At 33.3% G+C, this 144,179-nt stretch overlaps 8 protein-coding genes across 10 annotated transcripts; 6 read left to right on the forward strand and 2 right to left on the reverse strand.

The window, feature by feature from the left end:
* The first annotated feature begins 13,346 nt into the window (after positions 1-13,346).
* LOC114389046 (WAT1-related protein At4g19185-like) lies at positions 13,347-24,481 on the forward strand. Its single transcript, XM_028349636.1, has 7 exons — positions 13,347-13,787; positions 14,779-14,841; positions 14,944-15,060; positions 15,227-15,512; positions 19,908-20,063; positions 23,101-23,252; positions 24,109-24,481. The coding sequence occupies exons 1-7, from the start codon at positions 13,591-13,593 to the stop codon at positions 24,299-24,301; spliced, it is 1,164 nt and encodes a 387-aa protein (XP_028205437.1). The 5' UTR covers positions 13,347-13,590; the 3' UTR covers positions 24,302-24,481.
* A 4,695-nt stretch (positions 24,482-29,176) lies between these two features.
* On the forward strand, positions 29,177-36,712 carry LOC114390512 (probable apyrase 7). Of its 2 annotated transcripts, none has more exons than XR_003661933.1 (3): positions 29,177-31,306; positions 34,037-34,231; positions 35,417-35,521. XR_003661933.1 is itself a non-coding variant. In XM_028351254.1 (3 exons), exons 1-2 carry the CDS (start codon positions 29,422-29,424, stop codon positions 35,725-35,727), a joined length of 2,196 nt encoding a protein of 731 aa, XP_028207055.1. In that variant the 5' UTR covers positions 29,177-29,421; the 3' UTR covers positions 35,728-35,750; positions 36,227-36,712. The 2 variants fall into 2 exon arrangements, 1 of the variants encoding a protein (XP_028207055.1); XM_028351254.1 differs by lacking the exon at positions 34,037-34,231 and adding an exon at positions 36,227-36,712 and having other exon boundaries at positions 35,417-35,750.
* Positions 36,713-41,308: 4,596 nt separating this feature from the next.
* LOC114391004 (protein unc-13 homolog) lies at positions 41,309-47,105 on the forward strand. Of its 2 annotated transcripts, none has more exons than XM_028351988.1 (5): positions 41,309-41,963; positions 43,577-44,437; positions 44,854-45,309; positions 45,482-45,671; positions 45,763-47,105. In XM_028351988.1, the coding sequence occupies exons 1-5, from the start codon at positions 41,544-41,546 to the stop codon at positions 46,689-46,691; spliced, it is 2,856 nt and encodes a 951-aa protein (XP_028207789.1). In that variant the 5' UTR covers positions 41,309-41,543; the 3' UTR covers positions 46,692-47,105. The 2 variants fall into 2 exon arrangements, with proteins under 2 accessions (XP_028207789.1, XP_028207790.1); XM_028351989.1 differs by having other exon boundaries at positions 41,870-41,963; positions 43,558-44,437.
* Positions 47,106-50,593: 3,488 nt separating this feature from the next.
* Positions 50,594-59,037, reverse strand: LOC114390706 (dolichyl-diphosphooligosaccharide--protein glycosyltransferase subunit STT3A-like). The gene is made up of 23 exons (XM_028351552.1): positions 58,812-59,037; positions 58,029-58,091; positions 57,792-57,847; positions 57,610-57,681; positions 57,353-57,458; positions 57,217-57,267; positions 56,815-56,910; positions 56,561-56,620; positions 56,363-56,476; positions 55,821-55,907; positions 54,579-54,682; positions 54,391-54,486; positions 54,007-54,127; positions 53,833-53,913; positions 53,623-53,754; positions 53,295-53,522; positions 52,789-52,932; positions 51,840-52,026; positions 51,670-51,767; positions 51,442-51,521; positions 51,265-51,352; positions 50,973-51,062; positions 50,594-50,877 (listed from the first exon to the last, which is right to left on the reverse strand). The coding sequence occupies exons 1-23, from the start codon at positions 58,935-58,937 to the stop codon at positions 50,821-50,823; spliced, it is 2,337 nt and encodes a 778-aa protein (XP_028207353.1). The 5' UTR covers positions 58,938-59,037; the 3' UTR covers positions 50,594-50,820.
* A 17,792-nt stretch (positions 59,038-76,829) lies between these two features.
* LOC114389409 lies at positions 76,830-77,863 on the forward strand. Its single transcript, XM_028350078.1, has one exon. The coding sequence runs from the start codon at positions 76,978-76,980 to the stop codon at positions 77,605-77,607; it is 630 nt and encodes a 209-aa protein (XP_028205879.1). The 5' UTR covers positions 76,830-76,977; the 3' UTR covers positions 77,608-77,863.
* Positions 77,864-87,016: 9,153 nt separating this feature from the next.
* LOC114390636 (golgin candidate 1-like) lies at positions 87,017-100,915 on the forward strand. Its single transcript, XM_028351445.1, has 21 exons — positions 87,017-87,282; positions 87,935-88,015; positions 88,411-88,460; positions 88,530-89,138; positions 89,231-89,293; positions 89,375-89,452; positions 89,561-89,764; positions 90,481-90,537; positions 95,570-95,644; positions 95,724-95,795; positions 96,960-97,022; positions 97,132-97,230; positions 97,754-97,831; positions 97,950-98,018; positions 99,041-99,088; positions 99,163-99,258; positions 99,339-99,415; positions 99,828-99,873; positions 99,958-100,056; positions 100,159-100,203; positions 100,397-100,915. The coding sequence occupies exons 1-21, from the start codon at positions 87,255-87,257 to the stop codon at positions 100,466-100,468; spliced, it is 2,109 nt and encodes a 702-aa protein (XP_028207246.1). The 5' UTR covers positions 87,017-87,254; the 3' UTR covers positions 100,469-100,915.
* Positions 100,916-111,857: 10,942 nt separating this feature from the next.
* LOC114389327 lies at positions 111,858-114,038 on the reverse strand. The gene is made up of 3 exons (XM_028349971.1): positions 113,885-114,038; positions 113,276-113,503; positions 111,858-112,429 (listed from the first exon to the last, which is right to left on the reverse strand). The coding sequence occupies exons 2-3, from the start codon at positions 113,456-113,458 to the stop codon at positions 112,178-112,180; spliced, it is 435 nt and encodes a 144-aa protein (XP_028205772.1). The 5' UTR covers positions 113,459-113,503; positions 113,885-114,038; the 3' UTR covers positions 111,858-112,177.
* A 24,609-nt stretch (positions 114,039-138,647) lies between these two features.
* Positions 138,648-140,945, forward strand: LOC114390504 (SNW/SKI-interacting protein A-like). Its single transcript, XM_028351241.1, has one exon. The coding sequence runs from the start codon at positions 138,795-138,797 to the stop codon at positions 140,646-140,648; it is 1,854 nt and encodes a 617-aa protein (XP_028207042.1). The 5' UTR covers positions 138,648-138,794; the 3' UTR covers positions 140,649-140,945.
* Positions 140,946-144,179: the final 3,234 nt, after the last annotated feature.

Genomic DNA, 144,179 nt, shown 5'->3' on the forward strand with positions numbered 1-144,179 from the left:
TCTGATCCACTGCTTTCACTCTATCCGAACTTCTGTCATTAAACATAACATCATTTGGTTGCCTCCAAATTGTCCAAATTGTTGCTATCTAGGATGCCCACCACGCCTTCCTTGCTTTCGAGCCAAAGATCCCTTCACAGTGCCGCTAATATAGTAAGTCAAGATACTTTCGTATATATAAATGTTATTTTCATCATTTTTTCAAGTTTTCATTAAGATCGTTAGTGTTTCATAAACACTACAATGCAAAATTATTCTAACATTTAAATTTCATTGAATGGTTATCAGCCACAAGTAGTAGTGGAATAAAAAGTCACAAAAGTATTGTACCTTTATCCCCTCTCTCCTAAAAGTTGTCATGTAACAAAAAGAAAATAAGTTGTTAATAACAGAGCCTATAAAAGCTACCTCAAGGATCAATACAAAATACAATACTTCATTCAAAATTCACAAATGTTGAAACTCACGCAAAAGTATTGGATGCTCAAAACATAAGAATTTACAAAGTCTATAATTTGTTTAAAGTCATTAATTGTATTCAAATTTAACTATTTATCCTCTCTTCGAGAGATTGGAATATTATATTACTTATAAGGGTGTGTCAGAAGTGACCTAAATTATTATAGTCAGGAGTGACTAGTTATAATAATACTTATTTGTAATCAGTTTGATTAATAAAAATTTTCACATGTTATAAAGAAGAAAACTAAACATAACTTAAGTTGAACAATCAATATAAATTAAGTGTTTTTACCTTTTATGTTATTTAACTTATATTCTCTTCCGTATACTCCTACGCACTTGGATTGATGCACAAGTCTGTTGTTGAAAATCTCTTGTGAAAACATTTTATACTAGAGTGGACGATATTTACAAATACTATCTCATTAAATCTGTTTCCATATCTATTGGGCACACATTAAAATCTGTTTTAAACATATAATTTGTAAAAAAGACTCACTTTTTGCCTAACACAATATTCAACCCCTTCAAGCATGATATTTGTTATTCCAATCATTTTGACCAAAGGTGCCCATTTTGTAATTGTGAAGTTGAAAATCTTGGCCATTTACTATTCTCATGCACTAAGGTTGTTGATATTTGGTTTTTGTGTTATGTTTATATTAATGTCACATCTGCCTTACCATTTGATTCAAGTATGCATTTTTGTCAGCATTGTATTCTTTATGGTAGCAACTTCTCAAATAGGAAGTGGAGGTATGTGTGGTGTGTTATTGTGTGGGTGCTCTGGAATAGTAGAAGTAAAATTATTTTCCATGGTAAAACCTTTAACAAGGAGCAGATTCTGAATGATATTATGTTCCACTGTTAGTTTTGGTTAAAAAAATACGAGCAAGACTTCAACAACTCATTTGTGTAGTGGTCGTCTATCCCAGGGGAATGTATTATTGATTGATTCTTTTTTATATGAAGTGTAGTTGCGTTTCAGACCTAGGGTGAGACGAGGTATGATGGAAAAGTTTATTGGATGATGTTGCTTATGACTTTATGTTGGGTTGTAGTTACTGTCAGGTTCGTGGCATTTTATTGTGCTGCTGAATTACTTGTTTGTATGCGTGTTCATGATTTGTGTATTGTGGCTCGAGAATTATGTAGCATTTATCTAGGTCAGTTTAACTCACGTACGGGTGTAGGATTTTATGTAGGGTGGTGGTTCATAAATGTATTGATGGTTTTGTAATGCTTTGTTTGCTTTAGAGCTTTTATATTAGCAGGGGAGCCTTTTTGTTGCAGTGGGGGGTTTAAAGTATTGAAGTTCCACTTCTTAAATACACTATAAATAGATAGATAATAAATTCTTTTAAGTGCAATGGAATAATTTTCTAGCTAGTGGAAATTAAGTAATTCTAAGTTCAAACCATATCCCCAAGACTGTGACAATTAATGGATTCTTCCCATGTTTTTTCTTCATGATAATTTCATAGAATCTAATTGTTAGTTCAATCATAATAAATCTGTCGATCTTCAGTTCAATCATAGCATTTCTATCTTTTAAAATTCCCATCACATAAATACGATGTCGATGCGCAAAATATATATAGGCTTTTACATTGGTCTTTTCTTGTAACACTACTATGGTCAGAATACACACACGTCCAATTGGGTCAAGACGCATGGCACACACGTCCAATTACACAAACTTCACATATAAAAGATCGCACATATGAAGAATGGTCCATACTTAGGGTGAAAATAATGAAAAGAAATCATTTTTAAGGGGTTACATCGTTATGATATGTTTCGTGGAGATCTAGTAATTTATTTGTAGTGGCTAAAGAACATCCACTTTCTTTAATAATGCAAATTACGGGGCCAACTGAAGCTGATCGCACGACCGATATTACACTTTTCTATTATTTGTTTTTAGGGACGGATCCATAGTAGGGGTAAGAAGACACTATGAAGTATAATATTTTTTTAAAAGAAAAATAATATAAACTTTTATGAAATACATAATCTTATGACAAAAAATTCAAATTATCTAAGTTCTTATAAATTACAATTAGGTCAAGAAGTGTGTTAGTGTCACTGGCTTACTACATGTGTTTAGTTTTAGAGGAGCAGAAACAAAAGAATAAAAAACATAAGATTAGAACTAATTTACTCTCTCTTCTTACATTTTTTTTTTTTTAAAAAAATGTCTTTTGGATGCAAAATCTATTTTTTAATAGGGATAATTTTTTATTATCAAATGTAACAAGTAAAAAAATTGTCTTGTGGGGGCAATTGTCTTCATTCCTCATAACCTACATTTGTCCCAATGTGTAATTGACATTATTTACATTATCTAGGTGATGGAAGTTATTATTAATCAATTAATGGGTACTTTCTACGGTGCACCAGTGCACTAGTGGTCTTATTTGTTAAAAAGTTATTTTTACCCTTAAAAAGACCTAGTTATGGCTTTTTTTTATTAAAAAGGGGTTTTTTTTCTAAATGGAGGTTGTTTTTAAATTATTTACCAAAAGGAGTAAGTCGCAACAGACATTATGACTTTCGAGTTAAAAGTCGTAACACCTGTTACGACTTTAATTTTTTTATTTTATTTTTTTTAATTGAAATCATAAAATTATTTACGACAGTGTAATTTTTTTTTTATTTTATGACTTTGAAGTCGTAATATTTAAAAAAAAAAGTTAAAGTCGTAATATTTAAAAAAAAAAGTTGAAGTCGTAAATAATTTTACGATTTTAATGTAATTTTTTTATTTTACCAAAGTTTTTTTTCAATAGTTACTTTTTAATTTGGAAGTGCATGAGGTGAAGTGGTGAGATTGGCTACGACTTCATTATGCGTAATTAAAATGTAAAAAAATGAAAAAAGAAACATTTCCATGTGGTTTCGCTTTTGTTTTTCAGTCAATCCTTATTTCTTACCTCCTCCCATATATTTCAAATGAATAACCAAATACTTTTTTTCCAATAATGACAGCTGAGTTTTACGATTCTCATGTATGCATCAATGTTAATTAATCGAAGAGAATATGGAAATTTAGTCCAAATGACTAAAGCTTCATTCCTCATTCAGAATATATTAATGTTACAACTTCAACTACCATTTTCTTTAACACTATCTCAACCAACAATATGTTAATTTCAAATGGACTCTTTAATGTCCAAAGATCTAACGATAAGAACCCAGATCCTAAATTTCACCATTCTTTTCAGTTCCTTAACAGGAAGCCAGATTCCTGTAGAGGCTATAGTATTGCTAGTCAACTACAGCATGCTTTAGTCTCACTCTAACACAATCTGTAAGAATCCTGGTCAACATAGAGGTTTATATTTTCACCCACATGGGCAAGTGTAATCATAACTGCCTAAACATATCAAGAGAATATGATTGAGTTGTTAGATACCTGCTTGCTTACCGAAGACTAAGTCTGGAATCAAAATGGAGGTAGAGGAGAAGAATAAGCCATGAAGTAATAGAGAAGTAACTTGTTCATCGACGTTACACATGCAGCTCATAGCATCTCCCTGCCAAGACTACTTGAATGAAGTATGCATTGCATTTATCTCCCATATCTAGAAGTTATGAAAAGATGCAAAGTTAACAGCACTGGCATGACAGCACACTGAAAATAGAATGCACAGTGAAGTCGTAGCCAAGCTCACGACTTCACCTCATGCACTTCCAAATTAAAAAGTAAGTATTATAACTTTAAAGTTGTGATACAAAAAAAAAGCTTTTATAAAATAAAAAAAATTACTTGTAAATAATTTTATAACTTCAATTAAAAAAATAAAAAAAATTAAAGTCGTAACAGGTGTTACGACTTCTAACTCAGAAGTCGTAACATCTGTTACGACTTACCCTCTTTTGGTAAATAATTTAAAAACAACTCCCATTTAGAAAAAAACGAAAAAAAAAAAATATCCCTTTTCCATAAAAAAAGCCCCTAGCTATACTACCAACCTTCATTGTTCTTCGTCACCCCTCACCTCTAACCTTCCTCACCATCATCACGATGACAGGATGATCAAAGCAGGCTTCAACGCCAACGCAATCCCTCCTTACACTTCATGGATTCTGCTCCTCAACTTTCCTTATCATCACCATCGGAGCTCCGTCACTCACATCCATCAACAACAGATCTACAACAAAGCTCTTAAACAAGATAAGAATGAATCCTATCTCACTCTAATTATTGATCAAAGAGAAAGATTGTGTTTTGTGATTCATTGATAAATCGTTGTTTTAGTAATTTTTTGTGTGAGTTTTTGTGTCATTTTTATGCATTTTCCAAACAGAACTCACATTTAGATATCAGTTTTGTCATGTAGAAGTTTAGTCGCTCAACTGAGAGAAAGAGTTAGAATTTGCTTGTTTTCTAAATATTTGAAGACTCTGCTACTTGACGATGGTCATGGTACATTTAGCACGATTGTGGTAAGCAGTACGACCATGGCAATAAGATGACCTCCCCTTTGAACAACATCAGCCTTCCAATGACAACCATGGTGAGTTTACTACGATCGTAGTCCACACCATGATGGTTGTAGTCATTCCACAACGACCCAGAGCTTTAGTGTCAAAATTTCTAACCACAGTCGTGGTAGATTTCACAACGACTGTGTGTGCCTAATTTGAGTAATTATCTTTAGGAAACTATAAATGGTGTGTTCGTGTTTGCAACAAAGATGCTAACCTTTTTAATTATTTTATGAATTAGAGAGTACTTTTTAGTCTTTTGAGGGTTGTGAAGTGTGGACAACACCATAAGAACAGATCATGATCATCATTCTTCCCTTGTTGATATGTCTATGCTAATTTCATATAGGCTTTCTAATTGTGCTTTGATAATGAGTAGCTAGTCACTCTAGTCCAAGGATTATAATGTAAGTATCCAATTTTACCCCTTTTTTACTCTTAATGGAATTCCTTGGTGTTTTTGTTAATTAATTCCCTTCCTTACTTTATTGTTTATTTAGGAACTAATCATTATCATGCTTATTCAAATGTATTATGGTTATCATCTATGTATGTTTGGTAGACCTAGGTAGAGAATGTTTTACACCAAATTGTATGATCGAATTATTTGAGTAATCTTCAATAGATCAATTAATCCTTAATTGACCATCCCTAGTTTTGATTATATCCTTTGACTTAAATTTATATATTTATGATCATTAAAGTATTGATTTAAGGCAAAGAGCATCATTAGACCTTGATCATAGGTTTTGATTGACTTTGGCAATCGATAATTAACTGTGGAAAAAATTTCATGAGAACTGGGATTAGGGGAAATTGCTACTAGTGAATTAATCTATGGTCACTTTTAATATCACTTAATCTCTCCTTTGCGACAATTAATTTTTTTTCTCTTAAAATAAAAAATCACAAAAATATTTCAATCTCCTTTTAATTATCTTGACTGTTTAGTGTAATAATTTTGACTATTTTGAAAATAAAACGGATCTCTAGGGTACGATATCTAGACTTAGGTCCACAATACTATTGTGTAGGGTACACTTGTCCTTGTGGGAATCATATTTTTACACATCCTTCACAATAGCTTCAAATCATTGCAGTTCACTGTTAGTTTAGAGTCGAGATGTTCCTTGTTGCAACTCCGTTGCTAGCAACGAGATCCTCCACCAACCTTCTTTAATCACCTTTCTCCATCAATAACAACAAAAACATGTTCCCTTGAGTGTCAATTCCGACAAGTGTTTGATTCGTATTTTCAAGGATCTAAAGCAAGTGGGATAAAATTCCCAAAGCCAAACAAAAGTTGAAAGGAAAAAATGACATCACAAAAAATCAAACATCAAAGCCAATCATGAACCACAAAAATCAAAATAAGAAAAAAAGGCACAATTATCGTTGTTGTTGCACTTCCCAGCCTCATCCTCAGTTTTGTCATTAAAGAACGATGATTGTTGTAGTAGGAACTTGAGGAAGTGGAAAGGGAGTCCAAATCAGTTGTAGATCTAAATCTAAATTGTTTGTAGATCAAATGTTGGGTTGAATTAAGGTCTAGAGGCGTGACGGGGGATGGTGGGAGGGGTGACGACAATAGTGATCTTTGATTTCGGTGGTTGTTGTCCATGCGAGTGTTGGTGTCATTGTGGAATGGGATGGAATGAAAAGGTAGGGACAAAGTTGTCTATTTTTTTTTTTACTTTAATAAGTTATTTAATTTCAATCTTTAAAATATTTTAATATTAAATCTAAGGGTTGATATTAGTTGTGCTTCGATGCATAACATCACTTCCATGTGTATGCTAGAATCAACCTAATTAATAATTATATCATAATTGACAAGTGAGTGTACTTTTTTCAGCATTATCAGCCTCTTTGGTAGGGCTGAATTAAGGAGATTCATTAATTGATAAGTGTATTATTTTCTTAGCATTATCAGCCTATTTAGAAGGGGAGAATCAAGGAAAAATGTAAATGAAAATAACATAGGATGTTTTAAATATAAAAAAAAGATAAAAATAATTTAAAAAATTGTACAATTTATTGTATTATTTTTCATTTATTCTTATTTATTTCTTTTTTATTCATAATTTTGTTTTTTTTATTTTTTTATTTCTCTTTTATCAAATAATTTTAATTTTTTATTTTTTCACCTATATTATTTTATTATTTTTATTTTCATCTATTATATTATCTTCTCAGCATCAAACAGGACGTGGTATATTAGAAGACGACAAAAAAATGGTGAAATAAACTGAGCTTGCAAGTAGAGAGTTAGAAACCATTAGGCGTTTTAAAAATAACATTACTGTCGTTATCATGAAAGATTTATATGAGTTCTACTTAAAAAAATAATTTACTAGGTTTCCAAGTTTAACTATAATACATTGAAAGAGGACAAGAAGAAAATGAGTCTTTAATCATTGAAGGTTAATCAACTTAATTAGTGCACAGCCACTAGGTATATCACTCGTAAAGTTGAGCAGGAAAAGGATGGTGATTTGTTTGTGCCTGCGTTGAGTTTTTTTCAACACATGCAATTGATTGAGGTAATAGCTCATGCATATTATGGATACTTTAATAATAATAATAAGTGAATTGTTAGTGATATTTGTGATACTTTCAAATTTGAGTAATGTGCGATTTCGTATTTAATGCATAAAAAATAAGTTTAAATATGCTTTTATGTCTATAATATATTTTATTGGGTCTTTATAAAATCATTTTTTTAAATAGTCCTTGTAAAATTTCTTTATTTTGGTTCTTATAAATCCTTATAATTTATTTTTTTTCCATTTTTTCCTTATAATATTTAGTTTTGGTAAGAGAAAATCACAAGTGTAGGATTGTCATCAAGTAATAAAATTTAAAATAAATACTCATTTTGTTCCCTAAAAGTATGAGACGGTGACAAATTGATCTTTTGAAAGACGAAAAATTTAAATTTAATCTCTAAATGTATAAAAAGTGCGACAAATTAGTCTTGCATATAAATTGATGACAAATTAATCCTTAAACTTTGCAACTTAATGTCAAATTGGTCCTTGAAAATACAATTTATTGTTAAATTAGTCGTTGAACATTACAATTTAATGACAAAGTGGTCTCACATATTTAACGGTAGGATTAATCTATCACACTTTTTACACATTCGTGGACTAAATTTGAATTTTCTATCTTTCATGGATCAATTTGTCACTACCTCATACTTTCATGAATCAAAATGAATATTCTAAAATTTATAAGATTATCTCCACATGGCTTGCATGTTTGGCTTAACGATTATTGCAAATTGAGTTAAAATTTTGGATATATGACCAATTTTGTCCCTACACTTTACACCCGTCGACAATTTAGCCCATGTATTATGGAAACAATCAATTTAGTTCATAATTTTGTAAATGTATCAATAATTTATTCCTATCACTAAGTGATCTCTGTTTCTGTTAACGTTAAGTGCCTATGTGGCACATGAAAGGCGACGTGACAAATCCACGTGGTGGAAGTGACCTCCACATGCTGGGCTAGATATGTGTAAACAAAATTGTTAGTTCATGTATGTGAACATTTTTACCTTTTAAGTCACCACAAAAACTGGCCATTCATTTATCCCTTCATTCCCGAGTGGATGAGAAGAATGAGCAACCCCTATTTGTCTGTGTGTATAACAAAATATACTAAACATAATTTTAAAAAGTAAATTAAACAATGATCTCATTGAATCCCTTCAAAGCATTGGTTAAGAGAAACATGCATATATATTGTATGATTAATATATTTATGTATAATACTAAGGATAAAGTAAATCTGTTACAAATTAAAATTGATCTGTTAACTATTCCTTTGAAGTAGTTGTCAGGCTTATTGTGCAAGGAGTAGAACCAGTCGACAACATTGTCCTTAGGACATATAACCACCAGTTGCCAATGTCTACTGCATTGGAGAATATTAAATTAATATAATGCGTACATTATTTAAATGTACTTGTTCAATTTTACTAACGCATTCAAGAAGGCTCCTACATAGATATCTCTTTGTGAATTATGCATCCATTTTTTAATATAATCCTCAGATTCAAACTGTGATTGCCTTGTCAAGGAATCCATACATAGAACCATTCCCCAATTGCATGCTTAACTTATTCATATGCCTATTTTTGTTGAAATAATGTAAATTATTAATCAATTTAATACAATCGATTAGGTAATGGACTATAATTGAAAAGTACTTACATAATCCAAAATTTTAAAACAGCGATGTTTAGACATTGACCTCCGTGTGTTATTTCCCTAAGATCTTCATGTTTTATGTTCAAGGGAATATTATCATTGTACACCCCAAACATAGTTGCATCCCACAACACCTGCATAGGCTTGAGGAAAAGTTGTGGGATAATCAAATTCATCTGGTATATAGGATCATCATCAGGTTTCGGCCTATCAACAGCTTCTTTGGTCCATTTGATACCTGCTTATCCTACAAAGTTAATAAGCATAAATTAATGATAGTCAAGACTTTATTTGTAACAAATACCTTTTTTAATAATAATAAATACACAAAAAGGAAATACATTTTCTGAAAAAGGATTTACAAGATGTTTCGACCAAGCAATAAAGGTGTTCAGGACCTACCCCACTAATTGAACCTCTTTAGTGGGTATAGGGCGCGAGCATCAGCATCTCGAATTTCTTCAATACCAACCTTCACCATATCATTGGCCAAAGGCACGTGTTGTATGGTTGGCAACCCTTCATAAGCTCTCCCAAGGGCAACCAGGTGGGAAAAAATGTCATCAACATACAACCTATGCCTGTCTAAGATATCAATGTTAGGGTCCTGCCCCGAGGGATCAACATATCTTCCCTTTGTGCTGACATGGGCAACAGAAGGAGCTACATCTGGCTCAACTGGATGTGGTTGTTGGGATTACATCTGGCTAAACGATAACATTAGTTGTTTTGTCACTTTTTCAGTGATCGACTGTTGCAACTCGTCTTAATATTTTGTGTCAAGTCCTCTTTAAAATTTTATTTTAGTCCATCTAACTCTTCTAGGCTTATCGATGTAGATGTGTGGGAGCTTTTTGATGATGGTCCAAAGTATTGTTTGATGGTGACACCGACTCCAGCAACACGGACTAGGCCAGAGTGCTCTGGTTGCCCAATGACAGTAGTTAGTGCATCCTAATGTCCATGGGCAACAAAGTTACCCTTTGCAGATTGGTCTTCCAGGGAATCCTACAACCAACAAAAGATGAAATTGTTTATGGACTATTTTTGTTATTATATATGGTTACATTTGAAACTAAAATTAACTTACAATCTTATCAACAATTTGGCGTGTTGCCTCATATGTCATTTGGCCCGACTTTTTTGTGCAAGCCAGCTTCCACTTCATGTGTTGCCAAATAGGAGATGGAGGATCAACAATTGTTTCACTAATCCCAAATTTAGCAAGGGTATAAAAAATCATGAGGGTATAAAAAGGGTATAATGGGTAATAACAATTTTAATTAAAAGAAAGGGAGATTACTTAGCAAACAAGGAGATATATTTAGCAAGAGCCAAGGACCAATGTCACAATCCCAAATAGACAAAGAACATGGACCTTATCTTTACAAGGTTGTTGCTAAATACTCCTTCTATGTTTACTTTTACGCCCCTTTCAACTTATTTTTTTCAAGTATTTTTTTTCCTTTTTAATAAATATCACTATACAATCTTCTATTCGAAATAACTTTTTGAATTTTTTACTTTTATTCATTTTCTTCAATTTGTTCGTTTGCATGTTTTTATTCATTGATTCCTTGATTTCTTGATGATGCTAAAGTTGATTTTAACCATTAGATAATATTTAACAAAGAAAGAGCATAGGGTACAGAGAAGTATACGCACTAATTGATAAAATAATGAGTGTATGATAGGTCCATTTGAAGAAAAGCATACTCATCAATAATAAGTAGGTGCATTAAGTTGGTTTACAAATAAAAGTGGGAGGTGTGTTTAGCAAAAGTTGTCTGGAAAAAAAAGTAGGTTTTAGTTGCCATTAGGAATGTGTATGATAAACCCATTTGAAGAAAAACATGATCATCAATTAAAGGAAAGTTGATTCTTCTATCTCTCTAATAGACATTTCTAAACCAAAAGTTATGACCCATTTTGAAATACATGGTGCCCATTTGAAGTTTTTATTTATTTATTTAAGATGAAAAGGCATTAAGCATAATATATAAAGTACAATTACTATAAATTCTTGTATGCTTGGATTGACTATTAGATGAAAAGGTAAAATAGATGAAAATATTTATTCTTGTATGCTTGGATTGACTATTAGATGGCTTTTTAAGAAATAATAATTTATTATCACTTGTAATAATCAATTACTATAAATTCAATTGGGATTTTCTAGACTTTTCTATCACGAACTTATCCTAATTAAAATCCTTTCAGAAATAAGAGGTTTCAAAACTTCTAAATCACAAAATCCTTTCAGAAATAAGAGGTTTCAAAACTTCTAAATAATACTAAGTGAAATTTGTAGACGTTTAGAAATATTAGTGTTGTTGGAGTCCTTGGACACTTTAGGAAAGAAATAATATCATGATTGAGTGTTTGGTCTAAGTGGAGAAAACCCATAAATATAGGTATTGGACATAGCCCAGGTTAGGATGAGCGAGTATAATTTCTCCATATGTTGTATCCTTCTTTACAACTTCTCATATATTTTATGTTGTCGCATGCTTTAATTTTTGTTTTGAAAAACCTTGTTTATTAAAGACTTAGTCTTATATTTTATCAAAAAGGTTTTAATGGGCTTGATTCTTTGTTTAGCATGGACTATATACCAATGTAGGAACCAATGGGTTTTTAACAAAAATAAAAGGCCTTTACACCTAATATTGGCACAAGCTCAAACTCTACATCTAGAGAAAAAATGTCTCATCATATTAATGCTCAAACAATGGAACACTGGAAAAGACCCAATGAGTGTTAAATAAAAACATATTTTGATGCTTCTTAGAGACAAATGAGGTATAGGTTTGGGTGTTGTTATCTTTCGGGATAACACTGGAGAAACTTAGGCAACAACAACTTTGTTTTTACCATACAACTACTGCATTAAAATTGCTAAAGCTACAAATACTAGTTAGAGCATTGAATTAGCAACCCAATCATTGTTTACAAAACGTTGTGTTTGAAACTAATCATATAAATTGTACTAGGCATGAAGGAAGCATTCCAAATCAAGCCCGTCCCATTTTCACGGAATCATCTAGGATCCAATTTATCTCTTCGTGACAGGTTCTCCAAATTCACTTTCTTTGATTAAAACAGTAGCTAATACTGTAGCAGACAAAATAGCATCTCCTGTTTTTCAATTGCATGGAATGTATTGGATGGAAAAGGCTCCGACCCAAATATTTAAATTATGTGGCCTAATAAAAAACCCTAGCTTTCAATTCACACACACATTGAAGATTTATTATATGAAAACGAGAATGACTAATCTCAATTGTTAAATTAAAATGAAAATTTTAAATTAAAAATTTAAGAATTTAAATTAAAATCTCGTGTAGCCATCATATTTATAAAAGTTTAGCTAAATAAAAATTAAGCCTTTAAATGATCTCAATTATTACATCATTTTTCTTCAAAAATATTATTGATCAATCATCATCACTGTCATGACAGTTGCAACTACCACCACAATAATATAACGATGGTGACAACAACCACACAAAAGTCTTTTCATTATATTGATGAACAATATCTAATAAGTTTTGTTCAATTTTTTTATTTGTGTTGTATAGTAAATGTATTTTGTTTGTGTTGTATTTTTTTGTTATATTGATGAATAATATTTAAGATAATTTTTAATTAATTAGTATGACAATGCAAAAAAAGAAAAATTTTAGGATATATAAAAATAAATTTATTACTAATTTTTAATATTCTCATGAGTTTAATTTTCATAAACTTCAAATTTATATTTATACACAATTAATAAAAAAAATCATCCTTAAAACACAATTTATTTTATCAATAACATTGTTGTACTATAATAATAGCTATCAAAGAATTCGTTACTTTTTATTAAGGATAAATGTTAGCCACACTTTTTCTTAAGTTTTTTAAATATTATTTTATAATTAAAATTTGTTAAAATTATTAATTGTATTAAAAAAAGTACTACATAAACAAACTTCTAAGAAAAAGTCGGTACATAAAAAAAACATCAAAAAGAAAATGAGCTAACATTTTCTCTTTATTAAATTGATTGTACTCCTGGCTATTAGAAAAGAAAATTAATATCAAGGAGTATGGATCGGTTGAATAAGACTATATATGAATGTTGTAAATTGATAGATAAAAAAAATAAAGAAAATTGATATAAGTAAAAATTGAGAAAATGGAGTTGGAACTGGAAAGACTTGAATGTGTGAGGCACGGAATTGCATAGAGATTGGAATCAGAGATGCTAACAATAGCAATAGCGTTGTTTACTTTTATTTAATTTCATTCGTCGTATCGGAGTTTGATGGTTTCAACGAAGAAACAAAACCCCCATTCTTCTTCAACTCTCTCCCTCCCTCCGAGAGAGGATCCTAAATTCTAATCATTCAAATCTAATCTCATAATAATGGCAGCAGTGTCAGGAGGAGGGAGTGAGATATGGAAGGCCCACACGGCAATGGCCATGGTGCAGTTATTCAACGGAGGTTATCACGTCATCACCAAAGTTGCTCTCAACGTTGGGGTCAACCAAATCGTCTTCTGCGTCTTCCGCGACCTCATTGCCCTCGCCATTCTCGCTCCCCTCGCTTACATCCGCGAAAAGTACCATTCTTTCTTTTTGTCCCTTCTTCTTTATGCTTCTGTCATCAATTTTCTACTTTCCTTTCATTACTTCTTATTTTCTATCACACTTTCTAACATTCTTTCTGATACTCACACTCTCTCTACTCTTGGTCCAAAACTACAAAATTATAAGCATAATAACTCAGTAAATAGTCTCACAAAAATTTGTCATTTTTTTTTAATAGATTTCAGCTAACAATCAAAAAAAGGTGTGTGTGTGTCATTGGCATTTCTCTTTTCTTAAAGCTATCTTAACATATCATATTTAACTGTTCTGTTTCTTTTCCCCGAATGTATTTTTATTATTATTATTATTATTATCGGCAAATGTTAGTTTCTTAGTTTTTTTGTTAGTGGGAGGGTTCCAATGCACCACCTCTCCTTCCTTTCCCTTCTCCCTTCATCACCAAGCCAACCTTATATCTCCTTCTTTTCCCCAAATGTCAGTGTTATTGGTGTGGACTAATAGAGAGTTTTTAAAATCTCCTGGGCTCTTTCTGTATCCTATGTTTAGTGTCTCTTTGTTTGTAGGGTGTGCCCAAGGTTTTAAATAGTGGTTGTGTTGCAGTTTCCTTGCGACAAATTGCGGACAAATGCAGCCAATGCAGTCCCAATTGTGGTTGCGGGCAGTTAAAAAACCTTGATGTTATGGCCCAAATCATGGTCACAGACCGTTTTGTAAAACCTTGGGTGTGCCTAATTGGATGAAATTATACAGCGATGTAGAATGCCTAATATCTACACTTTTTCTTCCTTCCATACTTTTGGTTAATTATTTGCCTGGATGACTGGTGATTTTGCTGCTGGTAGCATAGATTATACTACTTTCTTTGCTCATATAACTGTGCCATACTGCTATATATTCAAACTTTAGAAATTAAATTTTAATTTGCAACTCTATTATACCCATTTTTCACCATCTTTTCTTTATCTCTAATGCATAAGTATCCTTATAATGTCTTGTTTGTAGGCGTATGCGGCCACCCTTAACCAAACGCCTTCTGTTGTCATTCTTCTTTCTTGGATTGACTGGGTGAGGTTCTGGATATAGTCACATATTTCCTATATTTGTTATGTTTGAATCATAGTGTTTCATTGATGCATTGGTATTTTTTGCTTCTTTATTCATGCTCAGGATATTTGGCAACCATCTTTTGTTTCTGATTGGCTTAAGCTATACTAATCCAACTTATGCTGCTGCAATTCAGCCTGCCACTCCAGTCTTTACTTTTCTGTTGGCTGTAATGATGGGGTCAGTCTCTCTCGTTTCAGTTTCTACATATTCATGTGTTTTGTTAATTTATCTTTTTTCTGGAACACAACTCCATGCTTTTGTTGCACAGAAGTGTGTACATTAATTAAATTAATATACACCAGGACATAGAGTAATGTGCACCTTTATAACCTTATTCATGCAGTACAGAAAGAGTGAACTTGTTAAGATATGACGGTCTGGCCAAGGTTGGAGGAACTTTTTCCTGTGTTTTAGGTGCTGTACTAATGGTTTTATATCGTGGTCCGGCATTGATAGGGTATTCAGAAACTGACTTTGTATCACACAGTGAGATAAGTGCCAAAGGTCAACCGGAGCCTTCTGGATGGTTAATTAGTGGTTTACAGGATCTTGGATTAGACCATTTTCATCTCGGGGTTTTGTGCTTCATAGGGAACTGCATGTGTATGGCTGCTTTTCTATCCATTCAGGTTCATATCTTTTTTGATATTCTTCAAATTATTGTTGATTACAGGCAGCATTAAGAAAAAAATGGTTGTTTTAACTGTCATTTCTTATCTTTTACTTGTCTTTTAAGCCCCAATTCCCATGTATTATACACATGTGATGTGATGCTCTAATAGTCAGAGACTCATAGGTCAAACTCTCTTGACTTGCTTCAACCCACGACCTGACCTATTTTCATCTGATCAAGCTGCTTGCAGCAACATCATGACAGTTGCGGGGGCTGCTGGTGAGAAGTGTTTCCTACCATTGAGAATTTTGAAAGGGTAAGGAAAGTCGAGTTTGAACAAGAAGATCAAACATGGGCAACAATTGAAGTGGTGCTTTTAGAAAGCAAATGAGTGAAACAAAATAATAGAGCAGTGTGGTGAATTGGTGATGAAAAAAACAAGTGAAGTGAAAAACTAGGATGAAATTTTTGAACTGTATGATGCAAACTAGAACCAACAGGACTAGACTCGACATAAATTAACTCAACAAGAAGAATTGAGTATTTATCAATTCCTAGAATTAATAAAGATAATACAGTGGAAGAACTCTTCTACTGCCATGGAGCCAAGTGCCTACAAAGAGCTATTGCTCTCCATTTATAACTAACACAATATTTTCTTTGTGATGCCCCTGTTACCCCACACTCCCACCCATCTATATGCAACCATAAACCATAAGTCAGTACAACCCTCTTCATTTACTTCTCTCTCTGTCAACTCAGCACTCAGAATTCTGCCATCCCCTCCTTATCCTTCCTAGTGTTAACTTTCCAAACCTTGGGCCCATGTGCCAACTGATGTAGCAGCTGACCCTTTGGACCCAATGACTCATTTTGTGTCATAACATCTCCTGCATCAAAAATTCAAAATCAGCCCTGTCCTCTAGGATGAACCGTGGAAATTGACTGGGGACAGTGAATTCATCCTCCCTAGTGACCTCATCAGTAGATCTACCTTCCACTGGATCAATGTTTGACTAATAGTTCTCCACCTTCACTCACACTCCTGGAAGGTAAGACAACAACTGCTATTAACATATCATATAATAGCCCTTCATGATTTTGGGCAATTCCATCCCAATTCTGTAATTCCCAACAGCATTCCCCAATCACTTGAAACACTAGGTATATCTTGGAAGTAGCATTAAATTGGAGCTTATGAGCCATCTCGCCACAAATCAATTTTCGAGCCCTGGTGCAGCGGTAAAGTTGTGCCTTGGTGACTTGTTGGTCATGGGTTCGAATCCGGAAACAGCCTCTTTGCATATGCAAGGGTAAGGCTGCGTACAACATCCCTCCCTCATACCTTCGCATAGCGAAGAGCCTCTGGGCAATGGGGTACGAAGTTTTATTGTACAATTCCACTTTTTGTAACCACTGAATTGAAGTTTTGGGTTGATCAGCAATAAAACACCTCAAGGTGCAACATTTCCCAGCTTTCCAATTAAATGTTTTCCCCCTGTAATTTCTCCTTTCATAACCTTCTTGCAGTAGTTTCAAAATATCTCATTTGTGTCACTTTCTCTGACAACTGTACAGTATTTCCATCCAATGTTTGTCCTCTTACCAACAAAGTTTGAGAATGCATTGCTTTGGTTTTGGGTGCCTGTCCCTGACATTATCCTATAAGTGAAAAATAATTGAGACAAGATTTTATAAGAAAACCTCAAGAGAACAAACAAATAATAAATTATAAAATTATAAAAACAAAATTGAAATTCTGAATATAAAAAAAACAGAACAGAGAACCGAATTGAAGTTCTGAAACTTCGGAAAAATAGAGCACAAACATAAACCGAATACAAGATGAAGAAGAACATTTGAAAAGAGGAGAGAAAAACAGTTAAGAAAAAAAGAAAGAAGAGAAACGAAAAAAAAACCTGCACTATTGGTCGTCGGAAAAGTTGGTCGGAGCAGAGTGGATTGACATCGAGATGTGTGTTTGCACAGCTAGGGTTTGTTAGAATGGGAAAAGAGAGTCTAATGGAAAGAGAAACACACAAAAAGGGTTCAAATGAAAAAAACACAGGGGGTTATGTGTTGGGTCGTTTCAAATGGGCCAACCCAAGCCCAAAATTTTGAAGAAAAAAAACGGAAAACCCATCATGGACGCTGTAAACTGTCACGACGCTATGGTCATGGCAGGTGCCATACCGGAAATGGTGGACGCCGCTATAAAACGCCAAATAACGCACAAACAGATGGCGGTGGCTACCGTTACAGAAAAAAAATGCTGTTATGGCGGTGCCATAACAGTTATGTGACAACACTGAATCTAATCCAATACCACAGTTTTAATTGTTTATTTGGGAACTGGTAGAGGGGCTGAATGAAGTTATAGAGTGTAAAATGAGAAAAAGTGAAATTGAAAAAGTGAAAAGAAATAATAATAATGCAACAATTTTGATGACTCGGTATTCTTCCAAATTTCTCTAGTTAGCTCTATCTTGTGGTGTATTTGGATGACATCATTATTATTGGGAATGATGAAATTAGGATTAGAGAACTCAAGGCACAGTTTCAGACAAAGGATTTGATTGCACAAAAGTTTTTCTTGGGTATTGGGGTGATGAGGATTGAAGGGAAATTTTTCTAACCTTGAGAAAGTGTGTTATTGATTTTCTGAAAGGAACAGGCTTACTTGGAGCTAAACCTATTGAAACCACTATGGTTCCTAATATCAAACTATTAATAGCTGTATCTTAACTACATCTCAATCACTTGCTTTGATATTGCCGTATGGTTAGTTAGTTCCTGTCATCTGTTGGAAAACTAATGGGGAAGTTGTTCTTCATATATGGAGTTATCTGAAAGACACTTTAGGTTGTGGTGTTTGGTAGAGATGATGAGCATACTGCAGTTGAGGCCTTCCTTGGTGCTGACTGTGCTGGATCCCCTATTGATAGGAGATTCACTTTAGCTGCTGGATTCTTGTTGGAGGTAACCTTGTGTTAGGGACTATGCGATGCTTAAGTCCCACATCAAGTAGTATGGGATGCTAAGTGGCTTGGTTCCCCATGTGCTTGGGTGCTTACCACCCTGTTTCCTAGAAAAGTAAGAAGCAGAGTGTTGTTAGGTTGTCAAATTAGGATACTGAGAAATGGAGCAAAGTACATGTGAATTGGTGTACATATATCATCTTCTTGATGAGATTTTCTGTAATAGTGCAACAATATCTTTGAAGCTATAGTGTGACTGATTAAGCTTGTGTGATTGATTATCAAACTTCCAATGTCTTTTATAAAAGTATGAAGTATATTGAGGTTGATAGCCATTTCATGCTTGAAAAGAATTTGCAAAAGCTTCTTATTACTACACATGTGCAAACTGGAGAACTAGTTTCAGACATCACCAAAACACTCAAGAATTGAATAGACATATATGGGTCTGTTTGGATAAACTTCTTAGAAGCACTTTTAGGAGAAAAAAATATGAAGAAAAATTGAAATGAGCTTCTCCATAAGTTAAAATTAGCTTATGCATAAGCTAAGTTGTAGAAACTCTCTCATATTTGCTTCTCTAAAAAAAATTTTTTTTAACATAGTATAAGCTAATTTTAACTTATGGAGAAACTTATTTTATTTTTCGTTGTTATTTTCTTCTCCTAGAAGTACTCCTGGAGAAGCTTATCCAAACAAGCCATATATTTTTGTTAGGTGTCTGTTAGTATTAGATTTCTGTTATCACTTGTTAGTAATTATTAATCAGGGTGTTGGTTAGTTAGATAGTTGGGCAGAGATTATTAGAAGAATTAAGGCATGTTGCCTATAAATAAGAGGGGTTGAGAGGGAGAGATATCTTGTCGTTTGAGAGAGAATTGAGACCTTTGGGCATTGGGGGGTGCTGACCCTTGAAGTTCTTCAAGTTATGCACTGTATTTAAAGGAGAAATCTTTCATTCTTTCTATTATACCTGTACTAGCTATCTATCAATTTGCAACAAGCTAAACATGATTAATGCTCTAGGTTGAGGGGGATTTATAGGGATTAGTCATTACTTTACTAATTGTTATTTGGCTATGCATATTTCTCCTGTATTGCGCTTCATTTATTGGTATAAATATAGAAGGGGGAAACCAACAGCACTGAGTTAGTTATTTCCATTCTTAATTTTCTTTGGCAGTCACAAACTCACGACGGAAACATCTTTTTCTCCATGTCCATTAAAATATTGTAACTTCACACATTGCATTATTGGTTGATTCCCAAAGTTGTCATGCTTGTTGGATTGAATAATTTATTAGCAGAAAAGCCACACTTCAGATTCGGTCATATAAATTTCTTCTGTGATCAGATTAATTGTGCTTTCTTGGCTTCATTTTTGAACAACTTTTATCTGTTATATTTGATTTATCTTCATGAAATTTTTTCAGGCTCCATTATTAAAAAAGTATCCTGCAAACCTATCTGTCACAGCATATTCATACTTCTTTGGAGCTGTATTGATGGTAACTACATCATTCTTTGCAACTAATGAATCAACTGACTGGAGATTGACACAATCTGAAACAATAGCCGTTATTTATGCTGTAAGTCACTAGAATTTTAAATCAACCTTCAGTATCAGCTGTTATTAGTTATCTCTGATCATTGTCGTCCATATTCTTTATTCATCATTTGTGTGGTTTTATTCTTGAACACTTCAAATTTCATTTTTTTTAAATGGAAGCATTCTCACTTTTTATCAAGGCGCACCAAGTTTTTCAATTGAGCAAAATGAACAGGTTGTTTTTGCATGCAGTTTTTAAGATTTCCTTAATTTTTGCTTCTAATGTTTGTGTAAAATAAGAGAAATTAGAGGGATATTTGAGTGTAAACCATGTGTTAGAGTACACAGCGGATGCTTATTTATATAGACAGGTAGTATTGATTACACATAATTAGAGAATATTCAATTTCCTCTAAATCAGATCCTCTTATTCAGAAATCATATCCTATCAAATTATTATACATTAAATTCTTGATTTTAAACACTTCCCCTCAAGCTAAAAGCTTTAGCTTGTTACAAGAAAATTTATTCCCAACTAATAAATAAAAACATGAAATTGAGTTCCACCAAAAAACAATGTTTGAAAGACAACTCAGGGATGTTGGCGAAGTCGGGGAATATTGCTAGAAAGATAAAATTTCCAAAGAGCTGGAATAACCATCAGTCTAAGAAATTTATGGCAAGCAAAGCAAGCAAGTTCCGAGCTTCTTAAGAACCACATTTGGAAGCTTCAAACAAATATTTTGAAGACAACTCAGGGATCTTGGTGAAATTGGAGAATATTGCAAGGAAGAGAGAGCTGGAACACCCATCAGCTTAAGTAAATCCAAAGTAAGTTCTGATCTTAAAACCAAGATTTGGAAGCTTCAAATGAAGTGTGGAGACCCAATTATTCAAACTGAAGAGACGAAATCATCATAAAGTGACAACGAAGCAAGAGAAGTCACTGAGAAACACGCCGGAAAAGGACAGCGACAGAATAGGCAACCGGAAAGTTCTTTGCTGGAAAATAAACGGCAAGCTGAAGGTGGTGGCCGGAAACACGCAGAAAAACAGTGGCAGAATAGGCGGCCGAAGTTCTTTGCTGGAAAATGAATGGCAAGCAGAAGGCAGTACTGGCTTAAATCCTAATAAGAACCAGCAGATGCCATGATGAGTAAAAACAGTAACTGCAAGACACGAACCAAACAGTGCTTAAAAAAGCACAAAACAGAACCAAACGGGGCAAAAGGGGGTTTCTCCCAAAATAAGTTTGATGGAGTTGAAACTCCAGGGGCAGAGGTGCATAAGGTAGACGATGCACTCACCGGAAATTGCGACCAGAAAAGGTGCCGAATGTGCTGTCACGCGCCGGTGGGTGAAGCTGTTTGGCTGAAAAAGATGGTGCATGTGAAGGTATGTGGATGCTCTGTTTTCAATGCCGTGAGCAGCACCATGTAGATCAGTTTGGGGTGACCTGGCCAGATCCAGTGAGTGGTCGTCGGAAAAGTCACCAGAAAGTTTCCCAGAAAAGTTGTCGGAGTTGCACCGGTGACCATAAAATGTGCAAGAAACAGGGAAAATGGCCGGAGAAGGAAAAAGGGTCGTTAGAAAGCGGAAAGAGGTCGTCAGAATGAGTGCAACGACTAGAAAGGTGCGATGAGTATAAAGGTCCACCGGGAACATAATCTCCCTGGTGGAGTATGATTTTTGTTATTTCCTCAACCTGGTTCTGATACCATATAAAATAAGAGAAAATAGAGTGATATTTGAGTGTAAACCATGTGTCAGAGTACACAACATATGCTTGTATATATAGATTGGTAGTATTGATTACACGATTAGAGGATATTTGGTTTCCTCTAAATCAGATATCATATTCTATCACATCATTATGCATTAAATTCCTGATTCTCAACAGTTGGATTCAATTCAGATATACTGAGTATACTTTACATGGTTTGCTAACCTATATGGTTCCACTTCCACCATGAGAAAAACTATGAAAAGGTTATACTAGAAATGAAAAACTCACAAACCTTAGTTATTAAAGTGATATAGGAATTTATTGTTTGTTGATAGTGCAAAAAATCTACACTGACCATAGTCATCAAGTATATTCTTAAATCTAGTTGCATTTAACACTTGGCAACAATATTTAAGCAAATTACTATTATACCCTAGATTTTACTTTTTTAAAAAAATAATAATTTAAAATTTCACTACTTATTAATGTGATTCAAATATGTGTTTGTATATATTTGATGAATTCATATCATAAACCTTAGGTCATATGCAGTTGACTATTCTTTCATTTGATACATAATACGGACAAATATGATGCCACTGTTCAAAATTCAATTGTAGTTGTAAAATTATTTTATGCTGTTTTGTATACATGATCTATATTTTTTTTTTTTTTGTTCTTTTGGTTTCTTTTCATTTGTTAATGTATAGATATTAATTAAAAAAGAAAAAAGCAAAGAACAAAGCTAATCAGATTCAGATGGAACCAAATGTTTGTGTACCCAATGGTGACCAGAGTTTTGTTCTGCAAATGATTTTAGCCAAAATCATTCCCGACAATTGAAAAATAGAATCATAAAATCACTGAACTAGTTTTGGTAAAGCATTTTTCCCTTTCATATTTAATACTAGCAAGTAGCAACCAAGTGCTGTGGCACATCCCCAGTTATATGAACCATAGCCCACTATTTTGTGATCCATCCAAGCAACTAGACTCGGCCTTATAACTGTTGGGAAAACCTGTTTCTTTGTTGGACCAGTGTTTAAAATAAGATGGGATGGTTTCATTCTCTCGGTCATGCAAGAGTATAGGCAAAAAACAATTGAACTGATGCAAACGAAAGAGGCTGTGAATGTAACTGAAATTTGTATTTAGCTATATGCCCTACTTGAGGAATGGAATGAAAGCTACCAGGCTGAATAAATGAGGGTGTTTTTATTTGAGGCATGAAAGGAATGCAAGTCTTGTGTGTTTGTTCTAGCATTTTAAAACTACTCTTTATTTTATTTTGATTTGATAAACACTCGGTGATCCTTATATCAACTTTTAATCAATTTCCTTGTTTGTTCAGGGATTTATTGCATCTGCCCTTAATTATGGACTCATTACATGGTGCAACAAGATCTTGGGGCCAGCCATGGTTGCTCTTTATAATCCACTTCAACCTGGAGCTTCTGCTCTCCTATCCAGAATTTTTCTTGGAAGTCCAATTTACATGGGAAGGTACATCTTTTATTACCAACTAATTATTGATGCATTGTTGACTATAACAAGCTATAAGCCTACTCAACTCGTTAATGCTAACTCCAAAAAGCAGCTCAATATACTTTATTTTCCAGAAAAGATCTATAGTTGTCTAAATTAAGCTACACATTACTTTCTATGATCCTGTTTGAATAAACTTCTCTATAAACATTTATATAAGAAAAATATGAAGATGAAATGAATTGAGCTTCTTGCATATCAATTGATAAGACTATGTAAAAATTGTTTAGCATGTAGTTTTATGCAACAATATAATGAAACATGATGATATGTCATGTATTTATTCAGGTGGTGTTTTGAAGTGTTTTTACGTAAGATACGAAAATAACTCAAGATTCTTATGAACTCTTTCCAGTTTATTTCAGTAAGCTTCTTTGTGTAGTTTATTGAACTAAGCTTTTTTAAAGAAACTAAATATTTGAATAAATTTCTTGATAGAGTTTATGGCACGAGCTTTCATTTAATAAGAACTTAATGAATAAGCATATGCTTATGTCGTATATCTAAATGCATCCGTTGTCTACAAAACATGTAAATACTAGGTTTTGCACCGGTTTCCAGAAGTGGTATTTTGGAAGATTTTGGGCTAGATTGTTTAAACTTATTTTTTGGAAAAATAAAACGTATTTTAATAAAATAAGTAGCTTTCTGTTTTTTTAATATGATTGTCTAAACTACTTCTGCTTATCTTGAGAAGTATCTGCTCATTAAATAAACGCTTTTAAAATGTGTTTATTTTAAAATTGTTTATTTTAAGTTTAAACAAACTGTTTCAAGTTCCTTATTGTTTTTAATTCTTTATTCATGACAACAGCATCATAGGAGGATCTTTGATCATTATTGGTTTGTATGCGGTTACTTGGGCGTCATATAGAGAAAGACATGCAGCTGCTGGAGTTGTTTCTCATGGCTCTTGGGTCTCGGAATCACTAGTTCATGACAAGAGTTCTTTTAGGGTTAACATTTTCTCAGGACCCCCCAGCCTGTCCACAAAGCCTTCGGATTAACGAAATGAATTGTGGAATTTCATGTAAAAAGTCGTCCCATAATGCTTTGCTGTCTTTATACATAATAGTTGTTTTGAAGAAATTAAGAGAGTTGACGTTAAAATTTTGATGAACTTATCAAATTCCACAAGGCTATTTGTCATCTTAAAAATGATTTCATATAAGAATTTTGTTTTCAAACAATAAGCTTAAATCGCTTTTAATTGCTTGATTAAAAAAAAGTTGTAAAAGTGGCTTTATTGTATTTTTTTTTCTCTGTTGTAAAAGGAATGGCTTTATTAAAATAAGTATGGTAAGGGGGAAAAAACTAACTTTTATTGGAGTAAATTTAGTAAATTTACTCCAATAAACAAACGAGTGTTTTGAGCTTAAATACTATGAACCAGTGGTTTTATTGATTTTTAATGGAGATTAAATTTGTAAATCGAACAATCTCTCTGTAGGTATACCAAGTACTAACTAGGATTTGAAAGATGAGTCATGGTAAAGTGGGATTAAAGTTAGGTATAGACATAGATTGTTTTGTTGGTGAAAAAAAAGGATAATTTATTGGAATTAGGCAGAAAAAGGGATCATGCTATTCACACACCTATTTTTACTTTTTGCACCTCTTTAGTTTTTCTTTTGTAATTATTTTTGACAAAATAATCATTGGTGGAAGTTAGTTCTTGAAATGTAAAACTAAACAAAAACTAGTTATTTTTTTCCATCTATATGAAAACTAGTTTTTGTATTTATACGAAAACAAGTTTTTTCGTAGCGTAGTTAATCTATTTATAATGTGTTTGATTTGGAGTTATTTTACAGTTGGAAACATCAAAATAATTTAAAAGTTAAAAGGCCTCTCTATTTGCATGGTCTTGTTTAAGTGTAACGACTTAAAGGTAAAATTAGACGATTGAGAGAATGAGTAAATAACATTGTCAGATAATAGCATGTTGTGGCGATACATTAACGCCTCTAAAGTTTTTTATTTTATTTTTTTCAACCAATTGAATTAAACTCTATTGAAAAAGACATATTTGAAAAAACTTATCCAAAAATATTTCTAGTTAGAAAAAGAAAATAAGAATGAAAAAAATAGACAATTTTCTCCATAATTAACTTATGTGTATGTTAAAAATCCTCTTTTGGAGAAGTATAAGACAATTTCTATACATAAATTGATTTTAACTTATGAAAAAATTGATTTCATTTTTTTTATTCTTATTTTCCAGTTATATATGTGTCTCCGGATAAACTTAGTGTACAACAGAAAATTTAGTGTTGAATTTAATCAACAACCCCTTGATTTGTTTTTAATGTTGGATCAAATTGACTACCCATATTCACTATAATGAATTTCTAAGCAAACAACCTCTGACATTAACGGTACATTTGGTATTGGATTTCATTCAACAAAGCGAGTTCATATGGACAGTTGTTTGTCATAAGTTCATTTGGAGATCGATAATTTTAATGATGATAATAAGTCAATTTAGTTTAATATTAGCTAAATCACCACCTTCAAGAAAATATTGATTTTTTATACTACCTCAAATTTGATCATTTTGTCTCAAATTCTAAATGAGAAAAATATAATTTTTCGAAAAGCTTTGGGTAAAAGGATATTTGGCTCAAAATAATGTTGGTTAAGATATGACAAAGTTCAAAATGAAAACAAATTAAGGAATGATATTAAAGAACATAAAACTGAAATAGATCATGTCACTTTGATTATTTTACCGTAGATCTGAAATGAGAAAAATGCAATTTTCCAAAAAGCTTAGGTAAGGAAATTTGGCTTAACATATCGTTGGTTAATATATGAGAAAGCATAAAAGGAAATAAATAAATTAAGTATAGATATTAAGGAGAAAAAATGGAAATGGATCTTATCAATTTGATCAATCTACCTCGTCCCAAATAAGAAAAATATTATTTTTCGAAGAAAAAAACAGGTAAAAGGAAATTTGGCTAAAAATAATGTTGGTTAAGATATGAGCAAGCCTAAAAGGGGGAAAAATAATGGATGATAGAGTAAAATCTGAATACCAATATAATGTGACATAATTAATAGTTAATTATATCTCTTTAGCATATGATCATAGATTCAATCAGTGGCTTGTGTGTTTAAAAATGGTTCACAAAAAAAAAAAAACCAAACAATAAATATATCTCATTAACTTGATCACTTTAACTCATATTCCAAATGGAAAAATGCAATTTTCCAAACAGCTTAGGTAAAAGTAAATTTGACTATTTTTTATTTTTGCTGGAGTAAAATTTGACTCAAAATAATATGAGAAATCTTACATGAAAAAAAATAAATTATGAAATAATTTTAAAGGTCATAGAATTATTTCATAATTTATGAAATAGAACTTATTTATTTGATCATTTGACCTCAAATCCCAAATGAAAAAAAATGCAGTTCTCCAAAATGCTAAGCTAAAAGGAAATTTGGCTCAAAATAATGTTGTTTAACATATAAAAGAACTTAAAAGGAAATTAAGGAATGATATTAAAGAGAAAAAATGGAAATAAATATTATCAATTGGATCATTTTACCTCTGATCTTGAATGAGAAAAATAGTGTTCTTAACATGAGAAAGCTTAAAAGGAAAAAAAATAAGGAATGATATAAAAAATTTCTTCTCAAAACCTTATTTTTTTTCAATCTCTATTTCTTCTAAAAATTTTTACTATTTCAATCTCTACTTCTAATTATTATCAAAATTTCTATTAAATTTTTTATCAAAATACTATTAGAATTGACTTTCTCTTTGCCTTGAATGGCAAATTTGCAACAGTGCTATTCTCACTATGAGATATTATTATTATTACATAGGCAACTTGATTAAGTATAACACATAAAAGTAGGTTAGTGGAGGAAAAATGAGTGATTGGGATTTTTTCAGGATCATAACGGTGAGATGAAAATCCTAAAAAAATATTAAAAACAAGACGTCATGCTCTGTCTATATTGGGCCTAGCTCCTTGAGCTTATTTTAGGGAGGAGGCCAGTTGTTGTGCTCCCTCCCTTCAGTCTTGATGATTCAAGGGATCCTAAAATGAATGATATAGAAAATGGAAATAAATCTGATCAATTGGATTATTTTACCTCGGATCCCAAATGAGAAAAATGTGATCTTCAAAAATGCTTATCTTAAAGAAAATTTGACTCTAAATAATGTTTTTTTCAACATATGAGAAATCTTAAAAGAAAAAATAATAATTTAAGGACCGGTATTAATTAAAGAGAAAAAATGGAAATAGATCTTATGAATTTGATCATTTTATCTCTCAGTTCCCAAATGAGAAAAATGTGATTCTCTAAAATGTTTAGCTAAAAGAAAATTTGACTCCAAATAATGTTTTTTAACACGAGAAAACTTAAAGATGTAAAAAAACACGAAATCTTAAAAGGAAATATAATAAATTAAGAAATGATATTAAAGAGCAAAAAATGGAAATAGATGTTATGAATTTGATCATTTAGCCTCAAATCCCAAATGAGAAAAATGTGATTCTCTAACATGCTTAGCTAAAAGGAAATTTAACTTCAAATAAAGTTTTTAAAATATGAGAAAGCTTAGAAGGGAAAAATAATAAATTAAGGAATAATATTTATGAGTAAAAAAAAAAGGAAATAGATCTTATGAATTTGATGATTTCACCTTAGATTCCAAATGAGACAAATGCAATATTCGGAAAAGCTTAGGTAATTAAAAGGAAATTTGACCCAAAATAATGTTGGTTAGGATATGAAAAAGCTCAAAAGAAATAAAAAAACACATAAATTAAGGAATTATATTGATGAACATAAAATGTAAATAGATTCTATCAATTTACTCATTTTACCTTGGATTCCAAATGAAAAAAAAATGCAATTGCAAAAATGGTTAGGTAAAATATATTTTGGCTCAAAATAATGTTAGTTAAGATATGACAAAGCTCAAATGAAAAAAGAAAATTAATGAATGATATTAAAGAGCAAAAAATGAAAATAGGTCTTATCAATTTGATCATTTGTTATCTTAGATCCAAAATATGAAATTTTCCAAAAAGCTCATGCAAAAGGTAATTTGACTCAAAATAATGTTGGTTAATTAAGAATTGAGAAAGCTTAAAAGAAAAATAAATAATAAGGAATGATGTTAAAGAGAAGAAAATGGAAATAGATTGGCATATTATAAGGACAAAAATAAAAAAAATATTAGAAGGATTAAAATAAAAAAAGCCAACACTATTTTTTTTTAGAAATACCATTTTGAAAAAAAAAATTATAAGAACAAAAAAAAACAGGATACTAAAAGAACTATATAAGAAGATAAGAGAAGACCAAGATTTCTCTGTGCTAAAGTTGATCGAAATTTGAACCCCTAATATCAATATGAATCACATGCAAGAGATTTACAATAACAGATTTAGTAACGCTATGAGGAAATAGTAAACCTTTTCGTTTAGTCATACGCCATACATCACATATATGCATCTTAAAATTTGTTACAAACAATGAAACGATGAGTAATCCAACATAAAAAAAAAAAACCCAGTGTTGCATCTGCCTCATGCAACATGCAAATGGTGCCCGTAAAGGAAAGACTCACAAAGAAAAGAAATGCATATGTGGTGTACCCACTCGTGGAAACTCAGACAAAACGAAAGGAGGCCATTCAGTGTCTTTGGATAAAAAAAAAAGTTGTCAAAATTGATGATTGAAATTATGTTTTCTTTTGAGATTTTCTCTTATTATATTTGATACTCCTTTATTTATTTTTTTACATTACTTTGAGTGGGGTGCAAGAAGAAAGTGCCTTCAACGAAGCAGCCCAATCGAGAGCCTATTTAGTCAGTCCATGCAGCCCAACAACACAACACAAGACCAAAGTTTTTTAAAAAAATTCAAAAAAGAGAAAAAACGAAAACCTGTGTTTCCTCCCCCGCAACCACGCATCTCTGTGCAGAGAGAGAGAGAGAGAGAGAGAGAGAGAGAGAGAGAGAGAGATCTGCGTATATTCCATTTCCCCCTTTCTCTCTTCGCTCCACTTCCCAGATCTCGTAAGTCATATCACTGAAGCAACCACACCATGCACCGAACCACTCCATAACCGCACCAGATCCATCCCAACCTCGACATGGTCTTTGGCAAGAACAACAACCACCACCTCCGAATCTCCTCCTCCCTCCAAGATCTCTCCTCCTATCGCCATGACCTCGAACATGGCCATGGCCATGGCCCCACTCCCGACAACAACATCAACAACACCAACTTCACCTCCTCCAGTTTCTCCAAAACCAAACCGGTTCAACTTCCCAATCCGGTACGCCGCAAACACCTCTTCCTCTTCCTCTTCCTGATCCTCATCCTCTTCCTTTTCCTCCTCCTCCTCTTTTTCCTCTACACTCTCTACTCCCACCACTCCTCCCCCAAATACTACGTCGTTCTCGACTGCGGCAGCACCGGGACACGTGTCTACGTCTACAAGGCCCAAATCCAACACAATGACCAAAAAGCCACCCTCCCAATCTCCATCGAATCACTAAAGGACGGCCTTCGCAAGAACCCTTCTAGCGGTCGCGCCTACGACCGCATGGAAACTGAACCGGGCCTCGACAAACTGCTCCACAACCGAACCGGTTTAAAAACCGCCCTCGAACCGCTTCTCAAATGGGCGCAGAAGCAGATTCCAGAAACCTCCCACAAAACCACTTCTTTATTCCTCTACGCCACCGCAGGGGTTCGGAGACTCCCCTTCGACGATTCGAAATGGTTGCTCGACAACGCGTGGAGCTTTCTCAAGAGTTCTTCGCCGTTCGTGTGCAAAAGGGATTGGGTGAAGATCATTTCGGGGACCGAAGAGGCTTACTTGGGATGGATTGCGCTTAACTACGATTCAGGTATTCTCGGTGTTAAGCCAAGGAAAGAAACCTACGGTGCTCTTGATTTGGGAGGGTCTTCATTGCAGGTCACGTTTGAGGGGAATAGAAATAAGGAGCAGCAAAATCAACAGTTATTGAATAGTGAGACTAGTTTGTATGTTAGGATTGGCTCTATGAACCATCATTTGACGGCGTATTCGCTTGCGGGTTACGGGCTTAACGAGGCGTTTGATAAGTCTGTTGCTTATGTTTTTAAGAAATATGGGTATGGTATGGAGGATGTATTTAAGGGGAATGTGGAGGTTAATCATCCCTGCTTGCAATCCGGGTACAAGGAGAGGTATTCGTGCTCACATTGTTCGAATGCTGTGAAGAAAGGAGGGGAGAGTCCGACAGTCGAGGGGAATGGGAATGTGTTGGGGAAGAAGGATGGAGGATTGAGGACTGTGGTGACACTCATTGGTGCGCCAAATTGGCTGGAGTGCAGCGCGCTGGCGAAGGTGGCTGTGAATTTGTCTGAGTGGAGTGATGTTAGGCCTGGGATGGATTGCGAGGTTCACCCGTGTGCCCTTCGCGATAACTTGCCCCGCCCAATGGGGCACTTTTATGTGATTTCTGGGTTCTTTGTGGTGTACCGGTTTTTCAATTTGACTGCAGAGGCCACACTTGAGGATGTGTTGGAGAAGGGGAGGGAGTTCTGTGAGAAGAGATGGGATGTTGCGAGGAAGAGTGTCGCTCCTCAGCCGTTTATTGAGCAGTATTGCTTCAGGGCACCGTATATTGCATCGTTGCTGAGGGAGGGTTTGCACATTACTGATAAGCATATAACTGTTGGCTCTGGAAGCATCACTTGGACGCTTGGGGTGGCCTTGTTGGAAGCTGGGAAGGCATATTCGGTTAGGTTTGGGCTCCATGGTTTTGACTTGCTTCAGATGAAGATGAATCCATTGATTCTTATTCCCATTTTGATACTTACTTTCATTCTTCTGCTTTGTGCTTTGTCATGGGTTGTCAATTGGATGCCAAGATTTTTCCGGAGGCAGTATCTTCCTTTATTCAGGCATAACAGTGGATCCAGTGCATCTGGTATTAATATCGCATCTCCTTTCCGGTTTCAGCGGTGGAGTCCTATGAATTCTGGTAAGCTACTTGTTAAATGATATCTGGTTATTTGATGATCCAATAAATTTAATTTCTGAACTTACAATAAGTTAGGTACATGGAAGCATGTGTATTGCTCATGCTTGAGGTGTCTTAAATGTTTTTGACACCAACATCTCTGTGACATGTGTCAGGCACTCCTTGTTAGGCGCTTAATTAAAAATATATCTTGTGTAAACTCAGATACTTGACTTGAGCCAACACCTTCATATAGTTTGGACATTTGAACAGAGTCAATCGGCACCTTCTTATGGATAAACACTTTAAGGACGCTAGTATTATAAAATCTAGATATTGAATTTTTTAAACATTCAGCTTAAAATATGATAATGCCTCTTAATATATTTTGTGAGGCACATTTTATTCATTTATATCTTAATTATCAATTTATATATTTTGTTGTTACTTATATTTAATTCCATTACACACACATATGCAGTTTGCCAATGTTGTTTATTTTGGAACCTTAGCTGTGTTGGAATGTCCACGTTCATGCTGTTCCTGTGTCTATATTAGAGTCTGTGCTTGTGCTTAAACAACAGAACAGATGAATCTGTGACATTCTTCCTTGTTAGTGTTATGCACTCCATTTTACAACTGATGATTTTCAATGACTCCATAAAATGCATTTAATGTAATTGCTGAACTTAAATAAACAACATTTTGTAACAAAAATGTGTTTTTGTGTATTCCTTTGGAAAAAAAGCCAGTCTGCCACACTGGACCTAGGATGAAGGAGGAAATGGTCTTTATCAGGTTTCCTCAATTTGGTTCTTGATATTAATTGTCATATTTTTGGGAGTGTTTACTTAAGAAGATGATTGACTGTTAAGAATAAATGCTATTGTGAACTGTGAAGTTTTTTTCCCTTTTCAGGTTAACTAGAGTGATGCTAATTTATTTATGCTCATGCACCTGATAAGACTCTAGAGATATTATATCAAAACAATCAACTCTAATAGTATTAATAATGGAAATTCTGGTCTGTATCAGAGATTCAGACCTGGTATGGAGGATGGCAATAAGAACAACAGAAAACAAAATGATAACAGGGCAAATTCGAGAGTGCCCAATTCTCTCCCAAGCCTAACAGAATTCCAGCCTGCCTTCCTCTCTCTCACCCACTCACTTATATTTCCACTCTTTCTCTCTCCACACAACTGGTGCACACCCCACGCCATTACTGCCAGGTAGGCAAGTTAGTTAGGCTTTTCTCTCTCCTGATTCTGATCCTGTGCATCGCACCTCCTGCGCCTCCTCCCATAGGTCTTAAGTTTTTTACTAGGGGTCTTATCAGCACCTTAGTGCTCCTGTATGTGAAATAAAATTAACTTTTGTTGAGATCCTATATTGATTATAGATATGACTAAAGTAGATCTTATAAAGGCTTGGACAATCCTCACCTCATGAACTAACTTTTAGGGTTGAATTAGGCTTTAGCCCAAATTCAAGAATCAAGATAGTATTAGAGCCTATCTTAGATCTGATATTGAGCCACCCTCAACTGTCCAAAAATAAACAGCCTGGTCCCCCGGCTCTCCCAGTGCAATCTAGCTGGCCTCACGGCTTTTCCAGTGCAATATAAACTAAAGGGAAACTACCTGACCTTGCAACTTTCCCAGTGTATTCTCCGTGGCCCTGGGGTTTTCCCATGCCAATATAAAGAAACTCTGTCCTGCAATCTCCACACTCCAAATGTCAATCCTACACACACACACACACACACACACACACACTATATATATATATATATATATATATATATATATATATATATATATATTTATATATATATATATATACTAAAGTAGAGCTATAATGGCTTAGACAACTCTCATCTCATGAGCTAGCTTTTGTGGTGTAATTAGGCCTAACGCAAATTCAATACCTTTTAATATCTTGATCCCTCATTTGGAAAGACCAATGTCCCAACCTTCCTGGGTTGATATGGCCAACATATAAATATGTATATTTTGAATTTTGTTACAGAAGGAAGATGTCATTATGAGGATTGAAGTCGATGAAGCTTTCTTCTTGGTTCAAATTTGTAAACAAACCCTAATTTATATATGAATAAGTTAAAAGATTTTCTGAAGAATGCAGTCTCATTTCTGCCCAGTAAAGAATCTGAGGTTCTTCTGTTTAGTGCATCACTTAGTTCTGAACCTTTTAACAGTAATGAATAACTATGAATGTGCCTCCCTATGATGTTTTTCCTTTTCTACAACTTTCAATGCCATCGACACCTAATTTTGAACATCTATTATTGATTATAATATTTCACAGGGTGGAATGAAGTTTTTTTAACATCTATATTCATATTTTGAACCCACAAAATTGAAAGTAAATGTTCAAATATAGCTGTCAATTATGTCAAGAATTACAATGAGAGAAAAATCATAAAAAACTCATTTATATTAAAATTATAATCTACTAAAGTGTAACATATATCCATCTCTCAAAAGAGGAGTGTAACATATATCCATCTCTCAAAACTATGATAATTATTAGGCCAAGACATTTGATTGCACACAGGGTAGTCAAGTCGTCAATCACAATATATAGCTTATAGCAGCATTTCATCATGGCAGGTAGCCAGTAGGTGACTTACAAGATGCCAATCACCTCATGTTTTTGTGCTGTATCCATCTTTGCCCCTTTTTTAAAGTTTTCCAACCCATATGCTGTCATGATTTTTTTCTTTTTCAGTTCATCTGAAGACTCCTATAGTGTTCAAAATCTTCTTCCTCATTGGATGTCAAGACTGACCTCTGGTTCAATACAAACTCTAAACAACCCTTGGACCACTGCTTGCTGGCAGTGTTTTTTCTGATACACCAACTGCTTGCAGGCATCCTCTGCTGATTTGCTCACCTGCCCACATCCTGGTCTCTGGTCATGCAGGTCTGCTGATCTGCTGTGTTCTGATTCCTGATCCGCAACCTGCAGACCAGTCCCTGATAATTCTTTTCTGTGTATTATGACCACTCATTGATCTTCACATTGTTCTAACTCCCCATTTGTGTATTATTAGTTATGAATATGCTATGAAACTTGTTTAAATAAACTGAAAAGAGTTTGTTTTAATGAACTTTATCGAGTTACTTATTGAAATAAACTGAAGAGAGCTAATAAGAATCATTAGCCATTTTCGAAGACCACATTAACTCTACCAAACTCTAGGATAATCTTCAATTTGTGGCCATCCCACCCTATGCTATTCCATTTCAGGGTGCTTTTGGAAATATTGGCTCTATTTAGTTTGAGAAAATATTTTTCTGTTTTAGTTTCATGATTTCACTAATTACTAATAATTATATATGTTGGAGATGAGGAGAAGAACGCAAACACACTCTAGAGAGAAAATGAGAGGAATGGTAGAAAATCTTATTGATCACACAATCACTTGTGTTCTCTGTGTTAGTCATAGGTATTTATACGCAAGTCACTTATATCAGGTTGCATACTAGAAACTACTGAGTCAATCACTCTTACAAATAGTGTTAACCACTTATCAGTAAAACTGTACTTAACTATATACCTAACAGAGTTAACCACTTAAACAGACATGAGTTAACACTTTGAATTACTCTGCAACAATATTAAATTTAACAATGTTTTTGCTTTGTTTCCTATTTTGAAAAAATTGTATAGGAAATGGTGAAAATGAATGTAGTTTTCACCATAATACTGACAAAAAACAAAGAGAACAATTTAGAGTGAATCCTTAATATTCTAACAATTTATCTGTATCAAATTAATGTTTAGACTTTTGAGTAAATCTTTGGCAGATGCTATGGCTGTGAACTGATGTACTAAACAATCCCTCCATTAAATGCTATTAAATCAAAAACTGTAATTTATACTACATCCTAATGTATGTGCTGATAATGTAAGTAACATTTGTAATTTTCAAAAGTGTGCATTGTGTACTTTCACAGCATACTATGCTTGGTTTTGGTTTTCTTATAAATTATAGCTGAGTTGCTCCTTTTGGATAGTTTGAATGTCTTTGTTCAGTCTGTGTACTATGTTGGTGGTATTTCTTTGTGATTGAGCTTTGAAGTCTTTGTACCTGTGGTATTGCAGGAGATGGAAGAATAAAGACCCCACTCAGCCCAACAATTGCAGGTTCACAGGATAGACCGTTTCGCCTGGGGCATGGTCTTGGTGATAACAGTGGCAACATCCAGCTGATGGAATCTTCCTTTTACCCATCAGCTAGTAGTGTCTCACATAGTTATTCCTCGAACAATTTAGGGCAGATGCAGTTCGACAGCAGTAGTATAGGGGCATTCCGGTCACCCCACAGAAGTCAGATGCGTCTGCAGAGTAGGAGATCTCAATCTCGAGAAGACCTGAATTCTTCATTGGCCGAGACACACATAGTGAAGGTTTAGGGTGTGATCTTCTGAAAACTTTGGTACGGTTACACTAATATCTTCTTGAAAATTACAGTTTTACAAACTAACCATTTTTTCCTTTTGGTTTTGCTTAATCAATTCTTCACAGGCATTCTTTTTTGTAACATAACAATAGTTATAGATAAATACTAGAAAAGCACATGCATATTCTTTTTATTGATTGTCCTTTCTATATTTTTGAAGTTATTAATACAAATTTCTGAACCATACTGATAACATTTCCACGCATTTCTCCTATCTTTGTAACTGCACTTGTACATGTGCAACAAATTTTGTGGCTTGTCATGAGTTGTAAAAGCCAATTAAATTGGACTGCCCAAGATGAAAATTTTCCGGGCATTTCCTGAACACCTTGTCATTGTACTGTCATCTGTAATGGTACCTTTTCACAAATGGATATCTGAGAGTGCCTTTCTCTATGTTATTTTTCTCTAAATCTTCAATGCAAATTGTAAAACATTTATACATGTCCCAGCATTTCAGTTTTTGTCATGGAGATGCCCAAGGGGGCTAAAGAAGAGTTGGCAAGATTTGTTTAATTCCAGACTAATTTGCTTCTTCTGGATCTCACTTCTAAACTGATTTCCTCCACAAGATGCATAGCACAACAAACAAGCACTCATAAGCCTTCAGATGATTAAAGAAATTTCAACGTCTGCCGAGCACAAGAAGCTTTTCAAACTGCGAAGATCAAAATTCATTTGTGACTATTTTCATACCAATTTTTAGACTAATAAACCTCCATTACTACAGAGAATATCCCCTTGTTTCATAGGGGACTTTTGACTGGGAAAAGCACTTGGAAGCTGTGTAAGTTAAGCCGTTAAGAAAAGTTGTAATATAGAATATTTTACATGTCAAATAAGAATTCAGTTGCACCTTGCAAGCTACTGGCCCCTTTTCTTCCTATAGACGTTATGCTACTTTCCATAAGAAGCAATGTGTTCCGTTTGAATATTTATACAGCAAACAGCATTTCCATTACGCAAGACTTCATGCAAACTAAGCAAATTCCTCATCACTAATGTGTGTGGGTTTATTATTACAAAATTAATTATATTATCATATGGTAATTCATAATTAGATAAGTGAAAAAATAAATTGTTAGTAAATTTTTATTTTAAAATTCAAATAACTTTGTCACATTACTTGAGATAAGGTTATATCTCAGGATATTGTATAAAATACAGGAATGTGGTTTCTAACTTAATCTAGAAAGAGTCTCTTAAAATGTTGCACCCTGAAATAAAAAGAGATATATATTTTTTTAACGGCAAACATAATTATTATTAAATGAGAGGTACCAGAAGTGCCACCGAAATTACGTTCAAACAGTAACCCATATGTTCTTATCATCCATAACAAAAGCCTGACAGTGATTTCTTATTCCTGTGAACAAAAATCATCAAAACCATCACCCTGCATTTATTATATAGAAAAATGCTTGACAAACACCCAATATGTTATTATACACCTAGAGAGAGAAAGAGAAAAGAAAAAATAAAGGTATTATAATATTTATGATGTAATAGGAGGAGATAAATAGAAGAAAAAAAATGTGAAGTGTTGTTGGAATATTTAAAATAAATGGTGATTTGTGTGTCATTACTCTATATCAAGATGATAACCCTTGATAAGGTCCCATATGTCTATCTTGAGCCCACCCTCCAACCTTTCCTACACTAGTTAGCCACCAAACTAGCCTCAGGTACTACCCATTTTTTTATTTATCATGAATTAGTCAAATGTGAGTGTTTTCATTGGATTCTATCATATTATTCATTTTAGCTTTTGTTTGTGTGATGTTTGTACTTGTTATACATTTTGGTAATTGAAGTTTAAATTTTGTTAAAAGACGATACATGAAGCTACATGAAATGCAAAAATTATCAAGCACAAATTGCACTCAAGTTACAATCAAAGATTGTTTTGATTTTTGTCTTCATTCACACCAACCTGATCTCGATTTTGCCGACAATTACTCTTGTGCCTTTCATGTCTACATTGGCTACATGTTTGTCTATGTTGAGATTTTGTCCAATCCATTTTGTTCCTTATGCATGTTGACTTTGGTTGACCTTTGGCATGTAATTTGGATGCATCAAGAACCATAATAGGGCCACTTCTTTCAGGGATGGTTTCCTCATAGTCAAGGGGATTCAAGTTGCCATAATAGGCTTGAATGATGCTTTTGATTTTGTACACTTTATCTACATACTAGTACATGTTGATTTTAACATGGGCGCATGCTGCTATGATGTGGGAGCAAGGATATTTGTGTTGAGTATCTTTAGTGTTTTAATTATGACAAACCTTTTGAACACAAATCATAAGCTTTCTGAGTTTATGCCTACTAATAAGTTTGCTCAAGTGTATTAAGAAAATACAAGTTTTGTAAAGAACAACAATTGAAGTAAACTTAAGGCTGTCACGAGTCACTCAGAGAGGATGATTACTTGAAAGGTCAAAAGAAGACTCAAAGTGTCATTGGTTGTGTACTGCAATGAAGAAATCAACATGCTCACTAGATGAAGAGAAAAACTTCAAGTCATGAGAAATAATCAGCAATTAAAGGACAAGAAAAATGTTTCAGACATGAAGATTTGCACAATGAACATGACCTGGAAAGCTTGTAGAAAGATCTTCAACTTTTATGCACAAGTCGTGACATTGTATCTGGAGTTCTAGAAATGCAATTGAGTTGTTCTTATTAGCTTTAGAAAGCTTTTAGAAAGATCTTAAACTTTCATGCACAAATCGTGGTCTAATACAACTTGGATCATGGACAAATTTGAGCTTGAAGTTGCAGACATTGGTCTGCTTGGAATACTTGATATATGTGTCGTAATTTGAAGGCTGCTTGAGCTACAAAAGTTCATTTGAGATCATGTCAATGGTTGTGGAAATATAAGAGAAAGATCTACATCTTTCATGGGAAAGTCGTTCGCTAATAAGGCTTGAATCTTGAAAGAAATGGATCATGAAGATAAAGATGTCATTTTGTCCTTATAATATAACACAATTGTAATGCTTTGAAGATTGCTTATGTTGTTGTGGTCCAAATGATATTTTCCTGTACCTGAATGTCAAGGATATAATTCTCTACAACTCTTATGAAGACATCAAAAGCCAGTTTGGCCATTAAAAGGGGTCAAAGAATTAAAAAGCAGTAGCAAGCTCACACCTGAATGTTTGGAATACAACTCTGTCATGTCATCTCATCAAAGTATTCCTATAAGAAGAACATTTAGTGGCTTTCAATCTACATCAAAGAAGTCTCTCAAAGGTGAACATCATATGCAGGAAAGCTATGCAATCCAATAGATATGCAAACGATACATACACAAAGAACAAGGCATAACAAGTGTCCTAATGAATTCAAAAAAAGCTCAAAATGGATGTCTCAACTATGCTTTCAAGTGAGAAGCTTTAGAAGATTTGAAAGAAGTCCATTTTTTGAAAAAGTCAGTGCTACCCTCTGAAGATCTCAGTCTTACCATATCACAAAGACATCAGGAAGGCCTTACACGTAAGATTTATTAAAGGCTACAATGAGAAAATAACATTAGAATGAAGGTGCATCAAAGTCTACTTTAGAATAGTGAAGACTTGATTTTGACTTTCTGAACATCAAAATGGTTTAGAATGACTCAAAAAATATCACTTGGACAACATCAAAATCACTTTTTATATGGTGTCACTATAACGACCCGAATGTCATTACATGGAACACTAAGACTTTAATGCGAAAGATTCATTTTTAATCCTTTTAAAAGCTATTGAAATAATTTAATTAATGAAAATATGCAAGAATTTTTTGCAACACCAAGCATGTCATATAAACATGATACGTAAAAGAGTCCTCAAGACATAAGATATAAAGTACTTGTGTCCTAAGACATTACATCATCAAAACATCACAAACAGGACTCCAAAACAAATCTCAGGGGGTCTCATTAAAGGAATAAATACAACACAAATTCATAAACATATCTAAACCCTAAGTTGGTCCCTAGTACAACAAAACATAAATAAATGACGAAAGGTCCAATCTCATCCTTAAGTCCACCATCAAGCCCACATCAACCATGATTGGTGTGTTCCTCATAAGCTATATCATAATTTGTTCCAGTGTCAAATAACACGATCATCACAGTTTAATAAAAAACACAAGGGTAAGCTTATTTTAAAAGAAAACATCATATAATTTAAACAATATAAATCACCATCCTTATCAGAGCTAAAGAAAATCCTCCGCATTTTCGATAACGATATAATTATGCAACTTTTCAAGTAGCATATCAATCTTAAATCATAATTATTTATGTACATGTCTAACAATTATGTTATGTCATGCTGACTCTTTACTTGAAGGAGATTTTCACCGTTTGAGTGATTAACTCAATCACAATCCTTAACATAGTCACCCCTAGACCATTCAGGAAAACTTGAACTAATCCTACAGAGGAAGTGTGATTTTATCGAAAATAGATGAACGTGGGTAGTGACTTACCTCGATAAGACTTGCAAAGACCTTAACTGATTAAGGAATTTGCTCACTCATCCATTCTATAGGTCTATTCCCGTTAGTCATCATGGACAACCTCCAAAACTAGGTTGAGGGTCCACCAAGCACCCTCAACTTACGTGTCTACTCTCTTTCTTAATTATCCCTTTATTTACCTCATTTCTTCTCTACCAAATTTTGAACCAAGTGAAAAAAAAAGTTCCACAAAAATAATAATAAAAACAATTAAATCAAACTGAAATCTTCACACAAACGACAAGCATAACTAACTAAATTAAACAATAACCGAATAAGATAAAAATGAATCCAATGACAGAAACCTAGTAAACAAGATTCCCTGACACCATACACATTATTACAACACAACAACATATAGTGAATCTACCCTCAATATAAACAATTTTTACAAGTAAATTATCGTGTGTACAAATTTGGTAGCTTTTGTAATAATATTTTTTAAGGTATATGGAATATTCACAAAAGTTATATAAATAATAATTTTTAATTAATTAATAATATAAATTTTCTATATTAACAGTGTATAAATTTGAAACTAATAAAAATCAATAATAAAAACTAACACGTTATTATTCTAAGTAAAGTTAAATTCAACGATATCTAAGTATTCTAAATAGAAAAAGAATATAATTGAAAAGAGACACATAACTTTTTTTTTTATTATTAATCAAAATTCATATTAAAGATTAATCTATAATTATTATAGAGAAAATAATCTTATCTAATATTATCTTTATTTTTAATATTTTTATTCTCAATTATTATAAATCACTGTAACATTTTATTTTAACTTATAATACTAATTACATCTTTCAAAAACAAGTAACATTCAAGTCGAGTGTTTTTTTGGGCTAATCTTGATGAAGTTGATAGATATTTTGAATCTAACCTCTTAACATAAAAATAAAAAATAAGATCAATAATATAAACAGACTGATCTTGTCATATCCAGCAAATTAAATAATTAAAAAAAATTGATAAGCATATGTCTCAACCGAAAAGTTGCAATTTTGTTTTCCCCTTTATTCTCTCTGTCTACACACACACTACATTACAACCACCTTCAACTCCAAACTCATTCTGGTGTGGTGTGGCCCACCCAGCTATCTTGAAATTCAAGCAAGAATAACTAACAGACAGACACAAAGGGCCAAACCCAACTAAACACTTTTTCTCTGACACCCAAACAGAGAAAACAAACTAAAATCCCCACTTCACTTTTCAAACTTATCTGGCTCACCGACCAATGTCCACAAAGAGGCACAATCAAAGCGCCGCCATGCCGGTGCACCCCATTGAGGATCTTCCCGGAGCTCCGTTCGGCGACGCGGCTTCGAATTTCGCCGAATCGGAGCTCCGGGAGACGGCCTACGAGATCCTCGTCGGGGCGTGCCGGAGTTCGGGGCCGAAGCCGCTAACTTTCATATCGCAGTCGGAGAGGGGGGATCGGGATAGAGCGGCGCCGGCGCCGTCGTTGCACCGGTCGCTGACTTCGACGGCGGCGAGTAAGGTGAAGAAGGCGCTGGGGCTCAAAACGACGTCGTCGTCGAGGGGGAGTAGCAAGCGCGCGGCGACGACGGGGGAGTTGGTGAGAGTGCAGATGAGGATTTCAGAGCAGAGTGATACCAGAATTAGAAGAGCATTGCTCAGAATTGCTGCAGGCCAGGTTTGAAAATTGAATTTTTTTTGGACTTTGGTTAGTTTCAAAATTTAATAGTTTAATTTTTACACTATCAATCAATCAAAATTATGAAATAGTATAACTAACTTATCGAATTTGTCGGTTGTGACTGTGATTGGATGACCGTGTAAGTGTGTACACTCATTACTCTAAAATTTGAGGAGTTATTAAAAATTGGAAATTTGGAGGGAGAAAAAATTATTAGCAATGAGAAATAGGTGGTGTGTGTGTGTTTTCAAATTTTTAGATTGGGGTATTCAATTTGGACTCTTGAATTAATTTTTGCTTAAGTGCTTGCCTTGCGGTTGAAGTTTTGTGCATCTTTATTCTTTTACCCAATTAAGGTTTTCCAAATGAGTGAATGACACTTTGTTTGACTTGTTTTGACTAACTAACGTAACGTGTTAAATTGGATGGGATGTTCTACTTTAGTTTCAAGCAAGGATATAAGTAATCATTGTTTGCTTTTGATAGCTTTGTGACTTGTGTTAAACCTGATGACAAAAATGTAGTGTTCATCACTAGTTGTTGCTCATAATGGGTGGCAACGATGCTCGTAGCATTCTATCTTCCATGTCTAATGTCCAATGACAATGTGCTTATTGGTAAGTAGTGAATAGAATACCATTCCATATAGCACCTTTCCAAAAAGCACTGATTTGATTCAAAGTCATTGATTGTGCTGATCTAGCTTGCAAGGTCTTGTTCCAAATCATGATTGCTCCCAATGCCAAGGATTGTAGTCACAGGAAGTCTGTATCTGTCATGACTCATGACCACAGAGATATTATTTAATTGTGTCTCTAGACACTAGTCATGAGGAATGATTGGTGATGAATGTTCTATTTTTTTCTCATCAGGCTTAGCACTAGTGTTAAAGCTATCAAAATTAAACAACAGCTAGTTGTTGAGTTATGAAAAATATTCCATCCAATTTTAATGGGATTTGATTACTGAAGGCTAATGGGATGGAATATAATTTTAGATGTAAATCCAGGTGAAGTGTCATTTCATGAAATCTCTAGAGACATTAATATATAATTGAAATTATATAATAAAACTTTTTATTGGGCTGGCCCAATTTCAGTCCAAAGTTTTTGAACAGGTCCAAGTCAACCCTAATGTGATTTAGCTTACTGCTTACCTGATTTTCAGCCCTATGTGTACTTTATTAATATGTCAGATAATATTCATGTGATTAATCATGATTTCAAATTGCTTTTCCTTTTAAAAAGAATTTATATTTGCAAAAGTGAAAAAAAAAATGTGGCTACTGTCCACATGACAGTTGCTGCAACACCCACAGTTACAGTAATCAAACCATAACACGACTACAAACACCACTGTGACTATAATTGAAAAACCATATGAAGATAATGACAAGAAGCTAATAAACATCAGCTATCATTTATTGCATTTAGTATTATTGTAACTGTTACAAAAGGGTTAATTTCACTAATTCACTTCATTTCTTTCTCTATTAATTTGATTGAAACATGTGGACCAAAATGTCATGTTTGAACATCTGCATTATGGTTCCTTCTTACATCTGTTTAATCACAATCATAAAACTGACTAGGTCTCTGTTCATGAAATAGCTTGGAAGACGCATGGAGTCAGTGGTTCTTCCACTAGAGCTTATACAACTGTTCAGGAGTTCAGATTTTCCAAGTCAACAAGAGTATGAAGCTTGGTTGAGAAGAAATTTGAAGGTTCTTGAAGCAGGACTCCTCTTGCATCCTCATCTTCCCTTAGATAAATCAGACCCTTCTGCACAGAGTCTACGGCGCATAATCCGCGGAGCATTTGAGAAACCCATGGATATTGGAAAGAATGGTGAATCAATGCAAACCTTTCGAACTGTTGTTATGTCTCTTTCTTGCAGATCATCTGATGGGTCTATCTGTGAGACATGCCATTGGGCTGATGGTTTTCCACTGAACCTCTGGATCTACCAAACTCTTTTAGAAGCTTGTTTTGATCTTCATGCAGAATCTTCTGTGATAGAAGAGGTTGATGAGGTCTTAGAACTCATTAAGAAGACCTGGGTTATGCTTGGAATTAATGAGATGCTACATAATATTTGTTTCTCATGGGTCTTATTTCATCAGTATCTTGTCACTGGCCAAGTGGAGAATGATCTTCTGTTTGCATCCAGTAATCTATTGGCAGAAGTTGGGAAAGATACTGGAGGCTCAAAAGATCCTATTTACACAAAAATCTTGAGGAATACATTGAGTTTGATACTAAGTTGGGCAGAGAAAAGGCTCCTTGCATACCATCATACTTTTCATAATGGTAATATTGAATCAATGGAAAGTGTTATTTCTCTCGCAGTGTTATCAGCAAAGATATTAGAAGATATCTCTCATGACTACAATCGGAAGAAGATAGATGATGTGGACTACACTAGAGTTGATAATTATATTAGATCATCTTTGCGTACTGTTTTCATTCAGGCAAGTTCCATCATTCAAGCTCCCTTAAATATGAATACTCTCTTTCAGATGGTACAGACATATGACAAATTATGACATGTTTGTATATGCTATACAGTTTGATCCCACTGACTGAAGCTGGATAATCAGCTGTTTTGCTCTATTACAGTATTGACTTCTAAAAATACTTTTGCTCAACTTTTCCTTTGTGTTTAGAAAGTTGGTATTAGTTCCTTTTTATGCATTGCAAGAGCTTAGGACTTCTGTAATGTGTGTGGGTAATTTATAAGCTAAAACTCCTTTCTGCTCCTGCTATGTTTAATGTGTCAACATTCTCCAATTGGTTTTTCATTTTTATGTACTGTACTTTACAAAGCTAATTTCCTAATGTAGTGCCATCAGTATGACCTAACTCTTTTTAATCTCCTTTACGGCAGAAATTGGAGAAACTAGACCTCTGCAAGCATCCATCTAGAAAACAGAATAAAGCCTTTCCCATTCTTTCTGTCCTTGCACGAGATATTATTGAACTGGCTATCAACGAGAAAGCAATATTTAGTCCCAAATTGAAGAGATGGCATCCACTTGCTACTGGTGTTGCTGTTGCTACCCTCCATGTGTGTTATGGAAATGAGTTGAAGAAGTATGTTAAGGGTATTAATGAGTTGACACCCGATGCTATAGAAGTGCTGATAGCTGCAGACAAATTGGAGAAAGATCTGGTGCAGATAGCAGTGGAAGATTCTGTTGACAGTGAAGATGGTGGAAAATCCATTATAAGGGAGATGCAACCTTACGAGGCTGAAGCTGTAATTGCTACCCTGGTTAAGTCATGGATAAATATCAGAGTAGATAGATTGGGGGAATGGGTTGACAGAAATCTGCGACAAGAGGTATGCCAAATCTTGTTCTTAATCTAATCAAGTTAACATAGTATTTGTTTTTTCTTTCTATCAAACAAATATCTCTTTCTCCCATTACTTTGTTGGTGCTACAATCAAACATGGCAGTTAGCAACTTTAAAAGTGTTAATCTAATTTTTAACTTCACTATTGTATTCTATAGGTATGGAATCCTGGGGCAAATAAAGAGGGTTTTGCTTCTTCTGCTGTTGAAGTTCTACGAATGATAGATGACACTCTGGAGGCTTTCTTTCTGTTGCCTATACCCATGCATGCAGATTTGCTTCCTGGATTGATGTCTGGTCTCGACAAATCTCTCCAACAGTACATTTTGAAAGCCAAATCTGGCTGTGGTATATATTTATCACATAGCATCTGGTCTACCAAGGTAGTTAGTTATTCAATCATTGTGTGACCAGGATTTCCCCTTTTTATGATCTGTAGGTAGCCATAGTAGCTTCATCCCAACTTTGCCTGCATTGACTAGGTGTTCAACAAGATCAAAAAATGGTGTTTTTAGGAAAAATGAAAAGTCACAAGTGACTCAGAGGAGGAAAGCCCATGTTGGAACCACTAATGGAGACAATTCAGTTGATAAAACCCAGATGTGTGTTTGCATCAATACTATGCAGCGCATTCGCATGGAGTTAGGGGTTTTGGAAAAAAGGATAGTTGCCAATCTCAGCAGTTCTAGATCCACTAATGAGGATATAGCAAATGGGGTGAGCTTGAAGTTCAAGCTTTCCACATCTGCTGCTGTGGAAGGCATCCATCAACTCTGCAAGTGTGTAGCATACAAAATCGTTTTCCATGATCTCTGGCATGTTCTTTGGGATGGCCTATATGTCGGAGAAGTTGCATCTGCCAGGATTGAGCCTTTTCTTCAGGAGCTGGAGCAGTACTTGGAGATCGCATCATCTACAGTGCACGATAAAGTTAGAACACGTGTAATTATTGAAGTAATGCAGGCTTCTTTCGATGGGTTTCTGTTGGTTTTGTTAGCCGGAGGTCCATCACGTGCTTTCTCTCTGCAAGATTCTGTTATCATAGAGGAAGATTTCAAGTTTCTGACTGGCTTGTTCTGGTCCAATGGAGATGGATTGCCGGCCGAATTGATAGAAAAGCATTCTACCACTGTCAAAGGTGTACTTCCCTTGTTTCATGCAGATACCGAGCACATAATTCAGCAGTTCAGTCAACTTACTATGGAAATGTACGGCTCTACAGCCAAATCCCGGCTTCCATTGCCTCCAACAGCAGATCAATGGAGCCCAACAGAGCCGAACACACTTTTGCGAGTCTTGTGTAATAGGAATGATGAGGCAGCTGCCAAGTTCCTTAAGAAGAATTACAACTTACCTAAGAAGTTCTAACAATTGACAAATAACCACTCTGATAAGCCACGCCTTCCCACCCAATATAAAATTTTAGTTTGTTCGTTTTGTGTTGTGAAACCCTGGCGTAGTTTTTGAGGATGTGATCGAGGTAAAGGTGGTAAGGTATGCATTATACACTTACTGATGAACTCTAGGAAATATGGTGCTTTCTCATCAATAATGCTCAAACGTATACATTGTACATGTGTGATTCTTTGCCTTTGTTAATTTGTTGGTGTCAAAACGCAATTACTGACAGCATGGTAATACAGAGAAGTATTTATAATTAGTTATTATTTTTTTTATAATTTCAAAATTAATGGTCTATTAATTTGTGCTGCACTGTAATTTACCCCCACAAACTACTTGAGCTTGATCTTGTAAATGAAGTGAAATTATTTATTTGTGCAACTTTGTTAATCTTAGAGGCATTGCTTGAAGAAGACATTTATTTAAAGACTACACAATTTATTATATACTAATAAAAAAATATTCTATTAACTTGAATGCAAGGTATTTTTCAATTACCTAAAACTCCCGCTATAAATTACCATTAATATTGACAGCAAAAATGTGCGATCGGTAGGTAACACTTGGGACATACATTTTTTTTAAAATGATGTACATACTTGAAAAGCCTCCAATAAATTAACGAGGCAGCCTGCCATGCAATGCAAGGGCATAATACGTCAAGGAGGAGGAGGTAACCAATAAAAAAGCATTATAAGAGGAATTTTCGAGGGTGGTGAATTGTAATGAGTCACTAACTAGACAAAAGTCTAGAGTGAGGTAGGCTTCGGAAGGTGATCGCAACTCTAAATATTGTCAATCGTGCATGAATTGGAGAAGGAGGAAGAGTGCCTTGAGAGGGTTGGTTGTTGAGGGGGCTTGGGTTGATGACCCGCATGATGTGAAGGAGGGAGTTGAGAAATTTTTCCAAGAAAGATTTAGAGAAACGGAAGAGAATAAACCTAAACTAGATGAGGTGGAGTTCAAAAAATTAGTGGTTGAAGATAATATTTTGCTTCTTGCTACTTTTGAGGAGTGTGAGGTGAAGACGGTGGTATGGGAATGTGGTGATTCAAAAAGTCCAGGACCCGACGGATTTAATTTCAAGTTAATCAAAGGGTTTTGGAAGCTTATCAAGGAAGATGTGTTGAGATTTTTGCAAGAATACCATGTGCATGGTAAGTTTCCTAGGGGATGTAACTCCTCTTTTATTACTCTTATACCTAAAGTTCTTGATCCTCAAAATTTGGGGAAATTTAGGCCAATATTTTTAGTTGGTTGTATGTATAAGATTTTAGCAAAAGTTCTTTCAAATAGACTCAAAAGGACTTTAGGAGAGGTCATTGATAAGTGATAAAGTGTTTTCTTAGGTGAGAAATGTTTTTTACATGGCACTTTGGTGGCAAATGAGGCGGTGGAGGAGGCAAAGAAATTGAAGAAGAAATTTTTTATTTTCAAAGTAGATTATGAGAAGGCTTATGACTCAATAAGTTGGGAATTCTTATAGTACATGCTAAAAAGATTGGGTTTTTATGACAAATGAATTGGGTGGATACAAGGATGCTTGGTTAGTAGTAGAGTGTCAACTTTGGTGAACCAAAGCCCTACAAAGGAATTCATGGTGTCCAAAGGATTAAGCCAAGGAAACCTATAGGCTCCTTTCTTGTTCAATATTGTAGTGGAGGGATGATGTGGGATGGTGAGAGAAGCAATAAAAAGAACCTCTACAAAAGCTTTCTTGTGGGGGGTGGATAAGGTTGAAGTGACTATTCTTCAATATCCGGATGATACTATTTTTCTTCGGAGAAGCAACTCTATCTAATGTGGTGACTATTGAAAGCTTGTTGACATAGAATTAGTTTTGGACTTAAGGTGAACTTCTTCAAAATTAGGTTTGGGACCATTGGAGTTGATATGGCAAAGATGGAGAGGTGTGCTAAATTAATGGTTATTAAATATGTTCATGAATATTATGATACATATGGAATAACCATTGATTAGGCTTTCTTTTTTTGGTTTCGGAATTGGGATTTTCTACACCCAACATTTTAAGTGAAAACCCAAATTTACCCTTGATTCATTTAACTTGAATTTGAACTACGGATTGGGAATCCGTCCATTGTACCATCCATGTTGTTTTCATTCTCCTCTCAAATTCTCTCATCTTCTTCTCTTCAATCTATGGTTCATCTTCATCAAACAATGTGTAGTTGTGGTTGGTGTCCGCCGTTGTTCCAAAATCGTCGTCGTGAGTTCTACTTTCTTTGCATTGTTTTTTGTATTGAATATATGGATTGACAATTCAATCATACGAATGGTCAATCCATAAGTGTTTTTACGGATTGTTAATCTATATGGAGTAAACAAAGGAAAAAAAAACTTATCGGTGACAACGCAATGCTACACATGGCGGCAGAGGAAAGGAAACTCGTGGAGGATGACAAGGAACTGTCGGAGGAGAAACTACGGAGGAGCCACAGACAGAAAATACACACCACGAACAATACCAACACCAGCTTTACAGAGGACACCAATGGACGTACCAAAAATTCCAAATGAACAGTGTCTTGTGAATTGTCAATCTGTAGGCTATATGAAGAAAAGAGAAAAGGAAGGAACAAAGAAGTAAAAAAGGGCAAAATTGGAATTTTTTAAATATGTTTAGTGTAGGAAGAATAACCCTTCAGAATTTGCCAATTGTTCCTGCTATTTTGGCCTATTTACTGTTATGAGTATCTCTTATACCCTTTATTAATTAATATATGATATTTTGTTGATATAAAAAAACGTAACTAAACTTACTCTCGTTTATACATTTTAAGTTATGTATTCATGTTTATTGTTCTATATTAGTGTTTCTTTTACGTCCTTAATGTTTAAAATGGTTTGATCTTTCATGGCTTGGTTTTATTAGTTTGAATGTGATTCGAAAAAAAAAATGCATTTTGAACTGTGAACTAAAATGAAACACCTAATGGGCGTTGCAATGGAGCATGGTCTATTAGTCATTTTCTCAGCATCTTTAAGAAAATTGCTTGGTCAAGCTATTCAAGAAAATGGTAGTTTAATAATAAAGGAACTTCAAAATTTTAAAAAAAAAAATTAAAATATTTAGAATTTGAATTATTTTGATTTTAATTTCCTTCCCTTTTCAAATGTTTTGTTTCGATAAATTTTAAATTCTTTGTTTAAATAGAACAATTCAATTTTCTCCATATGCAAAATTTTATTTTTATAGTTTAATGAGATGAAATTTCAATATAAAATTTTATAGAAAATAAAAACTATCTAATTTTGAATATTTAATTAAAAATATTTTAAATGTTTACTAATTTAAAAACACAAATATTGATAATTTTGACTATGATTTTTTTGACCAATAACGTCCAATGATATTTTTAGGCTGTCATTAACAGGGTTATCTTTAGCCAACATCAACAAACATTTATTTTGTCAAATTATGTCGAGAACATTTTTCAATCAATATTGGTCAAAGTTATTTTTCAATTGACACTAACTAGATTTTATTTTAGTTGATGTCAATTAGGAATTTTCCAACCAATGTCGACTAGGTTTTATGGACAACATCAATCAAACTATTTTTTAACCAATGTTGATTAGGGATTTTTTTGGCTGACATTGGCTAATAATGTTTTTCAATCAACATTTCTATCAAGTAAAAATACCTTCGATCAATGTCGGCAAAAAACTTTAATTAATGTCAGCTGAAAAAATTCTAACCAATGTTGACAAAAAAAAACTCTAACCAACATTTTTCTGAGTATTTCTCTTATTAATCCTTAAAGAAAAGTAACAAGTAGAAATTACGTTTATCTTACCAAAAAAACTTATTTTTAATCCTTAGATACAAAGTGTACATGGCCAGAAAATTATCAAATCATTTTGCTGATGGGCATTTCAATCAGAAAAATGAGACCTTAAACATTCAGTCAAACTATATAGTTTCAAAATTTTTGTTTGATCATTCGATACTCAAGCAAGTAACTAATAATGCCGGCAAAATCCTTTTCATGGCAATTGCATTAGTTGTATACATGTATACATGAAACGCACACTAAGAAATAAAGTCATCTATCAAAAGAAATGAAAAACTAAACTAAAAGGGGTTCCTTTTTAATCCTTTTCTTTTCGAGGCAGATTTTGAGCTTGCTTTCTGCAAAACATGGAAACAAGTGATCAGTCATGGCTAGGTTAAGTGATCTCCGATCAAATAAATATTAAGAACGAATATTTATGTCATATACGTACAAATTTTGATTTTTTAATCTTTCCTCGAATCCTGTTCTTTGGTGGTTTCAACTTGTAAATCCGAACCATCCAATGGTGAGTTGTGAACACCTGAAAGCATTAGTAAGGTAAACACATAGTAGATTAGGAAGGAACAACGCAGAATAACACTATCAAAACACATACACATGGTAACAATTAACAGATGTTGGTCATTCTAAATATAATAAAAAATAAAAAAAAAATATTTGATACACAGCAAGACAGTTCCTGACAGAATTATTTAATACATGACCCAGTTAAATAATCTGACCTCTTCAAAATGCGTAAGTTTGAAATGTTTCTTCCCAATTTCTGTCTGCCTCACTCTGTCAAAAGCCTTACCATCTGTCTCCACAAATCTGGAACAAGGTAAGGAGAGTTAGCTAGCATAACAGTTGAAAACTGGAATTTTTCAAACATTAACAATCAATTTTACAGAAAAGCTGACCTGTAATATGAAAGTTTATACATGAGGGAGTTTAGCATTGTTGGTGTGGCCATGGAATCAATCCGATATTGACCGTCCCTCTTTTAAAATTTGAAGAAAAAAAAAGGTGTTAACACTCCTCAAAAGCTGATTATTACTGAAGGAAGCAAGAGTATCATCTGTTCTCCAAAATAAAATATCAAAGCCATGAAAAAACATTGAACAACCCATATTACTTGTTTAACTTACTAAATAATCTGGTTCCTTTATGTGAGGGAATACACCCCCTCCAATACGAACCATCCACAGGAACTTATTGATATCATCACTGGGATAGCCAACCAGTCCTGTTAATAATTATAGCATCAAATCAGAACAGGGTAAATAAAGATAATCCCAATAGAGAGAAAGAACCTAACCTCCAAAGACAACAAGAACATATTTGACATCCAATGAGTGGAAAATTTCCCAAGCTGCCTTCTCTGGGGAAGACATGGCAGTACCAACAGTAGCAATATGTGTGTTATTCCAGGTATTATTGTCAACAATGACAGTTCGGTTAGCCATGGCAGTTGTTTGGTATCCATAGTCCCACCAAGATGCCACCTACAAGAAATTTTATGAGCATCAATATCTCGACATTTAATAGTGTTTTAACCAGCATTTATTTGCTCTTCATTAGGGGTAAGAAATGTAATCTTAGGAAATTAAAGCCATAAAATTTATAATTGATAAATTAGAAACATTACCCACTCAAATATTCAGTTAATGCATGAACCAAAATTTTAATTTTAATATATTACATACTAAAGGGTTAATACTTAATATGCCTACTTCAGAACTTTCTTCACTGGAGTTGAGTTCATAAATTACAATTTTCACATAATCCCTTGTGACAATATGAAGCATTAACGAATGATTAAGTAACTTCTCACCAAATTTCCACTGATTGAAAAAAATGGAAAAGGAAACAGGGGACCAATTAATTCTTACAAGGAACAGACTATGCCCCAAGTTAATTAATAACATTAGTTAAATCACCTCAAGTCTCAATTGAATTTCACTCCCCATAATATCAAACTACTGAAAATATTCAATTTTCATTACCAGCAGCCTCAACGGATTTATTTTCGAAACATAATGTAAATTTCAGGAATTAGTTCAAAACACAGGAAATAATGCAAGCCAACTATCATCATTAACTCCAACAATCGTTTTCAGAAAGAATATCAGTAATTAGCCTAAATTCTGAACTTGTGAGACAAAAAGGCAAAGATAATCAAGGTTGGCAACATTGGTAAAAAAATTGTACACAAGACACCATACATGCATTTCAGCCGAAAAATAATAAAATCCCATAGAACTTACTTTATCATCTATTTCTGTATTATGACTTAGCCACGCATAAGCCTCTCTAAAATCATCAAATACATGAATTCCATCATGTGAATGCGATGTTAGAACAATAGAAGGGGCTGAATATGCTTCTGCTGCTGCCCATACACTGTGAACCTACATGAGAGATCAAGATAGTGAGGAACTTTGTTATTAACATACACAGTAGCATGAAAGGGCATTATTGTTCAGAAAGAAAAGAAAAGAATCAATATAAGACATCATACTTCTAATTGAGTATTGATAACCAGAATCCTACAATTTTTCACTATAAAGAGACTATTGGTTCATTTAAAAAACAAAGTAAATTGTAAAATAATACTACTAAAATATATTATATAATATTATTTACATACAAAGGGAGAAATAAAATTGTAAACTCCTAGTGGAAAAAACCAAAAAACTTGTATAAAAAAAATAATCTACCTTGAAAACCTAGGAAACTACTTCAATGAATGATATTGTGCTTAGGAAATTACCACATAGAAGGCACCTAGCAACACAAGCAAGATAATAGCAATGATGGATGTTTCCAGAGGTAAAACCAAAAGCCTTTTCTTAATTAGTGACTTGCTCGGAGGCTTTTCCACATGTTCCTTTTCCTTCTTCTTACTCTTCTTTGAGGTCCGGTCCTTTGATGTGTCCTCACTTTTATCAGTCTTCGCCAAATCATTTGGCACAACACTTTCAGAACTGGTTTCCCCTGCCTTGATAATCAAAAGCACAATTTGAACAAAGCAAACTCATAAAGTGCCCAGAACATGATCTAATGCCAAAACTGGTGATGATTAAAAAAATAATGCTTACATCAACGTGAGAATGACCTGATAGGCTGGGCAACTGCAACTTAATAGATCTTGTGAAAACATCAAAAGCCTGAGAAAGAGCAATCCCAGACAAAATACATGCAGCTGGAGCAAGTACGAGCATCAAGCGAACCTGATATTCAGCAAGATTATGTCCTCAATAAAATAATAAAAATGCAATAGTAAGAAAAAACTCCATTATTATTCTTACCATGACTCCAGAAAAGTATACTGACGTAACAATATAAAGTATCACAAAGGAGCTTGCATCAGATAGGGGAGAAAAGCATGCCTACAGTAGGTAAGCACTGCCACGATTTAGTTTATGTAGAATATGACAAGATAAAACAAATAATCTTAATCTTTATAATTAAAAATAACTCACAATAATGCCAGCTGGAACCAGGAATGCCAAGACATTGATATCCATAAAGTATGAAGGCCAAGTAGGTGGCTGATGCTCACTAACACTAGCAATGATCGGTATATACTTGCTTGCATAAGTACTGGTTACACAACAAACAAATTAAGTACTTAGGATTGGATCCAAATCATAAAAAGAAAATAATTGCAGACTGACATAAAAAGAAAGGTAAACTTTCAAAGACACTTCACTTCTTTGGGCTATATTAGGTAAATTCCATAGTTATTATAAAATTGAATGACCAACAATCACCTTAATCATAGAATATCATTTTAGGTGGAAAAATTATTTCAACATTTTTTTAAGAATTTGAATGGTAAATAATATTGCAAACAAAACACTTACGGATCAAGCAGACTTAAACTTCTTCCACTCCATCCTTTTGTTGGGCTTGAAGCTACCAATGCTATAAGTACTGCCACCATTGCGCAACACACTGCCCTGCAAAGTAAACAAGAAAAGCACACATACTAGTTTAATATCTACCTGCAATGTTTTGAATAGTCAAATAAGCCAATCAAAGGGACACTCACAGGCCAACAGAAACAACTAGTGCCACAGCTACTTTGAACATTTTTGGTGAAAGAATTCCTTTGATATAGTGCACAAGAGCCACTACATGGATGATAATGAAAACCTGCAAAAGGAAAATTAGGTAGGTTTCAATGAAGCTTATAAGGTGGATATAAAGAGAAGGAAAGAGGAAAAATACACAAAGAAAAATGATTGGATATGCTCAAATGAGTTGACTTGATAAAAATGAATGAGTATATATTCAGTGCTAAATAATGATTATGTCCATACATTTCGAAAATAACAAGCATTTATATAATAATATAATTAGATTAGACGATTATATTTAAAAGCTTCATGATATTTGCAGAACTTCTGAATTACAATGTTAACAAGATAGTAAAATAATTATATTATAATATTCCACATATAAATGGCATTATAAATTAGTAAGTTAAATTAGAAATGGCTTTAATGAAAAGGCATTGTATCCATGCACAACTTAGTCATGTCTCATCTAATGTCTACATATTCTGTGCCTCAACTGGATGGGTCATCATCATTGTGGAACATGCCACCCCTATTATACTTTTTTTCTTAATTTTCTACCCTTGTCAATACACTTTGAAGGTTCAACCAATTCAACTGCCATCCTGATGTAGTAAGTAGTTCAAGGTTCAATTCTTGTTTGAGTTCTTTTCTTTCTTTTCATAAGTTTTTTCCCCACAAAAAATACAGAAAGGCAATGTAAACAACCATTGGATACAAGTTGAGTGAACAAAATGGAGAGAAATGCTACCGGCATAATTTGTCATCAAAATGTGCCTCTCAAGTTCAAATGAAATTTTCACCAAACATCCATAACACCAAAGTTATCCATAAAATAGAAGTATAATTTTATTTACTTTACAAAGTGTTTTATAATTTACATTGATCTTTTGTAAAATTTTCAGTTATCTCAACAAAGATATCAACTTCTAAGTTCATAAGCAGATTTTAAGAATACTGACTAGCTAAAGGGCTATTTAAACTCTATATTGACATATCAGGACATAATTTCTCCCTCCACAGAAACAAAAGAAAAAAAAGAATATTCAGTTAACTATTTTATTATTATAATTATTATTTTTTTACAACAATTCCACTGAAAATAAAGCACTCACAAGAAAAGGTATGCAATAATAATATTAGGCTAAAACATACTCTTGGTCCCTTATCTTTAAGGAAAATTAACTTCATCCAAAAACTAGGGGGGAACTCACCAGAAATGATGCAAAATGCTCTGATGTCATTACAGCATTAAACCCAACCACTGGCACCAAGGCAGCCAATAATGTTCCCAATACAACCTGCATTAAGAAAAAATCATGTGAACCAGGAACAAGATGAAGTTGAGATAGGTTCAAAATATATAAATCCAGATTGAAACCAAAGATACTTCTGGCTTGTAATTGTGAACAAAAAAGGTGATAAAGTCACAGAAAGTAGCAAATATGTGACCCTAAATTAACGACACATTCTCCAATCTAGTGATGCAGATAAATTCTGCATCAACATATTGGAACAAGGTAAACCTCATTGTAGAGCATTTTATCAATCTGATAAACCTTACCAAAAAGCCGACCTCACCTGGTAGGATAACACTTATTAAACCGTACCAAAATTCCCTCAATTATTATCCAAATTACAGCAGACTATATCAAGCCCAAGGTATGTACTATGTGCATTTCAAATTTCCAATTGAAAAAGGCAAATGTATTTATTTAAACTCTAATATAACTGTATGACTGAAACAGATACTTACAAGAGGTGCATATGCAATGTACAGTCGAGAAGAATAGCGACCAGTTACTATGCACAAGAGAACATGCATTGGAATAAGATTAATGATAAAAGTGTACCCTCCCCATGAGCAAACCTGAAAGATAAGAAGCGAAGATAACATACATAAGAGGGGGCAGAAGCAAAGATAACCAAGATAAATAGTATTATAAAAGCTTACCATGTAAAAGTATGCTATGGAATTCAAAGTGGCATAAAAGAGGGACCCTGTATTGAGCGTCTACATGATGTGTAAATCAAGTTAGAAACTTAAATAGAAGCTACTGAACTACAGTTCATACAGAATATTCAAATCACACATTGTTAGACAAAGATGATAGTGAACTCTAATAATCCTGTGGAAATTTAGAGAAACCAATGTCGTTATACAGGGTCGTTCAATATAAGGAAAAGTTCCTTGCTTTTGCAGATCACCTTAATATAGAGGTAGAAAGTGAATATCAAAGCAAATATAGCAACAGCTTCGTTGTCGTAGCTGCCAGCCACTGATCGAGATATATACGAAGGGACCTGCAGACACAGGATTATAAAGGATTCAGGATCAAATACATATAAAAGGGACGTCAGGGACCAGCAACCAAATAATATTAGAAGAGAATAACTATTACCAACAGTCATCATTGATTTACAAATATTCATATCAACACACGTGGTTATTATTCAACCAGCGTCTATCACTTTTACTAAACATTGATTTGTTAATCATTCAAATATAGAATGATGAATGGCTGAGCCAACAATTTTGATCATTAACACCATAAATGAAATGATAATAATCATTAGGAAAATTGGAAGACAATTTGTTGAGAAATTCACCATAGCCAGAAGAACTGCTGCTGTCAAGCCAGCCCCCACACCCTTAACCTCCTACAAAAGGAAGCAGCTGCAGCAAATTAGCAAGCACATAAACAACAGCAAGAATATACAAGCTGCAATTCCGGCATGTACAAACCTTTGTCAGAAGATAAGTTGCCCATGAAGCAAAGGCAGAGAATATAGGTGCAGTAAACACACAAACAGTTTCAACTGAGAGAGGTATGTTAATGGAATTCAGTATCCTGAAACCAGAAGGGAAAGGTCCAAAAATACCAAACACCTTAGATAAACTTCAAAACAATTGCTTGCATGGATATTTAATATTATTACTATAAAATGAAGAGAAAAATCACAGCATATGACAACCAACATTACTGTGTTTCAAATGCCTACCGCCATAAGGTGCCTGCTGTCAAGGTCAAACCAGGATAGACAGTCCCACCAATTACACGACCAAGGGGATACCTTGAAATGGAAAGGTAACAGACATTATATCCAGAAACATTAACAACAACCTGTTTAAACTATGCAAGTATAGAGGAAAAAGTGTTTCAATATAAACACCATCAACTTACCAAGTTCGATCATCAAACCAGTTCCAGAAATCATATATCCCATTCTTTGTCAAAAACTGAAACCAACAAAGTAGCGTCATTTGTGAATTTTTATGGCATTGAGATTAACAGAGTAAAATTAAACAAATGTTACAGCAATGAAGAAATTCCATTTTTGTATAGCCATTAACCAGCATGAGAAACTCCTCCATCATGTAGTAATAGGTGCAAAATGGTTCCATTCCAAATAGTGCTCACCTGAGTGACTCTATAGTTGAAATAAGGATCAAACTCGTGAATAACACTCTCATACTTTATAACCTGTATACAATGCATTAAAAAATGTGAAGAAGAGCAAGAACAACTCTGGCCAACAAGTGAAAATAGATAACCTACTACAGTGCCGGAAAAAACAGAAGAAGACTAATACAAACAGAAATTTGAGTTAGAACTTAGAAGTATACAGTTCATAGAAATAGCCACACCATATCACCACTTTTGCACAACTATTTCAACAAAATACGAGTTTGCTCTTGACACATTCTTGGAACCATAACCAAATAACAAGAAACCTAACGAAATACAATTATACAAATTAGAATTTCAACCAACAGGAAGACTTCAATTTATCCTCTAATCTAATATAACTCAAATACCAAATTCTTTTCAAATGCACGCACATGTGAAATGCCATAACAAATTACGAGCAACATCTTATCTCGCATTGCATTTCATCATTTCAGTCTAAGCATTACTCTTACACCACTGGTGCAAAAGTTTTTTTCAAATCGTTGACTTATCTGGCGAATGAACCAACTCAGCTCTGTCAAGTCGCAGAAAAAACAAATCTAAACAGTTCATTGATATTGCAAGATATGCTTGGTGATTGTTACATACACGTCGAAAGTAATGAAACGGTTAAATTGAACAAAAATCCGCGACGCTGAATATAGAAGCATGCAATCGCGTTGAGAAAACGAAAAGTCGGAACCGAAACGAGGTTCAGGTAACCAGATCTGCGGAATGAGGAAAAATGCTTACGGAGAAGAGACGGATCGAGAAGGCGAGAACGCCGATCATGAGAAGTATGAAGAACGCGAGGACGTTGCCGAACGCGTGCCTGATGGAGGTGGTGGTTGTGCCGTTGAGAGCCTCGGAGGCCGCCATTGACGGCCAAATTGAGCTCCGAAGAGAGAGAGGAAGAGAGAGGAAGTGTGTGTTTCTTCTGAGTCTCAGTGTGTGACTCACGGGGGTTTATATCTGAAGAAGTCGTTGCTGGAGCCGAGGGGGAAGACTAGCCTGTGTTAAGTTGCGGAGACTAAAAAGACGATATTGGGTCTGGTTTTCTGGTTAATGACTGAAATGGCCTCTATGTTTTGAAGTGGCGAAGTTCTGTTGGGCTTGCTACATATTTTTGCCTCGGGCCGTGTGATTGGACGTAGACTCTCTTCTCAGGTCTTCGGACATGGTGGATTTTTTTCATTTTTAGTGCAATAAGAATTTTTAGCTATGTTTTTTTTTTACCATGGCTACCATATTTCAAGATTTTCTCGTAAGGTTATACAAAAATAATGCGGCACTGTGCTAATTCAAATTTATTTTCTTTATCTTAATAATATAAAATAATTGTTTGAAACTGTACGAGCTATGCATTTTTTTTCTTAATTTTTTTTATCAATGATGAAATAAAACAACAAACAAAGAACCTGAAACTAGGGGCTAACAAAAGCAATCCCATGGCATCAGCCAACAAAAGAGACCCCAATTAAGAAGAACATGTTTCTCACAAGACAAGAGGAGTAGAAGAAGATGATCCCTGCTTAGCTAACCAGTTTACACACTGGTTTCCTTCCCTTAGAGTATGACAAAAAGAGACCTACCATTGTTTGTCCAGCTAGAGACTTAATATGATTAAGGATTGAAGCATGAGTATGCCAATAAGGATACCCATATTGTTGATCAAGTCATAAGCCATCAACGAATTTGTTTCGCATATTATTTTTTTGCAACCAGTATCCTAAGCTACTCGAAGACCATGCTGGATAGTTAGAAGCTCAACATGCATATTAGTGGTAAAACCACAATTTCCAGAAAATCCCATGAGCCAATCACCACCAAAACCAGACAACCCAGGATTCTGATGCTACTACCATCAACATTGATCTTAATAACATTCTCCAGAGGAGGGGTTCCAAGCTAAACTCCTTTGCACATGAACTTTGAACAAAGTGGTAAGGGAAAGGAGGATTTCGTGAGTTGTGTTTATTGGCTAGTTGTATACCAAACTGTCCAGACTTTATCTTCAAAAATCTCAATGTTACGAGCCTTCCATATATACCAACAAGCACAAACAAAGAGAATACCATGTTGCTTTTGAAGCTAATTTTTGAACCAGTTTTCCGCATCCACGGAGTAGAAGGTTGAAAATTTGTCCAGGCCAAGGTGAACCCAAATTTGCTTGGATCGGGTACAATCTCTTAGGAGATGAACAATGTTCTCCTCTTCCAAGCCACAACTGCAACAAAAAGGATCAAATGAAAGATGTGGCTTTTGAAGGGTAAGCCAAGCAAAGTATTTGATGTTTTCTGGAAGATTTAGCTTCCAGACCCAATTCCAGTTCTTTGTGGAGACTAAGTGAGTGACAAGCTCCTACATGAACCAATCATATGCAAATTTGGTAGTGTAGGTTCTTGAGTGAGAAGGACCCCAAATGATGGTGTCTTCCGTCATATCATCCAAAACACAAACTTATCATCATTTGCTTAATATGAGAAGGAATAGTCGAATTTAATGTGACCCCAATGCCAAATATCGTCCACCAAAACGTTCCTAATCCGCAACTGAGTGTCAAATATGTGAACATAATCAAGCTCATGGCATATAGTTCCTTCATCTAGCCAATGCGAATAAAAAATGGAGATATCCTCCTTGCCAACCCGATATTTGAAAGCAAAGTTAAGAACATCAAAAGCTTTCATGATTGAGTTCCACGAATAAGAACAACCTTGCTTGAGGTCTACATGCAATAACTTGAGGGACAAGTTAGTGGCAATAGTGCAATTCATAATAAGATTAATGATATGCTCCAGAAAACCAAAGTCATTAAGAGTAATTCTCAGAAACTCCCAATCAACTCAGTCATAGGCTTTCTCAAAATCAATCTTGAATAAAGGGTAGCTTGTTTTACCTTTCTTCTTATGCATGTGATGAACAACTTCATGCGCTATGAGAGCATTATTTGTGGTTCCTTTTCTAGGAATGAAACTATTCTGAAGAGGCCTAATTATAGAATCCAAGTGGGGGCGGATCCTATTAACAAACACTTTGGAGATGACCTTGAAGGGAACATGGCAAAGACTTATTGGTTGAAATTCCTTTTAAGATGTAGAACTATCAATCTTAGGAATATGCATAATCAGAGTATTAGCTAGGTTAGGATGGAAATTGCCATATGAAAAAACAGTAGCCACAAAATTGCAGACCTCACTACCAACAATATGCCAATATTTTTTGTAAATAATAGGTTCAAAACCATCCTAACCTGGAGCTTTGTAGGGATTCATCGAAAAAACAACATTCCTAACTTCCTAGACTGAAACTGGTTGAAGCAAAGCATTATAACAATCATCATCCAAATTCGGAATAGATGGAATAGAGAGGCTAGCAGGTAAACATGCTTCCAATATCTGAAACAATTGTTTAAAGAAACAATTAGCAATATTCTTGAGCAGAACACTATCAGTACACCCACCAAACAGCATCAACGAAGAGCCCAATGATTTTATTTTGTCTCCTTCTGATAATAGTTGGGGTATGGAAAAATTTAGAGTTTTTTATTTCCTAATTTAATCCAATTCTCTCTAGACTTTTGGAACCAGAGGATTTCTTCCTGAGCCAAAACCTCATTATACTGACTTTGGAGGTGCCTTTCAAACTGGACCAGGTCAGAGAAATCTTATCATCAAGTTGTCTATGAACCCCTTTGATTATCTCTTCTAACATTCTCTTTCTCTTCAAAATGTTACAAGAAATATCTTTGTTGAATTTAATAGACTCATCCTAAAATACCTTTCATTTTACTAATTACATCACCCCTTGTATCATGCCAAGTTTGAGAAACAAGTTGCTCATAGATAGGATGAATCGTCCAGGCTGCTTGAAAATGGAATAAAGACAATTTAGTGCTTGGAGCCTTAAAACAATGTATCATCAAGGAGTTGTGATTAGAATTATAAGGAGGGAGGATTTCAACCAGAGCTTGAGGGAAAAGGAGTTTTCAGTTCGAGTTGGATAGGCAGTGATCCAACTTTTTTCCTCACATGACCAACATATTGAATATTCTTCCTCCAAGTAAAGAGGTCACCAACAGTATCAATATTCATAAGAGCACATTCTGTCATTACCCAGAGAAAATTAATAGCACCTGTTACATTGAAAGAGCCACCACCAAACCTCCAGTGAACAAGTGATCCTTGAATTAATCAATTTTCATAATTCCTTTTTGTTTTCAATCAGATCAAGACAACTCTGTTGCATGCAACAAATTTCTAATTTTTTCATAACTTTTTTAAGAATTAATTTTATAATACAGTATTTTAATAAAATTTAAGAATTTATTTATATTTTAAAATATTAAATATTTTTAAAAAAAATTATTATTATATAATTTTTAAACATATTTTATGTAAGACAAGAATAACCATTTTATGTAACCTAAGAATCACGCTCAACAAACAAAATAATCTACTTTAAATTTAATTGTTACCATCTATATATTTAAATTTCTTGACTCTTGACGGTTGATTCTTAACAACAAGAACTTCTCTTAATACTACATTCTATTTTCTTATGTATTATGTATCTTTTTCTATGTTAAATATAAAATTTTATATTATTAAACTTGTTTTCTTTTACCTTAATTATCTTAAAAATTATATTAATATTTACTTGTAATGGAATGATAGTGTTGTTTAGTAAAAAAAAAAACGGAATGATATTGTTGTTTGACCATTAAACGCTAATTCTAATTCAAATTAGTTTTTGAACCATGCAATCCATGAGTATTTTTTTAATTATTATATAAGAATTAATTTATATTAATATAAATGAAAAGTAAATATGAATAAAAAAAATCAGAAAAAATATCCATGCCTCTTTCTTATTATAAATATGTTAAAGAATATGGATCAAGTATACATGATCATGTCCTGCACTGCATTTGCTAACATTGTGTACATCAATCTATCAAAACCTTATTCACACAAACATATTTATATAATAGTCTATCCTGTCCTTATAAAACACTAATTCAATTAATTGATAAAAATATACTTCGGATAACGAATAACAAGTTTACTGCACATGATGTGTTATATGTGTGGATATATTATTGTCACTGTTAGAACAAAATAAATAAATAACAGTTGCAACTAAATTAGTTGTGTCAATACATTAATTAGTTTAGTTGAAAAATGATAAAAAAAAAAAACATAAATTCATATTAAAATTATTACCACAATATATTTAAAAGCACTAAAATTATAATAAAGTATAATTTTTCCTAAATTATTCAAATATAAACATAATTTAGGCAAGTTTTTCATCCTACATAAGTATTTATTTTCATACTTTCATTAAAAATGTTCATACTCATTTGTTATATTTTACTTATACTTCACATGTTACAAAAATAAAACATTCATAAATTAGCTGAGTCGACAAATTAATTAGTTTAGTTAAGAAATAATAAGCAAGAAAAATTAAATTCATATTAAATTATTACAATAAAAATAAAAAGTAATAAAATTATAATAAAGCATAAATTTTCCTTAGCTATTCAAATATAACATAATTTAAGGTAAAAAAAAAATTTCATGACTTAAGTGTTTTTACATGAAAAATGTTCATCCCCATTTGTTATAATTTATTTCTACTTCATATGTTACAAAAATAAACATTCATAAATTAGTTGTGTCAATATATTAATTAGTTTAGTTAAGAGATAGCAAGCAAGAGAAAAATAAATTCATAATAAATTATTACAACAATAAATTTAAAAATGATAAAATTATAATAAAACATAATTTTTCTTAAATTATTCAAGTGTTCACATGATTTAAGGTAAATTATTCATTGTATGACTTAATGTTTCCTTTTGTTCCATGAAAAATGTTCATCCCTATTTATTATATTTTATTTATACTTCACATGTTACAAAAATTAAAACATTCATAAATCAGTTGTGTTAATACATTAATTAGTTTAGTCAAGAGATGGTAAGTAAGAAAAAAGTAAATTCATACTAAAACTATTACAACAGTAAAATTATAATTTTTCCTAAGATATATAAATGTTAATGTAATTTAAGTTAAATTATTCATCATATGATTTAAGTTTATTTTTTTTATGAAAAATGTCCCTCCCGTTTGTTATATTTTATTTATACTTCATATGTTAAAAAAATCAATAAATAAATAAAGTTATAAGACAGTGGGTAGGGAATATATTTTTATATTTTAATTATTGTAGTAATAAATTAAAAAAATTATAATTTTACCCAAATAATTTATATGTTAGTTTTGTTTAAAGTATAATAATTCATGGGTATTAATTTTGATTGGAAAAATATTTTAGTGAAAAAACTCCATCCCCGTTAATTAATTACAATTTTTCTTACATACTTAAAAAATGTTCATCTCATGTACTATTTTTTATGTATAATTTTCATTTTAATAAATTTACATATACATTTTTAAAATAATTTTAATAATTTATTTAACTGAGAAAATAAATATATTTTATTTTGATTAGATAAAAATTTGTAGTTAAAATAATTTTTTTATTTGATTAGACAAAAATTTATAGTAAAATATTCATTCTCATGAATTAAGTGTAAATTTTCCTATATGCTTTCATAAAAAAAGTTAATCGCCATCTCTATATCTTATTTTTTATATATATATAACTTCTATTTAATAAATTGTGTGTTTCAATAGATATAAGAACAAATGAACTCAAAGAAACTTAAATTACTTGCACAATAAAACTTGAATCATCATCAGAATTCAAAAACATATATCACTATTCAAGGTCCTTTCAAACTTCAATATGCAAATCCCGTGTACCTTTTGGCTTAAATAACTTATAACTTTGTGTTATTTTAATTATGTAAAATTTGTTTAAAATTTATAAAATTTATGTATATTAGTTATTACTCTCTCTTCTGATTTAATTACACTTAGAAAATTGATTATTATTTAGACAATTAGTTGAAATAAGATCACCAAAATTAATAATTTTTAAAAGACTTTAACAATGATAAAGAGAGTATTAGAAAAAGAGTGTAAAAAAATTATATTACTAATATTTCGCCTCCCTATAAATAACTGGATGTAATATCGTTATTTCTACTGACTGTATCAAAGTTGGTGAGTTTTAAAAAATTCCAATAAATTAAAGAGTGTCAATTAGAGAAAGTATGGTTAGCATTCTTGATCCCAATTAAGTACATTAATAACTTGATGTAATAATTTCTACTCACTAAATCAAATTACAATTTTTTTTTCTCAACTCTCTCATTTCTCATCATGTTTCGTTACAGGATGAATATAATTACACTAATGGGAAAGAAGAAGAAATAAGCTTTTCAATAGAAATATATAAAAACTGAAAAGAACAACTTAATTTATTTTTAATAATGTAATAATCTAATAATTTTAAAAACAGATCAATTGTTAACCATTATTATTTACAACAATCCAATTCATTTTTTTAATAAATGAATTAGATTTATTAACTATAAATGAATTGATTAAATTATCGATATATCTACTGCATTATTGCCTCTAATTTTTCCTTATTTCTTCGGTAACCTAAAAGATATAAATCGCGACACGTACGCATAGTCTTTATAATTTATATTATAAGATAAAAATGTTCCAATCATTATGCAGATAAGCACCAATTTTTTCGTGGCAGATGCATGAGCAACCAAATGGCAAACAATTACAAAAAGGCCGATAAATTACAAACTGAGTCTACCATAAAAACTTTAGTGTAAAGGATTCTATTTAGAAAAAAGTCCTAAAAAGTAGATGCATTACAATTAAAAGACTTCCTTCAATGACAAGAGTTTACAATTATAACTGCCTAATGTATATCTTTTCGTTGGACCACCAATAATTTAGGAGAAAATATCTGAATATTTTTAACGAGAGTCATGTGAGTTTGACAATTGACAAGTTTAATTAATCAAGTATTTGATGAGAGAATTAAGCAATGATCCATTACTAATTTTCTACCTTGTGATGATAATAGGGTTAAAATATGAATGCGTCTCTTTCTCTAAAGTTTTTGTACTTCCCATAAAGGAAAATTTATTTTATTTTCATTCTTTGTTCTTTCATGATCTTGTTAATTCTCGTCCATACAATGTTTTGAGCCCTAGAAAAAAAAACTGAACTTTAGGTAATAGCAGTATATGAGAAGTTAAACAGTAAGATAAATGCTAATTAGTAGTCTAAAGACATTGTTTAAAAAATTTAAACTTTATGTTAACAAATATATAAATAAATCTCCTAATAAAAAAATATTATTAACAGATTTAACTCCTTAACCAGTTAATAGTTATTGGAACATTAGCAAGACCAAACTCATAAGATTGCAGCAAACTAGGGAGTTAAGTAATAAACATTTACGATGTGAGGATTTGGACCAAATTAATAAAGAAGATCAATGAAGTGCTTACTTCCTCATTGTGTTTAATGTACATTAGAAGTACTTGTTGCGCATGGAAAGCGAGATGCATGTGTTGCTTCGTAGGGCGTACTTTCTCCTCTTAAAAGTGTGGAGTTCAACGAATTTGGGACCAGAGTGGTTATGGATCAAACGGGACTGGCTTTTCTATGTACCATATATGATAAAACAACACTTCCAATTTGGAAAAGAGAAAAGAGAGAATGGCCCTATGCTTGTGGTTGAGCAAGGAAGGTAGAAAGTTTTATTTTGAGTCTTATTAGTAGCAGTAGCTAGTACTACCATACTTATCTCTACCATAGAAAGTTTGAAAGAAGCAAAGGACATTCTTGCATATATAATTACAATAATTAACTATCCGGTATTTAATTAAGAGTAAATATCTTTTTTGTTTCCTAAAATTGCAAGGCATTGTCATTGTAATATATAAAATTAGGAAAATAGTAATAAATAAATCTTAAAATTGAATTGTATCAATTAATTTAGTCTCTATCTTTAACCATCTACTAATTCTGATCTGTTAATGTGATGTGATATGTTATCAAATTGATAATTTCAATGACTTTTTTTTTTGTCAAAATGACATTAAAAACATTAATCAAGCTAGTCAGGACATATGTCCTTCATTAATGATTGGTCCTATCAGCAAATATAAAATAAATAAAAAATAAAAAAATCATGGAAACCACCACTGCTTATCCTCACTCTCCACTTGCAAACCCATCTTCTTCCATTTCCATATACATATATACTTCACCGCAACAACCACCTCCATCTGTGTTGTTCTACATAAAGCGGCCATGTTATCAGTGTTGGCACCCATGCACACAACCACTCCTTCCAGTGCTATGACTTCATGCAAGTATATATAATTATAACTCAACCATTAATGATTGTGATTTGCAAGATTGTGTTGTTTTGTTAATTAGCTATAGGTTCACCTGATCAAGAATGAAGTTCCTGGAGGAGACACTGTTGAAGAGCTAGAATATAATTTAAGCAATCCCTGAACAAAGTTGGAGATGTGTGGCATGTCATTTTTTTTTATTTCAATCTCAAATGGCATTGTTTCGGCCATATTTTAATTTTGATTGAAATTAAACCTATAGCAACAAGATGACAAAAAGAAAAATATATAAGTTTGAAAAAATATGGCTACAAAATGAAGAATGCAAGGATGTTCCATTAAAATGAACTGTAGAAGGTAACTTGGAATGTTGCGAGATAGTTAATAGTGGACAATTACCTAACTTACCTAAGCAAATAAAGGAGGCCAAATTAAAAGTTGACAAATTGCAACAGATGGATAAGTAGAAAAACGTACGGAATTAACCAAGAAAATCAGAATGTTATTACTAAAGGAATAAATTATGTGTGGTGCCAAAGGGCACAAACATGTTGGCTGTTTTAATTTAGGAGTCATTGTTATGGTTCAAAACCTGCAACTGATTTACAAAACCATCAAACAAAGCAACACAACAATAGCAAGGAAGCATACAAAAACTAATAATATAAAAATATTGAATCAAACAAAAAATAAGGGATAGAAGATGTGTTTTAATTTTAGGGGATCTTTATTAAATATCAATAACCATTAGGAACATATTATGTTAGATTATCAAGAAGAGTTTTACGGGTACCTGGATCCATAATGATTGATTAAATAAACGCATTAGAACCTGAATCCGTAGGTAATCGGTGACTTCATGATTCTTCCTCAACAGGAACCTCTTTATTCCTTAATAAGATCTTCGTAACTCTCCAGATGGGAAGAAGAGAAACTATATGTGATAGATCGGTATATTGGGGACCATAGTTGTCTTATAGTGTGTTAACCTAATAGGTTTCCATTATCCCATAATGGGCCAACAATGACAACTATTTATTTAAGTTCATATCATCTGATTTAGTTGTCTAACAGACTCACTTAATTTGATCACATAAAATAAAACTCATTAATGATAAATAGCTAATATAATTATCTTATAATATTAGCCCACATTAATTATTGGAATAGAAAATTCCAACAAGATGAACACGATCAATTACGTGGTTCAGTCACAAAGGACCTACATCCATGGAAAAGAAGCAAAACTGATCTATTGTGATGCAAGAGTTACAAAGATATATGTGTACAAATAGAATCTTACTTGGTCGTTGAGATAACAGCATCAAGGATCCCCAAGTTTCACTTTATCTCTCCCACACACTCTGACGTTCCTCTCATTGTGATTACATGAATGGGACCACACTGTTGCAACATACCCATAAGAAAATACTCATGTGTTTATATAGCACTCAAGAAGACAAGCTATCATAGAGAAAACTACCAAAACAGAACTGAAAAATAGTTAGTTGTTGACCACCAACTAACTTATCAAAAAACTATTTCTAGCTAACTTGACAGCTTGCAAACTGATATTAGAGACACATATTCACAAATCTCCACCTTGTCTCTAGATCACAATTTGCTTCTTCCCACAACTTATACTCTTCATAGAAACCTATCAAGTCCAAGCAATGCTTGAACTTTGATTGTGGTACAAACTTGGTAAGATCATCAGCATGATTTTCTTCAGTTGGAATCTTTTCAACCAAAATCTCCTTGGTTTCAATAACATCTTGAATGAAGTGTAGCCGTACGTCAATGTGCTTAGACATTTCATGGTAAACTTGATGTTTTGAAAGGTCAATTCCACTCTGACTATCACAGAAAACAATAACATTGTCTTGAGTTATTCCACCTAGCTTCCTTGACAGCTTTTATAAGAGCAATAAACTCAGCCTCAGTTGTAGATAATGCCACAATTGATTGAAGGATAGACCTACTGCTAACAGCAGTGCAAAAAAAGGTGAAGACATATGTAGATAAAGATTTCCCAGTATCAATGTTTCCAGCGAAATCAAAATCTGTGTAACCTTAGATAGGTTCTTCACTTTTCATCTTCCTTTTGAACTTTAAACCAGAAGATAATGAACCATTTAGATATCTAAAAACCCATTTCAAAGCTTCCCAATGTTTTGGTCTTGGATTTGTCATGAACCTGCTAACCATGTTGACAGCATAAGCTAAATCGGGTTTGCTGTAAACCATGTCATACATAATGCTTCCCACTCCATTAGAGTAAGGAATTAATGCCATCTTTTCCCTTTCTTCATCTGAGTTAGGTGCATCCTTGGTTGAAAACTTGTCATGTTGTCCTGATGGAGTTGAGACAAGTTTGGACTCATGCATTCTAAACTTTTCAACAACTTTCTTCATATAACCTTGTTGAGACAAAAAAAGCTCTCCTTTTGATCTAGTTATGTTGATGTCCATTCTTGGTATCCTCTTAGCCTTCCCAAGTTCCTTCATTTCAAATTCAAAGCTAAACATAGCCTTAAGTTTGTCAATTTGATCCATGATGGAACTTGCCAATAAGATATCATCAACATTCAACAACAAATACAAAAGCACCTCTTCATCTCTTTTCAAAATGTACACATAATTATCATAGTTGGATCTTTGAAAATTCATCCTCATCATGAAGTCATCAAACCTCTTATACCATTGCCTAGGACTTTGCTTTAGACCATATAAAGATTTTTTTCAACAAGCAAACCATGCCATTCTCCTTAGCAAAATCTTTAGGTTGTTGCATGTAGATGGTTTCTTCAAGGTCTCTGTTAGTTGCTATTCATGAGTTAGTTTGATATTCAATATTTGCAAGGAAATAGCGCTCTACCTCCAATTTATGGTTTTTTTTGTAGGAATTGTACATAGTTATCTTTATTATGTGTATATATAGGGTAAGAACTCCATTTTTGGGAATTAATGTTGAATCCAACTCAGTTTCAAGTCAAAGAAGAGAAGGTCAAGTAGTTGATGACTCGCTCAGCGAGGTAGATCCGCTTAGCGAGTGGCATCTGCCTAGCGAGGCATACAACTCGTTTAGCAGATTGAGAAACCCTAGAAGAGGATAAGTCAGAGATGTGCTCACCCAGCGCGTTGCTAGCCCGCCCAGCGAGGACGTTGTCTCTTCTCGCGCTCAGCGCGCCCTGTCTCACTAAGCCAAAATTCACTTACTCTCGCTTAGCGAGCCAGTCTCGCTAAGCAAGCCTTCGGAAGCTGAAAGGTCCAAGAGCCTTTAAAACACTGAAGTTGGCGGAAAAGAGTATAAAGAGTCGAAAACAGAGCACAAGGAGAAGCTGAAGCGACAAAAAGAGAGCAGTAAATAGAGCATAGGTTAGAGGAGTGAAGTTTAGGGTTTAGAGGTTGTAGGAGACATCCTCAACCAGCCTTTGTCATTTTCTTTCACTCAAAACTCATCCTTTCTTGTATTGAGAGTATATTGCTTGTAATGGAAGGCTAAGCCTCTTTGTTGGGAAGTTCTGCTGAAACCTTGATGTAACACTCTTTCATTATCTATTTAATGTTATTTTTATGTGTTCATTGCTTCTACCTATGCTTAGTTTACATACTTTTGGCTTGATCACCCATTTGTATGTATAATTAGGATTTTTAGCATTGGGAAATGCTTTAAAGCCTTAGAACTTGTTAGAGCAAGCTAGAAATCTGTATGTCTAGGAATGGAGTGCAGTGATCTAGTTCATATTATGTTGTAGGCTTAATGCAACTCTTTTAAACTAAGTTTGTTGAGGGATCAAGGACAAAGTTTAAAGAGGGTTAGGCTCATTCACTAGAGGGATCTTGATTTGAGTAATTTTTCAGCATAAAAACACTAGGATAACATTAGATAGAGAAAAATACATTTTAACATCAAGAGAAATTCAGTAGAACGACCCAACATTTTTTACTTGACTGTTTTCACTTCCAAAATTCTAGATATTTAGTTTATATTCAAATAGACTTTAGTAAAAGATTCAACTTGATATTTACCTTGCTTTTAATCCATACAAATGTTTGCATACTAAATGTACAATGTATGAGTAAAACAAATTTCATGAGGATACGATACTCGGTCTTACCGTTTTATACTACTTGAGCGAATCGGTACACTTGTCGACACAGCGAACAGTCTCCATGGAGGAAAGCAGTTTTGACATCTAATTGCTCCAATTCAAGGTCAAACTGAGTCACTATGGCCAGCAATATTCTAATGGAACAATACTTCACAACAGGTGAGAAAATTTCTTTGAAATCAACCCTTTCAACTTGAGCGGAACCTATTGCAACAAGTCTTACTTTGATTCTAGCCTTTACGTCACTTTGAACACCTTATTTCCTTTTGAATATCCATTTGCAACCTACCACTCTTTGATTTCTTGGTAGATCAACTAGAATCTAGGTTTTCTTCTTCTCAAGAGAAAGAATTTCTTCTTCAATGGTTGTGATCCATTCTTCTTCATTTTCCTTGTCGTTCAAGGCTTCTTTGAATTTTCTAGGTTCAGTAGCTTGAATCTCTTCAGCAATTGTCAAAGCAAAGTAGATTAGATCAACTTGTCCATATCTTCTAGGAGGCACAATGTTTCTTTTAACTCTGTCTCTAGCCAAGTTGTAATCATTAACTATAAGTTAAGGCTGTTGATCATTATCTGTTTTCTTGAGTTGAACACTTTGTTTTGGTAGCTCCACCTCAACTTCAGTAATGTCTAAGTTGTTGCCTTGACTACTATCATGTTGTTGATCCTTAGCCTTCATAGTCATTCTGGTTTCATTGAAGATTACATCTCTACTAATGATACACTTGGTTCCATCCTCCAAAGCTTGTACACCTTGATTCTAGACAAATATCCTATAAAGACACATCTAACAACTCTAGTCCGAAGCTTGTCTTGCTTGATATGTGCAAAAGCCAAAGCCCCAAACACTCTCAGATTTGAGTAATCTGCTGGTTTTCCACTCCAAAGTTCCATAGGGGTTTTAAAACCTAATGCAGAAGAAAGGCATTTATTAATTAAGGAGGCAGCAGTTGTAACAACTTCTCCCCAAAAAAGTTTTTGGTAAACCCTCACTCAGTAATATGCATCTGACCCTTTCTAGGATGGTTCTTTTCATCCTTTCTGCCAAGCCATTCTATTGAAGGGTGTTAGCCATTGTTTTATGCCTTTGGATTTCTAATTTCTTGCAAAACTCATTGAATTGCTTTGAAACAAATTCCATGCCATTGTTAGTTCTCAAACATTTAACCTTGGTTTCCATTTGAGTTTGTATCTGAGTATACCATTCCTTAAATTTTCCAAAAGTGTCACTTTTACTTTTAAGAACAAAGATCCAAACTCTTATGGAATAATCATCAATGATAGATAGAAAATAAGAGCAACCACCATGAGCCATGGTCCTTGCAAGACTCCAGAGATCAGAATGAACATATTCAAAAGGTCTAGTTGTAGCATGCAAGCCTATTCCAAAACTGGCCCTTTTAGCTTTTCCTAAAATGCAATAATCACATAAATGCAGTTTTTCTATTTTATCACCATTTAGAAGATTTTATTTTTCTAGTTCAAGCAAACCTTTTTCACTAACATGTCCTAACCTCATATGCCATAAACTGGTTTTATCATGTTCGTTTTGACTAGCAACAGTAGTTTGTGCTATAACAGTAGAACCATCTAGGATATACAAACCATTCATTTTAATTCCTTTAGCAATCATCACAGAGTTATTAAATATTTTCATCATGCCATGTTCAATTTGTGCAATGTATCCTGAAGCATCAAACATACTTATAGGAATCAAGTTTCTTTTAAGTTCAGGTATATACCTTACACCTGTCAATAGTGTTTCTTGACCATTGAACATTTTCAGTCATATTGAACCCATACCTTGGACTTTACATGGTTTGTTGTTTACTAGCATCACTACTCCACCTTTATTCAAAATCAAGGATTCAAAGTAGTCACGCCTTGGACACACATAGAAGGTACAACTGGAATCCATAACTCAATCCTTCTCAATCTCTTAATCTGAGACAACCAGAACATCAACAGTTTCATAACCTGCTTTAGCAATGTTCATATCTCCTGGTTCTTGAGATTTCTTTGAATCTTTGTCTCTCCTTTAAGGGCAATCCTTCTTGTAATTACCCTTCTTATGACAGTGAAAATATTTGAGCTTGCTTTGAGATTGACTTCTGGATTTTGATTTGTGCTTGTTTGACTTTGAGTTCCTTTTCTCTAATCTACCCCTCATCACATTCAATCTTTTTGCATTGTTATCAATCTTGGATTCCTGTTTCCTTTGCATTTCCTTGGTTTGAATTGATGACTGCACTTCTTCAAGGGTAATTGTTTGATCCCTTCCAAATAGCATAGCATCCTTAAACTGCTCACAGTTGCTTGGAAATCCATTGAGCAACATTAGAGCTTTGTCTTCATCCTCCATCTTCACTTCAAGATTTTCAAGATCATCAAGAATCTTGTTAAAGTCAGCAATTTGATCTGACAACATTTTTTCCTTTGTCATCTTGAGATAATAAAGTTGTTGTTTCAAGAAAAGTCAATTTTCCACTGACTTTGTCCTGTAGAGTGATTCCAGCTTCAACCATATTATTGCAACTATTGGTTCCCTTGTTACTTCCCTCAAAGCTTTGTCTCTAAGGCAAAAGATTATTGTGCTCTTTGCCTTTTTAGTTAAATCTTTCTTTTCTTTTTCTGACATTGTAGCAAGGAGAGAAGATTCACCTTTCAATGCATCACCCAATCCTTGGTGTATCAAGATTACTTGCATCTTGATTCTCCACAAGCCAAAATCATTCTTAGAGAAATTTTCAATATCGAACTTGGTTGAACCCATGGTTGATCTTCTTTATTCACTTTTTCCCCACAAACGCCGCTAGTTACTATGGTTCAAAACCTACAACTGATTTACAAAACCAGCAAACAGAGCAACACAACAACAACCATACAAAAGCTAATAATAGAAAAAAACTAAGTCAAACAAAAATAAGGGATAGAAGATGAACATGAGCAATTACGTGGTTCAATCACAAAGGACCTACATCCATGGGAAAGAAGCAAAACTGATGTATTATGGTGCAAGAGTTACAAAGATCTCTGTATACAAATAGAATCTTGTTTGGTCCTTTCAATATAACAACATCAAGAATTCCCAAGTTTCACTCTATCTCTCCCACATACTTTGATCTTCCTCTCATTGTGATTACATGAATGAGACCTCACTACTGCAACATACCCATAAGGAAATGTTCCTATGTTTATATAGCACTCAAGCGTGCACACTATCAACAAGAAAACTACCATAACATACACACTATCAACAAGAAAACTACCATAACAGAAAAACTGAAAAATAGTTAATTGTTGGTCACCAACTAACTTATCAGAAAATTATTTCTAACTAATTTGACAACTTACAAACTGATATTAGAGACACACCTTCACATTCATAATATAAACATCTTCCATAAGAAAGCCTCCCAAATGAAACAAAGGAATTCTGTTTGAGTTTGAGAGGAGAAATGGTCGGGGTTCATTCTTGACATAATACTAACATGTGTGGGTGCATGAACTTATTCTATTATGTGTGTTTAGTAAATTATTTGGGTTGTACTTCAAGTCATCACAAGTCTTATACGATATTTTATGTAATTTTAAAAAACAATTTTTTTAACAATTATACATTGTTAATCAAATTTATTTACTTAATTAATAATATTTTACATAGCATAATAATATAGTTGTTTTAAAACTTATATTATAAAATACATTTAAATTTAAATTTAATAAGTCTTTTAAAAATTTATATATTATACATTAACAAATCAAATTTAATCCTTTTTTTAAAGTTTGAAATAGCAAAACAGAGAGAAAAGAAGGTTGCCTTTTTTCTTTAATCACTGCAAACAACTTATCAAAATTTCGCATTGGATAGAATTTAATACCTGTACAACTTAACCCAATTCATTTATCAGAAATTCAGAACCTTGTTTAAAGGTTTACTGTTTTGCTTGTCCAGTTCGAACTTTCGACGATTGAGTGGGCTCAACGAGAATGGCAGGTGTGGACAATATACGTACACCTCCGCGCCTATCACGAGGGAGGAAATTTTATTTGTTTATATATTGATTATTGAAGAGGTTAATATTTATTTTAAAACATTAAATTATATAAAAACATTTCAATAATATCTATTTACATCTTTCAGTGACAAAAACAATTTTATCTCTGTTATACGAAAACAAAGAGAGTTACGAACTCAAATAAAGATCACATATATAATTGTACATAAACGTAAACGTGTCGACTAATTAATTTATTTTATTTTAATAGACCAATCAATTATTTCAATAGTACGTGTCTGAAAACTGACCGTGGTCAACACACGCATACTATGTTACAGAAATCACAATAATAGACGGCAAAGATTATGCGGTTGTGTTGTGTTATGACAAACTTAGTCTCTACGGCAAATGCTAACCGCATCATCTACACCTTCTAGTAAATTCCAATCCAACTTCCATGCAAAGCATAAACATACAAACAAACAATATATTAGCAACCCAATCATTCATATGCTTCCCAAACGCTCTTCGGGCTCGTGAATTCCAACCTCCTTTGAGTTGATACATGCATCTTTGTTTTATGTGTCATAAGATTTGGTTTGATATGCATGGAAATAACTTTTAGTTTTTGAAAATCATTTTTTAAACATAAAATCAAACACGTTATAATTAAGATTTCATATTCTAATCTTATAGTTGAAAAAAAAATATTGCAAAAATATGTTAGATTTATAACAAAAAATCATCATTAATCAAATTGATGAATATTTTACATCTATAATAAAATAGAAGATAAATAAACAAAACATCTTCATGTCTCATTGGATGATCAATATGATTTTATTTAACTATTAAGTATATGTTTGAGTTGTATTGAAAACCTTGCAACAATATTTTTGTTGAAAATATTTTAAGTCTCACCTCGGCTAAAAGTAATCTCATATATTAGAATATACAAGTGAGAGATAACCCTCATCTCTTGAACTAGTTTTTGGTGTTGAGATAGACTTCTCACATTATACATTTTAAGATGGTGATGGTATCAAAGCAAATTCTGATCCTGAAACTACGCTGATGAAAATAATTCAAATCTCACGTCCCTTGAATTGGTCTAAAAACATATATAATGACACAATTAAATAAGAGCTAACACAAGCATACACTAAATGTGTACTATTGCTGTAACTCTTTTTCCCCTCAGTCAACAAAACAATACATATATATATAGTCCACGCAAGCACGTACGCGCTCTTAATGAAAGTGGAACTTCACAAGTTTGCATTATAATATCCGAAACACTAGTATATTATATAAGCACATTCTTAGTAGAGATACTTATCTTGTACCCCTTTATATACCCTTCCAACCCCCACTCTCCCACTCCACACCAAGCCACAATTCCAATTCATCCTCTCTCTCCCATAGATAACAACAAAAAAGTCCCAGTCACGAATTAGTCACCACCATCAGTACATACACTTCCTCAAAAAATGGAAATGGAAGCAAGCCCAAGCCCAAGCCCAAGCCCGAAGCAAGTAGTGGCAAGGAAGCTATGGAACATAGTACGCATCGTGTTCCTGATGTTGAGAAAGGGCATATCAAAGAGCAAACTCGCCGCTGACTTCAACTTGAACTTGTCGTTCAAACGTGGCAAGCTGGCAGCCACAAAGGCCATAGCCAACACTATCCTCCACCGCTCCCAAAACGACGACGCCGTTTACCCGCGCGACTACGAGTTCAGCTGCAGCAACAGCCCCGCGCTCTTCCACGTCATCAAGCGCAGCACCAATAAGCACCGTCACCACCACCACCGCTGCACCACCACCACCAAGTTCCCCCACCACGACGACGTTTCGACCGTACAGAAAGTGCTCGAAATACTCAACAATAACAAGGTTGAGGCTTCTCCGTTACCCGGGTTCGGAAAAAGTCCAATTGGGAGAAAACTGATCAGAATCACAGACTCGCCCTTTCCTTTGAAGGACGAAGAAGGTGGAGACGATAACCAAGTTGACGTGGCGGCTGAGGAGTTCATTAAAAGGTTCTATAAGGACCTCAACTTGCAGCAGAAGATGGCTGCTATTGACTCACCCTACCATTATAACTTGTGGGACAGATGAAAAATATTATTATCACGTTCCTTTCTTATCCAGAAATTATTATTCTATGCTTTCCAACTATCACGTGTTTATGATCTCGGTTGATTTTTACATGCTATATAGTCAGTTTTTTTAGTTTGCAAGAAAATAATTAATAATACTCGACTACATGTTCCTTGAAAATTATCATGATATCATAGATTTGTTCAGTGTATGTTTGTTTTATCATTGCAAACAGACTTTTGGAAGCAAAAAGAGGTTTACAAAAACATACAAACGAACTCTTCCTTTTCTAAAATTAAATTTCTAGATCATTAAATTTATCTTAGAAGTTGTCCACTATATTTTTAACGGAAATCTAAACATAGCCTTAATATGTCACACAACTCATCGCAACCACCTTTTTGTGTGATAGCACCTTCTTCATGTTTTTCACAATCTTTTGTCAAGTAAAAAAAAAAGTCACATGGCGAGTTAATTATTTGCACGGAGTTAGTTAATGGCGCATCTACGGTTGAGGTGTGACTTTAACTAGTTTGATGTTTGATGTATAGTTGTTTAAGTTTTCTTGCATCATAGTTTAAGATGGATAGGTGTTAAGTTGATGCAGCTTGTACATAACTTTGTCTTTTAGTCACCTAGTTTTTTTTAAATGCATGTATATTCCCATTTGATAATAAGAGAGTAAATTTCATCCATTATTGTGATGTGAAATGTTTAGCTTTTGTTAGATTTCATCCATTATTGTCCAACACATATATAAAAGTTGCACTCTAAGGAGTTAGACGGTCAATGTGGGACTTGGATATTTTCCAACACACTCTCTCATGCACAACATTTTTTGTGCTTGGTGTGTAAACAACAAATAGTGGGTGGTCGTAGCGAAAGAAGAGGTGAGGTCCAGGGACAAAGTCTAACTCTGATACCATGATAGATTTCATGTTAAAATTAATTAGTATTAAGTGAAGTTGTCCAATAAAAACTACACACTCTAAGGAGTGAGACAACCGATGTGAGATTTAGATATTTTTCAACGGTTTTGTTGTGTTATCAGTATTGTTGATAGCAGTAAGTAACAAAAAGAAGTAGGAAAGGTCACAACAAAAGGGACTTGTGTCTGTGCTTGTCCTTGTAGTTAGGAAATTTTTTTGGCTCTCAGTAAAAACTTTGCTCTTCTCCGATAAAATGGATAATAAAGCAAGGAAACGTTAGATCCGTGGCCATGGGTCGTTAAGTACAGAAATTAAAGGTGCAGCTTTTCAGGGTTGGTTGGTGGGTTACAAATTGGCTTTATTAGCCTTTTGTTTTGAGTCTTATTTTCTTGTCTCTGAATTGGTCTCTCTGCATTATGAGGGTGGTTCTGGTTCCACTGTTTCTGCTTCAATATTTATATATACACGCTTATAATAACTCGTGTAATTAAATTGAAGTATACAGTTAAAAACTTAAAACAAAGTATACGTACGTAGTGTGGGTGTATTTAAGTCTCTTTACTTGAATTCATTAAGGTAGTATCTGATATATTTCTTATAAATAAACTTTTTGCTAATTTTATAGGGTGACAAACACGAAAGTTCATTCAGAAAAAAAAAACACGAAAGTTAAACATTTTGTAATCAATTTAGTTTTTCTTATTACTAATTGCTCCGCGCATATTTGTTATAATTAGAATCAGCAACCGTCTATTCCTAACTTACAATAAATACAAATTAGTTATGTTAATTAATTACTCTATATTTTATTAAAGTTAATTATATATATATATATATATATATATATATATATATATATATATATGCTTTTCGGTAATTAATTAATCGATGTTAATTGTTATAGAACAAATATAATCGGTGTTGTTGTCCATGATGATCCTCAATAAACTACGAATTGAACCCATATACTGGAATAATCACGAGCTATTAAATTACAATTCATTTCTTGTATTCACGAACTCAAATAACCATAAATGAAATTATTTGAGATGTGTGATGATATTGTTATAAATGACTTATTCACCTATAGGCAAGTCTCATATATAACAAACTCCACTAAACAATGGTGGGAACTAGAAAGGTTTGGTTTGTTTTTATTGTAAATTCAGGAGCAATCATATAAGAAAACAGAAATTTGATATCCCACTTTAAATTAAAATTTTAAGATTCAAGTTTATATGTCTTCTTTTTAATTATATACTGTTCAATTTTCTCACTTCTATTTGATATGAAATTTCACCTCACACTTATACTTCAACAAAATAAAATATTTATAAAGAAAGTTAAGAATTCCAAAAACTACTTCAACTCACAAAGTCATCATGAGCTGAAACCAAGCCAAAGAGACCGAATTAATGATAATAAAAATATATAGTTTCTAAATAAGCACTAAATTAATTTTCTAAATTAATATGATAAAGATATTAACATTTTGAAATGTTCATTTAAAATATACAAAAAGTTTCACGTCACTTTGCTTATGTTAATAGAGTGAAAGGTAATTGTAAATTTTGAAAATGACAAATAATAATACCATAAAATATAAAATGGGTTAAATATGTTTTTAGTTTTTATAAATATTTTATTATTTATCTTTATATTTTTTAAAATAAATCATCTCTGCAGTAAAAAAATATCATCTCTTTTTTATTTCTCGTTTATGAAAATATGTAATGTGATTCTTGTCATTCGTAGAAAATTATCTTTTTTTAGCTCTCAATTATAAAATAGGGATAACATGTGACATATTTTCATATACGAGATTTATTTCTTTTATTTCACTATCATCATTAATCATGTAAAAAAAAAAAAACCTATCATCATTAATAAGGCTGGTGAAATATCACCTTATCGTAAACCATTAATTTAAAAGAAAAAACGGTTATATGTTCTACTCAATCGGAATAAAAAATAAAACTAAAGAACAAAGACTCGGTGATAAATACATGAAGTGTCATTTGTTGAACAATAAATTTAGTCGTAGAAAAATTAACTATTCGTATTCATTGTGTGAATTAAGACATTAAGTGATATACATATCAAAAATCAATGTCTGTCATATTGCAGTTGAAAAGTATATACTATTATATATTACTGTATTTAAAAAATAACAACACACTAATTTTTAACAAATATGTGGGAAAAAAAAAACAATGCTACTAACAAAGTTAATATTATATTCTTTTTTCATTTTTAGATTGAATGGATTCCTATTTTAATTATTGAGATTGTAAGCGTCAAATCATTTGAATACTTAACTTATGTAACAAAAAACAAATTTCAATACTTAACTTTATAAATTTTATTTATTTTAATCCATTTCTAATTTATTTTCTATTATTATTTTGTACTAAAAAAATTCAATTAAATAACATTTTATAAAGTAAAAGACAAAAATAAGAATGTTAAAAATTAAAGATTAAAGTAATTAACACTTAAATTTTAATAAATATAAGAGTTTGCTATTTTTAGATTTCTTCTTTTATTCTTCAAAAAAATTCAAATAATATTTATTTAAAGAAAAGAAATTAATTATAAACAATCATAAAGAAAAATGTTTGTACATGATTTTTTTATGATAATTAAGCATTGGCAACATTAATTAATTAATCATTTGCTAATATAATCAGTTAACAAAAATAATACAGTTCAACAAAACTTCTTAGATGAAAACACTGAAAGTAAGAAGTAAATTAATTAACAAAAAAAATGATCTCATTGATAATACACAAGCAAGAAATTTAATTTATTAATGGTCAATTCGTACATCACTAAACCATAATTGATCTAAAGAGAAAATTTTGTCATTGTCTTGCTGGAATTATTCAGCCAGCATTCACTCAAATAGTTAATCATTGTTAATTAACTACTTGTGAGATACTCCTTCTCTTCCAAAATAAATGTCACTAATTCTAGGTTGTTAAGCTAAAAAAAGCTAACAAATATACGAAAGAAAACAATAATTTTATAAAACTAAACTTATTATAAGTGTATTATATTGAAAAACTAAAGTGATATTTATTGAAAATATTAATGAAAAAAATAATTAATATTACATTAAAAAATTACCATGACACTTAATTTGGGATAATTTTTTTTCTCTACACATTTATTTTTAAGAAAAGTATATTTAATTATTAGTATCACAACTCAGAAGTATAGATTGATAATGATACACAATTACATATATCTTAATCACTTTTATTTACAAATTATTTTATTGTTAAATATTAGTTATTAATTGTTAAATTTTTTAAATGAAGAAAATCAAATTCACAATCTTTCTTTTTATCCCTTCTTTTTTTACCACCAAATAAATCTTATAACTCTTTTTACATTATCACTTATGAGATAAAATAATAATTATTAAATATTTTAATAATATCACGGCATTATTAACGACTTTTCAAACATATTTAACCACCAGTGCTACAAGTACAAATCGATAATTGTATATACATATTTATTCACTCTTAATCATTTGTGAGATAAAATCAAGCATATATATTTATCTCTAAAAACTATATTTCTCTATGTGATTAATCACATGTGATGGGTGAACATTAGATGAGAAATTAATTTCAAATGATACAATATAATTACCCTTCTAAATATTATTTAGAGAATCTAAATTAATTAACTATTGTGTAAATTATGTAGGGTTCTCTTTGCGTAGACATGCATGATATATACATGATCTTAACACATTAATTTAAATAATCAAATATGAACAAAAAAAAAAAAACTAGCTTAATTATTACACTTTGTTGGTAGTTTTATTAAAGTGGCCATGAAGGAAAGGCAACATTTTAACGAAAAGAAAAGAAAAGCATTAGTGGGGAAAATTAATCATTTTAATAAAGAGTTGGTGAGGAATCGTGATATAGTAGTGCTCTATAATTGGATTGCAGAGTCCCTTTCAAGCACTAATTAACTCTCTTTTTCTCTCTACATTGTACTAATTGGCTGAACTGTAAGTTTTGCCTTTAGCTGTGAACGATATTTTAACCTTTTTCTTGGAGTTAATTTTAATATCTTCAAATTTAGAGCCAGCCTTTGACACATGGCAGCATTATATAAATCACTGGACATTTAACTATTTGATTAGAAACTCACTGTCGCAATCAATTTCATTATTGGACATCAATCATATTCCATTTGACACCGATGCATGTATTGTGAAAGTGTTTTTGAAAGTTTTACTATATTTGTACCTGGAGTATCTTCAGAACGTATTAAAAAATTATTGTATTTTGAACTTGTTAACAAACTTTTAAAGTGAAATAGAATTAATTTTAATAAATTACTTTTAAATAATTAAATATAACTAAAATGCATGTTAAAATTAATTTTAAGTATAATATATATTAAATTATAATATATATATATATATATATATATATATATATATATATATATATATATATATATACTTATAAATAAATAACCTACATATATAATAGGTTTAATACATCAGTATTAATCCAATTACAAAAATTTTAAATTGAAAATTAAAGATCAATTATTAACTTTTTTAGTTCCAGGATTTGCTAAAAATTCTCAAAAAATGTTAAATATACATTAAATATATATAAAAATCCAATATTTTGCCATAGTGTTAATAAAGAGATATTCTTGGAGTGAAGGGACGAAGTTTGTTCTACAATTTTGTAATAAAAAAATATAAACTAAACCTGTCCAATGGTTGAGATAAACTTATGTTTTTTGAAAACTTTTTTTTCCAATAATTATGAGATATACTTCTACTCGAGTTAAAAATGATAAAAAAAATCTTTCAAATACTTTATATAATTGTATATTTAATTCAACTGCTAATTAAACTAAAAGAAGCAGCACTGGTTGATTTGTTATAACCGCAAACTTTACACCATGATGTATTGACAAGGGAGAGTTATTTACTAGGATAAATCAGAGTACGTGATATCATCAGTAAATTGTTAATTTGAGTAATATTCAACTCAATTTTATTAAATAAAATTTTAAGTTCGAATGTTCTGAATTGAAAAATATTATTAAAAGAGAAGATTAAATAAAACAAATAAAATAGAATAATAATTTGATTAATATATAATTACACTTAAAATAAAAAACTAATTATCTCTTAATGTTAATATATAAAAACTACAAAAGTTATGTTTAAAATAGGAGATAGTATAGTTCATTGATATTTAAGAAAAATCAACTTAAATAATGTACTCCAAATATCCATATTCCTCGTAAAAATGATCCATAATTTGAGGTTTTCTTTTTCTTTCGGTTGAAATAATTTGAGAATCATCTACATATATTTGGGTTTGCGTCCAACACCAAGGTTGTGATGTTGACATGCATGTCTGTAATGTATTGACCAAAAAGTCATTATGAGTGATTGTAATTAATTTACATTTTATTTAATAGATAAAGCTGGGACTCCTCATGTCTCTTTTGTCTTTACAAAAGTATTACTTTTAAAGCATTCAACATAATAATAATAATAACAATAATAATAATAACAATAAATAAAAAAGACACAAGAAGACCTTGTGCAGATATATGCTTGTGTGCGCGTCTTTTAATTTCGGTTGACAGTTATTTGTAACTTTTTATAAAACCAGGATTAATTATTAAAGTAGGATAGTATAATCAGATTTATTTAAATTTTAGTAAAAGAAATATTATTCCGTACCCCATCTCTTAAAAGAAATTTTATATCCAATCCAAGTCCAGAGTTAAATGGATTTGATTTAAAATCTATATCCATTTAATTGGAGGAAATTAGTTTGACTTTTTAAAAACTGAATTTAAAAAAGAGTTTTAATTTTAAAACTAAAGAGTGCAACAATAGAAGCCTTGAGTCATATATAATCAAAGCTGATAACTAAAGATGAAATAACAAAAATATTGGTCCTTAAGATTCACAAACGATTAAAAAATTACTCCCATAATAAAACAAAATCATTTAGGCTTATGAATTTATATTTTTGAATGAAAATAAGATAATTCACATTTTAGCTGTTATTTTAATTTAGATTTACTAAGATATATAAAATTCTAATTGGAAGCTTTAATGTTACGGATTCCTAAATTTAACTTATTCTGAACATGTTTTGCACAACTTATAATCTAAAATATTATCTGTTTTTTTATTTAGAAAATAAGTTGTTTTCAAACTAAGTTGAATGTGGGTGATCCTAGCTTAAGTTTTAGAAAAAACTTCTTTTTTTTTGAAAAATTAAGTTGTTTTATGAAGCTGAGAATTTGTAACTTATGATTATTTTCTAACAACTTTTTTTTTTCTTTTAGCTGTTTTATACTATTTTACTATGTACAAGCTGATTTTTTTTACATCCAAACAAAATTAATTATTTCCAAGTCACTTTTCTACAAATTACCCAAACAAAATGATAATCGATAATTAAAATAATCTAATTTTAGCAATTGATCCAACCAATCTCAAAATTCGAAGCCGTTTAATTTCACCGCTAGTCCGTGACTATGACTTCAGACTTTGGATTTTTATGTACTTTTATTGGATGCCCATATGGTTATTAGAATGAATTGGACAAACAAATGGATTATTTGAAGAGTGACATTTCTCGCACCTGCAAATTTTGTTTCAGGTACTGTAAAATTACACTATAGTTTCGACCTTCTGTAATGTAATGTACCCCATTTTTGTTCTTCTGCAAGGCTGTTAGGGATTGATGAATTCGTAAGCACATTCTAAATAAAAATTATAGATTTCATAAAAATTTATATATATAAATAAATTAATTATTAGATCAAAATTAATTGTCATGAAATTTATTATTTGAATTTATATGTGTATTAAATATATATTAAAAATTTTATTGTTATATATAACGACATTAATTATTTTATAACATAATTGACCTATTAGTTCAGTTGATTAAAGTGTCATGTTAATAACACGAAAGTTACAAGTTTGATTCCTGCATGAGTCATTAATTTTAACCAATTCGTATGAGGCTTACAAAATGATAATCCGTATTAAACTTATGGATTCATCAATCTGTATCAGCTTTATGAAAGGGCGAAAATGGAGTTTTACTATTTTGCTGGGTGTATCAGCAATTATGCATAGTGCGTGTAGCAACTACCTGATTTGGGGCAGCCTGGTTCTGGATTGGTTTGGCCCAACCAGATTTTTTGCATTCCCTTACCTTGAAGATGACGTGTGACATTGTTGCTGGCATTAATGTTTTAAGCCCATTACTTCTTATAATCCACAAGTTTCTCCCTGCCTGCACCCTTTTTTTAATTTCATAAATTTTAAAATCTCCAAATTACCTTCCTTCTTTTAAGGTCATTACTTCCTACACCCCACAAATAATTTGGATTAAAATTTTCGAAGTTCACAAATTGCAATCTAGAAAACATAATCCGTAATAATCTTTTTCATGTTACGGATTCCTAAATTCAAAAAATAACACTCTATTTTCCAGATTAGTGATTCGAGAGGTCTTTAGTATATTCTGGACTATTAATTCCGGAAGACTTTTATCAACATTCCAAATTTATAATTCTGGAAGTCTTCTTTAATATTCCGGATGCATGATTCTAATAGTTTTTGCTTTTTCACATTCAGGATTTATAATTCCAGAAGCCTTTTTTTAGTATTAAGCTTTTATTGATGCTTTTTAGTAGTTTAATGTTTTGGAGTATACTGCAAATCGTGAGTATAAATCCGCTGTTAATGATGGCCACAGGGGGATTATTTTGAGTCATACAGAAAAATGCTTCGGGGTTTTGGATTGATTTTTTAGGGGATTTTTATTTTGGGTGTTTTTATTTTTTTTCTAAATAGAAGCGTGCTTTGACTTTTAGGATAGATGATCTCTTCATAAGTTTTTGTATTATATATATTTTTAATCAATTGTACATAAAAATAAAAATAAAAAGCTTTAGAAGTCGGGCAAAGGCGGGTTAGGGTTCAAAGTCAGGCTGAGGGGTATTTTTGAGCTTTTAATTTTCATATGGGGTGCAGGTTGAAAAACATGAGGGGCATGAAGCAATGACTGTTTTTAACGACCCTGGACAAAGACATGGTACCTTATTATTTTTTTGGACAAAGTTTACTCAGATTAAGAAATATGAAAAACACTATTTATTATTTTTTAATTAATGTATTTATTATTTTTTAATTAGAAAATATTTTAAAACTATTAAATATTTTTATTAGTTTTTAAAAGGTACACTAATATTAAAAAAACAAATTACCTTTTTATTAATTAGTGTATTATTAGTTTTAAATTAGTTATTAAAAAATGAAAAAACTAATTTTCATTTTCAAACTTAAAAAAATATTTATTAGGTTTTTTTAAGTAGTATATGGCACATTCTTACTTGATTGTAATAATAACTAAAAAGTAAAAACACCCCATTTTACTTTTTTTTATAATAAAAGAAAATTGCGTAACGTAAGAGGGGTGCAGTTTTTTTGGAGGGGTGGTGATCAGGTGGTTGAAGACAGGAGTGGCGAATTAGAATCAGAGAGAAAGAAGCGGTTTTTATATTTCTCGCGCGATTCGTTTCAGGCAAGTGCAGTGCAGAGTCGAAACGACGTCGTTCATTGTGCGATGAAAGTAGCTCAACAAGTGTTGAATCTCTGAACTCTTTGGGATTCGAATCTTGAGTCGTTGATCGTTTCCGGCAATGGATTCGTGGCTCAAAGCCGCTGAAGGTAACGGATCTCGCTCCCTTAGATTCGTATCCTAAAATCCTCCAATTTCGTTTTTTGATTCCATCAATCTTACCGAGCTCGTAGTTTTAGTTGATGTTGCGTCTTGTTGTTTTTAATAATCGCAATGTTTTGTTGATCACCGAATCTTTGATGGATGGTTAATGCTGATGTGTTGATGTGCTCATGCGTTAAATTGTGTTCATCAAATGGTTTTGCCAAATACTTTTGATATTATTTTTGGTGAAGGACTGTGATGCTTATAATGTATTGGAAATTAACAAATTAGGGAATGGACTGGTGAGTGTTAAGTGTTAATGTTTTTTATCGATAAATGTTAATTGTTAGTTTGTTAGTTTTTTTGTTAGTAGGAGTGATTGAACCCTGCGACCTTTTCCTCCTTCCCCTCCTTCTTAACCACCCGACCAACCAACCTTATATCTTCTGTGTTAAGTGCTAATGGTTTCATCAATGTAATACACTAACTAAGACTTGTAATTCAGTGAAGGACTGCATTGCCTATTAGGAGTATTGCGTCATTTTTATTGTTTAGGTGACGTGGGTGATGGTGACTGGTGAGAGGGAGTTACATCGCTTGAGATGCATTTTGACTTAACTCTGACGTATAGCCTTTTTTTTGGCTTTGGTTGATCAGGTTTATTTGAAGTTGTAGATCGACGAGCGAAGGCTGTTGCCAGTGACTTATCAGAGGAGCAGGGTGATTCTAAGTCTCCAGGTTTATATTTTAGTTCTTTTCGTTCACCACCTAGTTAGCCATCAATACATGCTGAAAATTAGACTTGGGTTATTGCTGCAGAGTTGTGCTGCCAATTTTAACCTGAATTTCCGTTTCTTATTCTCTTTCTCACAATCTTTTGCTTGGTATAAACAAACCATTTTGGTTTAAAACATTAAATGTGTTTGGTTCAGCTTATTTTGAAGAAATAATTGCTTACTTTTCATTGCCTATTTTTGTTAGCTTCCCTGGAGAGCTTTTGAAAAATAAGGAATAATTTCCCAATATTTTCATTGCCGAAAACAAATGAACCAGGAATTATGTCTTTTGGATACATATTCTCCAATATCAGAAATGCTAACAAATTGTTTTATTGTTTCCTTTTTAATAAATAGCATCAAATGGGCAAGGATCTCAGGGCAAGAGGACAAAATCAAAACCAAAGGTATTTCCACTGCATTACTATCCAACATCCACAAATAATATTCACATTTGTCTTTTTGAGATTGTGCAGGCTCAAAAGGCACTATCCGACTCACCAACTATAATTAGTGATACTACTCACGAGAAAAGTGGATCTCCATCAGCACCTGTGGACATAGCAACTTCAATAGACAAAGTTGATCCTGAAATTGATGTGAGCGCTTCCACGTCTACAAACCAACCAAAGGAGCCACAACCTAGCGATGCAACATCACCCTTGTTAGGCTCTTCATTATCAAAAATTCTAGGCGATGATGTTGGTAAACATGACACAGATGATGCGGAAGCATTAGTAAATGATGCTGATATTGGAGTTGCCACAATTGCTGGTAATGGTGATCCTGTCCAAGAGAGTGCTTCAGACATTTGTGAGATGGATCCTCCTCCAGCTCCCAAAGGAATTGAGGGCTCCAGTGATGAACCCACTAGTACTGGCCAAATTATCAAATCTAGAGATTTAGATGCCAGTAAAAATGTGGATATAGAGAAATCTGATTCTGTGGCTTCTGACACAGCTCCTAATAATGATCCTATACTCAAAGATTCTGATGTAAAAGTTGAATCTGTTGTGGACGAGAAAAGCCAAGAGGATCACAAAGCTGACATCTCCCCCGAAAAAGTACAGGATCAACTTGATGAGGTAATACTTATAATGGAGAAGTTTAGACATTCTTACTTATGCACATCTTTATTAAAAGATTCTTCTGACTAATTTTTTTAGTTGGTACATAGGCTCAAGGATTGCTTAAAACAACAAAATCTACTGGTCAGTCTAAAGAGGCTAGGTTAGCTCGGGTAAGGGTGTTGCTTAAACCAATAAAATCTTTCTAATTGCTTATTATAGATGCCTGATTATTATTTCCTAATGATGCTCAGGTCTGTGCTGGATTGTCATCCCGTCTTCAAGAATACAAATCTGAAAATGCACAGTTGGAGGAACTTCTCACTTCAGAGGTGAAGCACCATCACTATTTCCTGTTAAAGGAATAAAAAGTCTCATTATATGCTTGAAATGAAAACATATTGACTATCATATCACTTAAATTAATTCTAAATCTACAGAGAGAGCTGAGTAAATCATATGAAGCTAGCATAAAACAGCTACAGAAGGATCTGTCTGAAAGTAAAAGGGAAGTGACAAGAGTTGAATCAAATATGGTTGAGGCTTTGGCAGCAAAAAATGCTGAAATTGAGGCACTTTTAAGTTCTATGGATGCTGTTAAGAGGCAGGCTGCATTGTCAGAAGGAAATCTAGCTTCCCTGCAGGTTCCTCTTTGTTAATTTATTGAAGTGTGTCTCGAAATATTTTATTTCCTCCCGTGCAACTGTTGTTTCCACCTAAACCATATTCTGTTCAATTTGCTTTGATCTGGTGGAAGCTTTTTCTTTAATGAATAATGAACATGTTGAATTTGCTTCAGTGTTGGCATCATACATTTTTATACACAATCTTGGCTAATTGTGACATATTGATTGAAGTTTAAGTAATCCCTGCCCCAAGTTGGTCTATGAATCTTAAGATCTAATTTGTATACTTTTATTGTTCTACCAAGAACTTTTTGGTCTATGAACGACAAGGGTTGCTAGAAATGCATTTTCACCTATCCAACTTTTCCCACTATCCAGAAGAAATCTAACACTACTTTCTTTCAGAACATAATATGGTTTTCTTGCTGCCCGTGTTATAGCTATAAGATTGTCATTGATTTGCGGTTTGTGTTTTTCTCTGTATGTGATGTCTATTAAAATTTACTTGCTTTGCAGAATTGGGGAATATATTTACTCAATAAATCAGTAAAATATTTGGCTATTGTGAACTTGTTGGACTGGGCAACATAGTGATTTACCTTCAGTTTTCTTCATTAATTTCTTTCATTAGTGTAGGATTAATCATTTCACTATAGTTTGTACCTTAAATATATTTTAATGCTAGAGTGTTATTTATAGTTATGGCTTGGGTAACACTATTCATATCTTACCAGGCAAGTATGGAATCAATGATGAGAAATCGAGAACTAAGCGAAACAAGGATGATGCAAGTAAGTAGATTCTGTTATGCATGTAAGATTACTATAATTATACAATGATGAAGTTTTTTTTTAGGTTTAGAGAACAGAGAAAGAGAGAAAAATATTGAGAAATGAAACTGATATTATTGACTCTGAAACTTAGTTACAAAAGAGGTATTTATAGACCTCTACACTTTCAGCCTAAGCACAAAACAGAATAACAAAATTCCGTTATAAGTTATAACAGGATAACAGAATAACAGAATTCTGTTAGTAAACTAACATCCTGATACAAGTGTAGTGCTGTTAGCAAAAGCTAACAGCCCTTGCAAACTATTTTCACAGTTATTTACATATATTCTAATAACCCCCCCCCCCCCCCCCCCCCCAGATTTTTCAGAGGAAAAACTCTTCACATTGAGTTTGTCCCTAAGAATATCAAATCTTGCTGAAGAAAGGGGTTTGGTCAAAACATCAGCCCACTGATCTAAAGCTGGAATATGCAAGACTGAAAGCTGTTTAGCCAGAACCTTTTCCCTCACAAAGAAGACATCAATTTCTATATGTTTCGTGCGACTGTGGAACACTGGATTATGAGCAATGGATACAACACTTTGATTATCACAATAAAGCACAAGAGTATGGAAGGAAACATGTAATTCTGTTAAAAGAGCTTGAATCCAAGTCAATTCAGTAGAGGTTTGAGCCAAGCTACGATATTCAGCTTCAGTACTGAAGTGGAACGCCTATCATCCACATCTGATGCCCAATCAGCATCACAGAAAGCAAAAAGAGCCAAGGTTTCACAATGGGAGCAGACTGAAGAAGTAAACCACGAGACAAGGTACCCTTAAGATATCTCAAGATCCTTTTAACCACTGCCCAATGAGAGTCCAGAGGACTGGCCATATACTGACAAACTTAATTAACAGCAAAACTGATTTCAGGTCTAGTGAGAGTAGCATACTACAGAGCACCTACTACTGATCTGTAGAGTGTTGGGTCATGAAATAGATCAGCACCATGTCTAGACAGTTTACAGTTGGAAACCATGGGAGAGGAAATAGAGTGTGCCTCGACCATTTGAGTTTTGTGAAGTAAATCACGATCATATTAGCTTTGAGTCATTAGTATAGAGTTGTTAGGGTGGTCTATGCAGCTTTTGTGTTCTAGCCTTTTTTTATGGCTTTCTATGTACTTCTGTAGTACCTCTGGTACTATCTTTTATAATATATAATATTTTGGCCGTTCAAAAAAAAGTATAGAGTTGTTAGGAAGATATTTGATCTCCAGTCCCAAAAAATAATCCAAGTGGCCCAGCTGCTTAAGAGAGAAGGCAATGGTTAGTTTGGAAGTTAGCTGCTGAATAAGAGAGACAGAACTTCATGTGATGATGTCATCCACATAAACTAAAAGATACACAGTATGCTTTTGATGTGTGTAGATGAACAAAGAAGAATCACATTTGCTTCCTACAAACCCAAGCTGAAGCAGTGTAGATTTTAACTTGTCAAACCATTGCCTTGGAGCTTGTTTTAAGCCATAGAGAGCCCTATTAAGCTTACAAACCAGGGATTTATCTCCAACCTCAAAGCCTGGAGGCTGAGTCATAAAAACAGATTCTTCAAGCAACCCATTAAGAAAAGCATTGTTGACATCAAGCTTAAATAAATCCCATCCTTGAGAGAGAGCAAGAGTGAGAACAACACGAATTGTAACAAGCCTTACCACAGGAGAAAATGTCTCATGAAAGTCAAAACCATGAACCTGATGAAAACCCTTGGCAACTAAACCTGGTCTTGAACTTGTTAATAGAACCATCAACATTTTCTTTTACTCTGAAAACCCATTTGCACCCAATAGCTTGTCTATTAGCAGGTAAGGGAATTAAATCCCAAGTTCTGTTTTTCAGTAAAGCATTATACTCCTCTTGCATAGTTGCAAACCATTCTAGATTTTCCAGGGCCTGTTTGACATTTTTAGGTTATGAATGAGTAAGGAACAGTGAAGAATGCAGTCTAGGATTATGAATTCCAGACTTGGATCTAGTTTGCATGGGATGAGTATTAGTAGGAACTGAAGTTGGAGCAGGTATAGATTCACTGTGAGACCCTATATTGGATGACTGAGGATGTGCTGAAGTAGACTTAGATGAGGGTTGATTTGAGGCAGAATAAAAGCCAGGAGGAATAGAGGGAGGAGAAGGTGAGTGAGAGGAAGGCAGTTGGGAAAGAGGTGTAGGAGCTACAAATGGAGGAGACAGGTCAAGGTTAAGACTGAAATAGGAGTTAGTGTTTTGTACTGGGTTAGAAGATGAGGAAAATAGATCCAAATAAGGAAATCTCAGCTCATTAAACAGAACATCCTTAGAAATATCAATTCTGTCAGTTGAAGACAAACATTTATAGCCTTTATGAAATGAGGGGTACCCCAAAAACACACACACTCCTGAGAAGAAAAATTGAGTTTATGAGTATGATAAGGTCTCAACAAAGGAAAACAAGCACAACCAAAGGTTTTAAGAAAATGGAAGTCAGGATCTTTGTTGAAAAGAGTGACAAAGGGAATAGCAAAGTTGAGAGATGCAGTAGGCAGTCTATTAATTAGGTAGACAGCAGTAGTAAAGGCATAGTCCCAAAATTGTAGAGGTAAAGCTGCATGATGTAACAAAGTGAGACCTAGATCAACTATGTGCCTATGTTTTCTCTCAACCACACCATTCTGATGATGGGTGTGATAACAAATTAATCTGTGAGAAATACCATAGGAGGTTAGGAGAGCAGAAAAGGGTCAATACTCACCCCCCCAATCAGATTGAACACTTTTAATTTTGGTGTTAAGTTGCAGTTTAACTTAGGATTTGAAATCTTGAAAAACAAATGTAGTTTCAGCTTTGGTTTTAATTGGAAAGATCCAAGTGTACCTGGAAAAAGCATCAATAAAGGATGCATAGTACTTGAAGCCAGAATAGGAAGTTAAATGAGATGGCCCCCATAAATCTGTAAAGATATGTTCTAGAGGAGAGTAAACAAAAGTAGAAGAATGAGATGACAGCCTGTGAGATTTTCCCATGAAACAAGAAGCAGAAAAATCTGAAAATATTTTATTAGATGGTGAAATATTACACTGGTTGAGGACTAACTTCAGTACATGACTATTTGGATGGCCTAACCTAGCATGCCATAGACTAATAGTACTAGGAGTTGAAATAATAGAGCTAGAAGCTATAACAGAATTTTTAGTAACAGTAGGAGATGTGATTGAAGTAGAAATGGAAGTTGACAGCAGCTGAGGAGAGTGATCTTGAAATCTGATGTTATGGAATGAATAGAGACCATCAACACCAACAACACCCTGAAGGAGAACTTTATTGGTCGCCTGTGATTTAACAAGACATTAGTGAGGATGAAACTCAAAGAAAACAGAGTTATCTTTAGCAAATTGACTCACACTTAACAAATTTTTTGAAATCGAAGGAACATGTAATAGCTTATTAAGTTTGAAAGTGATATGAGAGTCATTAGGCAACAAAAGATGAGGAACCAACACTAGAAATACTCAAGCCTTCACCATTTCCTATAAAGATTTGGTCAGGTCCATCAAAGTGTGCAAACTGTTTGATATGATGTGATTCACCAATCACATGGAAGCTAGCTCCAGAATCTGGAATCCAGGTTGAACTACCTTGACCATTGCCATGAGAGGCCGAGTTTGTAAGCATAGCACTAGGTTGATTGGTTGGCTGAGCAACAAGTTTGGGATTAGGATTAACCGAAGTGTTTGAGGATCTAATTGAACCAAATGAATAAGGAATAGGTTGAAGTGTAGTTGGATCAAAAAAGGTAAGTGACTCGTGAGGCTGAAAGTTCATGTCAACTCGAAAATGACATACATTAGCAGTATGTCCTTATTTGAGACACATTTGGCACTGGAAGTTACCCCTGCCGGGACCACCGCGACCACCACCACAATCAGAAGAAGCACCAAGATTTATATGAACTTGAATGCAAATAACCTTGAGTATAATTCAAGGATGGAGAAGTGAGCAATTGAGTGTCTTTGTTGTAACGAACAAGACAAGTCTCGTGACCGTAAAGTAGAGCTTCAATCTCGGCAGTGGATGGAGTTCGTTTCTTGCTTTCGATCACTGATATAACTGACGCATAATCAGAAGGGAGACCTTCCAGAATTGCATCAACGTACTCCTCATGGTGAACCAGAACACCAACACCACAAGCTCATCGACATAGCCTTTAATCTTATGGAGATATTCATCCATTGATCTTCCTTGAAGCGAAACTGCACGCATCGCAGTTCGCAGTTGGCATGCTCTCGATTTGGTGTGAAGATTGAAATGCTCGTGAATCTTCTCCCACACCTGATAGGAGTGATTCGAGCCTAAAACGTGAGAGAACAGACTTTGAAAGAGTGGATTAGAGCCAAACGAGGAGCATTTGGTCCCAAACTTCCCAGGCCTCGTACTCTGGATTGATGCAATCGGCATTTCAATCCTCTTCTATGAGATATCGAGGTGGAACAATCGGATTCACCACAAACCGTTTGGGCGATTTGGTTACTGGTTTGACATGTTGTTGCCAGTGTAGGTAGTTGGAATTGTCTAGCTTCTCAGTGATGGAGGTCGGAAAAGAGTGCGACACAAAACCTTGAGACTCAGAAGCCATGGATGTGGAAGAAGGAACTGGAAAAATCGAAGAGAAGAGCTTTCACGAAAAACTGGCTCTAGATACCATTTTAGGTTTAGAGAACAGAGAAAGAGAGAAAAATATTGAGAAATGAAACTGATATTTGAGTCTGAAACTTAGTTACAAAGTTAGTTACAAAAGAGGTATTTATAGACCTCTAGACCTTCAGCCTAAGCACAAAATGGAATAACAGAATTCTGTTATAACATGATAATAGAATAACAGAATTCTGTTAGTAAACTAACATCCTGATACAAGTGTAGTGCTGTTTGCAAAAGCTAACAGCCCTTGCAAACTGTTTTCACAGTTATTTACATATATTCTAATATGTTTTCGTATTAAAACTGTTGTTCTTGCAGGCTCTAAGAGAGGAGCTAGCATCTGCTGAGCGAAGAGCAGAAGAGGAGCGTGTCGCACATAATGCTACCAAAATGGTCTCTAACTTGAATTATTTATTTCTCAAGTTTGTGTTTTGCATTATATTTTAGTGATTCTGTGATATTGGTAGAACAGGCTGCTATGGAAAGAGAAGTGGAATTGGAGCACAGAGCAGTTGAGTCATCCACTGCACTTGCAAGGATACAGGTAATGTAAGCACTTACTGTGGCTTAACTTTTAAATGGAGTGCAAAACATATTAAAGCACTGTTTTTTGTTTGGTTTTTGCCATATGTCATTAGTTTATATCATGATTGAATTGATATACTAGCTGCATGTCAAGTTGTCTATGCGGCTAAAAAATTCTGTATATGAACTTTGTAATCTAGAGCTTTTTCAGAAAACATGTAATCGGATTCTAAGCACAGGTAGAAATTTACTGTAGAGAATTTTTTTTTAAAAATAACACATGTTTAGAATACTAGTATCCAAGCCTTGCGATGTTTTCAGGCAGCTGTCATTGTCAGTTACTTACGGGATTGCATTTTTGTGATATTTTCAGGCAGCTATCACTGTCAGTTACTTACGGGATTGCATTTTTGCGATATTTTCACACATCTTTTTGTGTTAGCCTATTTACTTAGAGATGAGGTTGGCTGGAGCATTTTTGGGCAGCTATGGGCTGCTTATATTGCTTTTGGCATCCTTGTAGGGACAGAGAAATATTTTTAGAAGGAAGAGGGGAAGTATAAAATAACGAAGATTAAGGCATCCTCAGCAGAAAAAAGAAAGTACTAGAAAGTTAAAAAGTGCAGCAAAGCTGCCCAATCTCTATTTAAGTCTGAAAAGTTTACTTCATTAACACAGCTATTAGAAGAACAACACAAAGTTCATATATACAATTCTATATCCTAATAATCTTCCTGGTATGTGTAAAAGTATGTGTGAATCTTCACTTGCCGGGGTGTCTGGGAATATGAAAGAGTCTTGTATAGTGAATCTTGTGATGATTATAAAATAATTTTCATCAGCAGAAATGTTAAAAGATTTTGGTCACATTAAATTTGAAGAAGTGGGGTCATCCCAGCTTGTTCAATGTTGCTACGCAAGTCTGACTACATTCCCTTAAGATTTTTGGTTAAGTTTGGCATCATATTGTCACCAATGATGTCTTTCGGTCTTGCTATTTAAATTTTTAATAGAGATTTACTTTACCAAAAACAAAAATGTACAATAGTAACAAGTCCACAATGATAAACCTTGTGTTAATAAGGCTGCTTTGGTCCACTCTGTCCAGCTATTTTGCTTGGTGAATTATTATTGGCGTTAGGTTAAATATATAGTTTGATTTGTTAGTTGCTCCTCTTTTCAGAGAGTAGCAGATGAGAGGACAGCAAAAGCCACAGAACTTGAGCAGAAGGTGGCACTTCTCGAGGTACATGAATAACAGTTAACTTTTTCCATTTTGAATGTGAAGGCTGATTAGTGATTACTATTCTGAAAGAAAGATCCACTAAATAGTTTTTGGTAATATCTGTTATCAGGTTGAATGTGCATCTTTAAATCAAGAACTACAAGATATGGAAGCCCGTGTGCGCCGGGAACAAAAAAAGGCACCAGAAGAGGCAAATCAAGTAATTCAGGTATAGACTTGGATTATTGATAAGAGAGTAGGTTGATTTGCAACTACATTAGGTTCCCTTATATTTCACATCTTCTACAAAGTTTATCAATAAGTGTATAGCATATTTAAAGAATCAGTGTCCTTTTTGCTTGATTGCGTAAACCATTTCAAAGCACATTTGATTTTTTGTATAAATATGAATAGAACGCATTTATTTTATGTTTGTCCTGTTCAAAATTAGACCTTCCCCTCTATTTGCTTCTTTTACACAACTGAAACTCTTACTAATTTTATGTTTGTCCTGCTAATTCTTTTGAAATACAAATTAGACTTAAATGTCGGTTTTTTTTCGACCGAAAGAAAATTCAAGAGGGGAAGGAGTGGGGCTTGTGGAAAATTTTTCCATGCTCATAGTTGAACCTGGGAACGGCTAGGCCCATGTCACAAGTTGCCACAGCCATTTCTAGATGACAATTATGATAATATTAGTCATAATTTTTCATCCTTATGGAATTATAACCATGGGAGTTTCATATATTTAGAAGCAGGCATGGCAGGAAGAATTGGAGCGTGCACGTCAAGGTCAGAGGGAAGCTGAAAACAAGCTATCTTCCTTGGAGGCAAGATTGATTTTTTATTTTTATTTTTTCTTATGAAGTTTATTTGAGATAATCGCCTCCTGTCTTGCAGGTCAAGTTGCACATCCCATTATTGATATGTTTGGTTTCACTGTTTCAGGCTGAAATGCAAAAAATGAGAGTTGAAATGGCTGCCATGAAGAGGGATGCTGAGCATTACTCACGTCAGGTAATAATCATAGTGTTTCTGTAAAAAATTTCTCTTGTATAAAATTTAAATTCACAAATTGGATTAAAAATAAATAAAACCTCCTTGTGTCTTAAGTGGGGAGAGCTTAGACTTAATTAATGGGCATACAGTCATTCTCTTACTGCTGCATTACAAGTTAAATTTCAAGTTATGTCCTCATGATTGGACTGCATCACTTTCTGTAGATTTTGTCATATAAATGGTCTTGTTTCTATTTATTTTTTTTTGGGGGGGGAGGGGGGGGGGGGGGGGGGAATAACAGTAAAAAAAGTCTTGGTAAAACCATTTCCAGTTGAGGAATGATCAGTTAATGGTTACTACTTATTAACCATGTAGTCTAAGTGGTTAATTGATAATTGTTTCTAAACTGAATATTTTTTACTATTAAATCCTTTGTAATATTTACCATGCATGAAAATATATTTTGAACATCACCTTTTGGCATTTGATATATTAACTTTGGATGGAAGTATACCTGTGAATTTGAATGGAGTCAGTTCCAGATATAAAGGTGCATATTTTTTTAATGTTATTATGGAATGTTATCCTATTTGTCTAAGCATCTACAGTTTCAGTAGCATAAATGATAAATTACTCTTAGTCATATCCATCATCCAAATCTTCAGAAATATATTTATGGTTGATTACTGGGTGGTCTAGACTCTACACTATTTTACCAAGAAAAAGAATTGCATCGCGTTTGAAAATGGATGTCATGATTGATTTTTTAAAAGGATAAGCATAAGCATCCATGCATCTTCCCAGTCACTTGCCATATATTTAATATCAATCAGATATTACCTTGAGTAATGCTAGCAATACTTTCTTTGACACTCTTTTCCACACACACACTATACTCTCCAGCCTATCATGCTATTCTTGCGTGGGTTGAAATATAAGAAAGTTGAAGTTAATTTAGTACTCTTAACAAGTTTATGCTTTGGTGTTATGATAATTTTGGAATACTGCTTGTTAAAAGCATCATCTTAATGTTGTAACAGGAGCATATGGAGTTAGAGAAACGCTATCGGGAACTGACAGACCTTTTGGTAATTTGTCATGATTAAATTTCATGCAAGTAACTTGTGATATTCAATAAATTTATGTGTTATCTTCATTTCAGTACTACAAACAAACTCAATTAGAAACCATGGTCAGTGAAAAGGCTGCCACAGAGTTTCAATTGGAAAAGGAAATTAAGCGTCTTCAGGAAGCAAAGGTATGTAACTAAGTTCCTGTGGCTGCTTCATTAGTAGTTTGACTTCACCTTGATTTTCAAATAATTGTTATATTGAACAGGCAGAGGCTGAAAGAAGTAGAGTTTCTCGTCGAGCATCATCATCTTGGGAAGACGAGACTGAAATAAAATCCCTTGAGTATGTTTCCTCTTACTGTCTTATAGTATCTATCTTGTTTACCTGTAATGCATTTGATTTGATTAAAACAATCATAAACTTTATCCTTGAATAGTCATATGCCCTGCCACCAGCAACGGAGGTTCCTGCAAACCCATTAAAATGCACTCATCCTTCATGCAACTCTATTTGTTTATCCTCCCTATGTTAAATTATCTCTTGCATTTTCTTATTCTAATCTATTTCTATTCATTTTTTTTATCAGCATTCTAATCTATTCATTACTTCATAAATGGTAAAGTTATAGTTGTGATTTGCTTATGATGACTTTATTAATACTTCTATATACTATGTTCTGTCTCTCCAAAAGGTTGCACCATCTGTTTTCATTTCCTGTTGTAAAGTTTAGAAACTTATAAAGTAAAAATTGCAGGCCTCTTCCTATGCATCACCGTCATTTGGTCGGTGCAAGTATTCAGGTATAACAACCATCATGTTTCATGTCATTTTCATTCTCCAATGTAGCATTATTTTTAACTTTGTATGTGGCATGTCTCATGCAGTTGCAAAAAGCAGTGAAACTATTAGATTCAGGGGCTGTCAGGGCCACAAGATTTCTCTGGCGATATCCAACAGCTCGAGTTATTTTATTTTTCTACTTGGTGAGATCAGTTCATTACATGTTTAAAATGTCAATTTAGCTGAGATGAAATACCATTAAAGGATTTGAAATTTTACTTACCAACCTTGAGAAATTGCAACAGGTTTTTGTACATCTCTTCTTGATGTATCTCTTGCATCGCCTTCAGGTAAAGATCTGATTGCAATATAGAATATATGACAATTACTGATACATGCAGCCATGTTAAACTGATACCTTTGAATAGCTTATCACTGTAAAATCTTGTGGTACCGACATCTTTAATATAATTTTGTAGCTGATCTATAAAAAAAAACAGTAAAATCTTGTGGATTCTGAATTATTTTTTATCTTCTATGCAGGCACAAGCTGACACATTGGCTGCTAGAGAAGTTGCAGAATCTATGGGACTTTCTAACCAGAATTTACCGTGACTTATCAAAAATATTCCATCTAGGGCATGTGTCAGGTGTTAATAATATCTTCCTGGCTACATATATTTTCAAGTGTACATTTCCAATGCCACTGCTTAGGGTGGCTTGATAATGGTCCAGCAAATGACTCGAGCATTGCAAACCAAAAGAGGAACTTACGTACAGGCATCTTATGTCTCAAGTTGATCTTTTGAGAAACTGCTGCAAGATGGAGTTGGGAAGATTGGAATTTGCTTTAGCCAATGATTAATGAATGGGTGGCAGCTTCTGTTTCTTGTGTAGACTGTTCTGAAAATTGAATTGGTTGATTATATGTTTATTCGTTTTTTCTTCTCTGAAAATGTATTTCGAGTGGAACGATGTAGATAACAATATATTTTGTGATATCCTTTTTCTTCGTTCCAAGGGCAATTGCCAAAACTAAAGAATACACAGCGCTTGAATGAAGAAAAGTTAGGTACTAAATAACTTGTGAACCTTACGAGTTACGAGTTTTCTCTTTATTAGATATAAATTATAAGACATAAATGGGAATACCATAATGGCAAATATAACAAAGCTTTGGTTTTGATGTTTCCTATAATAATACATGTTAATTCGGTTCTTCTGTATAATTCCTAAAGTTATGTTTATATTGATAGAAAAAGATGAGATGAAATAAAATGAGTAGAAATGTAAAATAGCATAATAAAATATATATTTTTCCATTATGTGAATATATTACAATGAAATATAATAAAATTTTTCTTTCATCTCATTTATCTCAAATAAAATAAAGGTTAAAATATGTTTTTTGTCCTCATCAATATGAAAATAGTTGGAATTCGTCTGCAAAATTTTCAGTACATTTTGTTCTCACAAAATTGGAATATGTTATTTTTTCAGCTCAAAATAAGGTTTGGACATCCAAGCTTACGTGTGATCTTTACATTGGTTGTATGCTCACTCAATGCAAAACATATTACATTTTACATCGGTTATATGCATAAATGATGTTAAAAAAATCACATTTACATCGATTATATATATAATCGGTGTAAAAAATTTATCATCGTAGGTTCAGATTTATCCAAACCTACGTCTGAGCAAAAATCAATATATTTCAATATGTATTGAAAATTTTGCAAGAATGAATTTCAAACATTTTCATATTTATGAGAATGAAAAACATATTTTAGTCTAAAATAAATCATCCTTTGCCTAGTAATTTTGTTAATACAACAACAAAAAATTAATTTTAAAATTAATCTTAAAGATGACCATTTTTGTTAACAAAAAGGATAATTATTTTAGGCTTAAATATATTTTTCATATATGAGATATACCCGTTTTTTTAAATTGTTACTTATTCAATATTTTATTTTATTTTTCTTGCATGACGTTTTCAATTTTTTGGCTTAAGTGTTTGTTTGTTGTTAGTGTCGGCTTAATCAACAATAACTTTAAATTTAAGATAGGGGTTGAAGAATGTGATGGACTTGAACACATGAAATTTGAATCTCTCAATAGCAATAAGAATGCGATGGTTAGAGTAGTTTAGGGTTCCGTCGCAGGCAAGGGGATAGAAAAGACGCGTCGCTGGAATCAACAATGGAGTCAACTGTGGAATTGGCATTGGAGGTGGAATTAGCAATTTGATGTTTGGTTATCTTGATGACGACTTCTGTAACATCCCAATTTTTCGTAAATAAATTTAAAAAGCTTTTTAGTAAAAAAATAAATAAATAAATAAATATAGAGCAAATAATAGGCTGAGTACCCTAGGTATAAATAGTTATGTTAAGTCAGCTGTCTCCTTTTGGCCTCATTTTCGTTTTTCCCCTTCTCCTCTCAAAATCCTTTCTTTTTTCCGCAGCCCACCAAACCAGTCTCAGAAAAATGACGATCTCGAACCCGTTCACCGTTGGATCGTCGTTAAATTTGAGTATCATGTTCGCAACACAAATCCGAGCATTCTCACCGTTGGGAATTTCGATATCGTGTCTGAACTGAGAGAAACACCCTTCGCATTGTAGTCTTTTTCTTTCCCGCAGAAACCCAAAACTATCTTGGTAAAACTACGATCCCGGTTTCGTTAGCCGTTGGATTTTCATGAAATTTGGATATGTTGTTCGAAATTTAATTCCGCACGCTTCCACCATTGGGATTTGCGAGATAATATTCGTGGAGGGATAAAAAGGAATCGTATGAAGACATTACAAGTGGAGGTTTCAATCTCTTCTCTGTCTCTCTGACGTTTGGGAATTCTATCGGAGCAGTCGGATGAATAATTGAAAGAATTTCCGGGAACCGCTAGAGATGTTGCTATCGCTGGCTGAAGACACGTGAGCCCGCTTAGAGGTAAGGGATGAGTTATTCACAGTTGGGGATTAGTGAGAACATGTGTAGGGATCCTTAGAGGATTAAATTGGGGTTTTATTTTGGGATGTTTGTTAAATTGCAATTTTTCCTTTATGATTATAAATAAAATATTGATGTCCTAATGAAAATTGCTTGATAAATTGTGTTCTTGATATTTGTATATTTCGACCTATGATTTTGATATAATTGTGTAATATTATTTGAGGGGTTTTAGTCCTCATGTTGTGATAGTCTTTTATATAAATTGTTATATTGAGGATATGAAATGATGATTCAAATTGTGAGTATGTGATGAATTGTAGAATAACATGTTGCTTTGAGATTATAATATTGTTATTGAGATTGAGTATAAGTGTAAAGTTGAACATGTGTTAATTTGTGAGATACGTGTAAACATGTGATGGTGGATTGTGACACTATGAGATGTGAAATTGTGAATGAGTTCTAGTTGTGGATAAGTGTGTAGTTAACACTTGATGTGAAATCACTTGTGTTGTAAGCTATGAAATGTACAATAACCCGACCAGCGTTATCTTGAGAAAAACGTTGATGCGCAGTGTTAAAGAGAAAATGTAGGTTTCCTATTTAGGAACCAGTGTTAAATCGTAGCACAATTGTGTTGAACGTGTTTAAAACACGAGTGTAAGGTCGTGGGTATTGTATAATTCATGAGCAGTGTCTGCATGCAAAAAAATTATTTTAGGGGTTGGACCTGAATCAGGAGGGAGAGGCCCTGACGGACTCTTCGGAGTGTAGGCCTTGGGGGTCACCTGGTTTGAGTGCTCCTTTAAGCCTATGCTGATCTCATATGGTTGTAACATTCTCGCAAAACATCGTGACCCTGGCTGGTCTCCCTATGATCTTACTTAGTGAGAGTGACCTGACAAATCCATTGTGTGATGTGTCTTGTTATGTACTCCTAAGCACCCCAGGGTGGTTTTTCACTGACATGGTACCACATTGCATATAGGATTGAGTCTTAGCATAACTATTGCATATGCTTGCTAATTGATGTGTTATTATATCTTGATCGAAGTGTGTGATTCTTGTGTAATGTGATTGATAATTGAAAAGTGAATTTTGAATGACGAAGTGGTGAAGTTACGTGAGCTATGTTTAAGCAAGCGGTATCTCATTTATATAATATGTATATTTAATTGTCTTGTTTCTCTATTAGCTATGAATGTGATAACTCACTCCCTGTGTGTTGTTGTGTTTGGATCCTGTGATGATCTTGAACTTGTGTTCGGGGGAGCAGATGAATAGGTGGATGACTATGCAGAACCTCATGCTAGAGGACACGGGAACACAACGCTCTGATAGGATGTGACATTAGGATATAGGTTCTATATTAATTGTATGAAGCTTAGACGACCTTGTTGAGTCGAGAATACTTTATTATTTATTTGGACAAGTTTGAATATGATGTAGAAGAAAATGAATGTGAGCCTTTTTCTCCTTTGAAAGACTTGTTTAAAAAAAATGTTTTAAAAATAATTTTAATTAATATTTGAATTTTTTTATTCCTTATTAGTATATATGTGAGGGGTAGAGGGTGTCACAACTTCGGTGACGGCGGGAGGCAGCAACGAGAGGGGAGGGTCCTACGACAAAGGAGCGAGGTCTCCATCGATTTTGAAGACGAAGGAGTTGATTTATAATGTAGCATTTTTGGAATGGGTGAAGAGGTTGGTAATGGCTTTGACGGTGAAGATTAGGACGAAGAAGACTAGGAGAAGCAGAGTATGCTAATGAGTTTGATGATGTTTTGGGTTATGGGTTTTTGTTGCTACTACCGCTGGAGTTTGAGTTGGTTTTGGAGTCTATCAAGCCGACTCTAAAGGCGTGTTTTTTTTTTACTACATACATAGAAATTAAAAAGGATGATGTGTTAGTGATAATGTGACACTTCATTTGTCACGAATCATTTAACAAACAAGATATTAATGGCAAGTACCAAAGCCAAAAAATTGAAAACATCAAGTAGGAAAAAAATATTAAATAAGTAACAATTTAAAAAAGGAGTATATTTGAGGTATAAAAACATATTTGAGTCATTATTTTATATAATATTATATGCAAACAAAGTATGTTTTATTATTAGGCTAGAATACACAAATGGTCCCTTAACTTATTTTTTATTTTAAATTGGTCCCCTAACTTTTAAAAATTCTAAAATGGTCATCTTATTTAATTCATGACAAGTTAATCCTGTTGGGAATTTGTTCATTTTCAATTTTTGGGTATGATTTTAAATCTTTTTTTTTATTGATTCAAGACATAAAATTTGTTTTATTAAACTCATTTGCATCAAAACTATGAAAATCAACTAAAATTCAAACTAAAAGAAGACATAAACATGGTGAGAAATGTATGAACACTGAGTCTTATGAGCAACCAAAAACTAAAAAATCTAATGTCACATTCTTTTTTTATTACTCACGAAACTCATTTTTCATACAATGTTCACTATGTTTATAACATTTTTTGTTTCAAACATTAGTTTATGCCTTTAATTTTCATGTAAGTGAATTTAATGGAACACGTTTCACGTCTTGAATCAATAAAAAAATTAAAATTATGTTTAAAAATGGAAAATGAATAATTTTTCAAAGGGACTAATTTGTCATGAATTAAATAAGACCATTTTAGAACTTTTAAAAGTTAGAAGACCAATTTAAAACCAAAAAATAAATTAAGAGACTATTTATATATTTTAGCCTTATTAATAGAAGGCCTATTTAATTTATTATTAAAAGGATGATTCATTGTTGTTTACCCCAACCCTAGTTAATGCATACAATGCAGACTATACAAATAATCATAAATGGATTTATTTTTCTTTTTCTTTATTTCATGCGTAATTCTATTTTGGTTTAATTATAAATTTTATCATTCTAAGTTTTTAATTTTTTTGCATTTTACAATCACTAATGAAAAATGAGATTTTAACTTTTGATATCAATTGTAATTATAAGCACATAGAAAGTGACTTTTGAAATGTATTATAAAAGTGATATTTTACATCACATTGTTACATGCTAAAATGCATAAAAATTAAAAATTTGAATGATAAAATTTGTGAAATATTTAAAGTTGAAAAGTTAAAATTCTGAAAAAATATCTTAAGTTATAAAATTGTAAAATTATGAAAGTTGAATGATAAAATTTATAAAAAAAAAAAACTTAAATAATAAAATTCATAAAATAATAAAAATTTGATAGTAAAATTTGTAATTAAGTTTTTATTTTTTCATGCAAAGTTCTTTGTACACTGACTTATATACCCGCAATATAATCCTAGGTGATACTGGCGGTGGCTAGGGTGCACAAGTGAGTTGATATCATCTTCCTGATAATGAGACCTAGATTTTTCTCTCCCTCTCCCTTCCCGACGGCGGACCAAATCATGCTGGCAGCCTTCATTCCCCCGTTGTTTGCCTTCATCGTCGTACTGGCTTCGTTTGAAACAAATCTATTCAACCGATGTAAGCGGCGGTGGTCATCGTCACAGTTGTTTCTGTTGTCGGGGAGCCAGACGGAGGTTTTGGTGGGAGGTGGGAGGTGGGAGCACCAGGCAGTGTAGTTGCGGAGAGGAGTTTGGTGCAGAAGGAGCGGAGGATGGAGGGGTCGACGGCGTCGGGGTGGCGATGGCATGCCGTCGATGTCGGGCTCGACCTTGATGAGAGAGTTGTGTTTTTTTTTTTTTTGTTTCTTGATCGGTTTTTGGTTTCTAGATCTGAGAAAAAGAGGGAGAGCCGTTGTCGTTGCCATCGCCGCTACGGTGGGTTCACGGTGTGGGTTGTTGGTGGATTTCCTGATACTTCACGGTGGTTTCGTCATTGTCTTCGCCGTGGTGGTTTCGATGGTGTCATGGCCGTTGGCTCTTGGTGGCAGCGACGCCCATTTTAGTGGTGGATTAGACTTGGGAGAGATGAGGACAGAGGGACAAAGTGGCAAAAATGAAGGGAAAAATGAAAAAATCTTAGCCTTTAATTAAAAAAATAATATATCCAATGATTTAAAAAAACTTTGCATGGTGTTAGGGATGCAACATTTGGTGAGACCTATTTAAGATTTGGCTTGACTTATTTAGTGTATAAAGTATGATTGTTAAACTCGCGATTTTACGAAGAATCATAAAGGTTTCATAAAATAGTATCGAATCGAAAATTTGTAAGAGTTTATTTAAATAAAAAATATATATTAATATTTTTTTATATAAAATTATAAGTAAATATTTCAATCCTAAAATAAATAAAAATAATAAACTTTAACAATAATTCAATAAATCAATTAAAAGCAATAAACTTTAACAATATTCTTGCATCTTACAGCTTTGTTTTGTTGATTGATAAAGCTAAGGGAAATAGTATTGATAGAGCTTATTTTATTGCTCAAAAACTAATTAAAAACAGTAAAAATCAAACACTAAATTGTAAACATTCTACTACTGCTCTAAGAAGAGCTTAACAATATATAAAGTAGTCAAACACACATTCAATAATTGATCTATAAAGGGATAGAGAGTAATTCCTAATTTTCTTCTCCCATCCTCTTGGAAATTAGCAAGGCAACATGCTTTTATCCTCCTAATGGATTCCCTTTCTAAAGACAACTTTCCAAGTTTGTAAGAACAATTAAATTGTAGGATTTTTGGGAAATTTTAGAATTTGAGTTAGCAACTATTAACTAAGATCCTATCATTTAAATAAAAGATACTACATCATGCTCAATGATCCAAAGTATCTTAACAAATGGGTAAAGTCTCATTCAGAATCTTACACAGCAGCTTAATCATATACCCCAAACTGCTTTCTTCTCGTAGCTCCCATTTATTTTGCTTTCCAATGGAAAGCTATTAGAACTAATCACAGGCTTTCTTTAGGCAACACTATGCAAACTAACAATACTAAGAAAACCATAGTTAAAGAAATTCATGTAAACAATAACTAATTAGTCACAACTTAACACACACAACAACTATCAATCTCACTCACCCTCGATGAGTTCTATTGCAAGAATGGAAAAAGCTTACGATCCATGAACATGGATGAATTCCTTTCTAGCATTTGGATCTCTGATGATAACAACCAAGTTAACCCACCACTACCCACCCTTGATGAAGCTGCAAAGGGTAAAAGTGTACTAGAAACAGAACCCACTACTCAAAAGGAAACAACAGAACCCACTACCCACCCTTGATGAAGCCAAAATTTCAATTAACAGATAATTTGTCCATGTTCGGGGGACCACCTTAGCGTTGTCAGAATTCAACACTAAGCATCGTTTCAAACTTTCAATTAACAGATACTCCCTTGATTTAGCAACATGACTCAAAACTCAACACTACAATGAAGCTAACAATAACCTTGCCAAAATTTCAATTAATTGATACTCCCTTAATAAACATCGTTTCAAACTTTCAATTAACAGAAATGCTTTGAGAAAGAAAGCACCTTAGCGTCGTGGAGCAAAGCTTGGAGCTAGGTCATGAAATGAGGGCTTTCAACGAGTGAGGGCTTTCAAGTTTCAAACAATGACGAGGACAACCACGACGCGAGTAGCTTAGCAGTCTAGTACGACAACGATGACGACCACCACCACGACGCGAGTAGCTCAACGAGAGTCATTTTCTGGGGTGAGTAGCTTAAACAAGGCAGAGTGAGTGAGTAGACAGAGTCACGAGAGTCATTTTTGGGGGTTGTTGTACGACACCGTTTCGGGTTTTCATAAACCCGTGGACTTGGAGCAAACTCGCGAGTCTACCAAAACTCGTTCGAGTCTATGCAAAATCGGACGAGTCTACTCCGGTTTCGATGTTGCTTCCGATTTAACTCGCCAACCCTTAGTAGAATTGTAAAATTGTATGATTTTACGATTTAAATCGCAAGTTTAACAACCATGCTATAAAGGCCTCAAGCTGTTTAAAAAGATTTTTTAGATAAAAAGGCCAAACCCAAACTATTAAAATAAACTTGTTAAGCTTGACAAGCCAGTCTGTTTAAGTAATAATAACAATAATAATAACTATAACTACTATTATTATTAAATAAAAAACTTTTAAAACAATGATTGTCTATACGATGATTATCTGCACTTTAATTTATTGGTTTAAGGGTGTATATCTTGAATTATACTTTATTTGCTAGCTTTATAGCAATTGACAGATTAATGATGATTATCTATACCATTTTTATGACATTATGAATGACAGGATGAAGTGGTATAAAGTGCTTATTTCACTTGCATGTGAAAAATTTCCAAAAAGAGAGAGACTCAAGTTAAAAGGATAATGCAACCAGATTAATACTTCCAATGAAAAGAATGTTTTGTAAAGACATTTTCAGACAATTTAAATATTTTTGTTTGGCTATATTAGTATAAATCATCTCTAATCCATACATTTTTTAATATTATGCTCTTTTTTTATTTTCTTTTGATATACTTTGTGTTTTAACGACTTTGTGTTTCTTTTTTTTAGTTAATATTTCACTAGGTTTTAAAATAATTAATTCATCAAAGACGTCTTTAAGCAAGCTTTTAAATAAGCTCGTAGGTCAAGCCAGACTTTTATGTAAGTCGAGCCAAGTCATGAAAAAAGCCTATAACAGGTAATGAATCAAGCTCAAAGTCTTGCGTATTCAACTCAATCCCGGTAAAACTTGCCTTGGCTCATTTCCACCCCTTGCTGTCCAAATTATTTCCCTTATGCACCCTAGTTATCGTCGTAGTACATTGGGTTAAGTTTTTTATTCTTTTGCATGAAATGTTACACCCAAAAATATTGATGAACTTTCCAAGTTTGTAAGAACAATTAAATTGTAGGATTTTTGGGAAATTTTAGAATTTGAGTTAGCAACTATTAACTAAGATCCTATCATTTAAATAAAAGATACTACATCATGCTCAATGATCCAAAGTATCTTAACAAATGGGTAAAGTGTCATTCAGAATCTTACACAACAGTTTAATCATATACCCCAAACTGCTTTCTTCTCGTAGCTCCCATTTATTTTGCTTTCCAATGCAAAGCTATTAGAACTAATCACAGGCTTTCTTTAGGCAATACTATGCAAACTAACAATACTAAGAAAACCATAGTTAAAGAAATTCATGTAAACAATAACTAATTAGTCACAACTTAACACATACAACAACTATCAATCTCACTCGCCCTTGATGAGTTCTATTGCAAGAATGGAAAGAGCTTACGATCCATGAACATGGTTTAATTCCTTTCTAGCATTTGGATCTCTGATGATAACAACCAAGTTAACCCACCATTACCCACCCTTGATGAAGTTGCAAAGGGTAAAAGTGTACTAGCAACATAATCCACTACTTAAAAGGCAGCAACAAAACCCACTACCCACCCTTGATGAAGCCAGAATTTCAATTAACAGATAATTTGTCCATGTTCGGGGGACCACCTTAGCGTTGCTAGAATTCAACATTAAGCATCGTTTCAAACTTTCAATTAATAGATACTCCCTTAATTTAGCAACAGAACCCAAAATTCAACACTACAATGAAGCTAACAATAGCCTTGCCAAAATTTCAATTAATTGATACTCCCTTAATAAGCATCGTTTCAAACTTTCAATTAACAAAGATGAATTAACAGAGAAGCTTTGAGAAAGAAAACACCTTAGCGTCGTGGAGCAAAGCTTGGAGCTAGGTCATGAAATGAGGGCTTTCAACGAGTGAGGGCTTTCAAGTTTCAAACAATGACGAAAACCACCACGACGCGAGTAGCTCAACAGTCTAGCACGACAACGATGATGACAACCACCACAACGCGAGTAGCTTAGCGAAAGTCATTTTCTGGGGTGAGTAGCTTGAACAAGGCAGAGTGAGTGAGTAGACAGAGTCGCGAGAGTCATTTTTGGGGGTTGTTGTACAACACCGTTTCAGGTTTTCGTAGACCCGTGGACTTGGAGCAGACTCGCGAGTCTACCAAAACTCGTCCAAGTCTACGCAAAATCGGACGAGTCTACTCCGGTTTCGATGTTGCTTCCGATTTAACTCGCCAACCCTTAGTAGAATCGTAAAATTGTACGATTTTACGAATTAAATCACGAGTTTAACAACCATGCTATAAAGGCCTCAAGCTTTTTAAAAAGCTTTTTTAGATAAAAAGGCCAAACCCAAACTATTAAAAAAACTTGTTAAGCTTGACAAGCCGACCTGTTTAAGTAATAATAATAACTATAACTACTATTATTATTAAATAAAAAAATTTTAAAATAATGATTATCTATACGATGATCATCTGCACTTTAATTTATTGGTTTAATGGTGTATATCTTGAATTATACTTTGTTTGCTAGCTTTATAGCAACTGAGAGATTAACGATGATTATCTATACCATTTTTATGGCATTATGAAGGGTAGGATGAAGTGATATAAAGGGCTTAGAGAGTTTCACTTGCATGTGGAAAATTTCCAAAAAGAGAAAGACTCAGATTAAAAGGATAATGCAACCATATTAATACTTTCAATGAAAAGAATATTTTGTAAAGATATTTTTAGACAATTTAAATATTTTTGTTTGGCTATGTTAGTATAAATCATCTCTAATCCATACATTTTTTTAATACTATGCTCTCTTTTTTATTTTCTTTTGATATACTTTATGTTTTAACGGCTTTGTGTTTCTTTTTTTAGTTATTATTTCACTAGGCTTTAAAATAATTAATTGATCAAAGACGTCTTTAAACAAACTTTTAAATATGCTTGTAGGTCAAGCTAGACTTTTATGTAAGTCGAGCCGAGTCGAGCCTGTGAAAAAAGCCTATGACAGGTAATGAGTCAAGCTCAAACCTTACGTATTCAACTCAATCCGAGCTCAAGCTCAATAAAACTTACCTTGGCTCATTTCCACCCCTTGGTGTCCAAATTATTTCCCTTATGCACCCTAGTTATCGTCATAGTACATTGGGTTAAGTTTTTTATTCTTTTGCATGAAATGTTACACCCAAAAATATTGATGAACTTTAAAATTGCTCTTAAGTCTTATCCATCAACAAAAATTGTTTCTCTCAAGATATTATTAACATAAGCAAGAATTAGAAGTATATTGGATGAACCCAACTGCTCGTGGATCCTGGGAAAGACAACCCATTACATTTGTGAATAAATTATTTCACCCAAGCTACAAAGATGTTATTTTGTAGAATAGCTAGAGACAGCTCGGAGTTCACGAAATTACATGTTCAAGCCCACACTGGTCATGTTTGATTGTTATCTAGTACCGTAAGTGAGCACATGTTTGGCACCAATAATACTACGCAAAACGGTTTTGTCCTCTCATAATGGAAACTAATAAAATACTCAGCTATCTTTTAGTTCACTGTTTCTTCTTCGTTCACTTCATATTCCTCATCATCTTCATCCTCATCCTCATCACCATGTTTACCGATCTGGGAGAATTTGCTTAGCTCATATCTGCCTTCATCCCCATAGGAGTCAAGCCCAAATTTTGTATTACGCTGCTTAACCAAAAGCCAACGCAATAACCGATCTTCCTTGTTTAGGTAATGCAACTCTTTGTTGATTTCCGGTGTAGCCATCATGCTCATTTGCATCAGCAGGCCCTATAGCAATTAAAAATGGAAAATGGAAACACATTATATTACGATTGCATAATTTTTATTCAAACTTAAAAAAAGAATTTTTAAATCCTCCTATTTCACAAGACATGCTCTCAAACTAAGCAAAGTTTGCTGACACTTCACTAGCTGCAAGCAGAAAACCGCAAATTCAATAATCAACAAACATTTTTCAATAGTATGTTCCAATTCACTTTTTTTGTGCCACGTTGGATTGAAAAGTACTGATAGTCATACATTTACATGTCTAATAAATCAACTTCTACAATGCACCACCTCAAACCTAGAGTTATGTGAAACATATCACCAAATCACCAAATCCTTTGACATATCAGTACCACCAAAGCCTTTTTTTTTTTTTTAATTCAACCTACATTACATTAATTTGGTAATTTTATATGCATAGCTCTGTCCATGACTAATACAACCCTGATAGCAAAACACAGTTCAAGCAATGAGATTTTAATTTAAACAGAAAAAAATTGAAAGTATTCACCAAAAAAAGGTGGTGCTTTGATCATGTATTACTGGTGCACTAGTAGCTCAGATTCTGCAATGAGGTTAAATAGAAAGTGGAGAAAATGTCATAGACATAAATGTATAGTATAACACATAAATAAATAAATAAATAACAGGTCAGAATTAATCTTACAAGAAAAAAATAACTATACTATTGGCAAATGAATTCATTAATCTGAAAGTAGAAGTCAATGAAGGATCGGTTGCATTCTTGAAGTGACTTCTAGGCTCAAATCAGGCATTATAAAACAGCATATAAAAAACCTATAATGCATAAACTCTTGTTACAACATTACAAATAATCAATCTCACCTGATAATATCTTCCATCTAGCTTTTTCACACCATAGCCCAACTGAACTCTTCCGAGACTCTTGATATCAATGACAACCCCATTTCTTCTGCACACATGTTTTCCCACCCTTACAACTAAATCCATCACGGCTTCCTTCCTAATATGTGGCTTAAACAGAAACATACAATCGTAAGGAGGCATCTTATTCCTCCTGCTCAGGGGCAGCCAAGTCAGCTAACTATCTATCTGCATCATATAGCAATAAACGAATTTGCTAATACCATCTTTCAATTATATAATCAAACATAACGACAACAAATGCCATTATAATTAGTTTTTTTTTTTTTGATAGGCAAATGAATTATACTTATTGATTACCAACCTTTAGCACGAGATGTGACAAAGATTAAAGGATAAGTTACAAAAACGTAAGAAACAGAGACATCCATGTCATCCCCCAACCAAGCTACTGCTTGATTACCAACCTTTGTTGTTTGCGAAAATGTCACAACCACTCAACCCATCACCGCTAAAACTAATTCATTTTGTGAACTAACCCTAACCCTCTCCAACGCTTTGTCCTAATATAAGGGAAATAAAAGAAGCAATGGAAACGGAAAATCGTACCTTCAACGCCGCCTATGAAATCGAAGCTCCACTTCGATCGACGAAGGCGATGCAGTGAAACTAAGGTAACAGGGAGAGTGAGTATTAAACCTCCAAAGCCCAAACGACCTCGTTTTCTTAAAAAAAATTGTTTTTGATAAACTACATGGGCCAAAGCTTCATTGTAGGCATTTAAATCCTGCACCTCCAACTTGTATCCTGCAGCTCCCATCTTATGTATGTGAACAAAAATAGTTCTTTCACAAAAAACTCTTACTCTTAAATGTTCATTTTAGAAGGTAATTTTTACTTTCTGAAATAGATATTTTAGAATATTTTTAAAGTATTTACTTACATTCTAAAATATAATATGATGATACAAAACTATTTCTGATTAACTGTTTTGGAAGGTATCATGAACTCCCATTTTAGAAGATAATTTTCACTTTCCATAATAACTATTCCCAAATAGAAGAAAGTGTTCTAAAATTATTTCAAAATAACTATTCTAGAAAGTAAAATTACCTTCTGAAATAGAAATAAGTGTTCTAAAACTATTTCACAAAAGCTATTCTAGAAGATAAAAATTACCTTTCAAAATGAGCATTCTAGAATAGGGTGATACAAACTATTTCAGAATAACTATTTTAGAAAATAATTTTTACCTTCTGAAATAAAAATAAGTGTTTCAAAATTATTTTGAAATGTAAAAATTACTTTCTAAAAAAGTCGTTTCAGAATAGAATGCTCCAAACCTATTATAGAATAGTTATTTCGTAAGGTAATTTTTACCTTCCGGAATAGAAATAAGTGTTCCATGTTCCCTTTATGCTTATTTTATTAAATTAAATGTATAAGTGTTGGCGGAGTTATCTGGCAAGGCTTTGACCAAAAAGTAATCCAACTTGCCAAGCTGTTTAAGAGAAAAGCTAGAGTTGAGCTTAGATGTAAGTTGTTGAATCAGTGAAGTAGAGCTATCAGTTATAATAATGTTATCAACATAGACCAATAGATATATAGTTTTGTTGTGGAGCTTTGTAGACAACCAAAGATGGACCACACTTGCTTGCACTGAAGCCAAACTGAATGAGACTGGATTGTAACCTGTTGAACCATTGTCTTGGGATCTGCTTAAGGCCATAGAGAGCCTTTTTGAGCTTGCAAACCAAAAAGACTTTTTATAGTTTTCAAAATCAGGTGGTTGTGTCTTATATACAGATTCTTCAAGAAGGTCATTTAAGAAAGCATTGTCGACATCTAATTGGAAAAGATCTCAAATGATTTGTTAAAGACAGAGTTATAATAAGTCTGATAGTAACAATCTTTATGACAGGGGAGAACATCTCATGAAAGTCAAATCCCTGAATTTGATGAAAACCCTCAGTCACTAGCCTAACTTTATATCTGTTGAGAGAGCCGTCATAGTTTTCTTTGACTAAAACTCATTTGCATCCAATAGCCTTCTTGTTATACGGAAGAGGCACAAGACCCCATGTATGATTTTTAATTAAATTTGTGTACTCTTGTTGCATAGCATGCAGCCAGAAATAACAAGTTTAACACTTTTTGGTTCACAATGAGTTAAGAGGAGGGAAGGGTGAATTTTAGGTTATGTATTCCAGATTTGTATATTGTTTGCATAGGATGAGTATTAGTAGGTATGGGAGGAGAAGGGGGTACATTAGGAACAATAGATACTGAATGCTCAATAGAAAAAGCATGAGTCACTGAAAAAGTGTTTGACTGCCCAACAGAACCATCAACAAAAGCTGAATTCTCAACATGGGTAGGTTGAGAAGCAGCAGCAACAGAAACTACCGTGAGTATTGGGCGAAAAATTCTCCAACTCTGATTTGTTTTGTACTGAATATTTTTCAGATCTATATGCATGCGTCAGATTGATGGACGACAAATTTGAAAATTCATCCAACTTACAAAGTCGAGCTTCAACTTCTGCAATTGGAAAAGGCTCAAATTTACTTTCAATAACAAAAATCACATAACTATAACCACGTAGAATACCTTCGAGAATCACATCAACGTGTTCTTAAGGAGCAATCGGACTTCAAACCGACGTGAGCGAATCAACAATCTCCTTAAACTTGGGAAGAAATTCATGCATCAATTTGTCCTTGAGAGTTGTAGCTCACAACTCAACGTGCAATTGTCTAGCCTAAGCTCGCGTTTGTTTATGAAAGTAGTCGTGGATCTTCTCCCAGACTCGATAGGAATGAATACTTTCCAAATAGTGCAAAAGTATCGACTTCGAGAGAGTCGATTGCAGCCACATGAGAAGCATTTGATCTTGTTGCTCCCATACCTCATATGCTAGATTTTCTTTTCTGATTTCGCAATCAGCATTGGTGAAAAATCACGTTGGAATCATAGGATTTGCAATGAATCCTTGAAGTCGGTGTGATTTGATCATTAGTTTAACTTGATGACACCATAGCAGAAAATTGGAGTCATCAAGCTTTTCACCAATCGAATTTGGGAACGCGGAAAGGGAGGGAAATGACTATTTGATTCTGCCATTGTTGATCGCTTGATCGAACTAGGCTTTAGATACCATAATAGAATTGATAACAGAGAAAAAAGGAAGAGATAAAACTGATTTTCATTAGCCACTTTGCTCAATGTTACATTATGGTATTTATACAAAGACAGAGATAGTTGTCAGCAACTGTATTTAGTTATTAGTAACTATAAGCAGATGAATAACTACAACTCTTTTACCAACATGTGACCTTTTTGTCAAGGGCTTTGCTATTGGCCATGATGTCATTGCTATTAACTCCTATTGAGTAATTTTAAAAATCTTTTTTCATTTTTCAAAAGTACCCTTTTTCTAGTAAATTTTAAAATATATATGACTATTTTAAATCATTAAATTTAAATCATATAATCACACACAATAACCAATACTTAATATCATATCATTACTTAAAAATATATATGACTATTTTACTTTTAATATATTTTAATCTTGACCAAGATAAAATCTAATAATTAATATTTATTTTTCTCACTTACATTCAATCTAAAACATATAAAAATGATATTAATTTTATATTTTTTAAAAAAGAATTCACATCTTTTATACTTAAAATAATTAAAAAAAATTATTTTTATCCGCATACCAAACACACCATTGGATATATTACTTCCATATGTTACAACTTGTAATTGCTTATCTTTTCGTGTAAAACAACACTTTATAAAAGCGGGGCCAACCCTACCTCATTGCCTATTGTATAAATTAAACTATGTCATAAGATAAAGTTAAAATTGTAAATTTTATCTCTCTAATTGATTCATAATTTGATTTTAATTTTTTTATAATTTAATTCATAAATTTAATTATTTTTAATAATTTATATTTTAGTTCTGAATCTCAAAATTGAATATGACTATTAATTACTAATCACATGTCACATATTTATTGAGAGACTGTCACGTATTTTAATTGGATCAAGATTATAATTTTAGGCAAATTTACTTTACAGGGTTTCTTTTAGAAACAATTTACGGAAGGGAGTCTCATTTATAACAAATTGCAGAGGGGGTCTTTTTCTTACGTGGGTGCCGCCATTGACTCTGGCGGGAAGCTTGAACCGCCAGTGCTAATGGCGGGATAGTGGGTACCGCTAGTCGCAGCAGCGGGACAGGCAAGGGGTACCGCCATTCCTTCTGGCGGGATAGGCTGAGTAGGAGTGAGAAAACGTGTTCTCAGTGCATACCGCCATTTCTCCTGGGCATGTCCCGCCTTTGGAGCTGGCGGGATAGGGGCAATATGAAGTTCTCTCTCCTATTACGTTTGCAGTTGCAAATTGGAAAATCAACCACCAAAAGTTAAGCTGATTTATTAGTTGTTAGTGTTTGTTTTCCCAAAATGTGGAAGCAGGAAAAGGCAAATGACGAAAAAGGTGAGGCTCATTATCTTTTTCATGGTTTAGCTTTTTATTTAGAAGACTGAAAACATTTTTGTGGGAATCAAACTAAAAAATTATTCTGTTCAAACATAGAAGATGGAAAACAAAAAAAATGTACTCTTTCATGCACAAATTAAACAATGTTTTTCTCAATTTTTTTATCTTTTTTGTTTTAAATTGTTTTATAATTTTAAACACATTTTTTATTCTTCTTTCTATACAACTATACAAGAAGAGAACAATACTAATTTTCTTATCTTTTATTTCTTTCTTAACATACAATTTGAAAAAAAAAATCATTTATATATTTTCTATTCCTTTTCCTTCCTTATTTTTCTTTTCTTACACTTTTTTTCCATAAATCAAACATACAGTTTTCTATATAATAATAATAATTTTAAACCACTCCACGTGGACAGGTTTGATGGGACTGAAGCTTGGAGAGTGATGTTGAATGATGAGACTCAAGCCTGATCTGATGCAGCTAGGGTTCACATGCACTGAAATTTTTTTTATGCAGGGCTAGGGAGGAGAATAGGGCACTGTTTGGATAGGGAAATCAGAAATCACATGCATGCATGGCAGCTTAAAGAGCTAGGCATCTAGGAGGTGACCATACAGAGTTACTTTAATAATGGTGTATAAATTTGCGTACGTAGCTTTTTGCTAAAAAATTTCTTTAAATAGAGCAAACTTCAATCATACTTTGCACTTGCATAAATTTGAGACTGAAGAGAGTATTGTGAAAGAGGAAGAAAGAGTTTTGAAGTTTGATTCTATAGTAAGGATGTTTTATATTTATTTAATTAAAGTTTTCTTTCATTTTGTTTATTTATGATGTACAAATTTTTTATTTTGAAGTAACAAATATTATGGTTAGAATGAAATTTGAAGCTCAAATTTAAGTGTATTAATTTTGTAAATTACATTTTAAATTTTAAAAATATTAGTATTAATTATTTGTAAGCCTTTTTGTTAATGGTTTTTGCGTCTGAAGTATTATTTGACATATAATTTAATTTAAGACAAAAATAATTACATGCTATTTCTTAAGTATTTTGTGGTTTGTTCTGAGTACGAAGTTTTATTTTACTTGTAATAAAATTTAGTATAAGTTAACAAAAGGAAATTGTAGTTTTAATTATAAAAACAATAAGAAAAATATTACCAATTTTAAAAGTCCCGTCATTTAAATTTACTAACATGGGAATAACAATTTTTCGTTACTATATTTATTAGTAATTTATTGATTTTTAATAATCTTAAAATAAGTTTACTTGGATTTTTAGATTATTTTATACTAGATCAGGTCTAATACTTGTCCAGTTTTCGAAAAATAATAGGTGAATATTTTATCTCTCCAAGCAATCACTAGTGCAGAAAATTAAAAATATAGTTGAATTAATTCTTTAACACTCACTAATTTTGTATCTCTTTGTTTTTATCACATATATCATATTAGTTATTATAATTGAATTGTATATATTTCTTTTATCTCCTTGTCTCACTAAGTTTCAAATTAGTTGTTCACCGAGTATTTTTTGCCTTACATATACGTGCATGTAATTTAATTAATTAACCATTGAGACTATTAAGTGGATATGGAGGAAAAATTACGCCTTATTTGTCTGTCTCCTCCACTCCTATATATAGACAGTATACTTTCCTACTAATTTTCTCATATGTATATATATGATATATTCTTCATTACAGAATATATGTCATTTGAGTTAAGTAAACTAAGTTGTTCTCGTTAATTAGTACTGAAAAACAACTTCGAAGATACAAATATTGGGGTGCCTAGGTGTGTTGGCCATGTGCCGTCTGAAATTTTTTTAAGTGTAATCCTTTCATTTATAACCCTTCCATTTTATGTCTGTCTGAAATTTTTTTGAAGTTGAGGAATTTTCCATAAATTATTTAATTAGAGTACTTTTTTTTAGAATAAAGTATGAATGTGTAGTTTAAGTTTAATAGAGGAAGCAAATAAATATTTTATATTTAATTGAAGTAATGATTTTATTTGTTAGACTAATATTTGAAGCTAAAGTTTAAGTGAATTAATTTTTTTAATTAGAATTTTTATTATAAAATTAGTATGAGTAATTATTTATTTTAAAACTACTATTGTTATGATTAATTATTTTTAATTTTGATGATGTAGGTATATCATGAATTCAATTATTACAGTGTTGTATTTCAATGGAAGAGTATATGAAGACAATGATGGTGTAATATTTGAAGGCAGTAAAAAGGTCATTCAGATTAAACGCGGAATTAGTTTCAATGCTTTGAAAAAAAAATTGGAGATAAGGTAAAGTTAGAAAATAATGAAATTATTTCTACTATAAGTTGTAGATTTTTAGTTTCAGGAAAATATGTTGCGTTGCAAATTTGTGATGACGAAGATGTTGAAACTATGATCGAAAGTTTTCAACAACAACAACAAATGTCAGTTCTGGAATTGTACGTAGAAAAGGATGTTGCTGGTGGTTCGATGTTTCATGCTGCAAATTCTGTTACGTCATGTGGACGTAATGTATCTCATCATGAGTCGGAACTGCCAAGAAATATAAGCAATTTACATGATGATGAAGATGATGATGATGATGATTACCTTGCATCTAACTCATACGTTGAAGAGTCTTTCGATGAAGATGATAGTGATGATGAAATATCTGATACAGACGATGAAGTCACTGACATCGTTGAACCAGTTTCAATTGTTCACCCAAGCGAAGGTAAATGTTGTGAAATACAAAATTAGTTGAATACATCTATCTTTTTATGAGAATTGTATTTAATGGTAACTAAATAGGAGTAGTTTGTTGACATGATTTTTTTTAAATTATTAGGTGTACCACAAATTCAAAATCCATTTTGGAATGATGCTAATGCATTATAATAATATCAATTGGAGTCATCGGACAAGGAGGACATTTGTGGTCTGGACATGCCAACGACTTTAATGTTGGACAAAAATTATATGTCCTATATTGCTAGATTTTCTTTTCTGATTTCGCAATCAGCATTGGTGAAAAATCACGTTGGAATCATAGGATTTGCAATGAATCCTTGAAGTCGGTGTGATTTGATCATTAGTTTAACTTGATGACACCATAGCAGAAAATTGGAGTCATCAAGCTTTTCACCAATCGAATTTGGAACGCGGGAAGGGAGGGAAATGACTATTTGATTCTGCCATTGTTGATCGCTTGATCGAACTAGGCTTTAGATACCATAATAGAATTGATAACAGAGAAAAAAGGAAGAGATAAAACTGATTTCATTAGCCACTTTGCTCAATGTTACATTATGGTATTTTATACAAAGACAGAGATAGTTGTCAGCAACTGTATTTAGTATTAGTAACTATAAGCAGATGAATAACTACAACTCTTTTACCAACATGTGACCTTTTTGTCAAGGGCTTTGCTATTGGCCATGATGTCATTGCTATTAACTCCTATTGAGTAATTTTAAAAATCTTTTTTCATTTTTCAAAAGTACCCTTTTTCTAGTAAATTTTAAAATATATATGACTATTTTAAATCATTAAATTTAAATCATATAATCACACACAATAACCAATACTTAATATCATATCATTACTTTAAAAATATATATGACTATTTTACTTTTAATATATTTTAATCTTGACCAAATAAAATCTAATAATTAATATTTATTTTTCTCACTTACATTCAATCTAAAACATATAAAAATGATATTAATTTTATATTTTTTAAAAAAGAATTCACATCTTTTTATACTTAAAATAATTAAAAAAAATTATTTTTATCCGCATACCAAACACACCATTGGATATATTACTTCCATATGTTACAACTTGTAATTGCTTATCTTTTCGTGTAAAACAACACTTTATAAAAGCGGGGCCAACCCTACCTCATTGCCTATTGTATAAATTAAACTATGTCATAAGATAAAGTTAAAATTGTAATTTTATCTCTCTAATTGATTCATAATTGATTTTAATTTTTTATATTTAATTCATAAATTTAATTATATTTTAATAATTTATATTTTAGTTCTGAATCTCAAAATTGAATATGACTATTAATTACTAATCACATGTCACATATTTATTGAGAGACTGTCACGTATTTTAATTGGATCAAGATTATAATTTTAGGCAAATTTACTTTACAGGGTTTCTTTTAGAAACAATTTACGGAAGGGAGTCTCATTTATAACAAATTGCAGAGGGGTCTTTTCTTACGTGGGTGCCGCCATTGACTCTGGCGGGAAGCTTGAACCGCCAGTGCTAATGGCGGGATAGGTGTACCGCTAGTCGCAGCAGCGGACAGGCAAGGGGTACCGCCATTCCTTCTGGCGGGATAGGCTGAGTAGGAGTGAGAAAACGTGTTCTCAGTGCATACCGCCATTTCTCCTGGGCATGTCCCGCCTTTGGAGCTGGCGGGATAGGGGCAATATGAAGTTCTCTCTCCTATTACGTTTGCAGTTGCAAATTGGAAAATCAACCACAAAAGTTAAGCTGATTTATTAGTTGTTAGTGTTTGTTTTCCAAAATGTGGAAGCAGGAAAAGGCAAATGACGAAAAAGGTGAGGCTCATTATCTTTTTCATGGTTTAGCTTTTTATTTAGAAGACTTGAAAACATTTTTGTGGGAATCAAACTAAAAAATTATTCTGTTCAAACATAGAGAAGATGGAAAACAAAAAAAATGTACTCTTTCATGCACAAATTAAACAATGTTTTTCTCAATTTTTTTATCTTTTTTGTTTTAAATTGTTTTATAATTTTAAACACATTTTTTATTCTTCTTTCTATACAACTATACAAGAAGAGAACAATACTAATTTTTCTTATCTTTTATTTCTTTCTTAACATACAATTTGAAAAAAAAAATCATTTATATATTTCTATTCCTTTTCCTTCCTTATTTTTCTTCTTACACTTTTTTTCCATAAATCAAACATACAGTTTTTCTATATAATAATAATAATTTTAAACCACTCCACGTGGACAGGTTTGATGGGACTGAAGCTTGGAGAGTGATGTTGAATGATGAGACTCAAGCCTGATCTGATGCAGCTAGGGTTCACATCACTAGTTACAAAAACGTAAGAAAACAGAGACATCCCATGTCATCCCCCAACCAAGCTACTGCTTGATTACCAACCTTTGTTGTTTGCGAAAATGTCACAACCACTCAACCATCACCGCTAAAACTAAATTTCATTTTGTGAACTAACCCTAACCCTCTCCAACGCTTTGTCCTAATATAAGGGAAATAAAAGAAGCAATGGAAACGGAAAATCGTACCTTCAACGCCCCTATGAAATCGAAGCTCCACTTCGATCGACGAAGGCGATGCAGTGAAACTAGGTAACAGGGAGAGTGAGTATTAAACCTCCAAAGCCCAAACGACCTCGTTTCTTAAAAAAAATGTTTTTGATAAACTACATGGGCCAAAGCTTCATTGTAGGCATTTAAATCCTGCACCTCCAACTTGTATCCTGCAGCTCCCATCTTATGTATGTGAACAAAAATAGTTCTTTCACAAAAAAACTCTTACTCTTAAATGTTCATTTTAGAAGGTAATTTTTACTTTCTGAAATAGATATTTTAGAATATTTTAAAGTATTTACTTACATTCTAAAAATATAATATGATGATACAAAACTATTTCTGATTAACTGTTTTGGAAGGTATCATGAACTCCCATTTTAGAAGATAATTTTCACTTTCCATAATAACTATTCCCAAATAGAAGAAAGTGTTCTAAAATTATTTCAAAATAACTATTCTAGAAAGTAAAATTACCTTCTGAAATAGAAATAAGTGTTCTAAAACTATTTCACAAAAGCTATTCTAGAAGATAAAAATTACCTTTCAAAATGAGCATTCTAGAATAGGGTGATACAAACTATTTCAGAATAACTATTTTAGAAAATAATTTTTACCTTCTGAAATAAAAATAAGTGTTTCAAAATTATTTTGAAATGTAAAAATTACTTTCTAAAAAAGTCGTTTCAGAATAGAATGCTCCAAACCTATTATAGAATAGTTATTTCGTAAGGTAATTTTTACCTTCCGGAATAGAAATAAGTGTTCCATGTTCCCTTTATGCTTATTTTATTAAATTAAATGTATAAGTGTTGGCGGAGTTATCTGGCAAGGCTTTGACCAAAAAGTAATCCAACTTGCCAAGCTGTTTAAGAGAAAAGCTAGAGTTGAGCTTAGATGTAAGTTGTTGAATCAGTGAAGTAGAGCTATCAGTTATAATAATGTTATCAACATAGACCAATAGATATATAGTTTTGTTGTGGAGCTTTGTAGACAACCAAAGATGGACCACACTTGCTTGCACTGAAGCCAAACTGAATGAGACTGGATTGTAACCTGTTGAACCATTGTCTTGGGATCTGCTTAAGGCCATAGAGAGCCTTTTTGAGCTTGCAAACCAAAAAGACTTTTTATAGTTTTCAAAATCAGGTGGTTGTGTCTTATATACAGATTCTTCAAGAAGGTCATTTAAGAAAGCATTGTCGACATCTAATTGGAAAGATCTCAAATGATTTGTTAAAGACAGAGTTATAATAAGTCTGATAGTAACAATCTTTATGACAGGGGAGAACATCTCATGAAAGTCAAATCCCTGAATTTGATGAAAACCCTCAGTCACTAGCCTAACTTTATATCTGTTGAGAGAGCCGTCATAGTTTTCTTTGACTAAAACTCATTTGCATCCAATAGCCTTCTTGTTATACGGAAGAGCACAAGACCCCATGTATGATTTTTAATTAAATTTGTGTACTCTTGTTGCATAGCATGCAGCCAGAAATAACAAGTTTAACACTTTTGGTTCACAATGAGTTAAGAGGAGGGAAGGGTGATTTTAGGTTATGTATTCCAGATTTGTATATTGTTTGCATAGGATGAGTATTAGTAGGTATGGGAGGAGAAGGGGGTACATTAGGAACAATAGATACTGAATGCTCAATAGAAAAGCATGAGTCACTGAAAAAGTGTTTGACTGCCCAACAGAACCATCAACAAAAGCTGAATTCTCAACATGGGTAGGTGAGAAGCAGCAGCAACAGAAACTACCGTGAGTATTGGGCGAAAAATTCTCCAACTCTGATTTGTTTTGTACTGAATATTTTTCAGATCTATATGCATGCGTCAGATTGATGGACGACAAATTTGAAAATTCATCCAACTTACAAAGTCGAGCTTCAACTTCTGCAATTGGAAAAGGCTCAAATTTACTTTCAATAACAAAAATCACATAACTATAACCACGTAGAATACCTTCGAGAATCACATCAACGTGTTCTTAAGGAGCAATCGGACTTCAAACCGACGTGAGCGAATCAACAATCTCCTTAAACTTGGGAAGAAATTCATGCATCAATTTGTCCTTGAGAGTTGTAGCTCACAACTCAACGTGCAATTGTCTAGCCTAAGCTCGCGTTTGTTTATGAAAGTAGTCGTGGATCTTCTCCCAGACTCGATAGGAATGAATACTTTCCAAATAGTGCAAAAGTATCGACTTCGAGAGAGTCGATTGCAGCCACATGAGAAGCATTTGATCTTGTTGCTCCCATACCTCATATGCTAGATTTTCTTTTCTGATTTCGCAATCAGCATTGGTGAAAAATCACGTTGGAATCATAGGATTTGCAATGAATCCTTGAAGTCGGTGTGATTTGATCATTAGTTTAACTTGATGACACCATAGCAGAAAATTGGAGTCATCAAGCTTTTCACCAATCGAATTTGGGAACGCGGAAAGGGAGGGAAATGACTATTTGATTCTGCCATTGTTGATCGCTTGATCGAACTAGGCTTTAGATACCATAATAGAATTGATAACAGAGAAAAAAGGAAGAGATAAAACTGATTTTCATTAGCCACTTTGCTCAATGTTACATTATGGTATTTATACAAAGACAGAGATAGTTGTCAGCAACTGTATTTAGTTATTAGTAACTATAAGCAGATGAATAACTACAACTCTTTTACCAACATGTGACCTTTTTGTCAAGGGCTTTGCTATTGGCCATGATGTCATTGCTATTAACTCCTATTGAGTAATTTTAAAAATCTTTTTTCATTTTTCAAAAGTACCCTTTTTCTAGTAAATTTTAAAATATATATGACTATTTTAAATCATTAAATTTAAATCATATAATCACACACAATAACCAATACTTAATATCATATCATTACTTAAAAATATATATGACTATTTTACTTTTAATATATTTTAATCTTGACCAAGATAAAATCTAATAATTAATATTTATTTTTCTCACTTACATTCAATCTAAAACATATAAAAATGATATTAATTTTATATTTTTTAAAAAAGAATTCACATCTTTTATACTTAAAATAATTAAAAAAAATTATTTTTATCCGCATACCAAACACACCATTGGATATATTACTTCCATATGTTACAACTTGTAATTGCTTATCTTTTCGTGTAAAACAACACTTTATAAAAGCGGGGCCAACCCTACCTCATTGCCTATTGTATAAATTAAACTATGTCATAAGATAAAGTTAAAATTGTAAATTTTATCTCTCTAATTGATTCATAATTTGATTTTAATTTTTTTATAATTTAATTCATAAATTTAATTATTTTTAATAATTTATATTTTAGTTCTGAATCTCAAAATTGAATATGACTATTAATTACTAATCACATGTCACATATTTATTGAGAGACTGTCACGTATTTTAATTGGATCAAGATTATAATTTTAGGCAAATTTACTTTACAGGGTTTCTTTTAGAAACAATTTACGGAAGGGAGTCTCATTTATAACAAATTGCAGAGGGGGTCTTTTTCTTACGTGGGTGCCGCCATTGACTCTGGCGGGAAGCTTGAACCGCCAGTGCTAATGGCGGGATAGTGGGTACCGCTAGTCGCAGCAGCGGGACAGGCAAGGGGTACCGCCATTCCTTCTGGCGGGATAGGCTGAGTAGGAGTGAGAAAACGTGTTCTCAGTGCATACCGCCATTTCTCCTGGGCATGTCCCGCCTTTGGAGCTGGCGGGATAGGGGCAATATGAAGTTCTCTCTCCTATTACGTTTGCAGTTGCAAATTGGAAAATCAACCACCAAAAGTTAAGCTGATTTATTAGTTGTTAGTGTTTGTTTTCCCAAAATGTGGAAGCAGGAAAAGGCAAATGACGAAAAAGGTGAGGCTCATTATCTTTTTCATGGTTTAGCTTTTTATTTAGAAGACTGAAAACATTTTTGTGGGAATCAAACTAAAAAATTATTCTGTTCAAACATAGAAGATGGAAAACAAAAAAAATGTACTCTTTCATGCACAAATTAAACAATGTTTTTCTCAATTTTTTTATCTTTTTTGTTTTAAATTGTTTTATAATTTTAAACACATTTTTTATTCTTCTTTCTATACAACTATACAAGAAGAGAACAATACTAATTTTCTTATCTTTTATTTCTTTCTTAACATACAATTTGAAAAAAAAAATCATTTATATATTTTCTATTCCTTTTCCTTCCTTATTTTTCTTTTCTTACACTTTTTTTCCATAAATCAAACATACAGTTTTCTATATAATAATAATAATTTTAAACCACTCCACGTGGACAGGTTTGATGGGACTGAAGCTTGGAGAGTGATGTTGAATGATGAGACTCAAGCCTGATCTGATGCAGCTAGGGTTCACATGCACTGAAATTTTTTTTATGCAGGGCTAGGGAGGAGAATAGGGCACTGTTTGGATAGGGAAATCAGAAATCACATGCATGCATGGCAGCTTAAAGAGCTAGGCATCTAGGAGGTGACCATACAGAGTTACTTTAATAATGGTGTATAAATTTGCGTACGTAGCTTTTTGCTAAAAAATTTCTTTAAATAGAGCAAACTTCAATCATACTTTGCACTTGCATAAATTTGAGACTGAAGAGAGTATTGTGAAAGAGGAAGAAAGAGTTTTGAAGTTTGATTCTATAGTAAGGATGTTTTATATTTATTTAATTAAAGTTTTCTTTCATTTTGTTTATTTATGATGTACAAATTTTTTATTTTGAAGTAACAAATATTATGGTTAGAATGAAATTTGAAGCTCAAATTTAAGTGTATTAATTTTGTAAATTACATTTTAAATTTTAAAAATATTAGTATTAATTATTTGTAAGCCTTTTTGTTAATGGTTTTTGCGTCTGAAGTATTATTTGACATATAATTTAATTTAAGACAAAAAATAATTACATGCTATTTCTTAAGTATTTTGTGGTTTGTTCTGAGTACGAAGTTTTATTTTACTTGTAATAAAATTTAGTATAAGTTAACAAAAGGAAATTGTAGTTTTAATTATAAAAACAATAAGAAAAATATTACCAATTTTAAAAGTCCCGTCATTTAAATTTACTAACATGGGAATAACAATTTTTCGTTACTATATTTATTAGTAATTTATTGATTTTTAATAATCTTAAAATAAGTTTACTTGGATTTTTAGATTATTTTATACTAGATCAGGTCTAATACTTGTCCAGTTTTCGAAAAATAATAGGTGAATATTTTATCTCTCCAAGCAATCACTAGTGCAGAAAATTAAAAAATATAGTTGAATTAATTCTTTAACACTCACTAATTTTGTATCTCTTTGTTTTTATCACATATATCATATTAGTTATTATAATTGAATTGTATATATTTCTTTTATCTCCTTGTCTCACTAAGTTTCAAATTAGTTGTTCACCGAGTATTTTTTGCCTTACATATACGTGCATGTAATTTAATTAATTAACCATTGAGACTATTAAGTGGATATGGAGGAAAAATTACGCCTTATTTGTCTGTCTCCTCCACTCCTATATATAGACAGTATACTTTCCTACTAATTTTCTCATATGTATATATATGATATATTCTTCATTACAGAATATATGTCATTTGAGTTAAGTAAACTAAGTTGTTCTCGTTAATTAGTACTGAAAAACAACTTCGAAGATACAAATATTGGGGTGCCTAGGTGTGTTGGCCATGTGCCGTCTGAAATTTTTTTAAGTGTAATCCTTTCATTTATAACCCTTCCATTTTATGTCTGTCTGAAATTTTTTTGAAGTTGAGGAATTTTCCATAAATTATTTAATTAGAGTACTTTTTTTTAGAATAAAGTATGAATGTGTAGTTTAAGTTTAATAGAGGAAGCAAATAAATATTTTATATTTAATTGAAGTAATGATTTTATTTGTTAGACTAATATTTGAAGCTAAAGTTTAAGTGAATTAATTTTTTTAATTAGAATTTTTATTATAAAATTAGTATGAGTAATTATTTATTTTAAAACTACTATTGTTATGATTAATTATTTTTAATTTTGATGATGTAGGTATATCATGAATTCAATTATTACAGTGTTGTATTTCAATGGAAGAGTATATGAAGACAATGATGGTGTAATATTTGAAGGCAGTAAAAAGGTCATTCAGATTAAACGCGGAATTAGTTTCAATGCTTTGAAAAAAAAATTGGAGATAAGGTAAAGTTAGAAAATAATGAAATTATTTCTACTATAAGTTGTAGATTTTTAGTTTCAGGAAAATATGTTGCGTTGCAAATTTGTGATGACGAAGATGTTGAAACTATGATCGAAAGTTTTCAACAACAACAACAAATGTCAGTTCTGGAATTGTACGTAGAAAAGGATGTTGCTGGTGGTTCGATGTTTCATGCTGCAAATTCTGTTACGTCATGTGGACGTAATGTATCTCATCATGAGTCGGAACTGCCAAGAAATATAAGCAATTTACATGATGATGAAGATGATGATGATGATGATTACCTTGCATCTAACTCATACGTTGAAGAGTCTTTCGATGAAGATGATAGTGATGATGAAATATCTGATACAGACGATGAAGTCACTGACATCGTTGAACCAGTTTCAATTGTTCACCCAAGCGAAGGTAAATGTTTGTGAAATACAAAATTAGTTGAATACATCTATCTTTTTATGAGAATTGTATTTAATGGTAACTAAATAGGAGTAGTTTGTTGACATGATTTTTTTTTAAATTATTAGGTGTACCACAAATTCAAAATCCATTTTGGAATGATGCTATGCATTATAATAATATCAATTGGAGTCATCCGGACAAGGAGGACATTTGTGGTCTGGACATGCCAACGACTTTTAATGTTGGACAAAAATTATATGTTGGCATGGATTTTGACAGTAAAGATGCGGTCAAAAATGCACTGAAACAATATGTGATGAAGGTGCATCAAACTTTTAAGGTTGTTGAAACGAAATCACACAAATATATCGTTTGTTATCCCAACAACACCGAAAAGTCTCCTTGCCCTTTTTATATGAGGGCAATTTTATCCAAAAAAACTTATGCATGGAAAGTGGCACATTGGGGTGGACCGCACACATGTCTAAATATGACTATGACACAAGACCATGAGAAGCTTGATTCAAATTTAATTGCAACTTGCGTAGTAGGTACGTTTTTTATGTTCATATTATCCTACTTTTGTGTTATTTGTTATTTTAATTTGTAATTTGATTTTATTATTTAAATTACAGGCATGATCAGAGAAGATCCATCAATAAAAATTTATTTGATTCAAGAAAGGATAAATAGTGAATTTTCCTATAAGATTTCATACAGAAAAGCATGGATGGCCAAACAAAAGGCGATTGCAATTGAATATGGCGATTGGGAAGAGTCGTATGCGAAACTCTCGTCATGGCTAACACACATGCAAAATCATTCTCCTGGCTCTTACTTTCAAATACTACATGACGATTTTATTGTTGGTAATAGGGTAAGTCGCGAACATCGTCAGTTTCATCGAGTATTTTGGACATTTGGTCAATGCAAAGAGGCTTTTAAGTACTGTAAGCCAATCATACAAGTTGACGGCACACATTTATACGACAAATACCGTAGGACCCTGTTAATGGCCACATCGCAAGATGGAAATGGTGGTGTTCTTCCTCTAGCATTCGCCGTGGTCGAAGGCGAGACGCTAACAGCATGGTCATGGTTTTTGGCCCACTTGCGTGAACACGTCACAGATAAGAATGGAATTTGTCTAATATCTGATCGTCACGCGAGTATAAAGTCTGTTGTTGCTAACGAATATCTTGGTTGGCAACCTCCCCACGGATATCATGTGTACTGCGTCCGACACATAGCTAGCAATTTCAATCGCAAATTCAACAACGCGAAACAAAAAGAGATGTTCAAGAAATTGGGTAAGGTTTATTTTATACATTAATTTAATTTGAGTTTGATGTCTACGTACAACTTTTGATGATAACAAATTTGATGCAGCGTACACTCCTTGCAAGCATGTGTTTGATCAAAACTTAGAAAAATTTCGTCAACTGAGTCTAGCCATAGCAAGATGGATTGATCGCATTTCAAAGGAAAAATGGAGCATGACTTACGATACATCTGGACGACGATATGGTCACATGACAACCAACCTATCAGAATGTGTGAATAAGGTGTTGAAAGATTGTCGCAGCATTCCAATAACAGCGTAGGTCAAGTCAACATATAGTAGGTGCCGAAAGTACTTTGTTGATCGTGGTCGCCAAGCCCAAAGACAATTAAGAGAAGGCCAAGTTTATTGTTCTAAGCTTGTTACAGAACTTAGGAAAAATCAAGAACAAGCTTGTTCGCACATCGTTCGCGTGTATGATATCCACTCGACAAGGTTTGAAGTAGAGGAGACCTTCAATCCTATTACGCAACGTGGCGGACAAAAATGGGCAGTTAACTTGAATGGTCATTATTGTCAATGCGGAAGGTATTCTGCGCTTCACTATCCATGTTCACACATTATTGCAGCTTGTGGTTACGTGAGCATGAACTACTACCAATATATAGATGTTGTTTACACCAATGAGCACATCTTAAAAGCATACTCCGCACAGTGGTGGCCTCTTGTGAATGAAGCGGCAATTCGTCCTTCTGATGAGGCATGGGCACTAATCCCTGACTCAACTACAATTCGTGCGAAAGGTCGGCCAAAATCAACAAGGATAAGGAATGAGATGGATTGTGTCGAACCATCTGACCACCGACAAAAATGTAGTAGATGTGGAGCTGAAGGGCACAATAGGCACCGATGTCCAATGCAATCTGACCGTGGGAGTAATTCATTTAATTGATTTATGTATGTTACATGACTGACTTGTATTGCTTTAGGTTTTGTTCAATGTATTTACTTGTTGGTCTTCAATGAAATCGTCAGTTACTTTTTGTTGAATGTGTGCTTCTAATGAAATAAAATAACATTTAGAAGTTGAAATAAATGGAGTGGATCAATCGAGGTTGAGTGACATTGGTGTTGATCGTTAGTTAGAAACGTTAGTGTCTAAGTATTTTGTCTACCTTAGTTTTTTTTAACTATCTACAATGACAAACTATGGACTTAGTCATTATGGTTTAGTGTCTAAGTATTTTTGTTTAGTGTTTAGGGTCTAAGCCTTAGGTTTTAGTGTTTAGAACTATGGGGTTAGGGTTTACGCTTTATGTTTTAAGTGTTAGGGTTTAGTTTTTTTATTTTAAGGGTTAGGGTTTAGTTTTTTTATTTTAGGGGTAGGGGTAGGGCTAAGTTTTTTTATTTTAAGGGTTAGGGTTAGTTCTTATTTTTTAGGGGTTAGTTCTTATTTGTTAGGGGTTAGGGCTAAGTTTTTTTATTTTAGGGTTGGGGTTAATTTTTTTATTTGAAGGGTTAGGGTTAGTTCTTATTTTTTAGGGGTTAGGGGTTAGTTCTTATTTGTTAGGGGTTAGGGCTAAGTTTTTTTTATTTTAGGGTTGGGGTTAATTTTTTTATTTGAAGGGTTAAGGTTAGTTCTTATTTTTTTTAGGGGTTAGGGGTTAGTTCTTATTTGTTAGGGGTTAGAGCTAAGTTTTTTAGGGGTTAGGGTTTAGTTCTTATTTTTTATTTTAGGGTTTAGTGCTTATTTTTTAGGGGTTAGTGTTAAGTTCTTTTTATTTTAGGGTTTAGGGTTACTGTTTTTTTATTTTAGTGGTTAGGGCTAACTTTTTTATAAGTGTTAGGGTTTAGTTCTTAATTTTGAGGGGTTAGGGTTGTGTGCTTATTTTGTAGGGGTTAGGGCTAAGTTTTTAGTTGAAGTGTTAGGGTTTAGTTCTTAATTATGAGGGGTTAGGGTTTAGTTCTTAATTATGAGGGGTTAGGGTTGAGTGCTTATTTTGTAGGGGTTAGGGCTAAGTTTTTTTATTTTAGGGTTTAGGGGTAATTTTTTTATTTTACGAGTTAGGGTTAAGTTTTTTATTTGAAGGGTTAGGGTTAGTTCTTATTTTTTAGGGGTTAGGGTTCAGTTCTTATTTGTTAGGGGTTGGGGCTATGTTTTTTATTTTAGGGGTTAGGGTTAAGTTTTTTATTTGAAGGGTTAGGGTTAGTTCTTATTTTTTAGGGGTTAGGGTTCAGTTCTTATTTGTTAGGGGTCGGGGCTATGTTTTTTTATTTTAGGGGTTAGGGTTAAGTTTTTTATTTGAAGGGTTAGGGTTAGTTCTTATTTTTTAGGGGTTAGGGTTTAGTTCTTATTTGTTAGGGGTTGGGGCTATGTTTTTTTATTTTAGGGTTGGGGTTAATTTTTTTATTTAGGGGTTAGGGTTAGGTTTTTTATTTTAAGGGTTAGGGTTTAGTTCTTATTTTTTAGGGAAATAAAATTACATTTAGAAGTTGAAATAAAATTTTGAATGTGTACTTCTAATGAAATAAAATTACATTTAGAAGTTGAAATAAAATTACTTTTTTAAGGGTAAGGGTTTAGTTCTTATTTTTTAGGGTTAGGATTAGTTTTTTTATTTTAGGGTTAGGGTTTAGCTATGAAAATTTTAGGGTTAGGGCTCATTTTTAGGGGTTAGGGTTATGTTTTTTATTTTAGGGTTTAGGGTTTAGTTCTGAACATTTTTGGCTTAGGTCTAATGTTTAGGGGTTAGGGTTAGGTTTTTCTATTTTAGGGTTAGGGTTTAGTTCTGAACATTTAGGGTTAGGGCTAATTTTTAGGGGCTAGGGTTAGGGTTTTCTATTTTAGGGTTAGGGTTTAGTTCTGAACATTTTAGGGTCAGGGCTAATTTTTAGGGGTTAGGGTTAGGTTTTTTATTTTTGGGTTAGGGTTTAGTTCAGAACAATTTAGGGCTAAGTGCTTATATTTTACGGGTTAGGGTTAGTTTTTCTATTTTAAGGGTTATGTGTTACTTTTTATGTTTTATGGGTTAGGGTTTAGTTCACATTGAAGTTCATCGTTACTTAGAAACATTAGTTTTTTTCCTTTTGGCTACCTTTGTTATTTGGTTTAGGGTTCATTGATTATTATAGTTTGATACGCGACATAAATTCTATCCATAAGTAAGTCTTAATAAACTGAATATCATACATTACGCCATGAATGTCAAATTACAAATATACAACAAAGCCTTAATAAATGGAGACATGCAAATCATTCATTTTGGTGTCCTTGATGCCGTGAGGATGTACCACATGGTCGATCTCATCTTCGTGCTTGACGATAAGGATTTCTTCTGCCCCAATGCCTCCCCGCTTCTTCTTTGTCAGCCTCCGCAGAAAATGCGTGACGCAAATCAACACCGAATAAGTCACCCGTATTAGGTATTTGTCCCGGTACATTCCATTGTGTTCCTAACGGGGCATTAGGTGTTGGAATTGGGCCATGATATTGCTGTGAAGGGGTCATTGTGGGCCATGAAAAATGAGCTTGTGTTTCCGCAAAACCACCGAACGATTGTTGGCTTGCAGAAGTATCAGTGTGATGACCCTGAAAAGGATACTGATACATCTGTGTGAGATACTCAGCAAATGTTTGTGGCGTGTAATACATTCCATGGCCATGCTCCGCCATTTGTTGGGAATATTCTTCCGCTTCAACAGTGTCCCTTCTTCTGTCTATCCCCTGAGTTTCAATACTTGACTGAAGCATGTGAAACTGTTGTGCGGGAAATTGACGCTCTGATGCGGGACCATGTGACACTGGCTCAGTGACTCTCTCTTGCTCTTCGGATAAAATTGTAATTTTTTCCACATAAGGCACGAGATCATCAATTGTCCATGTATTCCTCCCTTGAGGAGACACCATGTATTGTAATGTCTCCGCAACTTCAGCCTGCATTTATAAGGGTAAGAAAATTAATGGCCATCATTAAATAAAAGTTCAAGTTAAAATTTGAAAAAAATTAAAAAATACCAATGTAGCCGTCTTTGCATTTTCTGGGTCAACAAACATCTTTGTCTTTCGCCTATACCAGACCATGTAGTCCGAGTTAAAACTCAATAGGCCTTCTTGTCGGGGATAAGCGTCGACCCTAAATGCATGGCGATTATTCCACTGCTGAATCATTGGGGCGAACAATTGCCCCCAATTTTCGTCATGTTTCCCTTTTAATGTTATGCCATGAATGTTTAAGGGTTGTGAAGGAGACTCTGGAACTGGTTGCTGCATCCCAAATTGTCTCAACACTCTGTCCGGTTGGTGCCACTCAATAACTTGAAGACAAATTAGTGGCACCACCGCGTACCACGCGAGACTTCCGACTAAACAAACGGGAGGCAACAATGATATAACGGTTGATGAGTAAGGCTCCCACACAAACTGCATATAACAACATAGTTGTGAACATTGTAGTAAAATAAGACATATAATTTTGTATTTTACAAATACAGTAGCATGGTTCTTACCTCATGACGTTTCATAATATCCAACTTGCGACAAAAAACTTTCACATCATCATTGCCGATATGTTGGTTTCCACGTCGCAGCCACCTACAAAGAATAAAATTTAATATACCCTAAAACCATTTATTCTATTGAAATGAAAGACGCTGTTAAAAATGACTGACCTGTGCCCTAGTGGTATATTTTCTATTTGGGAAGGAGTCCTCTTTGGAGCCAAGGTTGGACATCGTTCCCATGCCCACAATTGTAGTAAGATGTGCATACCTCCGACTGATTTAGTTTTATAATCGGTGGCACTGCACATCTCTCTGTATAGAAAACCAAGTACAGCAGCTCCCCATGCATATCTGCTACATTCTTCAAAGTCACGTAAAAATTGAAGGTACCTTAGTGAAACTCTGTTATTGGTTTTGTCAACGAACAAGACACCTTCAATAAATCTCAGTATCCATGCACGGGCAAACCTTCGTACTTGTTCTTCGTCGTCGTCATTATTAATTTGATCAAAATGGTGAGCCAGCCAACTTAATTTAACCACACTACCTTTAATTTCACCTTCTTGTGGTCTGACTCCCAATAATTCCTCACATAAATCAGCCCAATCAAGATTTGTTGGACCGATTAATGGTAAACCATCCACACTTATACCTAACAACACATAGACGTCTTGTAGAGTGATAGTACACTCTCTGCATCTCATGTGAAACGTATGTGTTTTCGGCCTCCATCTTTCTATCAGAGCACTAATTAGTGAGACATTTATTTTTAAGTATCCCATCTTGATAATCCACCCGAAACCAGATTGTTGAAGAAAAGGAAAAATTTGTTCTGGACTTTGTTCTTTCCCTTGATACGTGGGGACAACTCGTCTGATATGTAATTTCCTTTCTTCTTCCCCATTCCAAACATGTTTAGGTTGCATCCATAATACATTAGTATGGATGGGGCCAGATTTAATGTTAATATGTGATGAAGATGATGATGAAGATGTCATTGCTACTGCAAAATAAAATATAATACATGTGAAGAAAACTTTAATTTATTAGTAAACTTTAAATATATAACAATAAATTTGTAAAAAATCAAATTGACCAATTTTTAATATATTCTATACATAAATTAAAATACATGTGAAGAAAACTTTAATTTATTAGTAATTTTTTTTTCTACAATTAACAAATAAATAATTGAATAAAATATGGACTAACAAATTATTTATAATACAAACAAATATTGAAATGCAAAAAATCATTTCAATAATATATATACAAAAATAATAATAATGTACAATGTATCATATATTTAATCACGTAAATTTTCTAAAACAAATAATATTAACGTATAAATTAAAACTAACAAATAATATATATACCATTCTAACTAAAAAATAATTAACTCAAATAATATTAAATTATCAACTCATTTATTTAAAATACAAAATTATAATACTAAAAAGATAAATTTACGTGTGTCAAGTGTCTAATATTACAATTATTTATTTAAGTGTCAAATATTTAATATTACAAAAACTAAAAATTTACGTGTGTCTAAAATTTATAAATATATACCTAAAGCTAATATTAACTTGTGCCTAATACTAAAAAATCTAATATTATGTATGTCATCCTAAAGTATCATGCATGTATATATATTTATTAGACTAAACTATCATCCGTCTAAATATATACCTAATACTACAAAAGCTAATATCACATATATAAAATTTAAGAATATATACAACAACTAAATATATATACACGTAATATTTTTATACTAACTAAACAAATATATAATATTCTTTTCAATTATACTTACTCATACAATTTTTTGAGGAGAGATTAAGTTATAAAATAATTTCTTATTTAAAACTCATAAGAATAATTAGTTTGTCAACCCCCCTGCAAAAGTACATCATATATTTTAATTCTACGAATAATTAAGAATACAATTAATTTAGATTCTATACAACATATGTAGTATACAAATAAAATAAATTTAGAAAAATAATTGAAACAAGTTGATAAGAAAGAATAATTATTTTAGAAAACTTTATATTTCTTGAGTTAGAATATATTTTATTTTACAGATATTTCTAGAATTCATAATAAAATTCTCATTCTTTGATAAAAAAATTAATAATAATATTCTATGCTATGCTGTAATTACTACTAATACTAAAATATTATATACAATAACCAAATAACATCTAACAATATATACAATAACAATAACCAAATAAAATTTTAATTCTAACTAACCAAATAATATTTTCATACTAACTAACCTAACATTGGAATATCTATTAATAAGTAAAAAATAATAACACAATAGCTACTCATACGAACTAATTTAAACTTAGAACTTTTGTTAATAATAACTAACCTACTATTTACATACTAACTAACTTAGAATTTTTGTTAATACTAATACTAACTAACTTAAACTTATAATATATATTAACATATTTACTTTGAAAATACTTACCAGGAATTTAAGGGCACTTGAAGGATGAAAGCACAGCACAGCAAGCACAACACAAACACAATAATCTCTCACACTCAAGAAGAAAGAAAGAGAAAGCAAACTCACTAAGCTGTGTAAGCGTAAAGAATGAGTTCAACATTTTTTTTATAGCTGAAAACTTAAACCTCAACGTTCAAAAATTTTTAACGTTCACATGCTATATAGTATAGGCTTTTCAGAACTGAAAACTAAACATTGCAAGGTGCAGACTGTGAAAGCCTTCAACGTGAACCCTAGGTGCAGGCTTAGGCTTTTCAGAACTGAAACACAGACGTGAAAGTCTGAACACGTGAACCTTAGGTGCAGTCCCATCAAGCCTATCCCGCAGAAGCCACTGGCGGTACCCCCTCTCTCCCCCTATCCCGCAGAAGCCACTGGCGGTACCCCCTCTCTCCCCCTATCCCGCCATTGCTATTGGCGGTACCCCCTCTCCCCCTCTCTCCTAGTCAGCCTATCCCGCCATTGCCACTTGCAGTTCAAGCTTCCTGCCAGTGTCAATGGCAGCACCAACGTCCAGAAGTGACCCCCCGATAATTTGTTTTAAAAGAAACCCTCATCCGTAAATAGTTTTCAAAAGCAACCTCCTTGAGTAAATTTGCCTATAATTTTACCTAAAATAAACACTTAAAAAACTAATGTTCCCATCCTCCCAAGATCACCGTCTAGGGTTTTTCTTTTTCCCTCTGAAATCAAATTAGGTTATCCTTCTATGGTTTTCGATTTCTGAATTTCCACAGAATCACCATGGCCACTCTCAAAGAGCTTCTTCCTCCTGCGAAATCCTCCTCCACTGCCTACTACGACCACACCAACGATCCATGGTTCAAGCAGCGTTTCTCCTCGGAGGAGGAGGAGAAATCCGCCGCCACCGCCGCCGCCAAGCAGAAGCCCGTTCCGCCCTACCTGAAGCGCGCCGGTTTCGTCCCCCGGAGAATTGAAGACTTCGGCGACGGCGGCGCGTTCCCGGAGATCCACGTGGCACAGTATCCTCTCGACATGGGAAGAGAAAAGTCCGGCGCCAAACCTGGATCCAAAATCCTTCCTGTCACCGTCGACGCTAACGGCAACGTCGCCTATGATGCCATCGTGAAGCAAAACGAGAACGCGCGAAAAATTGTCTACACGCAGCAGAAGGATCTCATTCCTAAGTTTCTTAAGAACGACGAAGAAGACGACGACGTTTCCGACGACGAAACGCAGAAACAGATCGAGGAAACGATGCAGGAGACCAAGGCCGCTTTGGAGAAAATTGTGAACGTTAGGTTAAGCGCTGCGCAACCGAAGAACGTTCCGAAGCAGAACACCGATGCGAAGTATATAAAATACAAACCCTCACAGCAATCCGCGGCGTTCAATTCGGGTGCTAAGGAGAGGGTTATTAGGATGGTTGAGATGGCGGTGGATCCTCTTGAGCCTCCGAAGTTCAAGCACAAGCGTGTTCCCAAGGCGTCGGGGTCTCCGCCGGTGCCGGTGATGCACTCGCCGCCGCGGCCTGTGACGGTGAAGGATCAGCAGGATTGGAAGATTCCTCCCTGTATTTCGAATTGGAAGAATCCGAAGGGTTATACTATTCCTCTTGATAAGAGGCTTGCTGCTGATGGGAGAGGCCTTCAAGAGGTTCAGATTAATGACAATTTTGCGAAATTATCGGAGGCGCTGTATGTGGCGGAGCAGAAGGCGAGAGAGGCGGTTGCAATGAGGTCTAAGGTGCAGAAGGAGATGATGTTGAAGGAGAAGGAGAGGAAGGAGCAGGAGTTGAGGGCATTGGCACAGAAGGCGCGGTCGGAGAGAATTGGAGGGGAGAGAATTGGGGTTGTACCAGCGGCACCACCGTCTGTGCCTGTGGATGAGGAGGATATGAGAATTGATTATGATCATGAGAAGGAGAATCCGAGGGAGAGGGAGAATCCGAGGGAGAGGGAGAGGGAGAGGAGTTTTGTGAAGGAGAGTAGAGATGAGAGGGAGGAGAGGATGCAGCGTGAGAAAATTCGCGAGGAGAGGAGGAAGGAGAGGGAGAGGGAGAGAAGATTGGAGGCTAAGGATGCTGCTATGGGGAAGAGGAGCAAGATTACGCGCGATAGGGATCGTGATATCAGTGAAAAAGTTGCTCTTGGTATGGCTTCTACCAAGCCGGGTACTGAGGTTATGTATGATGAGAGGCTGTTTAACCAGGATAAGGGAATTGCGTCTGGGTTTGCCACTGATGATCAGTACAATGTGTATGAGCATGGGTTGTTTACTGCGCAGCCCACACTTTCCACATTGTATAGGCCGAAGAAGAATATTGATGATGAGACTTATGGAGGTGCGGATGAGCAGTTGGAGAAGATTATGAAGACTGATAGGTTTAAGCCCGATAAAGGGTTTTCTGGGGCTTCTGAGAGGGCTGGTCCAAGGGATCGGCCGGTTGAGTTTGAGAATGAGGAGGCTGATCCATTTGGTTTGGATCAGTTCTTGACTGAGGTGAAGAAGGGTAAGAAGGCCATGGAGAAAGTGGGTGGTGGAGGGACTATGAGGGCAAGTGCTGGATCATCGATGCGGGATGGTAATGAGGGAGGTTCAGGTAGGACTCGCATTGGATTTGAAAGAGGGCATTAGGTAGCAAATGTTTAATGATGCCTGACATATTTCTTGTGGATAGTGTTGACTGTTGAATATCCACAGTCATGGCTTAGGTTGCTATTCTGAAAATGGATGGTTAGGACAATGGCTTGTGTTAGCATTTTGGCTTTTCTCCAACCCCTTTCCTGTTGCCCTGTTTAGGTGGTCAAATAAACTGCTTTTGTTCACTTTTTTTAGTTCTGTTGTTAAAACTGCTTATGGATGTTACAACAATCTCTTTCCAGTAAATTATATATTGAATGAAATGAAATGTTTAAAGTAGATCCTTGTCTATTGGAGGCATTTTTGCTCTGGTTTTTGGAAGCTTTGGACTTGTAAAAGCTTTTCCTTTCCATCTCACATGTTGATATACAAAGACATTGAAAGTTTCGATGTGTAGATTCCATGCTTTGATTAATTGATTAGACAGTAGCTAGCAACTTATCATAACCATGCTTTGAAAATATATACATATTGTTGTGATCCAGCATCTGTAACGGCTGTTATAGCACATAAATGCATTTTGGGATGTGCATGGAGGGCACTCTTTACATGGAGAGTTAGAACACAATAGTTCTTTCTTGGTTTAGAGCAATTCGGTACTTGGTTTAGGGTTTAGAGCTGAAATTTCTGTTTTAGACACTACAATTTGTTTTCTCTGGCAGCCATTCTTGCTTCTTGTTAGTTCTGTTTATATTGTAGATAACTAAAATATGGTAAAACACTACACCAGTGGTTTGATCTGTAGCAGTTTGATGAGACCCTTGAGTCCAATAATTTTAAGGACAAGGAAATATTATCGGTTCAGCAGGTGAACTATGAAACTAAGGGGGTTAAAAGTATATTCTAGGAGGGGAAAAGGTGGCGAAGAATCCAGAGGTAGATACTAGAGAGGATTCTGTTATAGAGAGATTGAGGAGTCAAGGGGAGGTAGGCAATTAGTCATTAAGAAATTCAGCTTTAGGCTTGGGCAAGGAAACAGTAGGTTCCTTGACTATTTCCTGTTGATTTCTTTTATGTTATTGATACTTGGGTATCTCATTTCATCCTATGGTGAGATTAATACACTGTTTTTCATTTCATTCTGAAGATTGGAGATTATTCTTGTTACTGTTTGGTGGTTTTTTTATCAGTCATTCTTTTCTCATGTGCATTTTTATTGATTTGCATATATCACCCTGGTGCGGCAGCCTATTGGTGTGTTTGGTAGGAGAGAAATAGGGTGGGTGAAGAGAGAAATGGAAGGGAAATTGTGTGGGACCCACACATCCTACACTCTACTTTAATTAAAAAATCCTTCTATTTCCATCTTCTCTACTAAACGAATCCTACATGAAATAAAATTCAACTGTTTGGTGCTTTTTAATCTAATTTCTGCATAGATTCAAACTAACTAAATTAGGTGATGATAATTATCTAGTATACTTACCAATCAACATATACATGCGAGTTCATTACCAGTCATTAAATATATACTTTTAAACTGTTGAAAATATTTCTTTTAAAATATAGTAGAATTGTTTTTCTTGCATTTTGCATATAAAGGAGTAGAGGTCTAACACTCTAAACTTTCACTAATAATACTTGTTATTATGAATTGTTAATGGTTGTTAATGTTGTGCTATATGTTGTGGATAGTCAAGAAATGGAAACTGGTGTAGTTCATTTTACTTTGTTAAATTCCATCTTTCCCAATTGATGTTGTTTGAAAACTTGAGAAGTGAGGGTTTTTGAAGACTATAGATAGTTATGAGAAGATATGATGAATGTATCAGCAATGTATTGTTTCCATTTGCCCCAGTTTACAATAGTGAGGGTGTTTCTGGAGAATGTATTGCTGAGGCTTTAACTTTAAAGAGATGCTATGAGATAAGGCATTTGAACCTGGCTTATACAGGGATTAAATTAAAGTGTTTGAGATAGAAAATTGGAGGGCATTGAAATAATTGAATCTAAAGAATTGTAGGTTGGTGAATGATTTTGTTGCTTGGGTGGAGTTTCTTTTGGTAGTGATATACCTGCCAGTAGTAAGAAATTCTGTTTGGGGTTAAGAGTAGTGCTATTTTAACAACATTCTCACAACAAAAAAAGGAATAAAAATAAAAGACAAGTTTAAAATGAGATCGGTGATGTGACGAAAAGAGAAATAAGAAAAAAAAATGTTTTATGAGAATGTATTGTTAAAATAACATTTTTTTGATAAGTTGCAAGCTGTGTGTAACTGTGTTGTGGGTGATTTTTTTCATTAGTGTTGTTTTTTGGCTTTTGAGGAAGGTATATAACGTTATAGTATGAATAAATACTAGTTTCTCGATTCTAATAATCGTCGTCTTTCTTGATGAACATTGTAACCTTCAGTGATCAAGGTTGAGATAGACTTATGCGTTATGCCTTCCGAATATTCAAAGCATAAATTCATATTGTTACGTGGAGCAAAATTAATAAAGGTCACGGTTCTCACAAGTAAGATTAACATGTTATTTTGACTTTCTTTTCTACATTTCTTCACAACTTTTTAAAACATATTATCGATTATTTAAATTTATTTGTTAAAAAGGAATATTTTCAAATTAAATAAGCAGTGTTTGTTTAAACTGTTATTGGTTAAAAAAATATTTTTTTTCTTTGCTTTTTTTAGAAAGCAAATTCAGTATATTTCTTAAAAAAATAATCTTTTTTTCAAATTTTAGCATTAAGTAAAATTCATTTTCAAACTCTTCGCTAGTCTAATTTTAGTCCCTTGCCGCAAGTTTAATTCTAGGGACTTAATTATTGGGATTTATATAACTTATCTGATAATGAATCTTTGTTAGGTATTCAAATATTGTGTATTTTTATTTTTTTTTCTTGTCAGGAACATTATCTTATATAACAATGTGAGAACAACTAATAATAATTATTAGATTAAAATTAAAATTTAATACATTATCAAATCTCTAAAAGATTAACTAAACAACAAATAAATTTATAAACATCTCAATTATCACTTTCTAAAATATCTTAATTAACACATCATCACTCCATAAAATATCTTAATTAATCTATCACCACCATAATCGCCACTGTTATCACTATCATCATTAATCATCACTATTGTTGTCAACCGTTACTATCCCTGCCGTCATGATCTTCATTGTCATTATCATGACCACTATTGCAGATACTATCATTATTGTCACTGTCGCCATGACCTTCACCACTGTTATTACCACCACCATTGTCACCGGTGATGGTGGCAACAACAACATCAACAACGATGGTTATGGCGACGAAGGTGATGATAACAATGATAGTTGTTGTGATGATAATCTTGACATAAATTAATTTTTTTCAATAAAGAACATAAACATATTTGATTTCCTATTTGGTAAATTTTATGATTAAATGAAGTTTTAATTTAAATTTAAAATATTTTAATCTTGACATAAATTAAATCTTTTAAGATATTTAATTTTCTATTTTAATCTTAACCTTACATTTTAATATATCAATTAAGATTGATCATTTTCATTCTCACAATCTTTTTAT

This window comes from Glycine soja, chromosome 16 (genome assembly GCF_004193775.1).
Source record: "Glycine soja cultivar W05 chromosome 16, ASM419377v2, whole genome shotgun sequence".
NCBI lineage: Eukaryota > Viridiplantae > Streptophyta > Magnoliopsida > Fabales > Fabaceae > Glycine > Glycine soja.

Excerpts from the sequence above, each read along its gene's own strand:
- LOC114389327 (XM_028349971.1), bottom strand. The coding sequence starts at position 113,458 with ATGCCTCCTTACGATTGTATGTTTCTGTTTAAGCCACATATTAGGAAG. Across the intron at positions 112,430-113,275 it reads TAGATGGAAGATATTATCAG|GGCCTGCTGATGCAAATGAG; the intron begins GTGAGATTGATT and ends TAATTGCTATAG.
- LOC114391004 (XM_028351988.1), top strand. The coding sequence starts at position 41,544 with ATGTCCACAAAGAGGCACAATCAAAGCGCCGCCATGCCGGTGCACCCC. Across the intron at positions 41,964-43,576 it reads TCAGAATTGCTGCAGGCCAG|CTTGGAAGACGCATGGAGTC; the intron begins GTTTGAAAATTG and ends TTCATGAAATAG. Across the intron at positions 44,438-44,853 it reads TGCGTACTGTTTTCATTCAG|AAATTGGAGAAACTAGACCT; the intron begins GCAAGTTCCATC and ends CCTTTACGGCAG.
- LOC114390636 (XM_028351445.1), top strand. The coding sequence starts at position 87,255 with ATGGATTCGTGGCTCAAAGCCGCTGAAG. Across the intron at positions 90,538-95,569 it reads GCGAAACAAGGATGATGCAA|GCTCTAAGAGAGGAGCTAGC; the intron begins GTAAGTAGATTC and ends TTGTTCTTGCAG. Across the intron at positions 95,796-96,959 it reads CTGCACTTGCAAGGATACAG|AGAGTAGCAGATGAGAGGAC; the intron begins GTAATGTAAGCA and ends TCCTCTTTTCAG.
- LOC114389409 (XM_028350078.1), top strand. The coding sequence starts at position 76,978 with ATGGAAATGGAAGCAAGCCCAAGCCCAAGCCCAAGCCCGAAGCAAGTA.
- LOC114390706 (XM_028351552.1), bottom strand. The coding sequence starts at position 58,937 with ATGGCGGCCTCCGAGGCTCTCAACGGCACAACCACCACCTCCATCAGG. Across the intron at positions 54,128-54,390 it reads AGTTTAAGTCTGCTTGATCC|TACTTATGCAAGCAAGTATA; the intron begins GTAAGTGTTTTG and ends TTGTGTAACCAG. Across the intron at positions 51,522-51,669 it reads TAAAGGAACCAGATTATTTA|AGGGACGGTCAATATCGGAT; the intron begins GTAAGTTAAACA and ends AAATTTTAAAAG.
- LOC114389046 (XM_028349636.1), top strand. The coding sequence starts at position 13,591 with ATGGCAGCAGTGTCAGGAGGAGGGAGTGAGATATGGAAGGCCCACACG. Across the intron at positions 15,061-15,226 it reads CTGTTGGCTGTAATGATGGG|TACAGAAAGAGTGAACTTGT; the intron begins GTCAGTCTCTCT and ends TTATTCATGCAG. Across the intron at positions 20,064-23,100 it reads CAATAGCCGTTATTTATGCT|GGATTTATTGCATCTGCCCT; the intron begins GTAAGTCACTAG and ends TTGTTTGTTCAG.
- LOC114390504 (XM_028351241.1), top strand. The coding sequence starts at position 138,795 with ATGGCCACTCTCAAAGAGCTTCTTCCTCCTGCGAAATCCTCCTCCACT.
- LOC114390512 (XM_028351254.1), top strand. The coding sequence starts at position 29,422 with ATGGTCTTTGGCAAGAACAACAACCACCACCTCCGAATCTCCTCCTCC. Across the intron at positions 31,307-35,416 it reads GTGGAGTCCTATGAATTCTG|GAGATGGAAGAATAAAGACC; the intron begins GTAAGCTACTTG and ends GTGGTATTGCAG.